Below are 143,732 nucleotides of genomic sequence, written 5' to 3' on the forward strand. Positions count from 1 at the left end.
CTCAAACATCTCCATGTTCTTCCCAAACTGAGGGTCCAGAACTGGACAGCACTTGAGCTGTGCCCTCACCAGTGCCGAGTGCAGAGGCAGAATAACCTCCCTTCTCCTGCTGGCCACACCATTCCTGACCCAGGCCAGGAGCCATTGGCCTTCTTGGCCACCAGGTCACACTGCTGGCTCATGTTCAACCGGCTTTAGACCAGTGCCCCCAGGTCCCTTTCTGCCTGGGCACTGTCCATCCACACCATCCCCAGCCCATAGCATTGCAGGGGGTTATTGTAGCCAAAGTGCAGGACTGGGCACTTGGATTGATTAAACTTCATCTTGTTGGACTCTGCCCATCCCTCCAACCCTTCCAGGTCTCCCTGCAGATCCCTCCTACCTTCCAACAGATTGACACACACTCCCAGTTTGGAGTCATCTGCAAATTTATTAATGAGACTGAATGCCCTCATCAATAAAGACATTGAACAGAACTGGCCCTAGCACAGAGCCCTGAGGGTCACCACTGGTGACTATCCTCAGCTGGATGCAGCACCACTCACCACCACTCTGGGCTGGCCATGCAGCCAGTTCTGAGCCCAGCACAGAGTGCTCCCATCCCAGCCGTGGGCTGCAGCTTTTCCAGCAGTGTGCTGTGGGAGGCAGTGCCAAAGGCCTTGCTGGAGTCCAAATAGACACATCCACAGCCTGTCCCGCATCCACCAGGACGGTCATCTGGTCATAAAAGTAGATCAGGTTGGTCAAACCTAAACCCCTGCTGGCTGGGTCTGATATCCTGGCCACCCTGTAATTGCTGTGTGATGACACTCAGTGTAAACTGTTCCATGACCTTACCGGGTACTGAGGTCAGGCTGATCAGTCTATAATCCCACCCTTTTTATGAATGGGCATAACACTGGACAGCTTTCAGCCATCTGGAACTTCACCAGTGAGCCAGGACTGCTGGTAAATGATGGAGAGCGGCTTCACAAGCTCATCTACCCTCATCACCCTGGGGTGGATCCCATCTGTTCCCATGGATTTATGAACATCCAAATGGCTCAGCAGTCCTCTTGACTGCCTCCTCTTGGATAATGGGGACCATTCTGCCCCCTAATGTCACTGACGAACCCAAGAGGACAGTTGTTCTGAAGGTGTCTTCTCACTAAAAACTGAGGCAAAGAAGGCCAAAGCACCTCTGCCTTCTCTTTGTCTGCAGTTACTAAGTTCCCTTCCGCATCTAATAAAGAACAAAGGTTTGTCTTACCCTTCCTTTTACCATGGATATAGTTATAAAAACATTTTTTATTATCCTTTACAGAAGTTGTCATTTTAAGTTCAAACTGAGCTTTAGCCTCCCTAATTTTTTTTCCTAGATGTTCTAGCAGCCCCCTTAAATACTTCCTGAGAGACTTGACCCTCCTTCCAAAGATTATACATCTTCTTTTTATTCATAAGTTCCTCCAAAACCTCCTTGCCCTTCCAGGCTGGACATTTGCCTCATCAATTTGTCTTTCAGCACACAGGGACAGTTTGTTCCTGTGCCCTTAAGATCTCTGTTTTGAAGCATGCCCACCTTTCTTGAACTCCTTTGTTTCTAAGGGCTGCTTCCCAAGGAACTCTCTGAATAAGTCTCCTAAAGTAGGCCAAAATCTGCCCTCTGGAAATCCAGTGTAAAAGTATTTTTTAATGTTCCTTCTCATTTCACCAAATATCAAGAATTCTGTAATTTTATGATCACTGTGCCCCAAGCGACCTCCAACCACCACATCTCCTGCCAGTCCATCTCTATTTGCAAACAACAGGTTTAACATAGTCCCTCCCCTGGTGGGCTCTCCCACCAGCTGTGACAAAAAGTTGTCCTCCACAAACTCTAAAAATTTCCTGGACTGCCTTTTTTAATCTGTATTACGTTCCCAGGAGATGTCTGGCAAGCTGAAGTCTCCTACAAGAAAAAGGGCTGATGTACCTGAAACTTTCTCCAGCTGTTTATAGAATAAGTTGTCCACCTCTTCTTCCTGGTTGGGTGGATGGTAACAGACTCCCAGTAGGATGTCAGCCTTGTTGGTCTTCCCCTTAATTCTTACCCATAGACATTAGTTTCAATACCTATAGTGACAAAACCCTCCCTAATGTAAAAGGCCACCCCTCCACCTCTTCTCCCTTTCATGTCTCTCCTGAAGAGCTTGCAACCATCCAGGGCAGTGCCCCAGCCATGTGAGTCATCCCACCACGTTTCTGTGATGGCAATTACATCATAGCTCTGCTGTTGGACCATGGCCTCCAGATCTTCTTGTTTGTTGCCCATGCTGCATGCACTGGTGTGCATGCACCTCAGCTGGGTTGCTGATTTCACCTCTCACTCAGGCTTACCACTCTTGGGCCTGCTTCCAGACAACCCAGCTGAATCCCCTACCCTTTTCAAACCTAGTTTAAAGCCCTCTCAACAAGTTCTGTCATTTCATGAACTGAAAACCTTCTGCCCTTACCAGAGAGGTGGAGCCCATCTGGTTCCAGTAGGCCAGGTGCCATAAAAGTTGCCCCATGATCAAAAAGTCTGAAATTCTTCCGATGACACCAACCCTTGAGCCACTTATTGATAATGTGAACTCCCCTATTCCTTTCACCATTTTTCTCAGCCACCAAAGGGACTGAGGAAAACCCCTGTCCTATCAACCACTTGTCCCAGTGCCCTAAAGTCTCTTTTGATTGTCCTGACACTCCTCTTTTCAATCTCATCACTGCCAGCCTGGAGTATCATCAATGGGTAATAATCAGAGGGCTGAATCAAGTCCAGGAATATCTCAGTGATATCCCATACCTGGGCCCCAAGGAGGCAGCAGACCTCTCTGTGGGGGGGTCCAATTCACATACAGGGCCTTCTGTTCACCTCAGAAAGGAGTCTCTCACTATGATTAACCCTTCTTTTCTTTTTGATGTTAGAGGTGGTGATCCATCTTGCAGATGAATCATAATTGGGAGGCTCACTGGGCAGATACTTTTCTTCTAAATCAACTGTCTGACTCTCCAGATCCCTATTCTGAAGTGGCACCTGGCTAGAGGATGGGAGTTGGGAGGAATTTTTATTATTACCTTCCCAAGCAGGGTCCCATTTCCACTCCCCTTCATCTACCAGGTGTCCTATTGCCTGACAGTGGGAGGCATGGGAGTCCTCTGACTCTTGGTGGGCCTCCCACAAGGATGGAAGGGCAGAACTCCACCAATCTATTTCCTGTTCACTTTCCCTGATACTCATTAGTCTTTCAACTTCCTCTCTAAACTCAGCCACCAGTGAAAGGAGATCGTTCACTTGTTCATACTGCAGGCAGGTTTCCTCCGCAATGCCCCGTGAAACCACTCAGTGGCTCAAACACTCTGCACAGGAATGGGTCTGAACAGACGCATCCTTTTTGGAGCATTCCATCTGGTTACATACACTCGTACTGACTACAGTTTTTGATCGTATAAAAACCACTACTACCAGAATCCTAAAACCAACCAACCAGCAGAAACATCACAAACAATACACAGCACACCTTATTAGCAGGAAAGCCTGCAACCCTGGCTGCTTGCCCTGCTTGTTCAAACTGCCACACAAACTGGCGTGCCACGCCTTCAGAGGCCTGCCTTACCCCTGTTTGCCCGCTCCTGTTTGCTGCACTCAGGGTCGCTGCGCTCTAGCTGCTAATGTATGAGGGAGGAAGCCGCACCCCATCTACCATTACGTAGATTGTGCTTGAGGGGCTGTGGGGTCAGGACCATTGCTGAGCTAAGATGATTATATTTTAGTTTTTTATTCAAACCTATTTTGACCATGATATGTTCTCTCATGTTACATAAACAACAGCCAGCTTCCTCTAGAGAAAGCTGGACTCTATTTCTTGACACCTAACCTGCAGCACCCCATTTTCTTGCACTTCTTGCACTAAATCTTGTACTTCAAGACTTAGTCTTGAAGGAAACCAAGCAACGTCTCATGACTGAAATGTGTTACAGGTGCAGAAGAGAGGGAGGAAAACTGCCAAGTTGTCTCTGAGAAACTGCTCTTTTGGTTGAGCACATCCTTCACTTGTGTTTTCAGCTGCTTATAGCCTGTAGACAGAGTTCTCTGTTATTCTTGCAAGAAATCTAAGGCTGTTTTCTTTTTGTGAGACACACACAAAAAGTTTTGAAGCCGAATTTGCTGCTCCTAGTTAAACCTCTGCCAGCTCCCATGCAAAAGGGAGTGAGTCCTCTGTGCCTGCCCTGTAAGGAGTGAAGTCACTGTCCTACAGCAAGCTGAGGTATCTCCAGGTATAGGGCTCATTTATGGTAGAAGAGACCTTTCCTGTTTTGGGGAGGAAGAGGCCAAGAAGTGGTAGAGGCAGGTCTGAGTGGGGAGGAAGAGGCCAAGAAGTTATAGAGACAGGTCTGAGGAACTTCCCATTGTGGGAGCAGACCAGAATTTGAAGGAGATGCTCTTTGCCCACAAGTAAATGGCTGAAATGTGAGCAAGGGACACAAGTCTTGTAGTTATAACTTAGGAGCAAGAGCTGCATGGGTGTGGGTGAAAAGCCATGGGAAGCTAAATTTAGAAGCTCCTGACCTAGTATGGCAGAATTTTGCCTGTTTTCTGTCTTTTACTCTCCTCAGGGCTCCAGGATTTAGAGAAAATGCAGACAGCTGCTGGGCACTTTGGGGGAAGGATGGTAGGTCTGTTTACTGCCACATGCTGCCCTGGGTGTAGCTGGAATGCAGATTGATGGCATGACTCAAGTTAGAGGAGAGGTCAGGTTATTTTCCTCCGGACAATGTGTTGTGCACAATCTCTGTGTCCCCCAGTAACTGGCTTGATTTATCTTCCCGGTGAGCCCAGGGAACACCCCAAAAGTCTTTTTACCCTCACCAAGATTAAATAAGCACCTTTATACTTGTGATCCCAAAAGGTATTTCAGCCTCAGGGCTTTGAAAAAAATCAAAAGCTTTTGCATGTGGGAGCTCAGTGGGGAGGGTTCCTTATGCTTCCTGGACATGTGGCAATAAATATTGATGGCTTTTCATGCCAGGTTATGCTACACTACCCAGCAGGCAGTGGGAGATTAATGCCTTGTTTGCCTGGATAGCTGGTTGGGTTAATGGCCCTTCTTGAGGTCTAAAATACACATGAGACAGTTTTGCTAAACATGAGGCACTGTCTTCAGGTGGGTGTAGTGGTGATACTGCTCCAGGTGTTTAAGGAAGCCACAGAAAGTCCATAGAGAGGTGCTGTCTTCTGACCAGCTTTGAGCAAGTACTGGATCCTCTCAGCAGCAGCATAATTTGATGGTCTGGATGTCTCATTAAACTGCCTAAATTGCACTCCTCCACTCGACCTATGACTGGATGTGGGGTCAGCACATTGAGCTTTCTGTCTGTTCTAAACTGATGAGCTGACTTACTTGGATTCACAGAAGTGGTGCCAAATGCTGTCAAGTCTGCTATGTTTCGTTGTTGTGTGATCATGCTGGTTTGAAAGTAAACTGGTGTGAGAAATGAACCCCACTCAACAACCTTAAGAGAGATTATAGGTCAGAGATACAATTTATTAAAGAGATTATGATAAATACAATAATACAGAGAAAACTGGTTTTAACCCACAGCGACTGAATACAACCTGGCACCCTGTTGGTCAGGGTGATGGTACCAGTCCTGTCAAAGTTCTGGTTCTTCTCCAAATCTATCAAGCTGTGAAAAATGCACATTATATGATTGGCTCTTTGCAAATATTAAAAGGAATACTATGTGTGTTATGTTGGAAAGTTATATTAATTTCTTTGTAGCACTGTATTAATCCTTTAAAAGTAGTATGGTAAATATAGTTTTTAGGCTATTGCATAATATTAAAATAGAAACTATGTGATGTAAGATACCTTTTATAACTAGCTCAAGGAATGGGTAAGATAACCAAGAAAGTCTTTGCATACAGATAACAGCAACAAGACACCAAAATTCCAAGAGAAAAATTATTGCCTCCTTATTTGGACTGTTCAGACTTCTTCCAGATTTCTAGGAGCCAAGAAATTGATTTATAAGATGAAGGGAGGAGGCAGAAATTAAGCAGAGGATATCCTTTGTTTGAAAAGAATGTTTGCATCATGTATGAGATATAGGAATATGCAACAGTCTATTGCTTTTAAGGGTTAATCCTTTGTTAGCGAGGTGTGTTTCTATGGCAGAGTGCCAGACACCCAGACGTCTGTAATTCTTTGCTTTTTATTGTCCTTTATTGTCCTAACTCTTATTGTCCAAATTCTTATTGTTCTAATTTTTATTACTATTTTATTTTATTACTATTAAACTTTTAACATTTTAAAACAAGTGATTGGCGTTTTTCACAAAGTGGTGGTGCCAGAAGTCCTCAGGCCCAAAGATTTTATATATTCATGTTTGTTAGGAAAATGAATCCACAATGCCAGAGGTTTATGTCTGAAAAGGAAACAGAGGAGTCCTGTATGAAGGGAGAGATCATGGGGCATTTTCCATAAGGTCTCTCAAAATGATGGAGGATGCAGCCTCCTTTTTATCCTGATTTTCCAGCCAAATTTCCCTCTTTCTTTCCCCATTGGCTGAAGTACTTGTGAAGTACAGACTTCCCTAATCACCTAAGACAGACCGCCTTCCAATGTGCACACCACACAACCCCAAGCTCCCACCCCTCTTTTCTTTGTATCTCTGTTCTGTTTCTCTAAGTCCAAGAATTTAGCATAGCCTTGGGTGAACACCAGTGTCAACTGGTGGAATTCCTCTGGAATTTATGTCTTGTGCTGGGTGCTGAGAGGGAGAACCAGACCCCCAAGAGAAAGAAATCTTCAAAATCTGTTCATCTCATGATTGTTTGATTGCTTTAATCTGGTCTGAATTTGTGCTTTGGAAGAGCTCTGGCATCTCAATCAGCTCTCGAGTAGATAGGATAAGCTGATTAGGTCTGGGGGCTTGCAGCAGGGAGCACAGTCAGCTTCTGGCACTATGTGCCCCAGGCCTCCCTCCTCCCCCTCCTTGTGAGGTTGCCAACACCCTGCAGAGCAGATGTAGCTCCTGTCCCACTGCCTGTGGATTTTGATGCTTGTCTCTGCCCTGCAGAGATCTGGCAGCTGGGGTGTGAAAAACTGCATTGACTTGCTTGTTCATCAAGAGTGTGAAATTAGGGTAGAGGAAAAGGGTGGGGGTCAGGGCATGGAGCTTGCAGGATTAGGCAAGGCTAGGTAACTGCAAGCAAATGCTGTAAAACAATGTGATAACTATATATGGAAAAAAAAAATGATCTTGCAGGACTGGCTGGAACTGATAACTGCAGCAGAAGAGACCCATCACCCCTCTTGTGAAATCAACTGTTGCCAGCACGACGCAGAGAAGATACGAAAAAAAAAAGGATAAAAAGGGACTGAAGAGAAGGAAGGTTGTCAGCTCTTGGCGAAGCCAGACTCCCCAGCTGCACCCAGCACTGTTTGCTTGCTATCGCTTGCTGTAATTAATAAAATTATTAATTGATCTTAAAAGGCTGAATCAAATTATTCGCCTCAATTTATAACATGGGGTGCAGCCGCTGTCCCAAAGTGCTCTGTCATCCTACCTCCACTGAGTAGGCTCAGGAGGCTGCTGAGCATGTGTTGTTCCCTCCTATCAGAGGAGCCTAAGCCTGTTTGTTTTGGAGGGTTTTAGCCACAGGACCTGTGATTTTGTGATGGGGAAGGTGCAGAGCTGGAGCTGAAAGCAGAGTCAGGCTCTGTATTTTCAGCTGGTATCTCTCAGTTCAGAATTCAGCAGCCCATGTCCTTCCAAGCACCAGCTGAAGCGTGGCCATGTGATGGGTTCGCTTCTCGGGCCATTTCCTGCAGTGCTCCTCTGGTGTCTCTCAGCCGGTGGAGGTGCATCCTGGGGGGCTCAGCCCAGTGCCGTGGGTTGAGGGACAGAGGCGGTACAGCCAGGGCTTCCCTCTCCTCCCTGTGTCCCTCATCAGGAGCTGCCCTGCCCATGGGCCACTGGTGTGTGAAGTGTCTGGCTGGACCAGCTCGGTGAGTCGGGGTTGAGTCACTCTGGGCGGTTCACGGCTGAGCTGAGCGAGGGGCAGCAGGGCCCTCCACGAGTTCCATGGCGCTCAACATCAGTGTCTGGCAGCTCTCCCAGCTGCCGGGCCATGGCGAGCGGCAGGTCCATCTCAGCTTTTGAGGTGGGATCCAGGTGGCTGGGAGGGTGGAGGTTTGGGGATTTAAGGCTGGGGGTTTCCTTCCCCTGCCAGCACCTTACACCTCCTCTCTTATTCTCAAGGCTTCACCCAGAAGACAAGAAAGGTCTGCCGTGGCCCAGAGGCCATATTCAAGGAGATGAGGAAACTAGGATCATGTGGAGCATATGGGACTGGGATGGAACTGATCAGTGTCTTGGTCATAAAATTAGATTGGTTTGCGTTGGAAGGGACTTTGAAGATCTTCTCATTCCAACCCCCGCACCATGGGCAGGGACATCTTCCATTAGACTGTTTTCTGGGAATTTCTCTGCTGTCTCCTTCTTCCAGTCTACTCAGAGGGGCAGATGGATCCCTCACATTTTGTATGTGACCTATGTGTACAAGCTCCAGGAACTGAAATTCAACTAAGTGACACTGTGTGGAAGCCTGGGCATATCAAAGCTGAAGGCAAAGCACTGCCTGCCCTCAAAAAGCCAGATTGTCACTGCAGTCGATGCCTTGTGAGGCAGCAGTGGGACTTGTGTGTTTGAGTGCATATATGTGTGCATATGCGTGTGTGTGCAGGGGCAAGGATGGGGGTGGCCTGGGAAGCATATCAATTTCTACAGTGCCATTCCCACTGAAATTGGTGACAGCTCACCTGTGCTGTGCCAGTGGGTGGTTCCCACCTGTCCCTTGCTCAGGTCCCAGTGCCAATGTGCTGCCTGGGGAAAGGCAGTGAAAGTGGTGGGGAGCAGAAGGTACAGCCACTGTTTTGGATGTGTGGTAAGTTGAAGCCTCAGAGTTCAGCTTTTCTCTAAGCCAGCTGACTCCCTGCCTGGCTGCCTGGGTGATCACTTCTCTGCAAACACCTCTGTACATTCCCATGTTCTGTCTCACTCCACAACCTGCCAGCTCAGGGACCCAGCAGGCACAAGCATCCTTTTCTAGAGTGGTGCTGCTCTAACTTCTGTAGCAGCTGACCTGTGGCTCTGTATTGCTGGAGGGGCTCTGAAATAAGAGATCTTCCAGAGATCACTTGAGCTAACAAAATGAATGTATCAAAAATTAATGTATCAAAAATGAATGCATCAAAATGAATGTATCATGTTTGTAGAATCATGTGTTGAATTTTAAGAAATCTCTGCCATGGCGCAAAAGACATAGGAAAAAAAATTTCTTTAAAGCTTCTTGCAAAAAGACAAATACCAGAGAAGACCAGGAATGCAAAGAACTCAGATAAGGAGGCCCCTCTGTCAAGGATGATGGACTTATCCAGATAACAGAGCAGAAGGCCAAAAGCGCATGCACAGAGGAGAAGAGTTCAAAAGTTCAATGCAGAAGAAGACTATGGTTTCAGCCTCAAAAGGCCATCAGAGACCCCCGTAAAGACCACCACAAAAAACCACGCATGCCCAGAAGGGCGTGGACCTATTTAGCATGAGAGGCGAAGACAGGCGGGGCCAGGGGTTGAATATGCATAGAAAAGTTGTGTAATGTATTGCATATGGAACACCTTTGTGAATAAAATTGTGGGACAAACTCCAGCTCGGGGCACAAGATTTTGGAGAGCTATCTCACTTGTGCCGGGCGCTGTCATACATACCCACTTCATAACTACATTGAGTTGTGGAGTCTATTTATTTATTCCGCGTATCGCTTCAGCTCTATGCCTGGCCAGGAGGAAAGGACCTTCCCATCACAGCTGCTTTTCATCACGTCCATGGACTTTGTCACCTCACAGTGGAGCTAACCAGCCATGAGACATGGGAAAGTGTGTCTGAGAATGAGTTGTCATCCCTTCCTGCTCCATTTGTTTGCAGCTCTTTCGTTGGCCTCACTATGGGAAGCTTGTCATGGGTGAAATGCTGTCCACTAAGGTTTACAACTGCAGCAAGGTTTTCAGTAACAGGTAGGTCCTTTGATTGTTGGGGTGATCAGTAGAGATGGGGGAGAAGACATACTGGTCTTTACATAATCTACTGGCAGTAGAAAACATTTATTGAAAATCTGATGGAAGGAAGATGAGCAGAATGCCACTTATAGAGGAAGAATGGAGCTGGTTGTTCTGGTGGGGCAGCAATGCTCTGTATATTAAGTTAAATAAGGGGAATGATTTAGTTGTGCCAGCAGTAAGAGGGACTATAAAGGATCCAGATCAGACCCTCAGCTGGGACAAAGGTTAAATGAGGCCCTAAAAACCAGCTACAAAGGCAGGTCTTGCTGCAGACAGGATCTGCTGCCATCCTGAACATCCTTGTGGTGACTGTGACCATGCTGCACCCAAATTCAACATTATCTGTTGGTGTAGAAAAGCCCTGAATGCATTGTGTTATGGCTTAACCTTTAATAAGATAGCAATTTCAGTTTAAAAGATCAGCCAGAATTTAAAATGCTTCCAGGCGGTACAGGCACAACATTGTGAACTCAGTGGTTATCCAACAGTTGTAAAACACTGCAGGGAAACCCAAGAATAGAAGTGACAGACTGAGTAGTGGAGCAAGAAAGGCAGCAGAGGCATGTCCTTCAGGACATATGAAACATGAAGATGCAGGGAAAGGTGCCAGCTCTGATAAGCAAATTTTAAGAACTGAAGGAAAATACACCAGCTAATAAAGCAAACCTAATATGTTTGCATACAGCTAATAATGTAAATCTTTTCAAAGATGCCAGAGAGGGCATGGAGAAAACAGATGAGCACAACACATGTGAGACACTGATGAGGACAAAGCAGAAAGCGTGGCAGAATGTTGTGTCACTATTTCCTGGATGCTTTTCTTATGGGAGCTGGATCAGAGGAATTGTCTCTGACTGAAATGTCAATAGAAACTGCTGCAGGACAGAGAGATACCATAAATAGTAACAAAACAGTAGGGCCTGACAGCCTGAAGCAAAGGAGTCTAGTGGGAAATGAGTGGATTGAGACTATATCCACACACCTCCACTGCTGGGGAGCAGCATAATAGCAAGTGACAGACAGTACAGTTCAAAAGCAGTTGGTCTTTGCACTAGGATGGTAAAAATTAAATAGAAAGAGAGTGTGGAAAGACAGAAGGGAAAAACTTGTTACATTGCTGTATATGTTTATGGTCTCTGAACTTCTGTGTTTGCATCCTTTCTGTGGCAGCAGCATCAAGCTGGCAAAGCTGGAAAGGAGGAGGATGAGAGACAGACTCCTTCCTTGGGGGTAGGAAGTTGGACAGGCTCTGTGTCTCAGAGAAAAGGGAGGAAGGAAGGAATACAAGAGATCAACAGCTCACAGCTGAAATTAAGATGTGTGGGGAGCAGTTCCTCTTGTCTGAGTCCTGGGTAGTCTCTTCCAGTGGTGGTTCCCAGCTGGCTTTGGGAAGTTCTGCTTCATGCAGGGCTTAGCTTGGCTGCCAGCAGAGATACCATGAGGAGATGGAGGTCCACGTACACATGGGTGCAGACAGTGACACACAAGCCAGGGTTAGGACTGCAAATGCCAATCCTGCATGCCTTACTGCCACTTGCAGGGAGCCAGATGACCCTTCTCCAGGGAGAAGCTACTTTGGAGTAGGTAAATTTTGGCCTGACTTGCTGCAGACATTCTTGTGGTCATAGCTTTATGTCCTATTTCTGTATTTTCTTGTGCAAAGCCTCTGTTTCCCAGTTTTTTCTGAGAAGATTCCACCCAGCTCTGCTGGGTGCTGAGACACAGACTGGCTCCCGTGAAGCCAAACTCTGCTGAAGGGGAGATCTCCTTTGCACTCTATGAGTCTGGATTTGCACAAGCCTTTAATCATCAGTGGCAGCTCAGTTGCAAGTATCTGCCTGGGCATGTCTGGGAAAAGGCAGGACTTGCTGCAGGGTCAGTCTCAGGTATTCAGCTGCCAGACTCCCTGTGGAAAGCACTTCAGGGCAGCTCAGAGGGGCTGTGAGTAGGAGAGTGGAGGTCCCAGTACTCCCCAGGATGCTATGTACAGTGTTGTTGCAGTCTCCCTTTTTATTCCAGTGTTAGGAAAATTAATCCACAAACACCAGAGGTTTATGTCCAAAAAGGAGACAAAGGAGTCCTGTAACTTTATTTGAATAAAGGGAGAGATCATGGGCATTTTTCATGGAGTCTCTCATATTGTTAGAGGGCGCAGCCTCCTTTTTATCCAGATTTCCCAGCCACATTTCCCTCTCTCTTTCCCCATTGGCTGACGTACTTGAGAGGTACAGACTTCCTGAAATGTCTAATACCTAAGACTCCCTTGTAATTTATATACCTCCTCTTTTTTTCCCTTGTGTCAAATGGAATTTCTGTGGAATATATGGTTCTTCTTTCATATCTCTGTATCTAACTTTATTTATCAGCAAACTTACAGTTTGTTTGTAAAGACAAATCTCTCATTCCATCAGTGGAATCCTTCCCATTGTTTCTTTTATCTCTCAGTACTAGTTTTATCTACCAGCAAATGCACAGTTTGTAAAGACAAATCCCTCATTCCTTTCACCAGGCTGCTCGGTACCCTTGTCCTCAGCCTTCAGCACCTGATGACCTGGAAGGCTAATCCTGCATGAGTCCCTTGTGGACATGAGCAACAGAGTCACTGGTGTAAGTCTTCTGTGGACAGCCTGGCTATTAGCAGTCAGTAAGGCTTTTTGGGAAACTTCAGGTAGTATACCCCAGGTGGATTGGGGACTGACGGGAAATCCAACATGCTGTTTGAGCTGGAAGCACTATGGCATTTGTGCCATCTCTGCACAGGGACACAGACACTTCACATCCACCAAGAAATTTCTAGGAGCATCTACAAATGCATGGGTTGGGCTGGGGCTCCTGGAGAACTGCCAAGGGCCTGAATGAGCTGAGGGAGGCTTCATAAAACCTCAAGTCTGGGCAATGGATGTAGGAAGTGGCATCAACTCTGCTTCATGCAGCATGAAGTGCATGTGTAGGAACTGCTGTAGTGATGGAGTGAGGTGGAAGGTGGTAGGGTGCCTTGGAACCCCCAGCAAGCTTTTGGGTTAAACTCTAGCACTAACTGGATGGTTTAATGATTTTCTGGGACAGCATGAGTGTTGCTGACACCTGACTATCCCTCTGCTCTGCGGGTCCTGCTCTCCTCCAGCCCTGCCACTGGGGCTCAGTCGGTCCTTTGCACTTGTAGAAGATGAACACCACCCTAAAATGAACTGTTTCCTGCCAGCTGGGTATGCAAGCACAGCTCAGTGGGTTCCAGGCTGCCAGACCTGTCCCAGGGCAGCTGGCAGGCAGGAAGAGCAGAGGCAGAGGCAGCAAGGTGCTTGCTCTTCACACAGGCAGTGTGACTAAACCACATGGTGGCACATGATATACAAGCTCTGTGGCCACCAGACCACCAGCCTCAGTGTCACAGGCACAGGTTGCTGGTGTTACTGGACTCCTGGATCATGGAGCAGGTCCAGGTAGAAATTGTCCATTTCCAGGATGATTTTTAGCCCATGCACCTCACTGGATAAACGTTCATGCCAGCAAAGAGACAGGGATGAGACTCACCTCATGATGCTGGTGATGGTTTGAAGGAACTCTGTTGTGTATGGTCAGAGCTACGCTGTGGCCCAGCCCTTTGTGCCAGGGTCTCTTCCCTTGTGCTAACAGCAACACATATGCTGATGAGCTGCTCCAACCAAAACCCAACCACATTCACTTTTGCCGGGTTAGTTTTGGAGTGTGTAACCCTGGCTGCACAACAGTTGCAGGGGATAGAAACAGGGCAGGCAAGACTGCTCATCCAAGAGCAGCCTGGGACCCCCTCAGCTCAGCTTGGAAGAGACATGATGCCAAGCGAGAGGCTGCTTCTTCAGCAAAGTGTGAATAAAGCTATTTGACTTCCTGCTAGTCCAAATCCTGTTCTCTTCTGGGACTAGAGTTACTTGCACCCCTTCTTCTCCTGGTGATTTGAAGGAGTGTTTTTAGGGCCTTAGCTTTTCATACAGATTCGTCTCAGGCTTTTGCACCCTCCAGCCTTTGCTGCTGCCTTTCCTGATCACCATACTGATTTCTTGGGCTGCATTTCTTTTTCCCAGAAATGTGTATTTTCCAGGGTTTGAGCTCTGAACCCAGAGCCTACAACCTACTAACCATCCCCTTCAGCCTACTAAGGCGTGATCTCCTCCATGCTAGTGTTTTTGGCCTCTGCTGGGAAATCATCTGTGTTTATGTTGGTTTGAGATCAGGCTGGCCACCTGCAGACCAAGGCTATTCAGACCTATGTTGGCTGTGCCAATACCCAGTGTGCTCTGTACTTCTCTGGCTGTCCTTCCTTTTATCTTGTGATGCAGCCTTTTGATGTACTAGTGGCTTCTCCAGCATTTTAATCCAAGCTGTTGCTCTTAGGGATGCTCTGCCAGCTGTCTTGTGCCTCCTCCAGAGAGACTGCTCCAAATCCTGCTTGTTATTGTGCAGGGCTCTCCCCAGTTCCCTTGTCAAAAATGCCTCGAGGCGATTCTCTGGGCTTCTTTATGGTAGGTTTGTAACCTTGAGCCAGCTTTTATTCAATGAAACATGGAGATTGAGAAGCTGTGGAGGAGGGAGTTTTGTTATGTCTAGCTTGTTGATGGATGCAGACAATGGGAGTCTGGTACAAATATGCTTCTTGTGGGGACGTGACCACCTTTCTTCTGCATCTTTCCACCAGCTTCTCACTTCTTTTTTTCTTCTGTGCTGCCATTTCTCTTTTTTGTGACATTTCTGCCATTGTTTCATGGCTACCAAGCTCTCAGGCTGTTTCACTTTCTGCTTTATAGATCTACATTGAGTTGGATTTGTGCTATCAGCTTCCAAATAGCTCATCGGGGACGTGGGTTGAAGAGGATTTTGTCTATCTTATGAAAGACAGGTATGGAAATCCTAGGAAGAGCAAATTTCCAGGCAGTTTGTACAGCTGTCTTTGTTAGTGGCAGCCTTTGGGATGCAATCCAGCCTCATTTTCTCTGCACTTCTGAACAGGGTGATGTGTCTCAACTCTACAGCAGCAATAAGGGAGCAGGGCTCTTGGATAAAGAGGTACTTTGTTATCACAATGAGCCTTTGACTGCAATGATCCACTGTAGCTGGTGGGAGTCCTGGGACTCCCTAGGAGAGCCTTGAGAGCATTTCTGCAGCCTTCCTGGCTTGTGGTTGCAAAGTTGCAGACAGCATGGTTTTGGCCTCCAGCAAGTCCATGCACCCTGCATGCTGGTACTGCCCCAAAGCCAGGGGAGTTGTAGGTTTCTGGGCAGACAGGATGACAGGCAGCATTAAGGCCTACAAAATGTCGCTTGTAGAACTAGAGGGAAAACAGCAGACACATGGGGTGGACAGTGGATAAGCTTAGGAAAAAATTGCTGGTGTCCCTGCATTTCAGCAGGGATGAAAAATCAAACCCCACAGTTCCAATGAAGATTTGTAGGGAACGGTATGTTTATTCACAGTGCTGTGGACTCATGTCAGGACTCATTGCCCTTCAATGGACATGCATACCTCTGAGAACTCCTGATCCTTTTTTATTACCCTTACTAATTTCCATATGCATAGAATTTCACAATAGGTTAAGACATAGTAATTCTAATGATTTCACATTACATTTACAGCTAGTTACACTTGTACTCAGTTTTTGTCAGAAAGTACAGAAAGAACTCCTGGGTCACTGTGCCCTGTCTGTTTCCGAGGAGTCTTTCTTATCTCTTATCTTTTAGTGTGGAAATTTGCATTCTTTCTCCTTAGCTGAGGTAGTTTTGCTAGTGCTGCAGTTACCAGACTAAACAACATATTTATCAAGCTCCAAGTAGCACATTTCACCCAAATCCAAACAGATTTCTACCCTGTTAAATTTTCACTCTGTCTCACTGCCAAGAAATAAGCAGGAGAGAGGCTGAGGAACTGTTACTTAAATGAATCAGGGAACAGCCGTGGCACACTGGTCTTTAGAGAAAAACATATTTTGTTTTTTACAGTTCAGAGTTAATCATCCACAATCCTGGATTTGAGCAGCTGGAGTAAGTAGCCCTTAAATGTCTTGGCTCACCCTTCTGGGTGGAGGGCAGCGCACAGCCCAGTTGTCTGGCTCATGGCATGGGGCAGGGCTTCCAGGATTACTGAGTGGCTGAGAGTGAAGGAACTGGACAAGAAGGCTGCTGCACTAGGCAGGAAGCTGGCAAAAGGTCTGGAGACTGATGAAGAAGAGGAAGAGGAAGAAGATTTCTATTATACATCTGAGACTGGGGCCTCGGGCACTATCTTCAGCCCTGTGAAGAGGTATCCATGTCATGCTCTTCTTTCTTGCCTTTGCTTGGGTCCTGGTGTAGAAAGTGCCATATCCTGCAGCTCATGACAGTCTGTTTTGGCCAAATGTCAGAAAACTTGCATCTCTGAAAGCAATGGGTATGTTGGGGATTTGCTCATTCCCAAGGCAATGGGCCATTATTTGTGAGGTTTTCCGTTGCTTCCCTTGGTGGGGACATACTCAGGTCCATGTTGACAAGCTGCTCACCTGGACTTTTTTCTGTGCAGCTGCTCCAGACTCTGCTCTGCACGAGACCTCTTTGCCATCCCAACGCCACAGAGTTTCCAGGTACTGCAGCACTGGGTACATGTCCCCTTAGCTGCCTCTGGCCCTACAGCCAGTCCCTTACTGCCTTGCTGAAGGCCTGAGCTTCTCCAATTGCCACATACTCTGTCAAGGCCTCTAACATGAATACCATCATGCTTTGTGTGACTTTGCTGGGCAAGATGTAATATTCCGTGAATGGACTGCATCCATGAGTGCTGGACACAGTATCACTAAGCCCATGCAGTTAGCTGTGGATAAACAGGAGAAGGGAATCAGCTACATGTGCCATTGCAAAACATTGCCTGTGCAGAGCTTCAGAGAGTACCCAGGCAGGGCTGATGCCTGCCATCTTTCCCAGGGCCTTGTCTGTCTTCCTTAGGGACAGCTGTGGAATATGACTAGGGCCAGAGAGCTATGTAGGGGCTTGCTTGGACATGCCAGGAGGCTGTTAGGAAGCTGTGGCTGTGGCTGAATAGCTCACATCAGGCTAAATTGATTTCAGGACAAGTCTCCAAGCATGGCTATGATTTTAAATCCTCTTCTGGATCTAAGTAAATGTGGGCTCACATTTGGTCCTATCAACCAAGCAGGAGGTTTTTGTGAGGGTTGAATTTCCTACCATCATTTTCTTGAGGCAATAATTCTGTACCTTAACCATGGCCTTGTACTGAGAGCAAATGTAAGAACATTTCTTGCATATCTTAGACTCATAAGCAGTTGCAGTAAATTTAAGTAATTTGTAAGCAGCTGCATTCCAGTCTTTCCAATGGTGTACATCTCAGTAGGATTCAACGGGGAGTATTAACAGAAGATACAAAAAGCATCTTTTCCAAGATGCTCTATGGACCCTGCCATGTGGGAGTAGTGGATTTTCAACCCCTTGGGATCAGAAACTGAGGGTAACAGTGCTGGTGGGAAGGTCTGCTCTTGTCAAAAGTACTGGGGCTCTTATACTTTATTTCCTTGCTTGTCTGAAAGAAACAAGTATCTCAAATACTACTTTGGTCTGTCCTGGCTGTAGCAGATTTCAGCAGCCATGCTTTTGCCTGCCCTAGGTGTTCAGGTCTGCATTGAGACTGCCCTGTACATGTGCATACTGGTATTGTTGAAACAGTCTTGGCATGGAGGTGTAAACAAGGAGAGTGCTGATTAAAATAAGGAGAGTGCTGGTTTTCTCCCATGTTTTCTCAGGTTGGGATTAATGTAATTGAAGCACAGAAGTTGGTGGGGGTGAACATCAACCCCTTTGTTGTAGTCAAGGTGGGAGAGGAAAAGAGGCACACAGCAATGCAGAAGTCAACAAACTGTCCCTTCTACAATGAAGTGTGTGACATGGACAGAGGCTGTATCCTTGCACCACCAGTGTACCAAATGCCTGGGACCATCCTTGCAAGGGACGCCTGGAAGCCTGGGGCTCAGCTGTCTTGCTTTTCTCTTCCAGTATTTTTTGTTTGACTTCTATGAGCCAAGGGACATCTTATTCCACAGACTCATAGAGATCTCGGTATATATGTCTTCCTCTTCATCTTTCACTGGTTACTGGTACAGCCTGATGATTCTGTGTGTGGACACTGTGTGCAATGGGCAAAGCAAGGGTACCAATACCACTGAGGTGTTCCAGATGTAATCACCTGCCCACAGAGAGCCACAGGGTCTTCCTGTGGCTGCACTGGGGCAGAAACCTAGCCCTGCTCTGAGCCAGTGCTGGGCAGTGTTGCCTTCCCACCTCCTTCAGATACAGGTTTTTCTTCACCTATGTGACTGCAGTGTTTTTCTTCACCTATGTGACTGCAGTGGGGCCTCTGGGGCACTTTCTTGCCTTTTGCCTTGTTGCCTGATGTTTTCTCGGCAATTCCCCACTGCCCCTTATCCTGGAGTCTCATCCTGCAGGTCCTGAAGGTCAGTGACTGGTGTGAGGGGAGCTCAGAAATTATTTGTGCTGTAGAAAAGCCCAGGGAGAGAGGTTGAAAATCCTTTGGCCCAAAGCACAAAGATTTTTCCAATACTCAGGGATGTTCTGAAGATAGCTAAACCTTTGCCAAGTGGTATCCAGCACTTTCTCTGTGAACAGCTGCATGTCTCTTCTGCTGGTGAGAGTTCAGCAAGAACTGAGTGAGACTTGAGTTTTAGGAGAGACACAAGACTGGTGGGATCATAGCTCTGCCCTAACCCAGCAGGATATGGACACAAGGACTTCCTGTGAGAAAACAGATCTGTCCCAGCTCCATTGTTGGGGTGTGGCTTACCTGGGACTGCAGAAGCTGAATTGGTTACCCATGACTGCCTCGGTCTAGGTTTGACTGAGGGCTATGGGCTGGTGGGCTTTGTGGGAGTGGTTGGTAGGAATGGGTTAGTCCTAAGGTTAACACAGATGTCAGTCTGCATGAGGAACTTGCAACCACTGCCTCAGCTGTGCTCTGGAACACCTCTTTGCAGCCCTCTGTTCCTTGGAGATAATCTGGATGTGTCACCTGGCTGCTGATACCTCATGGTGCTCAAGGGGGACTTGTGCTGTCTCCAGGTTTTTCACTCAAAGAAGAACTTGCATAGGAACATTAAAGATGGATGTTGAGAAACTTGCATGGGAACTTGCATAGGAACATTCAAGATGGATGTTGAGACAGTGTACAGCCAGCCAGGTATGAGAACTGCACCACATAACTGTGCCTGACCCTGGCTTAGTCTGAAACTGGTGTTTCCTTCATGCTCTGATGGGTCTGGTCAGAACCCTGGCTTTAAAGCACTTAATTTGCACGAAGACCAGAGATTCCTTCTCCACCCAGCTGTCTGAAAGCAGGTGACACCTCCTGCACCTACAGAGGCAGGGTCAGAGCCAGGGCACTCTTTCTGCAGATGGAGTTGGATGTGAAATGGTAACCTGGCTGCTCCCTAGGCAACTCCACATCTTCCTTCTCAGATCACAGGTTTTTCCAGAAGTGGGCAGTTAACAGTGACCCCATGGACACCCAGGCAAGTGTAAAAGGCTTTGTGAAGTGCAACATCTCTGTCTCTGCACGCGGGGATATTATGGGTTTCCTTCCCACCTATTCCAGGAACTAGGATGAGGACATCAAAAGGTAGGTGCAGTGGGATCTTGCATGGCCCTGGGGAACACAGCCATGTCTCTCGTCACACTACCTTTTTTGCCCCATTTTCCCCTCTTCTGATGGGCAAAGACCCAGTGAAAAAGACCTGTGGAGAGGCAGGATCCAATCTTCTGTCAGACAGTGAATTTCCCATCATTGTGTTCTGTGGACTCCAGGAGAGAGGCAGAACATGAATTTGTCTTTCAGGAATCTGCTGCTGCCTAAGAGATTCCCTTCAGAGAGACCCTGGGCCAGGGTCTGCATCAAACTGTATTCTGCTGAGGGCCTGTCCAGCATGAGAGCAGGCATCATGGGTGGTATCTCCAAGATCATAGGGGAGAGAAAAGTCTTTATTGACCCATATGTGCAGGTCTCATTCTGTGGGCAGCAGGTGAGTCTGAAGGGAAGCTGTGTTGGGACAGTCTGATTCTCCCTTGACTGTATGGCAGCATGTGTTGGGTTCATGGTGCCAGAATCCCACTGAAAATAGGCTGGGAGAGCCCAGGTGTTGCTGTCTTTAGCAGTGGTCTGAACTGTGTGGCCATGGTTGTGCAAGAAGGCTGTTCTCTGCTTTTTTCTCTACAGAGAGCTGCTCATAGGACAGCCCCAGCCCTGGGCACAGCTGCTGGCTGAGCTACTGGCTTTGCAGGCAGAGATTCATATCCTTAAATATAGAGATAAATCCTGGAGCAGAAGTCCTTTTCCTGTGTCAAGCTAGCCTCAGCCTGAGACCCTTGAGAAATTTACTGAGATAATGACCCAGTTTTTGCACACAAGTCCAGTGTTTCTGATCCCGTAATATCCATTAATATGAGAATCAATCCCTGATTGGCAGTCTTGTGCGCCTGGCATGCTCCAGGCAGCCCTTAGATACCTATGAATCTGCTGCTTGTTTGCATTCCCTTGATTGTGTAAGTCATACCAGGGCCTTGGGACAGCCCCCCATTAATGAAACAGAGAGGAATTGAAAGAATGGTGATAGAAGCAGGAACACTGCCACCCCCAGAGCCTGCCTGGCACTGTCTGCAGGTGGTACAAGAGTGCATGCCATTCTGAGACAAGCTCTGAGGCATCCCTTTCTCTGGGCAGCACTTCGGATGTGTGACTTTCACACCTTCTCCTTCCCAGGGGGAAACATCAGTGGAGACCAACACTACTGAGCCTGAGTGGAACGAGCAGACACTTTTGTTGAGATGTTCCCTCCGATGTCCAGGAAGATAAAAGTCCAGGTGCTGGATGATGCCAGTGTCAGAGATGTGGCCATTGCTACACACTACATTGACCTGCAGGAGATCTCGGACCCTGACAGGAAAGGTGAGGCTTGGCATGGCTGCCTTGGTGCAGGATGTCTTGGGCAGCCCTGTACCATGCACTTTCTGCTTGGCATGCTGGTCTCCTGGGGTGGGAGCAGGAGTGGCTGAAGCATGCTGACATTCTGGTGTCCTGGGCAGTTCTTTTTGGGGAGGTCTCTCTGCAGCAGCACCCTGGAGCATAATGAAACCCTGTCCCTGTCTCTGCAGGCTTTAACCCTATGTTTGGCCAAGCCTGGGTGAACCTGTATGGCTCCCCCCAGAACTCAGCTCTGTGGGATGTCCACAAAGACTTCAATGAAGGCATGGGTGAGGGCATCTTCTACCGTGGTCACATCCTTATGGCCATCACAGTGGAGATCTTCAGCAGCCCCAGTGCAGCAGAGAGGAAGCTTGGGTACAGGATGAGAGATGCTCTGGGAAAAATGAAGCTGAAGAAGAAAAGTGAAAAATCCAAGGAGAAAACTAAAGAACTGAGCCAGCTGCAGGGAGAGGGGGAAGCTGGGAGCTTTCAGGAGGCCAAGCAGCCCAGGGAGGTCACTGTGGAGGTGGGAGAGCTTCATCTACTCCCTGAGCTGAGTTCTCCTGTCCTGACATGGCTGATCCATGCCAAGTAAGTCTTCTATATCTTTCTATCCCACCTTTATTGGAGCTGTCACAGCTTCCCATTTTGATTGTTCTGGATGTTATTAGAGGTCAGCAATGCTCAGCAATGCAGCATAGGTTTCTCTTCCTTGCAATCCTGCAGCTTGCCATGGCTTAGCTGGCTGGGATTTCCTACTAGCTCTACGAGCCCTATGGTGTCTGCTTGATGTTTGCAGATGGCCAAGGATGGGGTCCCAAGGAAACAGACTTGTCAATAACAGCCATCCTTTTTTTGCTTCACAAGCAGTGTCCTAAGGGCTTGTTTACAGTGAGGAAGGAGAGGAGTACTCTTGGCATATGCTGTCCTATGTTGAGCAGGCAAGACACATACACAAGCTCTTCTGATACTTGCTCTGGGAATGCTGCCTAATTTGTCCCATAGGCCCAGGCAATGTCTTGGTGTTTGTATTGTACGGCCTGAGCCTGCTACTACTTAGTCCCATAGCAGTGAGAAATCTCGGCAGTATCCCATGCTCCTATCAGCCTCATTCGTCTGAGCATGTGCTGTTTCTCTACTAGAAACCCTGTGTGCTTGTGTGGGATGGAAAAGGGCAGATCCAGCAGGTTGCACCCATGTCCATGGTGCAGACCCCAAATCAGCCAATGAATTCCCTGTGAGGGAGACAGAGTTCAGCTTCTGCTCCCTTGCTGGATATGCAAGTGCATGTGTTACGATATGGCATATGCTTTCTGTAGCAGTAGCCGTAAACTCCTCTGCCTGCTTTCCTTAGGTCTTACAGCTACCTACCCATGACACATGAAAAACCCTGTATGTATGTATGGAGCTACTGGGAGGATCAAGCCTGGAGACTCTGCATTTCCAACCGGATTGTCAGACTGGCAGAGTGCCTGGTTGCATGTTCAGGGTGTTTGTCTGTGGCATGCTCCTTCCTCATGTGCTTTCCTTGTTGCATGTGCTGTTGCTGTGTGAGATGTTTGCTGTCCTCACCATCTGTGCAAGTCCATGTCTCTCACAGGGCTTAGTCCCACTGGCCATTTAGACAGGGCTGGGTAGGCCGCATGGACTCATGTTGTGCAACTGCCTAGTGGTGCTTCCTGGAGGAGTGATGTAATATCATGTTTGTGACAACAAGTTCCTCTGCTGCCAGTCCTGAGCTGGGTGAGCCCTGGGCAGGTGATTGAGCAAGAAGACTCTCAGCCTCAGGTTGTCATGAAGGGGATACAGACTCTCCCCAGGGTCTTGCCTTTCTCTTTTGGCTTGAAAATATGAAAGTAGAGCTTAACACAGTGTGTTAGTGGCTGCTCGAGGCCTGAGACACAAGATGTTGTAACAACAATTGTTAAGGTTATCCTCAGGCTCTGGAGAGTCCTGGGTAGCATAGTGCTGATCTACAGCACTCATGAATCCCAGCTCTGCAGAAAGGCATAAGCCATTTGTGGCAAATGCATCCTTGCAAGGTTTTACTCTGACCCCTCAGCCAGGTGCAAGCTTTGTGAATATTGTGATTTCACTACAGGAGCAGGGGTTGGATGATGTGGGGAAGCTCTTGAGAAGATCACAGGCTAAAGCAGAAGACTGGCTCAGAGAGGTGCTTGAGGAATTTGTATCTGGATGCAGGTTAGCATGTCCTTGATGTCCTGAAGATTCTTGTTTTCAGTTTAGGAGGCCATATCATGTTCTGCCTCGGCTGTGTGCGGCCTTCTCTCTTCTCCTTTTGAGGTGGATGTGCAGAAGGAAATGAGGATGACTTGGGAAAAGGACCCTCCTTGTAGCTCTTCAAGCTTGGAGAGGAGATTCCAGTCCTGTTGTAAGAATCAGAGGGGTCATAGATGACAGCCTCAGAGTTCCTGGTCTCTCATGTGTTTCCTAAATGTGAAGGACATTTTCTTCACTCTTTTCAATCACATAGTCAAAAGACCAGTGTTTCAATCCCCATGACTACCCTTTGGGGGTCGTTATGCACTTCAGTCCACAGTAGAAAGGGAGCTTTAGGTGCTGAGAATCCCCAGTGTCCCTTCTGAACCAACAGGTTTGCAAAAGAGAAGGCATTGCAGAAATGCAGCCTCCTGACACATCTGGATTGGCACCAGGGATTTGGAGCTTGTGTCTCTGCTGTGAGCTGTGCTCAACATGCTGGGTGCAGAGGATACAGAGTCTGTGCTGCTTTTCTCATTGCAGGCAATATTCACTCAGCGCAGAGAGAGAAACAATGGCTCATCCAAATAACCTGGACAGATGTCGGACAAAATACCTGATGCACAACATTGTAAGTCGTGGGGTTTGGTGGTGGTTGGTGGGAGCGTGTGCAGTCCCTGCTCTGGTGAGACTTCTGGAGGATCAGCAGAAACTGAAGCTAAGAAGGAAACCTGGAGCTAAAACTCACTGTATCACTCATAGGCTTTTACTGTAGTATCTTCCAACTTCTACTCAGGGCAATACAATTTCCAGCACAAGGAAAAGAGACGGGGTTTAGCCATGGCTTTCCCCTGTTTTGTGCAGATGCTGTACCCTGATGCCTTCCTTCATCTCCACTGGGGCATATGTAGTTGAACACATGCATATTGCTGCCTAGTAGGTTGCTGGAGGCCTTTTGGTGCACCATATTCCTGCAGGCAGTTTTGTGGTGGCTCACTGAGATCCGCTACTCCTGGAAACTCAGCCCCTTGGCTGAGTACGTATCCAGCAGGTCTACAACAGCCATTCATCTATCTGTCCTTAGAAAGGGCAACACTTGGGCACTTATCACCCTGCACACAAGACTAGCTAGTGGAATGAGAGCACAATTACGTACCCTCCATCACAGCACAGTTGTAGAGTCATAGCCCCCGTCAGACTACAAAGCTTTGAAAGATGACATAGCTGACTACATAGCTGACCAAAATGCAGTGACAGCAGCAGGAAATAAAATTTAGGCATATCTGGGTCCCAGTTCATTCCCTCTGCTTCCTTGTGTGTCGTCACCTGAGCTATGGTGAAGGTATTTTGTTAAGCCTGAGAGACTCTGGAAGAGAGAACCTGCCACGTCCCTGTCCCAGATCACTGTCCTCAGCCCCGGCTAGCTTTCCTGCGCGGCGAGTAGGGTGAGTGGAAGCACCCTCCGCTGTACCCGGCTGGGCTTTGGAGAGAGCTTTGTGGGTCCTGAGATCGCTGCTGATTCCAACGGCGAGGAAATGAGGAGAGGCACTTGTTGGGGGCAAAAATCCGATATTTATTGGGGTCCTGTGGGTCCAAAAGCACCGGAGGGGGCCAGCCAACAAATGCCACTCGGGGGTGCTGGCAACAGGTTACATAGGGAGAGGGAGGGGGCTGATCAGCCAGTGGGGAACAGACAGGAGTGACTCTGTGGGGATTGACATCTGGGGGATCCAGTGAGGGATGGACAGGGTAGGGGTCCCAGGACCTCATCCAATCACTCGGTGCCCTGGATGGAAGTTTCCAGAGGTAGGGGAAGGGGCACCGAGTGACAGACAAGGCACTTGGGAGGGGGCAGGGAACTGACTCGGCACCTTCCAGGGAAACCGACACTTGGGGAAAGGCGGGAAAACTCAGGGAGAAACCAATACAGTATGGGGGTACACTGGAACAAACCATGACAGAATAAAGATGTAATAAAACATATAAAACCACAACTCCACATCTCCCTCTTTTTTTTGTTTAAAAGGAAAGGGAAGAGAGAAGTAAAAATAACTTTTATAATACTAAAGCTAATGACAAATACAACAAAGGCTAACAAAAGTAAAAGTCCAGTTTGAACCAGGGATTGGATCCAACCAGAGTCCCCATCCTTCGAAAAGAGACCCCAGCCAGTCTGATGAGTCTTTCTTGAGATGTGTTATCATATTTTGCATTTTGTCTATGGTGGCATGGGTGTCCTCTGCCTTAGAACTTAGATTCATACAGCATTTGGCCAACGTAGTCCACACGTTAACCTGAGGCTGAGGAATAATCCATGCCTGCTGGAGTCTTACGTTGATCGTGATGGTGAGAAGGATGTGGCTCAGTGTGCGTGACATCCTGGGTTGGATCTAAACTGGGACAAAATCTGAAAAATAACTTGAAGATACACTAACAATCAGGGTAGGGGAGGTCCAGCTCAAAAGGGAACAAAGAACCAAGGGAACTGGAAAGGGAAGAGGTAGACCCAAAAAGGGAAGATTTTTTGCGCCTTCTGAAGGCAGCATGTCCCACCTGAGGACCCTCCGGTTTGGCTTGGACTTTGGGGACATACGGCCTGACAAATTTGGAGGGGATCCATCTCAGGCCTGAGGGCATGGATACACAAGCATATCCCCGTCCCCAGGTGACTAAGTCATAGGGCCCCTCCTGCCGCCAGGTCTCAGGATCTTTAATGAGGACCGGTGGCTTTTCCCTGACCTTGTCCCTGACCTTGTCCTGCTCGTGGTTGTTAAAGTGGCAAGTGATTGGTGGATTTAAACATTCAAAAGAGCAGTTAAGAAAGTTAATGGTAAAGAGGGCCCGTGCTAATTGAACCTGGGGGACTCTACCTTCATTATCGGCTGTTGTTTTAACATCCGTTTAAGACTGTCCTGGTTTGTAAGATAAGCTTGTATTCTATTTGCCATCTGTTGGAGGTTGGGCAGGTTTGTTATCTCTTCCAAGAACAATGGTTTTCTCCAAAGAGGTAATCATTTGTTAATGGGCCATTGACTGACTCACTGCAGGCCTGGTAACGTAACACCATCCCACTGTGAAATGCTCCACCCAGAGGGGGAAGCCAAGCAGTCTTTTATTGTATAAAGGGGTACCTTTTGGGAGACAGAGCAGCTCTCTCTCTCTTTGTGGGATTCCCAGAGAAGCAGCTCCTTCGGCGAGATTCCCAGAGAAACGGCCGGAGCGCGGTGAGGCGGCGGCGGCGGAGCTTGGAGGCGGCCCTGGCGCAGAGGAAGACTGACCCAACTGCCACCAGATCTTCAGAGAAAACTATACCCTTCTAAAGATCACCACTTCAGCTGCAATTCAACAGCCACTGCAAGAGGAGCAGCTGTCATTTCAACCGGACTACTATCAACACCCCGACTCCTCAGGGTGTCAGGTTGTGGACTTCATCACTAGTTTTGTTTGTACCAATTGCATTTGCCTTTTTAAATTGTTATTTAGTTTCTCCTAGTAAAGAATTGTTACTCCCATTCCCATATCTTTGCCTGAGAGCCTTTTAATTTAAAAATCCTGGTAATTCAGAGGGAGGGGGTTTACCTTCTCCATTGCACAGGAGGCTTTTGCCCTCCTTCACAGACTCCTGTCTTGTCAAACCAAGACAAAGACTCTGGTGAGTCCTCTCCACCACGGCCTAGCCTTATGGGGAATAGGCGATGCCAGTCTTGTGCTCTATTCCCCATTGCTGTAGGAAGCTGGCGAACTCCTTGGAGGTGTAACCTGGGGCATTATCTGTTTTGATTAATTTGGGGACGCCCAGCATAGAGAAAGCCTGTATCAGATGTTTTTCGATATCTGAGGCTTTCTCCCCTGTGTGGGCAGAGGTGAAAACTGCCCCAGAGAAGGTGTCAACAGATACATGGACGTACTTCATCCTCCCAAACGAATGGATGTGAGTAATGTCCATCTGCCACACCTCACAGGACTTCAGACCCCTAGGGTTGGCCCCTGCGCTCACCGATGGCAGGGGGAGCGACTTACAGGATGGGCATGTGGCCACAATGGCCCAAGCCTGGTCTCGGGTAAGGTGGAACTGTCTTACCAGACCTGGCGCATTTTGATGGTAGAGCTGGTGGCTTATTTTAGCCTGTTGGAATTTATCAAGGAGCGGCGCCATTTGCACGGGGGCGGCAGTGAGGGAATCGGCCCACCTATTGCCCTCGGCCAAGAACCCCGGCAGGTCAGTATGTGACCTGATGTGCATCACATAGAACGGTTGCTCCCGGTGGGAGACCAACTTAATTAATTTTGAGAGCAACCTATTCAAGGCATCGTTGGAAACACCTTGCAGGATTGCATCCTGCGCTCTAGACACTACACCTGCTACATAAGCCGAATCGATGACCAAATTAAAGAGTTCAGAGAACCGCTCGAACGCTCTAACGACGGCGGCCAACTCAGATATCTGAGGGGAGCCTTCCACCTCAACAACATCTGCCTCCCACTGCTGAGTTTGAGGATCTTTCCAAGTCACCACAGACTTGTGGGACCCTCCAGATGCATCAGTAAAAACTGTTAGGGCTTTCAAGGGTTTCTTGCTCTGAATTCGCTTTGTTGATAGTGTGAATTGAATCTCTGAATTAAAAATTTTGTGGGCCGGTCTCAAAACTGAAATTTTGCATGTGTAGCTATCTAGAGCAAATTGTAATGATTCATTTTCCTGTAACAGGTGTTCCAACATAGCCTTTGTGAATTGGCCTGATTCTAATTTAATGGGAACATGAATGCATTCAAAGTCACATCCTGCCAACTCCCGAATCCGCGCTCTAGCCTTGCGGATTAGATCTGCCACCAGCTCTTGTGGTCTTGTCATTCTCTTGGACCGGTGGTGACTTAGGAAAACCCACTCTATGATGGAGAGTGGGTCCCTTCGGTCCTGGTTACCCTTCCCTAGGGTGTCTGTCCACTGAAAGATAACACCATGGAGGTGTGGCAGTCTGCCCAATATGATGAATTTGAAGGGCAGACCTGGATCGTACCTGTGGGCCTGCCTGGCAGATATTGTCTCCTGAACCCTCTCTAACGCAGCCTTGGCCTCTGTGGTGAGTTCCCTGGGAGAACTAGGCTCTTCCCCCCCTTTCAATAAATCAAAAAGAGGGGCTAGGTCTTCGTTGGTGATACCTAACCAGGGTCTCACCCAGTTCACGGATCCACACAGCTGCTGAACATCAGCTAGGGTCCGAATGTTATTTTTGATTGCCAATTTTTGTGGAACAATGGTCCGCTTGTTTATTTCCAAACCAAGGTACCTCCAAGGTGGCATCCGTTGAATTTTATCTGATCGCAGCTCGAACCCCACAGCAACTAACGCATCAGTTGTCAGGTTAAGCGCGTGTGTAAGTAAATCGCTGTTGGGGTCACAAATGAGTATGTCATCCATGTAATGTTGTATTATCACGTCCTCGGTGGCTGCACGCACAGGGGACAGCAATGAAGAAACGTACCACTGGCAGATAATAGGGCTGTTTTTCATGCCTTGTGGTAGACATCTCCAGTGATATCTCTTCATTGGGGTTTCTTGGTTGGTGGAAGGAACCGAGAAGGCAAAATGTGGCGTGTCTTCAGGATGTAGAGGAATTTGGAAAAAACAATTTTTTATATCAATGACTGCCAATTCCCAATTTTCAGGTAACATTGTGGGGGACGGCATCCCTGGCTGGAGAGGACCCATGTCTTTAATGACTTTATTTATTGCACGAAGGTCGTGAAGGAGGCGCCACTCGTCTTTGCCAGGTTTCTTGAGACCAAAGACGGGGGAATTCCAGGGAGATGTTGTTTCCTGGATGTTCCCCTGAGCGAGCTGCTCATCCACAAGCTCCCGGAGCGCTTTTAATTTTTGTTTGTTGAGCGGCCACTGCTCTACCCAGATTGGTATATCTGTAAGCCAATCTAACTTCTGAGTAGGACGCTCCTCAGTGGCCGCTACCCGAAAAACCTGGGGGATCGGTATGTCAATTGTGACCCCCCACTGGGCCATTAGGTCCCTCCCCCACAAGGGTTCCGTATAGTCCAATACAAATGGACGCAAAAATAAGCTGATTGTTCGTTTGGCCCCTCAAATTTTACGATGCTCTTTGATTGTTTGGCCAATTGAGAACCCCCTACACCCTGAATCTGTCCTGCCACATCCTGCAATTCCCATTGTGATGGCCAGTCCCGCGAGCGGATGACTGTCACGTCTGCCCCTGTGTCGAGAAGTCCATTGAGATATATGTGCTCCCCGCCTTTCCACATGTAGCATGAAATTTTAGGTCTTTCCTTCCCCAGTATCTGGGCCTGACACACCTGGTAGATTTTGTCGGGTGTCTGCTTCCATATGTCTTCGGGGAAAACTGGAGGCCCAGATACAGGAATGGCTTGGGCGATGATTTTGCCCTTGGGGAGGAAGACTGGCGGGTGAGCACAGTGCAGCCACAAGACCAAGTGTTTAGGATGTGCAGATGTCAGACTTGGTGCAATGGTGATGTCGAGTGCCGTGAACTTTGTGTCCCCAAGACCGATACACTTACTGTGGAGGTTCCTCCAGGTTCCAGAGTCCTTGGTGTCAACAGTAATAAGGTGCCAATCTGTATCCTTCAGATGTAAAGGTTCAGTCAGGGCCAACCTATAAGGAGAGAAATTGGATTTAGTATTAAGAATGGGCCTGGGGTGGTCAGGATCCCGGCCAAGCCAGGCTTTTGAAATGAAATTCACATCCTCCCCCATATAGGCTGGTTTGTCAGCCGTAGTCAAATCCGATAGGGTGTAGTTTCTAGTGGTGATGTTTTTGTCCCTCCCCTCCTCGGATGTTGATTGTCCCACCATATTTATTTCTGTGCGCAGGGAGAGACTGCGCTGGTCTATTAGTTTTTTTGCTTCCCCCCTGGGTTGGGGGCACCTCGCCCTTGCTGCTGCTGTCGGAATTTTAAAAAGTTGTCCCTCAATGGGCATTGTGGAGCCCAATGGCCTCTTTTATTACAAAGATTGCAGGGTCTATCTGAATTAAATCCTCTTGGAGGTGACCTTGGAAAGCAGCGTTTGGGAGCAGGAGTAGTTGATGGGGTGACGGCTTCAGCGAAGGAGACTCTCCTGGATGGTTCTCGGGGAGTCCCCTGCGAGTCTCTGGGTGGGATGGTCACCTTGCGGGAGCAGACGTCCAGCATGCTTTGTAATGTAGGCTCCGGATCGAGAGGGAGACTCAAGATGGCTTGCCTGCATGCCTCGTTGGCATTTTGCCTGGCAACCTCGGTGATCATGCCTCTCCTGAGGCCCTCGTCCGGAACCTGTGCCTCAATGGCTCGGCATAGACAATCCACAAAACTCACAAATGACTCTAATGGTTCCTGCTTTATAGATAAATAGTTAATAGTTGGGCCGGCAGGCCTTAGTTTAAAAAAGGCCTTCTCCGCTGCCTTTGCAGTGACTACTAAAGCCTCCCTGGGAATTTTTTCAGCCTGCTTTGGCCCAAATTCCCAATCCCCAGCCCCGCACAGATGGTCAATTGATAACATTCCCCCATCCACATCCGTAGAGGTTTCTGCATTAGCCCAGAGGTCTGGCAAAAACTCCCTCACTTCCCGCCTCCATGCGGACTCCCAAACTAAAAACTCAGTCTGAGTTATTAAACATGAAAAGAGACTTCGCATGTCTGCGGGAACATACTCTGCAGAGGCAAGTGTTGCCTTTAACATCCCTCTAAAAAACTCGCTTTCACGGCCGAATTCCTTCTGGGCCTTGCAGAGGTCTTTGATGACTTGTTGTGGAATGGGGGACCACTGTGCGAGGGGCCTGCCCCCCTGCCGTGGGGTGAAGGTGACAGGGGCAGCAGAGAAGGCAGGCAGGGAATGGGGCAGGCCAGAGTTCCCACGCTCCACCCCCCCGCCGCCCTCACGTGACCCCAAAGCATGGGAACTGGGGGAGGAGGAGGAGGCAGAGTCAGGGCCAGGGGGAGCGGCTGATGGAAAGCTCTCCCCAGAGGTGGAGCTGGGGGACGAGATGTTAAATAATTCAACAGGGGAGGTGACTGAGGTGGGTGGAGGAGAGAAGTGGGAGGGAAAATCTGGGGAGTGGAAGGGGTTGGCTGTTGGTTGGAAGGGGTTTCGGGAAGAGGCTGGAAAGGGATTGTGGGAAGAAGGAGCACATGTGGACGGAAAAGCCATGCGGTCCCTGCCATCTTGTGTCCTTTGAGAAGAGGGGAAACCATTTTGTGGACTGTGGGATAAGGAGTTAGGAACAGAATCAGGGAGACTAAAGCTTACAGAATGTCTACGGGATGGGACTGTACATTGCAGGGAAACAGGGGAACTGGGAGAGTCCAGAGCAGTGCCAGCACTGTCCTGGTAAGGGTTCCGAGGATTCTCAGAGGGGCCAGAATCTGCCTGTGGACATAGCCAGGATGCCTGTCTAAGAATCCCCGGTTTTTGGAAAGAGGGAGAGGAGAGAGGGGTAGGATTTTTAGAACTGGGGTTTGGTTTGTCAGCCCATGGCTGTGGCAGAGCTTCATAATTGTTTTTAATAATATCCCTAATATGCAGTGCCAAATAAGTAAATTTGGACAAGGAAGGATCCCCCTGCTTGAGGATTTCCCTTCCAACATGGTCCCAGAAGGGGACTTGGTATAATATGGTTGCAAAAATATCTGGGAAGCTCTGTGACACCCACCGGACAAACCTTTTAACATCTGATTTTTTAAACTTTTTATCCCCCCCAACTAGGATGCCCACAACTTGGGAATATAGTCTCCTCTGTGGCAGGGTCAGCTTTGCACCCATGCTGACAGATTTTAAGGTGTGCCACAAAGTCTACAGCCAGGAGAATTACAACAAAAAAGAAAAGACTACCCTGAACAACTTAGACCACCTGCCCTTCAAGCTCCCCACACCCCGGGAAAGGGAGTTATAACAAGAATGTGGGGTCTTTCCCCTACACCCAGTGAGCAAGAAAAACTCCCCAAAGAGGGAATCCCTCCCCCCAACCCTGGGGAGAAAAGGAAAACCCTTAAAAAAAGCAGGAATTTAAGCCCCAAGGACCCCCTCACTCACCAGCAAAAAGGGTCCGGCCACGTCCAGGCAGAAATGAAAAATCCAGGCTGCAGACATGCCGAAGGGGGCACCGACTCCGGTGGTGCCGACCGGAGCTGCCGGTGCCTTCCCCGGGAGCGCCGCTCACTAAAACGTGGGTCTGCTCCCACCGGGGTAATTTGACGGCCGAAAGGATAAATCCACGGGTCTCCTGGACTCTGAGGGTCCTTTTCCGTGGGGTTAGGCTCTCTTCTGGCCCCTGGGGGGAGCCAAATTGCCGCTTCCCCGCCCCAGACCCCTGTCCTCAGCCCCGGCTAGCTCTCCTGCGGGGCGAGTAGGGTGAGTGGAAGCACCCTCCGCTGTACCCGGCTGGGCTTTGGAGAGAGCTTTGTGGGTCCTGAGGTCGCTGCTGATTCCAACGGCGAGGAAATGAGGAGAGGCACTTGTTGGGGGCAAAAATCCAATGTTTATTGAGGTCCTGTGGGTCCAAAAGCACCGGAGGGGGCCAGCCAACAAATGCCACTCAGGGGTGACGGCAACATAGGGAGAGGGAGGGGGGCTGATCATCCAGTGGGGAACAGACAGGAGTGACTCTTGTGGGGATTGACATCTGGGGGATCCAGTGAGGGATGGACAGGGTAGGGGTCCCAGGACCTCATCCAATCACTCGGTGCCCTGGATGGAAGTTTCCAGAGGTAGGGGAAGGGGCACCGAGTGACAGACAAGGCATTCGGGAGGGGGCAGGGAACTGGCTCGGCACCTTCCAGGGAAACCAACACTTGGGGAAAAGCGGGAAAACTCAGGGAGAAACCAATACAGTATGGGGGTACACTGGAACAAACCATGACAGAATAAAAATGTAATAAAACATATAAAACCGCAACTCCACAAGAACCCACCTAAGAGATGAGTTTTCTGGCCTTGCCAGTCCACAGTGGGTGTACACCCTGAATTTCTTCTGGATTTCATTATTAGTTTTGATTAATCCCAAAGTTTCTACTCATATGTGTACACTATCTCTGATATGCACTAATAATGGTGAAAACCAATCCCTGTGTTGCAGTTTCCTGCAACTTCATAATCCCACACTACTGTGGCCCCAAGTTAATCCTTGGCCAAAGTCTCCAACAGGCACTATCTGGAGCCTCAGACCACCAGCTTCTGGAATGTTTATTCCTTAGATATCTTTCTGCTCCAAATGATTTTAAAGCTCATGGACTTCTGTTACTGGATCATATTGGCGAGGCTGATGAGTTACCATAGTCTCCAGTTCATGGCACCCTTTTGCTAAATGGCTTGTGACAGGTTCATGGAGGTTTGCTCTCAGCAACTGGGCAGTGAGCCATGATGAGGTCAGGGTGCAATGGAGCGAGATGGATGTAGTCAGCACAATAGGCTCCCTGCAGACTCCCCATGTGGGGTGGTAGTGGGGCAGGGCTGGTTGTGTGACAGCTGTGCTTTCTCTTCAGATCCTGTATTCAAAGCAGGGGCTCCGTGTGAGGCAGCACCTGACCCAAGACAATGTCAAGGAGAAGGTTAAGGAGACCAGGAGGATCCTGGCAAAGATACGCTTCATGGCTAAAGAAGTACAGTGGCTCCTAGGGAACCCTGTTCTGAGCTGGAGAGGGTAGGCAAGGAGAGGATACTGAGCTGGTTGCTAGGGCTCTCACCAGTTTAAACTGAAGCTTTTCCTCTGCTGTCTTCCCTCACTATGTAAAATTCCAAGTTCCAGCTGCTGGAAGTTACCATGTGATAGCTCTAATGGAGGGATGAGGCCAGGCAGCTTTGCAGGGCTGTTAGTGGTGGAGCAGGGCTCCAAGCAACTCTGCAGTGGGTAGGAGGCAGAGCTGGGCCAACTCCAGGCCTCCTGGGCCTCTCCACCCCACCAGCCCAAGGCCTTGTCTGCAGCAGACAGTTTGCCTTGGAAAACTTGCCTGTGCTGCCTGCACTTCCACCAGGGTCTGACCCTAGATACTTTCTGCAGATTCAAACTTGCATTGGAATAAATTCTCATCCATAGCAGAAACTCTCCACATTCAGAGTTTCATTGTTTGTATTTTACGTAACTGAAAAAAATCAGTGTGTTGCTGTAGCGTCAACCAGAATGTCATGTTTGCTGACATAAGGTGGACAGATACTGTTGAAGTTTGGAGAAGTCTTTCACCAAGTGAAATAATTTTCACATCTTTAGCTATGTGAGGGTAGAGTGATATATAATTGTAGTGATGGTGTTTTTCTTCCCAAGTCACTGTTTCTATGATGGAGCCCTGCTGCTCTGGGGATGATTGAAGACTTGCCTGTCCACAGGAAGAGGGAAATGAATTCTTTGGTTTTCTTTGCTTGTGTGTGAAGCTTTTTCTTTCCCTATTAAACTGTTTTTATCTCAATCCACTACTTCTTTCACTTTTACGTTTTGAATCTTGTTTCCAATCACACCAAGAGACAGTGAGTGATGGGCTGCATGGTGCTGAGTTGCCAGCCAGAGTTAAACCACAAACACCTCCAGAGCTATATTGCAGGGCTGACTTTCAGAAGTATGTGGCCAATGTTAGGTCCTTTATTTCTGGATCTCTAAACTGCCATTGCTCAGCAGTCCCTCCCGTGAGGAGACAAAGCTTTCACCATGTCAATAGAAGGAGGATGACACATGCTGTTTCTCTGATGTGATGTTCCTCCCTTCCCTCCCTCCAGCCTCGGTGCACTCTCCCTGATGTACTCATCTGGATGCTCAGCAACAACAGGCGTGTGGCATATGACAGAATTCCTGCACAAAACATCCTCTACTCAGTAGTTGAAGAGGAGAAAGGCAAGGACTGTGCAAAGATCCAGACTGTCTTTATGAAGGTAGGGTTTATACCAAAACAGTGTGCTCGTTTGCTTCATGCTGTTTCCCCCTCCTTGCTTTCAGCCCTCCTTCCTGAAATCCTGGAGTTCACAAGGAAACACAGCTCTCACTCCACCACTGCCTTTTGCCTCTGCTGATATGGTGCTCTCTCTCCTATGCTCTTTGGTCAGTCCCAGGCTGATGGTGATCATCTTGGTCTGAGATGTGAAACCTGCTAAACCTTCTGTGCTTTCAGGTCCCTGGCTTACACACTGGTGAGATTTTTGCCAAACTGGAAATCTACATGTGGCTTGGGGTAACCAAATACGCGAAAAACTGTTTGGCAGAGCTGCCTGAGGAGTTCCTTTCTGAGAGTGAGCAGGAGATAGCCCAGCTCTCAGCATACAGCCCTCCCAGCCAGCTCAACAGGGATGGTGAGTGCAGATACCAGTTCTTCACATAAGCAGGAGAGCAGGGAGTTGACAGGTCCCATCCATAGATTAGCGTCTGTGGTGATGTATTGTACCCCCCCAATCCTTCACCTCCAGGCCACACTGATCTGGGAATTGTAATATGTCTGAGAATTAGGACCTGATCTAGGGTTGTCTTCAGAGCATGACTGGGATAGGCACATACAATTTGATCTCATAAGGATGTATTTGTACATTTACAGGTAAAGCAGCAGACAGGATGGGCCTTTTGTAGGCATTGAATATGTTACCAAATTGGCAATGAGCATGAGTTCTGCCCTTCTGATGAGGCTTGGTGGTGCTCCCCTGCAGTAAATGCTCATAGCAGAACAGTGCACATTTCACATGTTGTATGTCATGTACTTCCCAGAGATGTCTGCAGAGCCCACTGAGCTTGTCTGGCTTGACTAAAGCTTTTGAGATGTACTGGCCTGAGAACCACAGTCCCTAGAATTAGTAGCTGTTTGTCACAGAATGTGCCCACTCCTATCTGGCTGGCCTTCTCCTTCAGACATTTTTTTGGCCTCATACAGGACTTTTTTGGGGACTTCCTCTCTCCTTTTTTTCCCAGACTTCAGCTATTTCCAGCTCTGAGCCCATCTGTATCAGGCTCGAGGGATCCTTCCTGCAGATGATAATGGCCTTTCAGATCCATTTGCAAGAGTGGTGTTTTCAACTCATTGCCAGACCACTAGGGTGAGACCACTTAAACTCTTGCCTCTGTCATCTTGGGAACCTGGGGAGAGAAAAATGACTGTGCCCTCACTGACATGTTTAAAGCCAGTGCTTTGGCAGTCCTTCTGGGACTTTTGTATGTCCAAGCAGTCAGGTATCTATGCTCTGAGCAGTGTGGATATGTTCAGGGAATATTTGACAGTCATTGAGCATGGTCTCAAAGGTTGAGTGGCATGTACTAGTTGACCTTGAGTGCTGATCCCACACTTTTACCACATCACTCCTGCTAGCCACCAGCTGCATGTAGCTGTGTGAGAGAGGGAATCAGCCCAGAGTTCCTCACTTTACTGCATATGATTTATTTCCACTGAGTGTGGAACACTTGGGCCTTCTGTCTCCATCTGCAGATGCTGGAGGAGACACTGAGCCCTATGTGGAATGACCTACTTTTGTCTGACCAGGTCATTATTGATGGGAAGAAAAAAGAGTTGAAAACAGAGACCCCCATCATCATAATCAACCTTTTCAGCCACAATAAATTTGTAAGTATGCTGCCCTCCTTCTGTTGTTTTTGGAAGAGGGAATGCAGAGGATCTCTGAGTGCTGCCACTTCTCTGGTTTCCATGGACCAGCTTGGTGCTTGTCCACTGCTAACAGTGATTCGTGGGGACTGTGGCTGAGGTTGAGACCTTCTGACTCAGAGATACTCTAAATTCATCAGAGGCTGATGAGTACTTGTTGGATCCAGGATCTCTTATTTTTGAATAAACATGCCTCCTTCTTTGGCAGGCTCACATTGCAGAAGGCTCATATCCTGAGGGAATTGATATTGCTTTTAGGGCTATTCCTTCCCCTGTGTCCCCACATGCCATCGCTCATCCCTCCTCAATCCTCCCTTTTCTCTCTTTATTAGTGCTTTAAAGTCACACTGTCCCCTATAGCCTCTTTGTTGTCCTAAGTCTAATGACATAACTTGCACCAGGTTCTCCTGTGTAACTCAGCAGCTTTCCTGTGGTTCCAGTACAAGACAAACCCTGTCATATTGGGATGAGTCCAGAGGAGGCCACCAAGATGGAGCACAGGACAAAGGAGGAGAGCTGAGTGTATTCAGCCTACAGAGGTTGAGAGAAAGCCAGTGTATTTTTGCTGTCTGCAGCTACTTGGTGGGAAAGGATGGAAAAGCTCAGTTCAGATTTCTCATGGAAGGTACCAAGGGGCTCAATGGCAAGCAATGAGCACAAACTGGCAAGGAAGAAAATCCATCTTGATATAAAAAAGCAATTTTTACACAGAGGTAGAACACATGCTGGGCTTGTAGCTCAGAAAGCTTGTAGTGTATCCATCCTTGGAGATACTCAAACCCTGTCTGGAGGAGAATCTCAAAAACCTGATCTAGCTTTGATGTCCTCTGTGCATGGTGCCAGGCCATTTGCCAAGTTCTGCATGGAGATGAACTGGGAGTTAAGTGGAGCTGCTGTAGACATGCCTTTATCTGTTCCTAGCTCTGGATGGAGCAGAAAAAATCAAAGCAGATGATAACAAAAGTAGTCTTGTACTGTCCCAGATTGGCTGGAATTAGTGGTGGTCTTTGAGGTGGTGAGATACCACATGGATGATTTGAGTAATTTCCCTCTTTCCTGCAGGGCTCCCCTGATTTCCTTGGGCAGGCCTTTGCTGTCCCACAGGTGAAGCTGGTCGATGAGCCTTATACTAAACCTGCCCTGCAGTTCTTCGATTTCTACAGAGGCAGCAAAGCAGCAGGAGAGCTCATTGCCACTTTTGAGCTGATTGAGCTCGATTACAGTGGCTATTTGGAGGTAACAGGCTTGTAGGAAGCTGTACATGTCTGCCAGCTCTCTGAGGAGAGCTATGTGGGTGAGGAGCTGGTTGCATGGGGCCCACCAGAATTCCAAGTTGGAAGCCATATCTGGCTTTCCAAAGAGAGGAGGCTGCAGGGACAGCCTGTGAGCGTAGAACTAGAAGGAGGGAGAGAGGGGGCTTGGTATGGCATGGAATAGAAGTGACTTGCATCACCTGCTGTGTCGTGGTTCCACGTGTTCAGCCATCAGTGCCTGAGGATGTGGAGCCCAAGGAGCCCAGCTACCTGGAAGACCCCCATGCTGGACGGTTCATCATCAGTACTGAAGGAGTTCTGCATAGAGGTGCTGCACTGGCTTTCCCCTCAAGCTGCCCCTGGGTGGAGGGCAGGGCTTGGTGAGGGAGTCAAGTTTGAAGGTCAAATGTGCCTGTGAGGCCTGAGAAGATGCCAGAAATGGAGATGCTTGACCTCCATGAGGGGCAAACCATCTGAGTAGTTCAACAGGCAAAGCTGCTGGGCAGCTGAGCTGGGAGAGCAGGCCTGTGCCTCTTCTGGGGACTGTGTCCTATGGGTGGGGGAGTGGCAGCATGGACATAGCAAAGGCTGGCATGTCTCAGACAGCAGCTTCATGTTGTGCTTCAGATCCTGTTCTGGGGCCTGAGGGACCTGAAGAGAGTGAACTTGTTTGAGGTGGATGAGCCCCAGGTGATCATTGAATATGCTGGTAAGAAGGTGGAGTCAGAGGTGATTGTGTCCTACAAAGAGAACCCCAACTTCACTGAGCTGGTCAAATGCATGGATGTAGTGAGTGGGAAGGTAGATTCTGCCATGCCAGGGTATACTATGGCTACTCTGCACCACCTCTCTACATGGGACAACATAGAAGGAGGGGAACTGCTTCCAGGATTTTGCTTTCCCATGACCACATGGTTCAGCTGCGGAACAAAACCTTTGTGAAATTGCCCACCAAGAGCCATCTTAGCCATGGCCTGTCACTGCAAGGCTTTGATTTTTGGGCATAGCTGCAAGGTGCCAGCAGGCTTCTCCTTATGTGATGGGGCTGCCATATTTTGATAGCTCAACACAGTTTGATCACCTTTACTCCTGTGAACCCCATACATAATTCTTTTGCAGGAGCTTCCAGAGCAGATATACCTGCACCTTCCCCTCAGCATCTTTGTGGTGGAAAAGCGTGCTTTTGGGCGCACTGTGCTTGTGGGTAGCCATGTCGTGTCTGATGTGATGAAATTGTCTCCCAGAAGGCTGGAGGAGGAACCAGAGAATTTTCCCAAAGGTAAGCTACTTGGAGAGGTTCTCATGGAGACAACAGGCAGGTTTTCCAGTGGCAAAGATCCCTGGCTCTTCCACTTCCTCTTAGCCAGGCAGCAGAATCCTCTCCCTGCAATCACAAGGTCATAGACTCCACAGAATGGTTTAGGTTGAAAGGGAGGTTAAAGATCATCTTGTTACACCTTCTGCCATGATTAGGGACACTTTCCACTAGACCAGATTGCTCCAAGCCCTGTCCAACCTGGCCTTGAACATTTCCAGGGATGGGGCAGCCACAGCTTCTTTGGACAACCTGTGCCAGTGCCTCACCACCCTCATGGAAGAATTTGCTCAATGAGAGCTCCATCTTTAGGGAGCTCGTCCACTATGACTAAGGATTGAAAAGTTTTCAGTTCTCTCACGTTATCAGGTCAAAGTCTGTTCATTGGGTAATAGCTTAGCTAAATAGCTCTGTGATAGCAAAAGCCAGCACTCCTGATCTGGAAGCATGAAGAAGAAGCCAAAGATTGATCCATCTGTGTCTATTTCTGAGTAGGGAAGGTGTATCTCATAATTCTGAATTCCTGGGAGTCAGCAACAAGCATATTGGTGATGGTGGCCAATCTCAGTACTGTAGTTGGATTTCCAGCAGTATTTTTGCAGGGTGTGTTTTGAAAAGCTTTAAAATCAATCAGACTAGTGCTTTAACAGGGAGGATCTTCCTGTGGCCGAAAGTAAGAAGTAGTGGGCAGAAATAAATGCATGGAAACATGAAGTTCTTTATTTTCATCTCAGCTTGCAATGTCTCATCTCACCGTCTTCCATCTCAGACTGTGGTAAACATTGGACTGGCAGCTGGTTCCATCACTCACTCCCTTAGTTTCGTGAAGGTGAGTGATGTGTTGGGCCCAACAAATGTTGAAGTTTGTAAAGCCAAACTGTAGATTACAAGCAACAAGGAAAAAAGTTCAGAAATTCAGTGTTAGGTTTCATCCACCAGGTTTTTCTCTGGACTGAAACACTCCTCTCTCCTGCCTGCTCATTGGCAGTGCCATGTGCTGGGGCTTTGGCACAGGGACATTAAGGAGGCTTGCCCTGTACCTTGAGAATGGCTTCTTTTGTAGCAAAAAACAAAGCTGGAGTCATGGGCAGCTTTGCACCTCCTGTGCTCTGCCTGAAGGCTGAGCCTTTGCCAGAGGCTCCCAGGGCACTAGAGGAGAGTGCATGACTGTCTGGTGTGGCCATTTCTTCCCTCTGAACCCTTTTCTCTTTTCTCTCAAGGCTCCTTTGAAGAAAATTCCTATCAATAAGCTTGTAAAAAAAGGAAGATGAATATGAAGAGGATAAACCAGAACTGGAGGAACTGGATTGGTGGTCCAAGTACTATGCGTCCCTGAAAGAGATGTATAACCAGGTAATATTTTGTGACAGTTGCCAACAGAAAGGGAAAATAGGTTGCACTGGGTTGAGGAAGATGTTTTCAACCATACTGAGTGTCACAGGATCTCTCCTGACATGGATCTGCAGGAATATGTGAACTTTAGTGTAGCAAGCATACTTAAGGTAGCTAGGTATCAAGCATCTACCAGGTGGGCTGATATCAGGAGGAGATGGGTATTGAAACATCTCTGAGGCTCGGTGCTCAAGTGGTGTGAGAATGAGGCAGCTCCTCTTGAGGGTCTCCTGAAAATGTGATGTTGCTGACTTTAACAGGGACTTTCATGCTGCTTATTCTGTCCTGGTTATGTCCTAGTATGTGTTCTGGGAGGAGGTCTGCTCCAAATTTCCTTCCTTGCTCTGTCAACTTAAATTCCAATCAAAAGAAGCTAACAGGAGGATCTGGAGAGAAGAAAAAGTTATTAAGACACTCGCTGGATACCATCCTGCTATGATGTTATTGCTGAATGATTTAATTCTATGTATTACTTACTCTGCTGGCAGGAAAATGTCAGTGTTCTGTGCTTAGAAGGGGAAGTGTTTTCTGTCAAGGATCTGAGGTGACTGTGTGTGTTTCAGGCATGCAGTGATGAGGAGGATGCTGAGAATGATGACTTGAATGATGCAGGTGAGTTCTCTAGCAATACCCCACTCTTTAGTGGGAAAAACCACAATTTTATACCATCCCAGAGGGTACTGGGCTTGTGAGAATGGCGTCTGTGCAGACAACACCCTTGCAACATTCAGCTACAACAACATAAAAGTGAGCAGAGAGGCTGAAGACATTGACATGGGCTAACAGGCTATTTCAAGTTGAAAACACCAAATTTTCCTGAAAAAATTTGGAAAATAGAAAAGTCCTGGAAAATAATGGAGTTCTGTAAAATGGTGTTAACGCAAGTGCTTTCCTGTGCAGGCAAAATGCAGAAAAATTGTCTGCAGGGATGATGGGATTGTCTAGGTGAGACCAGGAAGCAGTGGTAGGATGGAGAGAGGATGACAGACAGGAAAAACTGTCCAGGATCTGGGCATCACTATGTGCTTATGGGGTACTCACCTGGGGTGCAGGTGAATCAGGTAACAGGAGGTACCAGAGGTAATGGACAGTAATAACAATCTTTTTATGATCTGAGAACAGTGTTACAACTGTAGGTTCAGGTTTGCAGTGGTGCAAGCAGTGACTCATATGGCTCTGACCTGGGAAAGTGCGAAGTATAAAAATGATGTAAATACAATTTAAGGAGACTTTGAGGGTACCTGCATTCCATTAGTACTCTGGGGATCTGGAGCCTTGGGGAATGGGACAAGGACACACCCATTCTGTCCTTGGTTTGGTGGTGCTCCTGAGAAAGGTCTAGACACAGTCTCTTTCAGCTGGCTGTGCTGAAAGTGGCAGTGATGCTTTAGTTAGAAACCCAAACCAGCAGGCCAGCAAATAACCACTCTTACAAAGAGGAGGGTGGGCTCTCCTCTGTGCTTTCCCTGACAGTACCTGTGAGCTGGCCCAACCACCTTCCATTTGGTTTCTGCCCAACTCCTGTCTGAATAGCAGCCATGCAGGCAAACAGGTAGATAGGTCTATACCAATTTTTGTCCCTCACCCATCCAGCCATGCCATAGTGGGAAACAGGAGATGCCAGAAGGACACCTCCTACAAACAGCAATAGCTCCAGTTGCGTGACACAGGTCAAAGCCCTGGGTGAAAGCAGAAACTGTGGCTGGGGTGATTTCATGTAGAGACCCTTGGTATGACGGGTGAAATCAGAGTGTTTCCTAATCTCTTACCGTCATTTCTAGATGGAGGGAATTTAAGTGTATCTTCCATTGATATTGAAGCAGAGGATGAAGCAGTGATTGAAGCTGAACATGCTCAACCCAAGAGGAAGCTCTTCCAATGATATTGAAGCAGAGGATGAGGCAGTGATTGAAGCTGAACATGCTCAACCCAAGAGGAAGCTCATTGCCACCCTTCAGGTGATAATTGGGATGACCTAGTCACTTTCAGCCCTGGCCATTTGTCCATGTCTTCCTCACCTTCCTGCAATGGAAGTTATGCTGGGAGGAGAACCTGCAGTGTGTGCTGAGGCCCCACCATTGCTGGACTTCGATACAGCTAGTAAGACCTTGGAGCCAGGCTGAGATGTGCATCCACATCCAAGGCAGGCCCTAGGGACATGCAGGAAAACCATTAACACCCTGCACTGAGTAATACAGAAGTAAGGTAGGACTAGGTGGAATGATTGAAACAGAGAAAGGATGGTCTTTCTGACTCTCCTTCCCTTTGAGATGGCAAGAAAAGGCCCCAAATTACTTTCTACCTATTTCAGATCTACAACTCTGAGCTGGAACATGAGTTTGGTAATTTTGAAGACTGGTTGTATATTTTCCCCCTTGATCATAGCAAAGCAAATGAGGATGAAGATGGAAAGAGAATGAACATTATGTGGGGAAGTACAAGGTACTGTTTCATTTGGATGACATTTGTGCTTCTTGTGGAAGAAGATCCTTATGACCTGTATTTCAGAGCAAGCCAACACCAGCAAAACCTTTCAGAGTGCATGGGTGTGCAGTGTGGGCTGGGTAGGGTATTGTTAGTGCCTGTTGAAGCAATTTTACTGTCCTACTGTTGTTATCTTATAAATCCATCCAATTTAGATTTTTTTTAGCTGCTACAAAGAGAAAGCATGCAGCATAAAGGACTCATTCTGGTTGAAGACTCTGGTTGTATTCAGTATGCATATAAGTATTATATAAATAAGCTTCACTGGTTTTAAGTTAGGAAACTTATTTAAAAGAGGTATCATCCTCCAGTCCAGGAGCTCTTGAAGACTCTGAGATATTAACTACAGAAGCTGTAGCTGTCCCTAGAAAATGTTTGGTGTCCTCTCTCTTTGGCAACCCAAAGTGCCTAGAGGTGCTCCGATCTGACACTGGCAGTGGTACAACAGCCTGCAGCCTAAATTGCAAGCAGGGATTGCCTGGGACATGTGGACATGATTTGACCTTTGGAAAGGACTGTCCCCATGGCATGGGGTGTCTGTAGTGAAATGGGGAAATAGCTCTGATTTTCTAGTTGGCAGGTGAAGCTGGTGGCTCCAGTCCTTTCTGAGATATTCCCATGTATATCCAGCTGTTCCTTGAAAAGTGTTTTCTGCAGGGCTCCTTCTATGTCTACCCCACTGAGGAAGCTGTTACAGAGCCCAAGGTCTCCCAGGGCATTCCAAGGAACAGACCCATCAAGGTTCTTGTAAGAGTTTATATTGTTAAGGTAAGTCTCTGGTTGAGGTGACAGTAATGCTTGGCAGTCTCTACCCTCCCTGTGGTCCTTCTGCTATTCTCTGCTCAGTAAATGCAAGCAGTGACACTTGTGAAAAATGTGATGCTAGCTTGAAGCCTCTGCTAGTGGAAGGCACCTACATCTATATCCTGTCCGTGAAGAATCTTCCATGTTTTATAGCTTGAGGATGGGCAGATGGGCATTTCTTGGCTCCTCACATCTGCCCTGAGATCATGAACAAGTAGGTGGGTCCACAGCTGAAGACATCAATGGCTTGTAGAGTGAGGATTTGTGTGGGAACAAGTGGCTGTTTCACTGCTGGGGTAGTTGCTGGAGGGACCTGACCAAGCAGGCTGGGGTGGTGTCAGGCCTGTGCAGTGTTCCTTGTGCAGGCTGCCTCCACAGCTGTGTTCAGCAGTATCTCTTGTATGTTCCAGGCTACAAATCTGTCTCCAGTAGACCCCAATGGCAAAGCAGACCCTTATGTGGTGGTGACTGTGGGGCAGCAGCAGAAGGACACAAAGGAGCAATACATCCCAAAGCAGCTCAATCCTGTGTTTGGAGAGTATGCAGGAAGGTTTCATCTAGCAGGTTTAATAAGAACAGTGCAAATCTAGGGCTTGAAATGTGGCTCAGCATGTAAGGTCTTCTGTTCCTTTCTGATGGAGAATTTTGTGTTTTTACACAAAGCCCTTGGGCATGTCCCTTGCCTCCAGCTATCTCAGGAGCCATCATACTTTGGGTTAGGAGACAAGCACACCCAAGGACTTGATTTAAAATTGGAAGCCGAGCATTGGAGAGGTTTTTCCCTAACTCCAGGCCCTTTATCCAAGCCATACATTCCTGGAAAAGTAATTTCTTTGTTGGAACTTGCACACTGAAAATGTCACATACTTAATTTAGAGAGAACCAAAGTTTATCAGAGGCCTTTAAGTTGTCAAATACAGTTCTTAAACGTGTAAGATTATCAAAGCAGAGCCTGTGTTTAATTTCTATCCTCTTTGCTAACTGCACTTTCCCTATTTGATTCTGTCTAGAGTTGTGGAGCTGACAGTCTCCTTTCCCATGGAATCAGAACTCACTGTGGCAATATTTGATCCTAATTTGGTTGGATCTGATGATCTGATTGGGGAGACCAAGATTGATTTGGAGAATCGATTCTACAGCAAGCACAGGGCCAACTGTGGAGTGGCTGCACAATATGACTTGTAGGTACCAACGAGGGCCATAGACATTCTTACCTGCTACATGTGGGTAGCAGAGGTCCTCCTGTTTTGCAAGACAGAATATGCATTTGCAGGTGCTCCACAGATCTGCTTTAGACACCTACCAGTTTCCTGTGATAGCTCTAATTCCTATGGCAATCTAATACACTTTGCATAATATAGCAAAAAAACTTCTTTATTCCTTGCACATTGGTGTTCTGTGAGAAAAATACTTGCTTGACTCTGACCTCTTTCAGAAAGTACAGCAGTTTCTTTGGCAGTATTTTGTAAGTAGCAACACACAGGACATTTGATTTCCTTTGGCCTCCTATGTGGATTCTCCAGTATCTTCAGCCAGATTTCTGCAAACTTCTTTTCTCCTACCCTGCTATTGGAAAATTAGGTGTGGGAATGGAGTTGAGTACCCAGTGCAGCTGAAAATTCTTTCACACTTAGTAACTGTATCTAGAATTGCTCCTGCTCCTAGCATTGCTTCTGCTGCTCAGAAGCTAATAGCTGTGTGGGGTGCAAGTCCAGCTTGTTCTCTGTCAGAAAAGAGTTTGTTGAGCTTTTCATTCATTAAGATTTTTTGTAACCTCTTTAAGCCCAGGGTTTTCCCAGTGAAAATCTGGGCAGGGTTCTAGTGACATAGCCTGTGCTTTGGGAAGGAAGGCTGTTTCACAGCCTAGAAGCTGAAGAAGTTCTTGATGTTTTCTTTTTCCATGCAGAAATGGCTACAACATGTGGCAAGATGCTTTTAAACCCACACAGATCTTGGATAGTTTATGCAAGAAAAACTCAATCCCTGCTGCTGAGTACAGATGGGAGGAGATCAAAGTGGACAATAAAATATTCAAGGTCCCTCCAGAGGCTTTTCCTGAAGGTACAGAGGGCTTGTTGAACTGGGCCCTTAAACATCTGCCTGTGCTCAGCAATGCACGTGTTGGTGGGTGGTCTGGGAGCCCACAACCTTCCCTGAGGTGTCCAGGCTGGCTTCCTGACTATGTGCCCTGCATGGCCCAGTTTTTTTGGTCACTGTGGGGTGCATCCTTGGTTCAGTGCCATCGTTTCAGTGGACATTGTTGCACTGGGAGAAGATGTGATCCAGGCCATTAGGTACCAAAGTGGCTTCCCAGGCAGTGGGTGGAACAGAGTAAACCTACCTTCAGACCACTGCTGGTCATGGAGGTTTGTTGTATGCCAGATTATTCTTGTAGCTGGCACTATCACAAAGCTGTACCTTCATCTGCTTATGGTAAAGCTGTACCTTCATCTGCTTATGGTCACTATCAGCAAGATAAGGAAGTCCTGTTTGTTTGGGGTTATGGGTGTTTTGGAGTTTTTTGGGGATTTTTTTTTGTTGGTTGATTTGTGTTTTTTTTTTGTGGTGATGGTTTGTTTGAATTTCTTTAGTTCTTTTGTTGTTCTTTTTATTTTTCTTTTTTTTTTTTTTGGGGGGGGGGGTCTTGTTTTGTTTTGTTTTGGGTGTATTTTGGGGAGCACAGGGGAGGGGGAAGGGAGTGTTTTTTCAGTCTTCATTCCTGTTTTTAGCTGGCTTTCTCCAGGAATGCTCTGTGCTTCCAGTGGCTTCAGGTGCCTGGAGTGATTCCACACTGCCCCTCTCTACTGTTGATCTCCACCTTGTGGGCAGCTTCTGCTTCTCATTTGCTGTTTTCTTTGTTTCTAACTGGCATGACAAACCCTGAGCCAGGGCCACAGATGTCCAAGAACACAGCAACCTTTCAGCTGGTAGAGGCTGTCCAAGAACAGCCTCTACCAGCAGTGATGGAGATCTTTCCTCATCAAAGGCTAGGCCCTGCTGCTGCCAACACCTGTGCAATTGAATCCAAGCTCGAAGAAAGACTAGAGCAGATGTGGCTCACATGTGGATGGCTGAGTACTGCAAGGCAATGCTATATAGCCTGTAGGAAGGATGATTCCTGACCTTACCTGCTCAGAGTGAGGACACCTACATGTATGACAAACTTTACTTTCTCCTTGTTTCAGTGCAACTGGTCCTCAGTTTTCTGGTAGTTTCTATGACTTATGCAAAGAAGGGAAAAGAAATCCTGCTCAGGAGAGGGCAAGGAGCTTCCAGAAGCCATTCCTCCTTTTTTTCAGGTCACTGGATAGCTGGAGAGGGAGAAACAAAGTGCTCTCCTAGTGTTCCCTGACAGCTGGCTCTGGTTCCAACACAGCTGCAGCTGGTGCCCTGTGAACCTCTGCTGTGCTTGAGCACTGCTTGAAATGGTTTAGGTCTCCGACTGTGGTGTTTGTCTTGTAGGGTTGTAGTGTTCACAAAGGGTTTTATGCCTGCCAGTGAGACTTCTGGGCTGTCCTTGGTGGGAAGAGCAGGGGGAGCCACACTGCTGGGAAGTTTCAAGTCCTGCTGCTCTGGCATTGTGCTCAGGCTTGATCTGCCCTCCCATGCACCAGGGACAAGGGCATGTGTTTCATCTCTGTGTCCTTCCCACAGCTATGAGCTCTGTGTGATTATCTGGAACACAGACAATGTGATCCTTGATGATGTCAACCCAGTAACAGGAGAGCCTTCCAGCGACATCTATGTGAAAAGGTTTGGTGGGAATGAGTGGGAGGTCAGAGCCTGGCTGCCCTGCTCCCTGCCCTTGCCCACACACTCACTTTCCTCCTCTGAACGTCTGCTCCTCCTTGCCTTGGTGTGAGGTGCCTATCCAGTCCTCTGCATGGGCTCCTCTGTAATCTCAGAGATATTGTCCAGGTATTGCTCTGGTTTGACCCTTTCCTGCTATCCCATGGGGTTCAGTGCTTCCATCCTTCTGCTCTGCCTCTGAGGCTGGCTGCAAGGGTAGAGAGTAACTGAGTTTCTCCTGCAGCTGGATAAAAGGTCTTGACCATGACAAGCAGGAGACAGATGTTCACTTTAACTCCTTGACTGAGGAAGGCAGTTTCAACTGGAGGTTCATCTTCCACTTCAGTTATCTCCCAACTGAGAAGGAGATCACCTACAGGAAAAAGGACTCTATCTTCTCCATGGAGGAATCAGAGTTTCTGGAACCGGCTGTTCTGGTCCTCCAGGTCTGGGATTATGACAGGATTTCAGCTAATGACTTTCTAAGTATGATGTTACCTGCTGGAAGGAGGGTGACCTGTCCCTTACCTTGCTGGAGCATTACAGCATTTTCCCTGTGGTTCAGCTCTCTGAGAAGGGACACTAGGATCATCAGATCAAAGTCTTCAGCTCAGCAGTCATCTGGGCTGGTTTTTCCCACTTGAACTACTGTGGGAGGGGACTTGGGAGATAGTCCCCCTGAGTTACCATGGGAGGTGACAAACGTGTAACTTCCCGCCTCCCCTATTGCCAATCTTTTGTTGTACCTTCCCCTCGTTCCTGTCCATCATTATGTAATCCATTCCCCAGTTCTAGAAAGTTCTTCATTCTCTGTACCTCCATTGGTTCCTTCCCTGTAATCACTCCTTCCCCTTGTCCCCATTGGTTTTAACTCCATCACTCATCATCTACTCCGCCCCTGAACCCTTCCCTCATTGGATGTTTCCTACCCTGACCCTCCTTCCCAGCTACAGTTATATTCCTCACCTCGCCCACAGTTCAGTGCTCTCAGTGCGAGCTCCCTTCCAGAGAGGTTGTCTCCCCTTGCTCCCTGATCTGCCTTTTCCTACAATAAACCCTCTTGAAAACAATGTTGCCTGAGTGTCATCGCGCCGTTGAGAGGAAGCCTTTTAGTGCTATCTGGCTCCTGAGGACCTGACCCTGTGGCATGCCCGGTGGTCAAAGGACCCAGGTGCATCAAGCTACAGAGAAAGCCTGGACATAGGTGTGGGAACTCAAAATGTCTCTCAGACATTTTTAGAGGTTCCAGGCCTTGGTCAGAAGCATTCTGGACCCTGGCAGACAGCTGAAAAACAGCTGTGATTTTGAGTTTGAGCCATGGAATGAATTACCAACTTTGGAGGTGGAACAAGCAATCACAAAAGGTTAGATAGTATAGTAAAAGTAGTTACAAAGTAGAGGGGAAATTTTTTTAGTATTGTACAGGGGGGTTTTAACACATATACAGGGGGTTTTTCACTTTGTACATGGGGGTCAGAAGTTCTAAGATGGAGGAAAGTGGGCTGATCCTGTTCTTCCTCCTTCTTTTTCCTTACCTCCATGTTCGTGGTGATGTTGGCACTCACAGATTGGTTTAGAGTAGAAAAACACTTGGCAACGTAGGTAGTAGGTATTGGGGAATAATTGTAAACATGTTATACGTAATATATCTTATAAGAGATAGCAGCAGCCCTGGGCGGAGAGAGAGACGAAGAAGACAGCAGATAGAGAGGATGTCAGTGTGTGTGTGTGTGTGCGCCTCTACCCAAGCCACTGATCAAATAGCCGCAGTCCAAGAACATAATCTGTTAGATAACTAGCAATAAATTGCCTTGAGACCGAACAGCTAAAGCCTGCGGAGTTTTTCTTTGGAAGCATGGGTTGGAGGAGGAATTTCACCACCATATGAGACCCCAGAGCAAGGCCGGGGTTCTCACACATAGGCACCTCCCCTACACAGACATGTAGCTTGCATGCTTGTCCCAGGGCCTCGGTGTATTTTTTCAGTGCCTGTCACTGTCATGGTTTGACACTGGCACAATGCCAATGGCCCCATGAAAATGTGATCTTTCTCTTGAATGCTGTGAAGTGGAATTTAGAACAGAGCAAAGCAGGCCTAAGCTTAATAACTGGAAAAAAAAATTTATTAAGCTATTACCACAAAAGAAAAGAGAAAACTAAAGAAGGGAAAAAAAAAAACTACACAAAGATCAAATGAAAACCTTGCAAAGCATTCCTCCCCCCACTACCCAACTCCAACAAACTACAGTGAGACACAATCTGGACCCTAATTAGGTTTCCACCCTCTAGACAATCAATACTCAGTCCATTGAGGGAACAGAGTCTCTCCTGTGCTATAGACCCCCCAAGAAAACACAGCTCCACATCCTGTGTTTCTATGTTACACATGGCACTGCTCGGAGAAAAAGTTTGCCATGGTGACTCTTCTCCTTTCCATGCACAGTGCTCTCACTACTAATGCATGGATGGACAGACTGCTTTTAAGATTTTTCTTTTCAAGGATGCCCTGCCAAGATGGGAGAAAACAACAGTTCAGTTTTTCATTGTTTGGGACCACAGTCCCCCCCATTTTCCCCTGGGGCTGAGGGCTCAAGAACAGACATTTTCTTCTCTTTCCTTTCTAAGACAGGGGGCGCCACTACAAACCCCCTAACCTTTTCTTTGTTCACTCTACTTTTTGTCTTTTTCCCAGCTGAAGCAAGTCTCTTAACTCACTAGCATTCTCCCAAAACACAGTCTCTCTTAGAAGAGAAAATTAGTTCAGGTTGTAGCTAATACGGAAAAGTCTAGCCAAAAGCCACTTCTTGTCCCCATCTCATCTAAAATTCCTCCTTCTAACATCCCAGGGTCTAAAGTGTCCCTCTTCCTCTCTTTCAAACTGAAGAGGGGAAAGGAAAATTCACAAAGCTTTCATTTCTTAAGGAAGGGTTAAAAGTCTGAACTCCCAGAATAGCTCGATGCCCGGACATCCAGCAACTCCCGTGCACTAGACACCTTACAGTTCCCCCCGCTCCTTCTTCCTCGCAGTAAAATTACTGACAGAACTGCTACTGTCTCTTTTTCTCTCCCTCTCTGGAGAGAAACTCTGGGGGGAGGGAACAGAGACATCCCAGATTTCTTCCACCCTTCTATCTGCAGAGACTAGCCCAGTTCCAGTCCCTCCACCCTTGGCCTACCTTTGTCAGGCCATGGGGCTTCCCCTCCCCCACCCAGCTCATTATTAGGCAGAAGAAACTATACTACACACTAACCAGAACCAAAAAAAGCGAGTTCCCCTGAGAATTCTACTTTTAACCCCTCTGTGTTCTCAGAAGCATGTCTACTTTCAATTGGTCAATATCTAAATTGACCTCTTCCTTCCGGAAAAAATTCTCTTTCCGTGTCAAACCACAACAGTCACACCACAGGAATTCCAGGTTCTGCTTCCTCACAACCTTTCCAATAAACGTGCTTGTTTTGTGCTCTTAGATACATAGATCTCAGAGTCTGGGCCTAAGAACATTTTTCCAGGACCTTGTATTGTGGGCACAGGGACAACCTGTGTGAGACTACAGACAACCTTTGTGAGACTATTGTCACTTGAGTTGCAGCATCCCATTTCTAGGGGCTCAGAACTCCATGTATGTTCTGGTACGTCCTGGTAATCAGACCTGCTGAGCTGGGCTTGCAGCAAGGCCCAGTGCCAAAACAAAGCTAGTGGCGATTCCCCACACATTATGCTAGCACAAATACTGCTGATTCTCTCCCACTTCTGCTGTTGTCCCCAAGCTTATGCTGCTCTGTTCAGTTGTTCCTCCCTTCTTCAAATGTTAACTTCCCTACTAAAAGCATCCCCTTTCCCCTACTATCTCCTGGGCATGTTTATATTCTCCTTATATGTCAGCCTTTCATCGTGTATTGAAGTGGCATTACTGCTTGAGCACTTACAGTGGTTCACCCATGAAGAATTGAGGTACTGAAGAAAGCATTAACAATTCCAATGATTTCCAGCATGTATAATCTCAGGAACTTCTAAATAGTAAGGGGCTTCTGCAGAGTTTATTGCAATTTCCTGCCCCAAGAAGGGCTGGATGCACTGTAGGTCAGGTTGCTTAGGACATTTTCTGGGTGAGTTTTGATTATCTCTAAGGATGAATTCCTTGCATGCTTCTGGAACCCTTTCCATGGCTGCACCTTTCTCACAAATCTCAGGTTTTTTACTTGCAGCATTTAGTGTCTGTTGCTTTAGGTGCTTTCATTATCCATTTCTGAGAGGAGTCTAGCTCTGTCTGCTCTGTAGCTTCCTTTAGACTGTGAGGAATGCAATAAGATCTTGCTCTTGACCTCTCTTCTCTGGGCTGAACATATATGTGTCTCTCACCCCTCTTGCTGTGGCACCTACTACACCTACTATCTCAGCAAATAAAAACTATTTAGTTGACACCTTTCTTGTATTGGGGGTCCAAAACTGGGCACAGTATCCAGATGCAGGCTCACTTGGAAATGTGTAGGGAATACTGGGCTCCAGGATGGCTTTGATGAATGGAGATGAGAGATCTCTGAAGTCATCCTTCCCAACAGAAATGAGAAGAGAATACTCACATCCCTTGTCTGCTTTTACCAGTACAGACCAGGATGTGGTAAGATTGTTCTGTTGCAAGGGCTCAATGCCAAAATGGGACAGCTCATTCTGAGCAGAACAGAGGCACAAGGCCAAACAGCAAGATGAACTGAGGCTGTTGCAGAACTGTGATAAACTTGAAACCTTTAAAGCATTTATAATTTTAAATCATTATAATTTTATAAGTTTAATTGACATTTCCAGGAATTAGAGAGAAAGATCAGCTTGGACATGTGAGGAGAGCAGGGTGGGACATGATAAAGGGGTGAAAATAACTCACCATATGAACTCTCCAAACAGCCCTTATAAAAAATGAGATAAGACCTGGGGCTTCTGCCTCTTAGTCTCTAACTCCTGAGCTAGTATTTTCTTATGCAGAATTTCAGGTTCTCCATCTGTAAATGTGCAGGGTGCTGCTAGATCATTGCAGCAGCTGGGACCTACTAGTTGCAGGTGGGAGTGTGGCAGAGACAGCCAAATGTCATGTGGAGCTGACCTCAAGGTTTTACCATATGATCTCCTCTTCCTGTGCCTGCAGGCTCCATTGAGCTGAAGATGCATGACATGGTGCGGGCAGCAAAGAGCTCTGAGCATTGCACCATCAAAATGACCAAGGAAAACGCAACACCTCGAGTCTCCATCTTCCGCAATAAGTGCTTGAGTGGCTGGTGGCCCTTCATCAAACTCAGAGATCAAGAAGATGACAAGAGAGAGGAAAGGGACTACAAGAAGAAGAAGAAGAAAACAAAGTGGAGCAACTCAGTCAAACCAGAGGACATGGAATTCACAGACTCCAGTGGGAACAAGTACTTCCTGACGGTAAGGTGGGGAGCTGGCACTAGAGCACAGCCAGTTTTGCCTCTGCCTTGATATAGCAGCCTATCCTACATGCACACAACCTACAAGGGCAGCAGTGACCCAGCTTCTGCAGGATTCTGAAGACTTCTTCCATCTACTGCTGGTCCAGCACTTTGTCTACCCTAAAGAACCAGGTGCTGTGGCATGCAGGGGTGTCTGACTTCATGTATTCCTCTGAGCTTTCCATAGAGCTCAGTTCCATGAGGGGATCTGAATTTGTTTAGGAATTTTGCATTTCCACTGAAACACCTTAGACCATGTTCTCCTTGCTCGCTCCTACTCCAAAGCAGGGGGCATATGACTCCCCATCAGCCAGTCAGGACAGCAGCAGAAGCTTGACCTGGGGGTCTCTGCCTGCCCAAGACAGGTAGGTGCCAAGTGACCAGGGACGAACTTGCTTCTGATACCCCTGCTACTGGACCACTGTGTGTCCCCAAGGGTGAATTTTGCTCAGTGCCACTGTGGGAGGGCGCAGACAAATCAGATAGTTGGGAAGTTCATTAAAATAAAGTTCCTTGTCTGCAAAACAGTTTCTTACCAGGCCACGGTTTCCACTGGCTGTGAAATAAGACTCTAGTCAATGGAGAAAAAAACTCTGAGCCATCTGGAATGGGACCTGGGAGAACAATACCCAACTGTGGCAGGATGCGTTACAACACATTCAGCTGGGGCTCAGACATATTGTCTCTCCAGAGTAAGGTGGAAGCAGAGTTCCAACTGCTGACTGTGGAGGAGGCTGACAAAAGTCCTGTTGGCTTGGGCCAAAAAGGGCCTGAACGCCTGGAAAAGCCCAAGTGAGTATATGTATTATCACCTTTAGGTTGAACAGAGAGTGCCATGTTCTCAACGGCTGTTTGTATGGAAACCAGGAGTATCGGCTTGTGTGGAAGCCAAGAACAATCACTGAGGCTGTGAGCAGTGGGATCTGCAGGAACAGGACTGCCAGGGTTTTCCAGAGCTCAAGTGAGTCCACAGGATTTAAGGCTACAGCACCTGACCCAAGATTGATCTAAGAAAGATACTCAAGGCAGCTGTGCCATAACATTGCTTGTACAATGGTCAGGTCTGTCTGTGTGAAGGGATCCCTTTTGTACAAGGGTGAAGGACAGCTAGTATTGGTCCCACACCATGGGTTGAAGAGATGACAGCTCTCACATGCCCAGGCAGGCTAGCAGACTGAGGGCTGAGGCAGGGTCTTTCACAGCACAGATCATTGACAAATGTGTGAATGCTGCCAGGAGAAGCCCCAGGGTCTCTAGGATGGATGTCTGGACAGCTGGAGCCTCTGGGTGCATTGTGAGGAACCAGCCTCATCCCAGCAGATCTCAGCAGTATGGGAAGCATGGCGGTGATGAAAGGTGCCAAGCACATGATGCACAGGCATAGGCTGCTGCACCCTGATGCTGGCAGCTGTTGGAGTGCCTTGGAGCTGCATATCTCCCATCTCCTGGTAACATGCTTCTCATCCGAACCTCCATGCTATGTCCTTCTGCTTCCTGGCCATGTCCTCTTCCCCTGCTGCTGCTCTACACTCTGTCCAAAGTTGTGGGTCTCAGATTCAGTCAAAGAGAGAAACTGAGAGTTTCTAGCCAGGCAGAAACTTGGGAAAGAGTTGGAAAAGAATGTAAACAATTCTTTATCTCTCTTGTTCACATTGTTTATAGTTTATAGTTAAGTTCTATCACTGCTCGTCAAGCACTCTGCACCAGTAGTGTTGTTGTTTTCACTTCAGGACCAATAGAATTGGTCCTTATGAAGCTCTGTATAAAAGAGCGGTGCTTTTGAATAAACCGGAGTTTTTACTCTCAGCAGCCTTCTGAGTCAGTCTTCTCATTCCTGTCCTGCCTCAACAGCGACACCAAAGTCCCTTCCCTTTCTGGCTCCTAGACTGATGGTGTGTTTGTTGCTCGCACCATACCATGGTGAAGAACCAGATTACACTGTGTTGCCTGATGTTGGTGTTGTCCATCTGTGATGAAAGGTGTGAGATGACCAGTCTGATGATTGCCGTGCCTGAAAGTCATGGACCCCATCTGCATATCTGACCCAGCACAGCAGAACAGTCTGGCCCACACTGATGCCTCCAGAAGCCAGATCCATGTTCTGGCCATGCTTGGGATTATCACCCCTCTTCCTTGGAGGAGTAGTTTGGTAGGCAGCCAGAGGCCAGAATCAGCTCAGCTCCCACATCTGCCAGTACTAATCCCCTTTGGTTTTGACCTGAATTGATGTTGGCCCTAGCAGTTTCTCTTTTCAATAGTGCTGTGATTCCTTGACGTTGACATCTCCCTGCTACATGCTGGGAATGCTATCCCTGTGTTGTTTATAATTCCAGGTTTTTAGCAGGTCACAGGGTGAAATTTTGAACATGGAGAAGGGTGCAGTGTCTACACTGGCCTTGCTTCTCTGGGCTGCAGTAGACACCTTTCTCCCTGAGGACACTGCAAAGGCAGACCCCTTTCCTTAGGGACACCTTGCTTGGTCTTGAGATCATGGTAAGCAGCACTGATGGCTCCCTGAGCAGACCTGCCCTGGGAAACTGGGACCCCATATGGTGCACCTGCACATGCCTGGGGCCTAGTGCAAAGAATCAGCTGCCTCTGTAAGGATGCTCCAGCAGAAGGAGGCATCTTCTGGATCCCTCTCTCAAACTCCCAGGAGATGCCATACTACATTTCACAGTGCTCTGTCCTCTCTGAGCCAAAATTACATCCAGGTGTGCAAGAGTCCTGGCGAGGTGCTGGATGTACAAGGCTGTTTAGAGCTGTGCATTGCTGGTGTCAGTGAGCCATCCCAGCAGGACACACAGAGGCAGCTTCTCCCACCCAGAGGAACTTCTGGTACTTCTTCATTAAATTCCTGATTTGGCCTTGGGAACCTGACTGGGGCATTCAGCTTCTAGGCTGCATGGAGAGGCCGTGCTGGAATGCCAGAGTGACAGGTACTGAAGCAGGGACAGCAGCTCTGACCTCACAGTACTACCCACAGTTCTCCCTCATAGCATGGGCAACATTTCCTCTTCCCTTTGCAGTTGCGACACTTGCAACAAGCACTAGAGAGACTACCAAGCCCAGAAGCATCACCTTCACCCGTTAGTGCTCAGTGGAGTGGGTGCTTGCAAGAGTACAAAAGATTAAGTCATAGGGACTTGTGACTGCCAGCAGGGAAAGTGTGAGGGCTCTGGTAGCCACCTTGTGGGAAGAAGAGCTGGAATTTCATGGCAGCTTCCTGACTGGGTGAGCCCACATCTGGGTTTCCAGTTGCACTGGTGATGGCTTGTGCTTCCGCCTTTAATATGGGATGATGGTTCCTTGGCTTTTAGAAGCAGGTATTCCCTGCTTCAGCCACCTAGTATCATGCAGATTATCCCATTCTGTTCTGTCTCCCATCTCTGCTGGTTGCCTGAACCCCTGTGTAGTAGATAGGGACAGGTGAATGGAAGATCTTGGGATGTGACGAAAAGAAAGACCCCTTCCCCCTCTCCTCCTGCAGCATGTTATCTACTACCCCCAAAGAATGTAACCACATCTAACACAGTAGTTTTCCACTCCTGACTAACCCTAGAGACCCTACCAACCCCCCTGACATAGCAAAGTCCCCCAAGACTATTTAAACCCATGAGATAAGATAATAAAGGCCTTTTGACCGTCCACCACACTGGTGTCAGCGTCTGTTGTTAGCCCGAGTAGCCCGGGCGAAACCGGGCTGCCGTACTGTTCCTTGCAACCAGGTCGCCTTGCCTTCCCCTGAAGGCAACATATCTGGTGCCGAAACCCGGGAGGATTCACTCGGATAGTGGGTGTCGCCTGGACGAGGGGCAGCGGCCGGAGCGGTGAGACTGTATCCTCAGCGGGGGAGACGTCCCGGGACCCGTGATCGTCATGGACGCCATCGCAAGGGTCGTAAGTGCGATTCATAAGCAGTGGGGTATTAAGTGCAGGCTCAAAGACTTTTATCTTGCTATAGCAAGGCTCCTTGAGCTTGGGGCAATTGACTGCCCTGTGGATGTTTTGCATCCGGAGATATGGGAAAAATGCACAGCCACGCTGGCCGAGGACACAAAATCCTCAGACAGTGGCAGAAGCCTTAAGGTGTGGGGCAAAGTTGAAAAAGCCCTGCACAGAGCATTAGAAGAGCAGGAGACATGGAGCGTAGCGTGCACGTGTTTGTTGGTTACACCCAAGCTAGGGGTAGGAGCAGCAATGCAAACCGCCTCTGAGGGCGGTCTGCCTGGGAGCAAGGACCCGGGAGGGCCCGGCGCGTCACCCCCCTCCCCGGGCCAGAGCTCAAACCCCCCTGCGGAAACCTCCCAAAAATCTGTGATTTCCCCATTCGTCTCTCAGCGACCCATTGCCGGAGGTGCAGCAGCACACGGAATGCTTTTGGCAGGGGCTGGCGAGGGAAGCCAGAGAGGCAGAAACCGCGGCTCAGGAACAGATCCTAACCGCGCCACCACCCTACCCCACTGAAAATGGCGCTGGCGGCCAAGGAGAGGGGCGGGGTGCGGGCGGTCTTGGCGCGAAAAGCCCGGAGGCGCAGGGTTTTACGAATGCGCATATGTGGGAGAAAGAGGAGGAGAGCGGCAGAGGGCACGGAGCCAATCGGCAGCCGCGCCTAACGCTGCTACCATTTAAGGGAGAAACCCCCCCCCTGAAGGAGGCAGGGCAAGCCCGGGGGGCGGGAGCGGCGCCACCCCCGGGTGGAGGGGCAAGGTCGGAGCCGGACAAAAAGGCACCGAGCCCCGGAAGTGCGCTGGCATTCGACTTCTGACTCTGAGTACAGTGGCAGCTCCGGCAGCTCGGAAGACCAGATGGAAGCCAACTGGGACTCTGAGACGGAGGAAACAGAGCCAACGCGATTTAAAACAAAACTGAGTAAAGCTTTAAGCCGCACTGAAAAGCAACCACAATACGAACCAGCCCAGTTTACCGACTGGGGAGAAATAAAAATAGCCTGTGCTAAATGGTCTCCAACAGCTGCCATCCAAGCCTTCCCGGTGAAGATCACCGGTCCGGAAGGGAACCAGCAGAAGATATATACTCCGTTAAACCCAAAAGATGTACAAACAGTTGTCAAAGCCATTTCAAAAAAGAGATTAATTTGGCCATGGTCTCCACCCTAGTCAATAGTCTCTTTAGCTATGACAACTTGCTTCCCTTTAATATTATTAAGAATGTGCTAAAAAGAAAAAACACAACCCACCCCAAAACCTTGCCCCCAAAAGTCACCAATACCCTGACCAGCCATACAAATGCCCTCCAGATAGGCCGCACAGCTAAGTCAAACCCAAACCCAATCTTTCGTATGCTAGAAGCTACCTTTCTAACCCTGAACAAGACCAAACCAAACCTGACTAACTCCTGTTAGCTTTGCTATGATGTTAAACCCCCTTTCTACGAAGGCATTGCTTTAGACACCCCCTTCAGTTACTCCACAGCCAGTGCCCCCCACCAGTGCAGATGGGACACTCCTCGCAGAGGAATCACCTTAAGTCAAATCACAGGCCAGGACAGATGTTTTAGCAATGCAGCTTTAGCAAAGCAGAAAGGCAACTTCTGCACTAAAGTTATCAAGCCCAACAGAAAAACTAATAAGTGGGTGGTCCCATCCGCATCTGAGATGTGGGTTTGCCAACGATCAGGAGTGAGTCCTTGTGTGTTCCTTGCCAAATTTAACGACTCTATCGACTTCTGTGTCCAAGTTCTGATTGTTCCTAGGGTCCTGTACCACTCAGATGAAGAAGTATACCACCTTTTCGAAGAACCCGACAGACTCCACAAAAGAGAAATAATCACAGGTATAACTATCGCAATGCTGCTCGGCCTGGAGCAGCTGGCACAGCCACGGATGTCTCAGCCATCGTAACCCAACAGCACGGACTCTCTCAGCTGCAAATGACCATCGACGAAGACCTACAGAGGATTGAGAAATCCATCTCCTATCTAGAGAAATCAGTCTCTTTGCTTTCAGAAGTAATTTTACAGACTAGGCGAGGACTGGACCTCTTGTTCATGCAACAAGTAGGACTGTGTGCAGCCTTGAAAGAGGAATGCTGCTTTTATGCAGATCATACGGGAGTTGTTAAAGACTCCATGGCAGAACTCTGAGATAGGCTGGCTCAGAGAAAGAAAGACAGGGAAACCCAACAGAGCTGGTTTGGATCCTGGTTCAATCAATCACCTTGTCTCACCACTTTAATTTCCGCCCTGGTAGGTCCACTGGCAATACTGCTTTTAGCTGTTACCTTAGGACCATGCCTGCTAAACAAACTAGTCTCGTTTGTTCAGGCCCGTCTAGAACAGGCGAACATTCTGTTTGTAGGCCAGCAACAAATGCTGTAAACCAAAAACTGTGAACACAGTCAGTCACAAAAGCCTTCGAAACTCACCTTGCGAGAATTACTCAGGTTTACCAAACCCCCTTTTCCTTACCAAGTTACAAGTTTGTACCTCACTCCAGTGCCTATATCTACGACTACCTCATTTTATTTATGAAAAGGAGGGGGGAGATGTAGTAGATAGGGACAGGCGAACGGAAGATCTCGGGATGTGATGGAAAGAAAGACCCCTTCCCCCTCTCCTCCTGCAGCACGTTATCTACTACCCCCAAAGAATATAACCACACCTAACCCAGTAGTTTTCCACTCCTGACTAACCCTAGAGACCCTACCAACCCCCCTGACGTAGCAAAGTCCCCCGAGACTATTTAAACCCATGAGATAAGATAATAAAGGCCTTTCGACCGTCCACCACACTGATGTCAGTGTGTGTCGTTAGCCCGAGTAGCCCGGTCAAGGCCAGGCTGCCGTGCTGTTCCTTGCAACCAGGTCGCCTTGCCTTCCCCTGAAGGCAACACCCCTGGGACAGCAGTTTTGCTGTCTGGGACATGTTCCAGGGGTCAGATCTGAGTACAGATGTGAGTCAGACACCATGGTGAGCAGGGATGTCCATTAGGGCTCTGTTCTCCAGGAGCTGCAGAAAATGTTTTCTATGGAGAAATGGAGCTAGTGCTGACACATAGCAACTGGGGGAGGCACAGGGTGCTACTGTGAGAACATGAGGGATTTTCTAGTTCAGAGGGGACACCTCCACAGACTAGCTGTGTTCTCTTCTGACCCTGGGATGAAGGCTGCTCAGGAAGCTCGGCTCTTCACTCTTGCCTTGGGCCACAGAAGCCAAGTCCTAAGTCACTGAGCACTTCATCAATTCCGTGAGGAATGGAAAACCCTTTTCCCTCTGACCTTAGGCTATATAAGAACTTTATTGATAGAGAACAGATGTTATTCCTGGCAAGGATTTAATGCCCTTGAAGCTGAAGAACCCCAGGACTGCTAGGGTGGGAGCTGCCTGGGCTCAGCAGGGCAGAGAGGTTGTGGGACTCCTCTGCCCCAGCTTCTCTTCATGCATGGGGAGGAAGGCTCACTGCTAGCATTGTGCACTTGGTAGGAGAATGTACACCACTTTGGATAGGGAAGCTAGTGTTTGACTTGTAGCCAGGGTGATGATGCTTTCTTGCTAGTTCGCAGGTCAGTTTACAGACCCTAAGTGTGTTACAGGCAAAGAGAAGTTTCTTGTAAAGCACATGTTGCCAGCTAGCCCTGTCTGTTCAGCCCTGGCCAAACAGCCCAGTTCAGGCCAGAACTGCACAACTGGTGGCAGTGGCAACAGCAGAACACAACAATAACATCATTGAACAGTTAGAAAAGGAAGTTAATATTGGGCTATTTCAGTTCCCTCAGGGTGGGTGAGCATCCAATGGGTGTCCGGGAGGCTGGGCAGAGAGGGTGGGTGAGAAGGCATCCTGTAGCGCCACTGCCACTGGTCTTTGTGATATATCACTGCAAGTGGCATATGGGATACTGTTACAGAGGTACACAAAAGTGGTGCTGGCCCTGTGCCTGCTGCTGTGGCAATATTTCCGAGCCCTCACAGATGGCATCAGTCCTGTCTGTTGGGTTCCCTTCCTCCTCCACACCCCTACTGCCCACTGCACCACCCCTACCAAAAGCTCTGCATGGTTCAATGCCCCCTACCAGGCAGGCACAGAGCCTCTTCTGAGGGGTGCAGACTACAAGTTCTCCTGAGATGTGGTTCAGTGGTGGCTGGTAAGTGAAGCAATGGGCAGGAGTTTGTTGGTGTTCCCAGGCTCTCTGAATGTGTTCACAGTGGGGATAGGGCCAAGAACAGATATGATGGGGACAGAGGGATGCAGAGATCCCAGCTCAATCCTTCCTCCACTTCATACCTTGTCCCCTGGGCTGTTTTGCACCCTTTTCCTAATATCCCATCTGTTTTCTTCTGTCCTTTCCCAGGTCTCTGCTAGGAGAAATGGGGCTCTGTCTCCCTTTGGGTTACTGGTGGAGGTGCTAATGCTGCATGTCACTGTGCTTGCTTTCCTAGACCCTGCAGGGTCCCCTGAGTGGTATCCAACTCCAGGCCATAATTCAGCAGCTCTTCAATGTCCTCCAGGCCATTGACAGATGATGTGTGGGACCCATCTCACTGCAGGACTTGTGCGGTGGTGGGGAAGTCAGAACAGCTGAAAGGGTCCAGTCATGGGCTGCTAATTGACAATCACGACTGGGTGCTGAGGTGGGTGACCTAAAGGGATTTGGTCTCCCCCCATCTTCCGAGAACCCTAGCATGCCCCATGGACAGCTCCCGTCAATGCTGTTGAAATCTGACAACCCAACACCTGTGAAGGAGGTGGCTGGCTAACCCTGCTCTTTGGAGCTCTACATCCTGGGACACACAGGCCTCATGTCACCCATATCCACTCTTTGCCACTGGCTAGGGTGACCTGCTGTCCCTGTCTGGTGGGACCAAGAGCCTGGGAACATGTTCATTTGTTTTGGAATATACCATTCTGCTGTCCTTTAGGATGAATAGAGCAAAGATCACTGGCTTTGAGCTGGATGTTGGCATGAGAACAACTCATCACTTCATGTGTTGTATATAGGTAAAGCCTTTAGAGTAAGAGCCTGTAAAATTATAGATTAGGCCTGCTGCATCAGCTGGGTGCAGCTAACAGCTATTCTACCAAGTTACTGTGAGAAAGGAATTGCACCTGTGAAAATAGAGGCTCTAACCATGAGAATAATTTGGCACCCATGAAACAAGAATGTAAACAGTGTTAAGAGAGGAAAGTTTTTGATGGACATGTACACTAGCAACTACTGACCAATGAACTGATTTGCAGTAAGTTACCAATTTGAATTAAATATGATGCCTCTAGAACTGTGATAAATATGATTAATACTGTGAAAAATAAAGAAATGTGGACAGTTAAGATTGGGTGATTGTGCATGAAGAAAACAAGTCTCTTGTCCATCTCTACAGTGACATTAATGTATCCAGAGAGTGCAGTGAACCTAAGACCCGGTGTCCAACTTATCTGCATCCCCTTCAAATCTCTGCACCTGCAGGGGGTGACCAGCGCCTTCTTCACTAAAGAACTCACACCCAGCATTGGGGGGTGGTGTCTTTTGTGCTGGAAATCCTGCGGATGGTGCAGTGTGGTCTGGGGATTCTAGTGCCTCACTGGAGACCTGGCACTACTCCTGATAGCACAAAGGGTACTGGGCATCCCTCTGCCCTGCACTTTGAGGTAGCTGGGCATTGACCTGTCCCCACAGGGTTCAGGCAACCTGCAGCACCATAGCTCTATGAGTGGGATGGCAGCTGTGCCCACAGTGGGACTATGCACTTGATGCGTTCCTTCCTACAGCCATGCCAGGGGATGCTACTGGGCCAGCTAAAGGGGTGGGAGATGCCACTAGGCTGGGTGCTGGAAGACAACAGATACCCTCTGCAAAGAAATACCTCCCCACCCAGGTATTGATCCTGAGCCTAGCTTTCCTCAAGTACATCCATGACAACTGGACACAGCATCATGAGTGATACCCCTGCTCTTTGCCTTGCACACCTGCCAGCAGGTGACAACAGCCAGTGATGCTAGACACTGCCACTGTACCTCCCTTTGCACTGCTTGTCTATACGCTTGTAGGATGCCCCAGTGTCCACACAGCATTGGCTCTTTCTGGCAAGTGCACAGGTCTCCGTGTTTGGCTTTGGAGCAGTGAAGGGAACTGGCAACACTACTGGGAAAATCACTGGTCTAGAGCCTTTCACAGGCCAAGAGTCCATGACACTGATGTTGAATTCAGCCTCACCAAGAGACAGGTACATGAAGGTAAGATTGTATTCTACAAGTGATGCATTTCCAAAAAACTGGAGCCAGGCTGTTTGGCCAGGAATAGGCCAAAGCACACTGCCAGCAGCTGTCCTGGCTCTTTAGCTTGCTGTTCCACCCCACCACCTGGGTTCACAGGCCCTGCAATTTGCAGAGTTTTGGTACAGATTGTGCTGGTCCTACCAGCTGGGTACTGTGTGTGCCATTCTCCCATGGCAGCAGTGATGTGTTTAGCTGGACACAGGGTGGGCACAGTTCTGCCCATGCTGGCTGGGAGGGACAAAGGGGAGATGTTGGAGCTGGAAGTGGGCATGGAGCCTGTGAGCTGCAGGGCTGTGAAGCCAGTGGCGGACAGCAGCTGCTCAGATGTGGCTGTTCACGTGACAGAGCTGGCATTACCACCCACAGATGGCTTTTGGGGGGAGGTTTGTAGTTGTTCATAGGAAAGGAAGATGCTCTCCTCACCCTGCCCAGTCTTTTACTAAATTTTTATTTATTTATTTTTACAGTCTTTAACTAAGGGAATATTTTTTTAATTGCATTAAGGAAGAGTAAGAAGGGAAAAAATCAAACATGGTGACAGAAGACAACAGAATCAAATAAATTTGAAGTGATCTCATGTTGAATAAACTGAAAACACATGAACCACCATTTCCTTTGCTTTTTGACCCCTTATAGCTTTGAAATGGCACTCCTGCAGAACATGACTTCCCTGCAGAACAAGACTGCAGACCCTAGGGACTGAGCTCCCCAAAGATTTTTGTCCTCCAGAGCAGGGTTAGTAGAATGTCTTTTATCACTTTCAATCAGTAACATCCTTGATTCAGAGTCAGCTTTATCACTTGGGCTTAGTCACTTGGGCTTTTAGTCTATTAAAATCACCAGAACTCTTGGACTCATATCCTTCCTATTGACAGCAGAAGCCTGTATTACTTAACTATTAGCTTCATTAATTTTCTGTCTCTCCAGATACAATCTCCATTTCTGTGTCTTCTCTCCACTATTTCCAGTTTCCCATGATGAGTACAAGTATTGTACCTTCACCTTCCTTTAACCCTTCTTTAGCTGCTCAGGTCTACTCTGGATAATAATCACCAATGCTTTTCCAGTTTAGAAGCAATTGGCTATTTTCTATTAAGGACAAGTCTATCAGTTATCACTGATAGGAAACAGTGGTAACTGGTTTGGTGTGGATTAAACTCTTGCTGCATTACTTCCTTTCATCTTCCCTCGCCTACCATTCCTATAAATTTAGTTACTAAGCTGAAATGCACTGATAAGCAATTGAAGTTGTTTAGGTCACTTTTTGATCCTGATGAAACAGATACTACATTCTGTTCCTCATGCTGTAGTAGTACTATGTGATCCTGACCTACTGGATTCATTAAATATCCTTGTAAAAATACATTTAAAACAAACCTGCTTTTCAACATTCTTGCTTGAAGCTAATCATTCTCCTTACCCACACCACAAATTCCTTCTCTCCCCAGCTGAAAAACAGCAGTTTTTAGACTCCCTGGTTTATAGGTAAGGGTAAGTTCAACTAATTAAAAAACCCAACCATCTAGCAAAATCTGCTTTAAAATACATTATAAAACAGCTTGCTTTCTGCACTATCTGATCCTGTGCCTTTCCAATTGCTTGGACCAATATTAGAGTCATACCAAAGCAAATCCATATCTGAGATTTAAGAGTAATCAATCTGGTTTACATCAAATAAGCCAAGAATTCAATTTTTTTTTCCTCATTATTTTCAAATTTCTCCCAATATAGTTTTAGATAGCAAGCACTTTACTCACTTGTGTAATGATTTAACATAAAAAAGCCTCATCATCATCACAATCTCTACATAGTTTGCCACAATGTGATATGTCTTTTAATTCTTATTTCCAATTCAATATCAGGATTAGTTCAAATAATTTAATTATTCCTCCATATGCCTGACTAGAACAAGAGGATGAACTTTATTTGAAAATATATACCAAGGGGAAATGAAAAAAAATCAAATTAAAAAAATCAATTAAAATTCCGGACACTTTTTTTTTTCCTGAAACATTAACTTGTATCTTTCATAAAAAGAACAATTGGGAGCTCCCTCAGGCAGAAAGCACATCCCAAATGCTTAGGTACCCCATGCAGCCCAAGATGGCTGGAAGGCAATAGATGGGATTCAGCACATTTTTACAGAGGTCTGACATATAGCATCAGCACACCCAGAAAGATTTTATGGAAAAATTAAAAATCCCTGATGATGTTGCTAGAAAGCTTATTTGGTAGCAACTTCAATCCATTAGAGGTCTCTTGACAATAAAGTACATTATTCCTAGAGGCAAACAGAATGCAGTATCTCTAGCATCTTTGTTGGGAAGGGGTATAGAACTGGAGGAACATGGACTGACAAAAAACCAGTATGACAGTAGGGTCTGCAGAGCCAGATATGATAGCTAATCTTTATAGCAGCAAGGTTCAAGTTGTTCTATCCACAAACCGAGGCCAAAGAATTAGGGCACAGTAACATAAGTGGTTAGGGCCATCTGGAAGTTCCAAATCTCTTCTGTGCACTTTCAGAAGATCACTTGTGTTTCAAAGAGTCTGTTCAGTTCTCCTTGGAGGGGTTATTTTCTTTTGTTTTGTTTTATTTTGTTTTTAAATAGGTTGATGCCATTGCTTATTTATGTTGTCTTCCCAAGTTCAATTTTCTTCTGGATGGCACGTGCTGAGTGATATATCAAGGAGTCAATGAAACCGGCAACTAAAAGGAAAAAACCAAATGGATGAAGTCAGACATTCCTCAAAGAGAGAACTCCCAAGTATAGAAAACAAAAACCCTGCTATCAGAGGAAAGGAATCCCAGGTCCACCAGACAGGAAAAGGTTCTGCTGCTGCTGTTGCTGCTCAGAACAGTAAAGTCCTCATCTCCTCAGGACAGACAAGACCCATTTTGCAGGACAGTGGTGATCATGCTTCCCTAGAAAAGATCCCTTTTTCCAGAAATAAAAGAAATAAAACACACTGCGTCATGTGTGTTTACTGATGACTGAGAAGAGTTTGGAGAGGAAGCTGATATGGAGAGCTTTATGACACTTGTTGCCTTGACTCATCCTGAAAAGGTCATGTTTCCCATTTCCTGCTCATTTCACAGCAACCTTAAAAGTACCATATGCTGCTCTTGATGGATGCCCTTTATTGGAGATGGCAATGTATACCCACCAGACACGAAGTAATACAAAGCACTGACTTTAATTCTTTTTGCAGTATTTTCCTCAAACCTCTCCAGCCCTGCAGAAGCCTATTAATTCAGTGCTTGTTTGTTACCACAGAAAAACTCAGAATGGTCTACTGTACCACAAACCACATACAACCAAGGTTTTCACAGGACAGGAACCTTGAGCTCCTGCCAGGGAAGGAACACAAAGATTGCTAGGGAGCCATTTTTCAATGATTTAATTTTATAAAGCTTCATATTTTCTTTTTATTTGAAACCTCAATCAAAGGAATAAGTAAATGATTACTTGGCTGTATACAATGATGTTTCCATATGATACAAAGCATTGCAGCTAAAATGGGAATTGAATCTTCTGTTTATTACTATATAATATAGAGTTCTTGGACTTAATATTTGGTCTATCATGCTTCAGATAACTCTTGTGTGGTTGTTTTGCCCTGAAATTATCTCTACTTGTGGAATCAATTTGATACTGTTACACGAACACTGAGGTGACCTTAGAATAGCATAGAATCATCTAGGTTGGAAAAGACCCCTAAGGTCATAGGACCAATTGCCCCCAGCACTGCCAAGCCCACCACTAAACCACGTCCTTAAGTGTCACATTTACATGTCTTTTAGATTCCTCCAGGGAGGGTGACTCTACCACTGCCTTGGGCAGCTTGTGCCATGGACAACCCTTTCCATGACAAATTTTTTTTTTAATAGCCAATCTAAACCTCCCCTGGTGCAACTTGAGGCCACTTACTTTCGTTTTGTCCCTGTTAGAAGAAGAGACTGACCCTCATCTGGCTCCAACCTACTTTCACGTAATTGTAGAGAACAAGAAGATCCTTCTGAGTTTCTTTTTCTGCAGGCTGAGCACGCTGACCTCTCCTTATCAGACCTACATTCCAGCTTCTTCTCCAGTTCCATTCTCTTCTCTGGATTTGCTGCAGCACCTCAATGTAATCATGAAGGGTCCAGAACTAAACCCAAGCTTCAAGGTGCATCACCAGTGTACAGTGGGGGACAGTCACCACCCTGGTCCTGTTGGCTACACTATTGCTGGTACAAGTAATTGACCTTATTGGCCATTAGTTGATTTGATCTCTAGAATACAGAGAGTCTGAGCATGGTGTATGGCAGAAACATGAATTGGCTGTCAAACCCAGTCAGTGCTAAAGGGCACATGAATTTGTCATGAAAATAATTTCTGAATGACTTTTGAAATTAGAGAGATGAATAGGATAAAATATATTGCAGACATAAATTCTGTTTAACAGTATCAGGTTAATTGAGCACTGAGCACTGTGACACATCAGATGATGAGAAAACTTTGTAGATAAAGGTATCATGTTATAGGTATGTGATACAGATGTTATGTGACACAGAAACTGGCTTTTCAGGTCCCTGACCACATCTTCAGGCTGGTCCTTAACACCCACACGTCTGACTACGAGCACCCTGGATTACTACCTGAAGAGCATGGCTGCACCAAGATTGTTCCCATGCGGATACTGATTAGCTATTCCAGATGCCAGCACTGAGAGTGAAGTGCAGATACTCAGATCGATCTGCAGGAACCTCTGAGCCTCTCCTCACAAGACGCCATCTAGTCCTTGCAGAATACTAGCTGGAGCTCCTATGTCTGGGAGCAGTTTGATATCTCTCAGATATATATTATGTCCATGGCAACCAGGGTTCACAGATTTAACTGGTGTTGATTCCACATGAAAACTATCTACTTACAGACCCAAGCTGGCCAAGAATGCAAGTACAGACACTTTCATATGGTCTGTGAAGAACAGCTTTGTTAGAAAACAAAATGTTCTGTAGAGCATCAAAATGAAATATTATGACAGGTCTACCGGTCTAATGAAATGAAATGCTGTAATATTACCGCATCTTGTAAGCCTCCAGTGCTAGCTACAGTCTGAAGCCACTCCTGTGGCTCTGCAGAACATGCTGTACTGCTTCCCAAAGATTGAAATAATCTTTTAATCAAACAAGGATTTATTACTAGACATGTAGACTTTAGAAAGTGTAAGATAGTAAATGTTTACACTTTAGAAAGCAAAATGATTGAAAGGTGCAATACCTGTAAATATGCCTCCAACAATGGCACAAACTCCAGTGACAAAGTGAGTAAAGGACCTAGAATTTGAACAACCAGAATGAGCTCAGATACCAGTGTCAGGTCTGTAACAATTAACTAATAATTCTAATAATATTCATCATACCATATAAGTATGCATTACCTAAATATTCATAGCTAATAATTCTCAAGTTTGTCACTGCTACCTTTAGTCAGCAACACTAAGAGGAAGTACTGAATTTATAAATTTGAAAGATGGGCTTTTAATCCCTAAGACTTTATTTATTCCTACCCAGTGAGAATGCACAGGAGGGTCATGTAACACAGTAATTAAATCCTAAGCATACATTAATGCATTTTAAGATATAGACATTTTTCTACCCCCCCATTATGAACCTCAAAGACTCCCTTCCCTGCAGTTGCATTGCCAGCCATTAACCCAGAGAGAAAAAAAGGTTCCACAGTAGCTGGAAGATGTACAAAAGCTATAGCAAATGCAGAGTAAGGAACCAGTTAGACTGTGTGAGTGCTGCTGGTAAAATGGGTAGCTCAGTAAATCTAGTCTTCCTATTGGAAGTCTGAATCAAGAACCATTATATCACACTTCTATTCCTTGCACCACTTTCCTTTTCCATCTTGATACCAGATTACAACACTCACATAGGAGCAGAAAAATCCCAGACTACAGTTCACATGGAGAAGAAGGCCATCAGTGAGCACCTTTCCACTGGCTGGGAAGGGGCTTGGATGAATTTCAGGCATTTGCACTATCATGTCTAAGTGGGGATGAAGTTTCAAGCTATGCAAAATTACAAAATCAGTGAAGGATGAATGAAATAGAATGAAATGTCTCTTACCTGTGTTTCTCTGTCAGCTTCACCATCATGGGTGAAAGCTCATACAGTACAAAGACACCAGGCAGACCCTGGTCTCCCAGTAGCCCATTTGCTATTTTCTCATGTTGTGTAACTGAGAACTGGTTAGTTCTTACCACCTACCAGGAAACAAACACAGCAAACATTGTTTTGCTAACAGGGAATAGGAAAGGCTACTAAAACATGAGTTCAGTGAACCACATCAGTGTACCCTCACCCATGTGGTAACCCGACAGTGGTTAGAAAGAGTCATGAAGAGCTCTATCAGGATCAGGTATTTGCTATCAGGTCTATTTTTACTATAGGGTACCAGTTAAAGCTGTAACTAGCCCATAGTATGAGGGAAGCATCACACCCCGGCTGGACTATTTGGTCTCTGCTGGCACACAGCAGCATAAGCTGCTGGACAACTAGCATAAGTTGTCCCTCTCAACCCTGAGTCTGTGTCATCCTCTATCAAAAGGCAGACCTGTTAAGTATGCTTCAGGAGACAGCATGATAGCAGAAAGCCATAAATAATCAAGAGTGAGAAATAGGAAAACAATACACAGAGGCAGGAGAGCAGAGAATGACAGAGATCACCTGTCTTCACATAAATTAAGATCACCCTTCAGCATTCTTCTGTGCCCTGACAGTCTTCTACATGTTGTTCATACTAGCCCTGTTCTTAGACCAATTAAACTGTGTTTCTGTAAAATGAAATTATATCCTATCATTTCTACTAAGTTATCTGACACAAATTACAATCCAAGTGGAGAAAGATACTATCCAGGTTTCTTTACCAAATTCCGCACTTGGGAGTTCCAAGTACTGAATGTACAATACAGCCCCTGGTATACATCTGGCAACACATCTGAATCCAAAGATACTGTCAGAATCAAGAATATGAGGAGAAAGTGAAGGCTTTCACTTGTCAAAGTAACAGAGGAAAAAGGTACTTACTTCACCATCTACTTTCCTATACACAGTGGGGACCACTTTGACAAAATATTGAAACATCATGGAAGCTATAAGCAAAGACAGGGAGAGACACAATTAATATAAAGCAATAAGCTGGAAGCTTTTCACTGACAGGACAGCTAGACACAAGCTGGTTTTTTTTCAGCTTGCCAGGGAACATCTTTCTGCATAACAGCTGCTGGAGGTTTTCAAGGACAGCAACGTTCATGTCAGAAATGTGTCTTCCTTTTGCCAAAGTGAATCTCATTTCTGCTCCAACCAAAACCAAAACTGATGGCATTTTGCCTTGAATAAATGGAAAAACTTCTACAAACTTGCTATAGCTTTACCAGTAAAACTTATTGCAAATTCAATTCTAGTCCAGGAAAAATTCTTAACAACATAGCCCTAAGCAAATCTACTCAGGTCTAAATGAGTATCTCATATCAACTTCAATTAATACTGCAGTTTATTCCTGTAGAAGCATGGCATTTATTGTATCAAAAGATGAAAAGGGAGATCTGGACCAATGACAAAAAAAATAGAAGAACCCTTTCTGTTGCCTCAGAGTATCCTGTTCCTTCAGTTATCTTAAGGATAATGCAATGCAAGAAAAAAAAAACTATTGTATATGAAATTACCTAGAGAAGACTATTCATCCATTTCTACAGCAGAAATAGTTCTTGCATATGGTATCTTTAGCTGGCAATAAACATAAATTTGACCTGCAATCTACTGCTCCTACTTCTTTACTGGAACATGTTTTCAGAACGAATTCTTCAAGAATTTACCAACTGGTTCCCTGAGGCTCAGGATGAAAAGCTCAAGCTTATGCAGAAATTTACCAGTCAGCTAAAGGTCCTCCCTCTCAGATAGTTTGTTACTCCACTGAATAACTACAGCATCAAAATCATATTTAACATTATGATGCCTTTTAATTTTTCTGTACTTTTTTTCGAATGCCATCCTCTGATTTGGGTACAAGGATCAAAATCAATGGTAGAAAACTTTAAAGAACAGATTCAGTCCTATCACCACTCCAAAGCAAATTACTTCTTTCTTCAAGTTTTATTACATACAGCTCCAATTACCTTCAAGACAAACTATTCAGACTTCAGTGGATCTAACAAAAAAAAAAAAAAAAACTTCTGCAGTGGCATGTAAAGGACCTTTCATAGAAAAGCAGGCTTGTGGAAATAAACTCAAGTACAGCAGCAGGAAGAAAAAGCTGTCTCTCAAGCCAGAAAATCGGGTGCTACCTAGAAAATATTAGCAATATTTCAACTTCATTGCAGCTTTTCAAACTCTTACTGTTGGGTATGTCAAGGTCAGGCAGACACTACAGCTCTCCAGCAACTATCCATTAGGCTTTTTCTCTACCCTGCATCTTCTGGTTCTCTCTCACTGTATGTAATAGTTAGACAGGGCTCTCCTTGAACTATATCTCAGGTAGTTCTTTAATAATGACATACTGTACCTGCTGTTGTGCATTCACAAACACTGAATAGAGATACCTTTCAGAAAGGTCACAGAATCCAAACATGTTGGCAGATTTCTTCCAGGTGAATGGAGACAGTTGCTCGAGAAAGAGCACAAGGTCAAGGAGTCACATTTCACATAACACTGTCAGGATTTTTGTTAAAACTGGAAACTTTGCTCCTGTTCTCTTCTAACACTTATTAATATAGACACTTAAAAAGAGACTTCTTTCAGCTGTCTTTTACCTTGCTGTGCAGTGACGGCTGTCCCATCCAGAGGGTTCACAATGCCTGGATAATCCCTTCCAAATGAGAGATGTTTGATATAATGCGTCATATTGATCTGAAATGGAAAGGCTAATAACTCAAATAGCTGCATAGCACATGAGGGGTAAGGTAAGGAGACTGAAGGTCATCACTGGTATATTTTTCTGAGTGTGACTCTAGAATGGAGACAGGTGTTCATTTTCTCTTTCATCCCAACAACAAATTCCAAGACATTTGCTCTTCTTTTTTATTCATAGGAGATTTCAAGATTTCTCCTTCTCCTGCTGGAAATCCACAGATCTCCGTGCCCTTTCCTCCCATCTACAGAGCAGGCTCTCCCACCACTCCTCTCCCTGCCATAGGAGCACATGCTATAAGCTTCCTTGAAGGAATAAGTATGAGCATCATCTGCTTTCCTCTCAGCTCAAGGTAAACTCCAACAGATGCAGAAGCAGTTGTGACAATATCAATCTTAAGAAATTGTGAAGCATGGATTAAGGAAAAAGGCTCAGGAGAAGAGGCACAGGCTTGCCAAGCAGCATGCAAATGTCACAGAATGTATTTCAGAACCCTCTGTGAAAAAGCAGGACCCAGGTTCTGCTTAGACTCATACAGCCAAATCTGCAGCAATCTAGGATCTCAATATGACAAAGGGAGGAAAATCCAGAAAGAAAAGAATCTAAGAAAACTAGAACACTGCTTTAGGAACACTTACATTATCAAGTCCGAAGCTCTGCAGATCGTGAACTGTAACAGAAAAATAGTCAACAATATAGCTCACATTATCATAGCAATACCTCTCTCCCTTATTCTAGCAATAATGGAGTTCCTTTCATTTCCATCACAATCTAAAATGGCAAGAAAATTGCTCTAGGTTTCTCTCTTGCTTGCATAGTAGGGTGTGTGACAGATAAAACTGCTATAATACCCCTCCTGACACAGAGCCACTTCTAGAATGAAGGCAAGTACATTTAATTTGGGATTACTTCAGATTAGGTATTCAGTCCTCACCTGCATGTATACTTCATCTAGTGCAAAAACAAGATCCCAGAGAGCAGAAAAGAAAGCTCTGCTGTTAGCTACACATAACTCCTCTCACTACTGTAAAACACAGAGGCATGACAGATCTAAACTAACAACTGAGAAGAGGACATGCTTTAACATGCAAGTGCCCTTAAAAATCATCATCATATTAGTAACTCAGCACTCTGCCTATCAACCTTGCTACTGCTTCCTGGAGAACGCATTAGGAAAGGAAAAGTCTTTGCAGCAATGGCCTGAGCAGGGTATTTACAAACCACTAGTAGGGCCACAGTGACTGTCACCAGTGTTGGGATTTGGGGAATTTGGCCTTCCTCATCTCTGCCCTTCCCACATATAGGAATGTGACAATGCTGGCAGGACCACACACCCTTAGAAGGGATCTGGCAGAGATACAGTATGGGGATTTTTGAAGGATTTTTGAATGAGTTAGAGACGGTATCTCTCAGTTTTTTAGATAATGCAATTTATTTTTCTTATCTTCTACTTAGGCAGGAAGGGTGAGTTCAGCTCACATCTTCACTGCACGGTTCAGAAAGTCACAAGACTTCTAGTTACAAGACTTTTTAAGGATTTATTGACCAATAAAACACTGCCAACAAGCATATTTATGTTTTGACCCAATCCTTAAATATTTCATTTTATGGACATTTTATGCTACAGTGTAAACTTTCTTAGCCAATCATGTTATGACACATAAACCTACAGTACTGCATTCTAAACCTCTTGTTTACCTTTGTAACTACTTTTATTTTTTCTGTATCTTAAACTCTAAAACTCTAACCTTTCTTCTATTTAGCTTAATGTGTCTCTGCTTTAAACTATAAATCCACATTCTCACTTCTAGCACCTAAGTTTGGAAACCTTTTCCAAGGTCTCAGATCAAATCCTATGTTTAATTCGAAGCTTTGGCTTACAGACTCAAGGTTCTGAGAGTTCCCTGCATTTCAGATTCCAACACCTCCCCCTTCCTTTTACACTAAGAATTCTCTTTTGATGGCTTTGCCAATTATCTTTCATATGCATTGGAGTAGGTAAGGTACTGCTATAACTATGATGACAATCAATATATACATGCTTATCTTTAAAATCTGTCGGAGGCAATGGATATTTTCTAGTTTGCTACTTAAATGACTTTATGCAATACCAGGAGCATCAGTCTCAGGATGAAAATCTAAATTGCAACTCCATTTCAGTTTATTTCAAAGAAGCCAGAGGCTGCAACCATTTTAACAGGTAAATTTATGTGCTTGGAAGGCATACTTCACCTTTCAATTTAGCAAAGTAAAACAGAGTTCAATAATCGTGGGCTATTACTTTAGGAGCTAATGGAGTAAGATCACCAAGTGTTGCCACATTATTAACAAAGATTAGAAATGCTGCTCCCTTGAGAGCCTAGCACAAGACAAGCTGCTATGTTGATTTGGCACAGCCTGGTTTTTGGTAGCGAGGGATTGCCACAGGAGTAAATTCTGTGAGAAGCTGCTAGAAGCTTTCACCATGTCCGACCGAGCCAATCTCTGATGGCTCTGAAGATGGACATGCTGCTGGCTCAATTAGAGAGGTTGGTAATGCCTCTGTGATGACATATTTAAAAAGAAAAATTAAACAGCATGCATGCAGTTTTTTCCAGAGGTGATGAGGCACCACAGGTCCTGCCATCCCAGCGCAGTGCATGGCAAGCCTTTACTACTTGCCCGCCCTAGCCAGCTGTGCCACAGCGAGAAGGGCAGGGGCAGTGGCAGCAGCTTCTTCTTCCCAGTGCCCTGCATGAAGAGAGGTACTAAATAGCACCAGTGCTGTGGTGGCTGTCACTGCCCACTTGGTGGTGGTGGGGCCACATGGCTGGCAGCAGAAATACGGTGAGAAACTCTCCGGCACAGAACCTAGACGAGATCAACCTCTCAGAGCTGTGGGATCCTGTAGGAATCTTTGAATTAGCAGAACTTGTTATCAAAAGTACCTATGAGCAGCAGTTTTTCTTCTAGTCAGAGAAGAGGAGGAGGTGAGAACATGTGAGGGAGAACAACAGGGCGACACCAAAGTCAGTGGAAAAGGAGGGGGAAGAGGTGCTCCAAATGTCAAAGCTGAGATTCCTCTGCAGGCCATGGTGAGCACCAGGGTGAAGCAGCTATGCCCCTGCAGCCCATGAGGTGCATGGGGGATGCAGAGATCTGCTTGCAGCCTATGGGAGAAGTGCTCATGCCAGAACGGGTGGATGCCAAAGAAAGCTGTGATCTAGTGGGAGATCCAAATGGAGAGAGAGCCCCTGCCTCCAAGATAGAGGGGCCTTGCTTCCAAACTCGAACAGCCTATCCTTGGGGAACCACACTCCATGGACAAGTGACATGCCACAATAGTTTTGGGAAGACTGTTTGTCCTTGGGAGGGACTCACGCCATAGCAGAAGAAAGACTCTTCTCCCTGAGTGAACAGAGAAAGATCTCGGGGGACAAACTGATCAAAACCCCCATGTCCTGTCTCCCTGCACTGTCAGTGGGAAAGAGGAAGCAGCTCGGGGCAGGTGGTTTAAAGGCTTATTTTACTTCTCATTATCTTCCTCTGACTCTGTTAATAATAAATTAACTTTATACCTTTAAATTTGAACCTGTTTTCCTGTTTTGCCCTTAAGAGTGTTTTCTCTCATCTCATTTCATGACCCCTTAGTTTTTTTCCCTCTCTGCCCAGCTGAGAGCAAGCGAGGGTGAGCAAACAACTTTTCTGGGTGCCTGGTGTTTGGCCAGTAGCAAACCATGACAGCTGCAAAGCTAGAGATCTGACTTGAGCTAGCCTCTCCTTTAAAACATTTACCTGAGTGTGCTGTGAACTCTTTTTTTTTTTTTAATTAACATTTTTCAGTAAAATACCAGAAGCTGTACTAATTTATATAAAACCCTTACTAAACCTAAAGAGACAGACATGAAAAAGAGAGAATGTACAGTTAGAAAAGGGAATTCTAAAGCATACTTCTCCTAAGGCTCTAATGTAGGGAGGGGTCCTTTTGCAGGTAAATGCCCAGAGACTAGGCTGCAGTACTTGGAATTAAGGCAATGGTTCTGCATTTCAAAGAGCTCAGAGATGCACTGGCTTCAGATATTCCTTTTGCTGTCTCTGACTGGAGTGCAGACCTGTCACTGCCAGTAGCACAGTGACAGCACACAGGTTTGTGTTCCTGTGCTGACAACTGTATCAATGAACTTTAAAAAAGAAATTCCTACTAAAAATCTGGAAGTATATGTGATGGTGGACAGGGGAAGGAAAGAAAGTGGCCTTGGCATTATGCTATGCTTTTCTTCTTAACAGTTACCAGCAACACTAGGCTGTTTCATGCTGCACTTATTATTTGCACTTAAGTCAAGAGTTCTGTGGCTTAGCTGCCAGTGAAATGTCAAGTCTTCCTGCCTTTTTTACAGACACTAGCTGTCTAACCTTCAGTTATAACAAAGTTCCACAGAGATCCTGGCTCTGATGGGTCTGCATTTAAACTGGACCTACATGATTATCCTTGTGTGTCCCTTCTATCTCAGGATATTCTATGTTTTCATACCACCAAAGGAATAAAACTTTCTTTGTTCCACTATCTTTCGGTCCCTCAGATCATTCCTATCCCACCCACCTTTCAGTCATGACCATCTCAGACTCCGCAAAAGGCTGAAATGCGAGTCTTGCTTTATCTGAGGTTATTCTTCCAGTCAGAACAGCTCCAAAGTAAGGTTAATCTCACAGCTGCACTGGCACGGTGATGCACAGAGAGGCAGAGGGATGATCCTCGTGGTAGCTGTGCTCCTAGAATCCTTTGTGGGATTATGGTGTTTATCAGCTTTATCACCTGGGTTGTCACATGTGTTTGTAGATGTGAAGTAGCACTGAGGATTAGTGAGCATGACAAAACTTACAGGAATAGCACAGTACCAGAGAAATCCCAGGGCATCACTTGAGAAGGACCAGACATTAACTCACATGTTACACTAGATTTACATTGTGTGTGACCCCTATTAATATTTATGACTACTGAAATCAAAATGTCCCTGAGTGCTCTGCTATGCTTTCCACAACTAAGTAGTTTTTAAAAAACTCCTCTCCAGTAAGTGATTTACAATTCTGCTGTAGAGCAGTTCAGTTTCTAAAAGAGTCTTCCACCAGTCCACAGGTTTATTTCTCCTTGATCACTGATGATTATGCTAAGTACATATGTACATAGTCTATGTTGCAGATAGATGTTTAGCTTAACATAAACCAGCATGCTATTTAGCCTGCTAAGATAAGGAGCAGGACAAGAAAAGAGACCAGAAGACCTTTAAAAGACTGTCTGCTAGGACCAAACACTCTTATTTCTGAACAAACACATTTTTTCATTTCCTTAACCACACCTAACAGGCAGAATAAAGATACCTGCTAAACATCTTAAGTTTGTCAAGAACTCTATCTGCCTTATAGAACCAAGATTTGTTCATGGTTTTAGTAACAAAGTTTTAACAAATTCTGTCTATCTGAAGAATTCTCCCCATCCTGTATTTCTGACCTGGACAATCACAAAGCCTCCTTGGACTTCATAAAACTCAGTTCTTAACACCTAAAAGAGGATTAACAGCCTTACAGCTATTCAGGACTCTGTTAATAAACATGTGAAGGTTCCAAAAAACCAAAGACTGCCACCCAAACACATTGCTCCAAGGTGAGATAGGACACCACTTTTCAAAGTGGGGATTAATTTTATGGAGGAAAATATCTTACAAAAGCACAGTGGCAGGAAGATGGAAGTGGCATAAATGTGTTGTGAAGAGGGGAATGAAGCAGGGAGCAACACAGAAAATGTTGCAGCTAAGCAAAGCTGAGAGTCTGAGCCCTCTGCCAGATGCTACTGACTCGAAACACCACATCTGAACCTGCAACTGCCATGATTACCCATAGAAAAATCCAATGGTATACTAACCCTTGTAAAAGTTCCTACAAACTACTCACAGATCAGTTTGCTTGGTACATGAATTTTTAGGAAATATTCTCTAAAGTGTTGTACAAATGAGATTAAGCAAGATAATTCTCTCATTTGATTTGAAAAGGCAGAAGTTGCTCTAACCTGTCATCATGTTCCCCTCAAGCACATTAACTGCACAGTGCAGCTAAACATTTGCCAAAACATTATCTCCAACATGGGATACTAAAATCATTTAAGACAAGGATTCTCTACCTTTTCCACCTCGTTTACCACAGAAGTATGACCTGGCACAGCTCTCCTTTTAGCTTCCTGGAAATCTTCTCAAATCCCAGCCTAGATCAACAGCTCCTTCCAAAGGAGATTCATGGGCTCAGTAAATAACAAAAATCATGTTAGTTCTGTAGTCCAGATGAAAAAGAAGTATACAGCAATACCTAATCTCAACAGCATGCACTGGGAAAACAAGCAGAGTAGGAGAGAAAAGAGAAATGTTCATATCATTACAAAGAAAAGATAAAGAGATGCAGGTAGAATAATACTCATACCAAAATGAAACATCTGTGCTTGTGTGCTTTCTAGGGCATATAAAATCACCCTCTAGTTAGCTAAAGGATCGATATATGGTCAAGCAGTCATTTAAAGTGTAACAGAGAACTCAAAATGCAGTAATTAATCACCAGAAGGAAAAACACAGTGGGATGTGCATATATGTTAAGTGAACTCCAAAGCAGCATGCCAAACAATACTGGTTATATTTAGATTCTTTTTCTGTCATAAGAGAGATCATTTTAGGATCAAAGGTATTCAGAAATGCACTCAGGTTTATATTTACAACATATTAACACTCAAATCTTAATCAGTCCTGTGCTATTTTCATCCCACCTGATACACAGAACAAACCATCATGCTGATTTTGTTCATTTTGTTGCAAGATCCTGACAAAGGTGAATACCATGAAAGATCAGAAGCAGGGAAATAAAAGTTGGAACAGCATATCTCAAAGGAGGTTCAGTAAACTCCTTTTTTGTTTGTTTCAAAAGCTTGTTCATTTGTATTCAACACTGTGCAATATATATATTTAACACTAATCAGTAACTGTCATAGACTTACAGGGTCTTATGGACCTCTGAATCCTTCCCACAGCAATTTGATCCCCTCTGTCACATCTCTGCTGGTGCTTCTACCATAGCATGATTTTTGGTATGAAGAAGGAAAGACCGCGCAAAAGGGCTACTTGACAAATGTTAAGCATTCCCAACAACTGGCACAACTTGAGCTCTGATGGATGATAGTTAAGTAACAAATGAAAATGTAATTTTTGTTGTCTCCAAAACAAATTTGTTTTAACTTGAAAACGGTTTGCCCACCATAAATGGGTGAGACTGTGCATCTTTCAGCACCAAGACAACCAAACTCTGGTAAGAGGTCACTAGTGTAAAAAGAAAAGTCCTCAACAATGCTGAAGATGAAGTAAGACTCTCAGCGTTCAGTATTCAGTATGGGGATAAAATTAGTTCCCTAACAGACACTACTTTGGGACAAAAGTTAGAATGAGCTCATACACCTCCTCCATGGAAGGAATAGTGTATAGGTGATCACAGGATTTGGATCTCCTCCACACTGAACTGGTGTCCTGATGGAGACTGAGTCCCACATAGTTTTTTTCCAAGTATGTTGCTGGGCAGGACAAGAACTCAGATAAGCAACTGCTACCTGTAGAGGCTTGTGCAATAGTAACAGGGCCCACAGCTAGTTGGGCTATAGCAAAAGAACAGAGAAGGAGATTGCAGACTCTGCAGAAAAAGGAGCTAGTGCCACTTGCTCTTAGTTGACAGAGAATGTGCCAAGGGACTTGAAAAACGACAACTAATTTGCAGTCAAAGACTTGGTATCTTTTCACAATTCAGTAATCAAAACACTAAAAAGTATGCAAAATAAGAGAGGTATTTGGGGTCATCCACAGCATCCAGGGATGAGTTCAAATAGGTTTTGGCTGTCAAACAAGTTCTAGCAGAGACAGAAATAAGCCATTTGCTAAATACATAAACAGAACACTGTTTATGGTACAACTGGTACCAGATGGTACAGCTGACCAGTGAAACTCCTGGAGAGCTAACAATGCTTCACATCTTTCTAGGTAAAGCTTGGTGACTCCAAGGAGGCAGCTTCTTTTCCAAGACCATCATCATTGCAAAGAGCACCTAACCTGAGTTTTTTCCTTCCACAGCCATCACCACAAAAGAGGATGAAAACAAACAGTAATCCCTCAAAAATAGCATCTTCAAAGATAACTTTGTTCCTCCAGCTGACATGTAGGGTGTAAGAAACCCACAAAATTTGGACCACATACAGACTGCTTCATCCACAGAAATTGTCACAGTCATTCAGAGTGTGTCTTCAGGACAGAATGTCCTGAAAGGTGCCATCAACACCATTTTCTTCTTAAGGAACTGAAGGAATCTAATGAGACATTTTAAATAATCCTGAAAAGCTCTCTAGCTCTCAGAAATGCATGATGGCCAATGTCTTCTCTAAAAAACACTGGTGATGGCACCTCAGCAACAGAGTGGCCCAAAGACAATCTAAAAGCGGAATGAGAACCCTCAGCTTCCCCTGGACTATAAGAACTAGAGCAAGAAAGATTGAAGTTATACAGATAATGTCACTCTCCTCAGGAGCCTACCACTAGGTAGGTGAAGTTTCCACAGGCAGGAAAGTCACTCTCCACTACTGCACATGAAGCAGAAGGCTGATGACTACCTCTAGTAGTAAAGTGCTCAGCCTCTAACACAGACTTTATGCAAATAAAGTTATATATAACTGAAGTTAAATAACTAAACAGAAATAAAATTGCACCTTACACAGTGCTGCCACATGTGTGACCCTCTCTTATTCTACTTTCTGAAAAAAAAGCCATTTCAACTTGTTTCTCCCTAGGAAAGAAGTTACAGATTCAAGATGTTAAACCAAGCACACAACAAGAGTTCAGAAGCTCAGATCAGGATTACATCTGAGTTAGAGCTACAAAGTGCTGCTTAATAGGACCCTTGGGACTGTCACAATGATCCCCATGCCCATTTTCTGGCTGGAGATCTATGATACAACAGGAACCCTCAGCATAAGAGGAGAGAAACAATGCAAGAAACTGAAAAGCTGGTATGTGAGCTTCAGTATTGCAGTGCCACCTCAAAATAAAAATCCAACCATCAGCTGTACAAATGTAGTACAGACTCCAATAGGAAGTAAGAAGAATTGTGCAGTGGACTGAACTTTCCGCACTACTCATATTTTTCACCCTCATATTCTCTACTGATTCATATCAGTAGGGAATAGAAAGAAAAGCAAAAATACTGTCCATCATTAGAGTTCTGCATCAAGTAGGTCTAGTAAAATTATTTAGTGAATTGTTAATGTGACTTTCAACAACAACAGTTTGGAATATTCAGACTTAGACATTCAACTTCATGATGTATGACATTCTGTTAAATGTATTAACAGGACTGCATGTTAAAGCAGACCTTACTGAAAGAATCAAACACCACAAGCACTCAAGGTCTTGTCTGGAATTATGATCCAAATGAGATATGAGTTCTGGAAATATCTCACAGATCTCTGACCTCTAATACTAGTCAAATTCTTTACCTGTAATTAAAAGCAGGAAAAAAACCCGAAAGATTGGAAAGAAAGGTTACAGTGAGTCATCTACAAGAAAACAACCATTCTCTGAGCAGTCCATTTTCCTAATGGGTCTGGAAAAATGCCTTATTTGTTGGCCAGTGCCATGAAAACACTGCCAAGGAAAAGGCTGGGTAAAAAGGAAAATCCCATATTATGAATAACTAGGAAAGCAAGGGAGAACAAAAGGAAGAAAATCATTAGGTCACTGTTTCTCCTGCTTAGCCTGGACCTCAGTTCTGGATGCAGTCTCGTACCTTCAGGCAGAGCTGAACTGAAAGAGGTTCAGAGAAATCCTGCAAGGAAGCTCAAAGATCAACTAGCATCCACAAGTGACCAGCTTCATAAGCTGTGACTCTTCAGCATGGAAAGATATGCCCTGAGCCCTACACAGGAAAGGCCTATGAAATGCTGAGGGGCAAGTAGAGAGCAGGAAGCAATCACACTCTTTTTCCATAGACAAAGAGGAGGCCATCAGATACAGCCAGCAGGAACAAGCAAATGAAAGGATGAGGCTGGCGGTAACTACACAGCCCTTTTGCGTTTTATCTGCATCTTCTGAGTGAATTTTTAATTCAGCTGTGCAGCATTTATAGAGGACATAGAATTAGAGATATTTCTCCTTAACATATATGCCATGACTTCATCGATTCCGGCTGTAGTAATGTTGCTGTTGTCATGATAGTTTAAGCACACAAAGGAGGTTTTGCACAATAAGTGAAATATTTTTTTTATTACTAACAATCAGTATCATGCGGAAAACCAGGCTTTTCTCATTGTTGTTGTTTGTGCAAAAGTGCTTCTGCTTCTTCTGTGTTCAAAAGTTTGTCTGTTGTTCTCCAAATACACCAGTTACTCTCACCAAGCACATTCACATTCTCCCCTGACCTTAACCTCAGCAGTACAGATTAAATTGGAGTGAGCAAGAAAAGGAAAAAAATACAGATTTGATGCATGGACTCTTCACTGGATAAGAAATTGGTTCGATGATCACATGCATGAAGACCAGTAACAAGTGGGGTCCATGTTAGGAACAGTACTGTTTAATACCTTCAATGACACTGACAGTGAGATTGAGTGCACCTTAGCCTGTTTGCAGATAATAGCAAGCTGAGTAGTGAGGTTGATGTGCTTGCGGGGCAGAATGCCAGCCAAAGGAACCTGTACAAGCTTGAGAAGTGGGGCCAGTGAACATCATGACCAAGTGGAAGGTGCTGCACCTGGGTCAGGGCAACCCCCAGTACCAATACAGGCTGGGGATGAACAAGTCAAGAGCAGCCCCAGGGAGATGAATTGGGGGTGTTAGTGGACAAGAAGCTTAACATGACCTGGCCATAGGCACTGGCAATCCAGAACCACTTGCTCATGGGGTTCATTCCCAGCAGCATGGGCAGCAGGTGAGGGGGAGAACTCTCCCCTTCTATTCCACTCAGGTGAGATCCCACATGCAGAGATGCCTCGAGCTCTGGGATGCCCAGCACAGGTAGGATCTGGACCTGCTGGAGTGAGTCTACACAAGCCCACAAAGATGCTCCAAGGGCTGCAGCACTTCTGCTATGGAGAGAGGCTGGGAGAGCCTGGAGAAGAGAAGGCTCTGGGCAGACCTGAGAGCCCATTCCAATACCAAAAGGGAACTAGAAGACAGATGGGAACAGACATTTTAATAAGGCCTGTTGTGATAGGACAAGGGGCAATGCTTTCAAACTAAAAGAGTGCAGATTCAGACTAGATATAAAAAATTGTGTATGTTGAAAGTGATGAGGCATTTGCACAGGTTGACCAGAGAGCTGGTGGATACTCAGTTCCTGGGAACATTTAAGACCAGGCTGGATGGTACTCTTAGCAACCTGCTCTAGTGGAAGGTGTCCCTGCTCACTGCAGGGCAGTTGGACTACATGGCCTTTAAAGATCCCTTCCAAATCAAACCATCCCATGATTTTGTAAACTACCACTATTGATCTCGCCACACTATATTTATATATATACATACTCAAGGAAGTCCTTCACAACTTAAATTTCATTCTGAACCTCATGCGTAGAGGAAAATATCCCTTCCAGAGGTAATGGTAGTCAGGTCCAGGACTGAAAATTTTACTTGAGGTTGTTTGACTGCAAAGCAGCAAAGTTTTGCAGAACTGAGAGACATCCCAGAAACATCATCTAACAAGTTCTTCCACACTCATGTGGCAGCACCCTTAGAAAGCACTTTTCTATTTGTCCATGATAGTTCTAAACCATTGTAACAAAATTTCAACAAATGTCCTCCCCACTGAAGCAGTGATGTTGTTACCACAGACAGTAATGCAGCAAAGATAGTAAAAGAAAATGGTCAGACACACTTGAAACCAAAAGGTCCGGTAAACAAGAAAAGAAAATACTTTACCATGTACATGAGACTGTTGAAAACTTTTTCCTGGTGCAAAGTGAAAATTTCCAGCTACCTGCAGGAGAGAGTAAATGTTCATTAAATGATCTGAATCTATGTAAGCAGAGCAGTTGTACTGGTGTTTGGATTTTTAGGATTTTGTTTACACAAGACAGACACCAACCAACTCATTTTTACAGGTGACAGAAGCAGCAGACATTATCCTAAGAGAAGTATGAATTTCCCATGTTCAGTACAGGCAGTGATGCTGAAATCCATAATTAAATACTAATGTGGATAACAGCTGTTCTATCAAATTTATTTAGTGGACATAAAAATGAGAAAAAAAGAGGAATTAACTCTAAGTAGGGAACTGACTGGTCCTTCAGAAAATACAAAAGAGCATCAAAGAAAATGAGAGGAGAAAGTGAGAGTGAACACTTACAACAATTATCAGCAGTGATCCAATGTATACACCCATGAAAATAAGAGCATGCAAAAATAAAGCACTTAACCTATCAAACCCCTCTCCCAAAACAACCCAAGCCCTCAAAAATCTGCAAAAGACAAACTGGTAAAATTTCATCCTGGACTCTGAAAGCGATATGCATATTCGGTGCTATTCCTCCCTGACACTTACTAGCAATCATATGCACTCTGCCATGGGAAGATTTAAATGTTCCAAGCTCACACACTGTATTACATCTTTGATGCCAGGAGAAACCTATGCCTTATGTTAACTGTAGACCTGTTGAAAATGAAGATGGGCAAAGTTCCAAGTGCCTAAAAAAAGGCCTCAAAAACTTCCCCAGTGACATTCACACTTGGACCATTCCTACGTCCAGTATTCCCCTTAGAATCTTCCTGCTCTTCATGTATTGCGAGAAAGGGTCCTATAACAGTTCAATACCTATGATAATGCTCAAATCACAACGTCTGGATTTGTGAGTACAAGGTCTACTTTCTAGAAATAAAGACCATGGTCTCCAGGAAGAATACACAAGGGTTTAAAAAAAGCCCAAAAAGAAAAAAACCCAAGAGTTTGGAGTTAAAAAAATACCCTGGGTCTGACTTCTTCTAGAAGATACTTGGGTATGCAACCTGTGTGTTTGTGGGGGTAACCCACAAAATGACAGGTTACATAGTTACCTGGTGCATCTTGTGTATTTTCATTTATCACTTGCATAAACCACTTCTCTGAGCATTTTCAGCCTTGACAACCAACTCCAATAACCTTGCTTCCACTGTTTTTCTGAAGAAAATAACACTTCATTTTCTCCAACACCTCTGCAGGTGAGTTGTTGGTTACTGCTATCTCCAGCACCATTTGTGGCCTCTGATTTAAAACAGAAGGGCAGGTGGAACAATTCAAGCTCAAAGAAGCTCCCTCTCCTCCTCAGAAATCTCAGCAAAAAGACTTGGTACCCAGATGGGAGGAAAAGGCAAACTTCTCCAGCTGCCATGACTTCCTACCAGCCCACAGAACACCAACCAGAATTAACCTCTTTCCCACTGCTCTTCCTGACTGTCCTCCTGAACCCCATGACAAGAGCAAAGACATTGCTGATCTCAGAGGTGATTCTATGACAGTCTTGTAAGCACTGAAACTGGAGAGGAATGCCCCGACTCTGCCTTTTCACAGTCCTCAACACCATGCAGCAGGTTCACAGCAAAAGCTCTCTCTCACCTTGTTGACCTCAAGGAAACCATACACTTGGCAGCCCTCATTCTTCTGCTCTTGCATTTTCTGGCTAAACCCTTCCCTCTTGCACTGCTCAATGCTATCTGGGTTCTTGAAGGCCCAGCCTCGCCGCCTGTATGCTTCTCTGACATCGTCACAAGTATTACAACACCTGCAAAAAGCACAAGCACTATCTTACCATCTTTATCATTAAGAAGACATGCTCCAACTCAGGACTTGAATCCTTGACAGATTCTTCTTCAACAAAGCCACAACACAAACACTGGGGACTGGACCTTGGAAAGTGGCCTAATGCTCCTGAATGAGCATGAGCTTCTTGATGTGCCTTTTGAGGCTTGAAGGTGAGGATGCATGCTGTTTGAATACAGGACTGGAGTCCCAAGAGGGCTCTGCCTGGCCATTTACACAGCCAAGGCAGCCTTTGGCAAAGAAATTTGCCACAAAAACAGTATCAATGTCCCACAGTTATAAGCAGTTTGGAACTTCTTCACGTGAACAAAACATCTGCCTGTTTCTATTGCTACTTTCCTCTATTTTTAGGCCAAGACATTGGGCTAAACGGGGGCTTAACTGCAAACTTTCTTTGTACTTTTCTATCTGTGGATAATACCTTGGTTACCAGAAAAAAACCCACATTTCTTCCTTGGTTTCATGTTTCGATGGACACGTTGAACAAACTCCTGCTGTTGAAGGCAGCAGTTATGAATACCTTAAAATGAAAGCATCTCTGGGAAAGGACACAACTTGACAGATGGGACAAACCAAGTTATCACTGAGCCAAAAATAGCCAAGATTAGTCCAGAACCTATATGGACTATAATGGATCCATTCTTACAGTAATTTCCTGTTTGGAGGAATGAGAAATATGAAAAGATGCCTATTGTTTATGTGAGCCATAGATGTCTGATCTTTGCTCCTGTAAGGACACAATGCCAGCAGCAGAAGTGAGAAGGCAAGGCCAGGGCATAACCAGGTTTTATGTCAAGATGTAATAGTGAAATCATTTAAACACCTCTGCTCTGGACACCAAACAAGCCCAGAAAATCTCTTGTCTGCTGAGATACAATTTTTGTACTGCTTAAACAGGCATGTAGACAATCCAAACAACCTATAGATGCACCTTCTCAACAATCTTGAGTGCAGCTTCCAAATGCATAGCCAAACCCCAATAGCTCTTATCACTGAACACGTGCCTGAGAGCAGAATTTCATTGCACAGATTTTCACACACATTTGGAAAAAAAAAATGCATATAACACAATGGGATTCAAGTGCTAAGAAGATAGGAAAAAAGTGTAAAGGTTACCGAATGTCCTCTGACTCAGCCCCATAACAGCTCTCACAGCGATCAGCATCCAAAGAATTTGGATCAAACACTTTTTCTTCTTCTTTTCCCAGCTCTAAGACAAAACAGGATTCAAAGTGATGAGACACCTCTAGAAACTCTATCTTGTAGTCTTGTTCTGCTTTATGCATAATGAATAATCTGTGCACACACAATATGCCACTGCACATCCTGCCCGTATGCCAATACTCACCTGAAATGGTATGTATGTAGCCTACTGAGGTGTGGAATAAAACCAAGAAAGAGCATAGTATTTCTCTCAAGAACAGCATCCATGGAAAAAACTGGTTATCTGTAAGCCTTGCTGAAGCATCAGACATTACTTGCATAAAGGCTTTGCTAAAATGTGTCTTAAGTAGACCCAACCAGTACATTATGAATGATAAAGGACCTGCTTCAAAGCTTTTTGCCCCCAGACAATAATTTTTAAAGCCACAACCTGTAGTGGCTGCTAAGTGACACGGTAGTAAGAACAGTATCACCACATTCCCATGCCAACCAGAGAAACCCTTATGGCCTGCCCATTGTTCAGCTCTCGGCTTAGTTTAGCCTTTCAATGTCAACAACAGAAATGCTAAATCTAAAGTGATACAAAGCTAAAAATTTGGTTATGTTGATACTACAAGCAACATTGGCTCCCAGAAAAGGGAATAAGTAACTCATGTTTGGAAAGGAAAAGTCAGGACAGTATTACTGTATGACTGAAATGCTTTGTCAGAACCCTTTCTGGTTGGTATCAAAGAACAAGGATGAGTCATAACATGTAAAAAATGTAGAGAAGAGGTTTAAGTAGCCATGGATCACTTATTACAGCTTGCAAACAAAAAATCAGCTCACATATATTTATGTAGGTGTGCATTAACACACACAAGAGTTAATGGAGTAAAACTCAAGTTTAGGCTTAAAGGTTAAGTCACTGGAGCCTTCCCTAGAGAAAGACTCTTTCCTTGAACCACACAGTCCCATTTGTTCACCCACTGTGATTTAAAGATACATCCAAAGCCAAGTTTTGAAAGAACAGCTGCTTGATTTCTAATCCCAAAACATCATCAACTGTGTAACTTTATTCCTCAAATGTATCCCTAGGTCTTTGTCATAGTTTCAAAGGGGCCAGGCAAAGATTTCCTTGAAAAAGTACTGAGTGTAAGAGTAATTTAACAGATCTGCATGTTATAAGGTATTCAAGACTTTGCAGCATTTAAACACTTCACAGCTGTCACCTTGTCCCCACAAATCTCAGAACAGGCATACAGTGGAAAGACTAACCCAGGACAGGCAGAACACCATCTTACCATGTCTCTCAGCCTCTGGAGTTACACGATTCCCAGCTTTATCCAAACGTTGTTTAAACAGATTGTGCTCCACATCTAGCTGCTGCTCTCCTGCTACATCCATTGCATCTATGCTCAAATCTGAAACCAGTGCACAATGAAAGTGATCTACAAACATACATTTGTTATGGGCACACTGAGCCTCTTGAGTCCCTGCCAAGGAGAAAAATTATCATCATTCAGAAGTCTTACTCACAAGCACAAGGCATATGTGGAAAAATAACATCTAGATTGATCTTCAGTTTATCTCCTCTTGATTTGTCAACGTACAATTCTGGATGAACCTGGGAACAAAGCAAAAACAGTCCAATTTTACTTGGAAGCAAATCAAAAGGTCCCTTTCCCTTGGTCCTGTGGCCCAGGAGCTAATTTTTAAGACAGAAGAGGTTTGCCAGACAGCTGAGACACTGCCATGCACAGCCAAGCGCATGCCATTTGCAATTCTGTCAAATAACTGGGAGATCTCTGAACGTAGGGAGGGAACAGGGCTTCAGCGTTTGCTTTCCGTTTTGGCATAACATGGCATGGCTGCTCGCAGGCGGCGAGATGTAATGCCGTCCAGGCGAGACGCCACAGGTGGAGGAGGGCAGCCTGCTTCCCACCGCCGCGACGACCGGACAGGGCACAGAAAAATACCGCGAACTGGGGGTCCATGCGGGGCGAAGTTGCTGCCTGGGCAGCCCAGGGGGGTGGCCCGGCGGGGGCAGAGATGAGGGCCCTCCGGCCGCCCTGAAGGGTTGCCCGCCGCGAATCAGAGGCAGCACCGGGGGCCTGTGTCTGCTCCATCGGCGGTACTTACCTCCTTGGTGAGGTAATACTGCAGCTCCGAGAAGAAAAGCAGCACCATGATGAGTCCACTAACTGCCGTCACTGCCGGGAGACGAGAACTATTGTCAGCGCCGCCGCAAACCCGAACCGCTGACAAGCACCGGCCTGCTAAAGTCCGCCGGCCACCCGCAGCCTCCCCACTCACCCAGCGCTCCCCCGCACGTCTTAACCCGAAAATCTTCCAGGGTCTTAGGGAAAGCGTCAAACCGCTTCAGCCGCCACAGCGACTCCATGACGCCGCGCGGCCCGGAAGCGAACCCTTCTTCCGGCGTCGGCCACGCCGCCGCCGCCGGGCCCGCTCCCGGCGGAGAGCGGCTCCCAGTACCCGGCTGAGCTCTTCAATCCTGTCTGTGGCCTCCAGCTGCAGCGGGGCTGGGGTCGGGCACTGACAGCCTTTGGAGAGCAGTCGAGCAGTCCCCTGGGCCGAGTGTGGCGGCAACAGTGCAGAAAGTAAAGCGTCTCGGCATACTACCAGTGCTTTGGAAGAAAAAAGGGGAGGAAAGGGGAAAGGGAAGGAAACAGAGAATCTAATTGTATGGAAAGGATGCTGGATTTTTATGGCATAAAGAAGTTGGCTGCTATTCATATGTTTTCAGGTCAGTGTAGCAACTTATCTGTGAAGTCTTATTTCAAAGGGTCAGATGTTTCTTTGAATATGGTAAGCCCAGTCTGCCTTATTATCTATCCAACACTAAAAATATCACTGGCACCACTGGTAACTCATCACAGAAAAGTGACAGAAAATAACAGTGAAAATTGGTATATTCCACAAGCAAGTTTAAGAACAATGCACCAAAAAAAAAAAAAAAAAAAAAAAAAAAAAAAAAAATCACAGAAAGTACTAAAACATCTGGAAGAAGCAGAACGTACAAGATTAAGTGTACCTGGCAAATTCTTCCCTGAGTTTCAGCACAGACAGCTTTTCCTTGAAAACTCAAGAGAACTAAATCATAGTTCTCTTCTTCTGACCAAACAACCAGGGTGTTCTGTTTAACATAAAAACAAGAAAATAATTGTATCTGAAACAGGTCTGCACTGCATACTAATATGAAAGCATTTATCTATAAAAGAAATACATTAAATCACCTCTTCTGTCATGGGGGATATCACCATTATTTGCCCCTATTTTAAGAACACTAGCTTATATGTAATATATTTAAATATGCTGGTTTATTCCACACCCAAATCACTTACAATGGCAAAAATAGAAGGATGTTTTTAGAATAAATTATATTATCAATAAATGAATTGATTTATTTTCTAATTTTATTCTTAGCTTTATACAAGCAACTTTCAGACAAGCAATTCTGTATTTGAGATATAAATATTCAAATTATACTCAAGTACACTATAAACACTTATTTCCAGAACAGTGGAAGCTCAGAGACTTTACCTGGAACGTGTTCAGAAGCGAGGCTGTGTGACATAACTGCAGCACACAGATTTGCTCGAGCCCTGGCCTCAGGCACTTGAGCACCTGTAGAACAGAAGCAGATACAGAGAGCTGTTCAAGTAATTCCTATGTAAACAGCTAGGAATTAAAACTTTTTTAAAGTATAAAACCTGGTTTATTTTATAGATATATAGTTCATTTTCAGCTGTGCAATGTCTAATTTCACAAGGAAGTGCAACTGTTTTGAAAAAGATAATGCAGCTGAGAGTCAAGAGATTTATATATCAATTCCATATTACATTGTTTTACAGACTTTTGGGGCAGTTTACCAGCACCTAGGTTCAACTTTGTGATAAACATAACTTAATAAATATAGTAATTGCTTTAGTTACAAAGCTGGTGCTGTCCCCAGGAATTCACTTCCAGAGTAGTAGAAATCTCTTTAAATTCTTTACTCATTTGTGCTTGACACACTTTAGAAAAGCAGGGTAAGAGCTCATCCTTTGCCCATGGCATTACATTACTGAATGCCACAGTAACTCACAGGAAAAGAAAAAAAACCCACCCCTTTGATTTTCACGCAACTTTTAATTAAAATACATTTATAACTGGTAAAATGGTAAAAGTTGGCATATGTTATATTCTTTTCCTAAAAGAATGGTAATAGAAGAACCCCCATCAGGGAAGCAAATGTGGCTGCCTCTGAGGGCAGACAGCATAACCGGAGGTTACAGCCCCTGGCGAAAGCCAGCTAATGTCACCTTCTCCCAGAGTTGTAGGTTGGGTTGGGTTGGATTTTTTTGTGGGACATCTAATGCCACTTTAATCAGTCCTTTCTTAGCAACTATAAGAATTCATTACATTCTTGGGTTTGCTGTAAAAAAAATTCTCATGTTTGTCTGAATGTATTTATAAAGCTCCTGCCAGTACTTACTGAGGTGTTGAGGAGGGGAGGAGCAAATTTCTGACATACTTCTATAAGAGAACTTGGTTTGGATAGCTATTAAATAGAATTGGGGCAACATGGGTCCACACGCCAGATGAAGCATTTTTTCAGCACTTCTTGGTCATAGTCAATATAGAAGGTAGCATCCAAACTGTGGTGGTGAGCTCTTGAAAGAGATTTCAAGTGCTTTTCCATAGGAAGATGCCACTGTCCTCCGGAGCCCTGGCTAGCTCTGCAATGTCCCGGGGCCAGTAGCAAGAGTGGGGAACTGGCCAGGCAGGGGTCCTGTCTGAGTCGGAGCCTCTGAGCCAGATGCCCATCAGCAGAGACCCCCTTGGAGGAGCAATGAGGACTGAGTAAAGGAGGCAGGGGAGGCTTTTCTGTGGTGCAAAGTCCAGCAAATTTATTGGAAGAGGCGAGGAGAAGGAATATAGGACACAAATACTGCAGAGGAGCACAAGCAAAAAGTGTCCTGAGCACACCTTTTCCCATGCATGGGCTTTTAAAACTTTTCAAAACAGGGGGTAGACACAACAACACAGCCAATGGGCAACTGTTGGGAAGGATGGATAAATATAATTATTCATAAATAATACAGCCAGGATGAGAACGGTCCTCCCTGCTGGCTGGACAATGCCCTTGCCTACGGATGGGTCCAGGGATCAAGTGGACTATTCCATCTCACCCCCCAAAATGTATGGTTCACCCTGCACCTGTAACCCTCCCCTAAAACATCAAGTGCCTGTAACCCTATTGGCCCAAGTCTTGTTCCATCCCACCTTGAAGCCCCCTGAAAAGGGGTCTCTGAGGGGCCAGACGCTCTCTTGGAACTTCCCCTCTCTTGGAACTTCCCCCCTCTTGGATCTTCCCCCCTTTTAGGACCTCCACCCTCTCCTAGAGCATCCTCTTGTCTCTCCCCTCCCCCATTCCCTCAAGCCTTGCCATGTCCTGCGTCTGGCAGCTCCAAGCAAGACCTTTCACCATCCCTAATGAACCTTATATTCTAAGAGCAGCCTTCAGAGATCTCTCGTCTCCATTCATCTAAATTGTCCTGGAGCACAGCAACTACAGGCAACTTCCAGGGTGTGGTTTCTGGAAGTAAAACAAATCAGGGCAAGGGGAGGAGAGAGGGTCTGGCTGAGGATTGAGCCTGAGGGTGAGGGACAGGTAACTTTCTAGAATGAAGGGTTGGGTATGGGCAAATGGACAGGGCAAAGGGGCCAGGTTGCTTTGATCAGCAGGGAAGAATCTGGAGAGTAGGGAGGGGATTCTTTGAGGGGCAGTTGGGTAGGTGGGCATAACACAGGGAAAAACCAAGTGGAATAACTTGGGGGACACTGGAACATATCATAAAATGACAGAACATTCAACTCAATAAAATTACACAATACAACAGGAAGAAAAGCACATAGCCCCAGTGTTTAAAGTGCAGATGTTAGGCTGCCCATGAGAGGCAAGGGCCAGCAATATCTTTCCAACCTGGTAGCTTTTGTGGGAATGACCCTCAAAGTTAATTTTGGATCTTGGCTCCAAATTTCAGAGGTTGGGCCCAGAAAATGAATCAAAGCAATTTTCCTTGGGAAGGAAAACACCAATTCTTTCTGTTGGTGCTCCAGATTATCACCTGGCAAGTGGTGGCAAAGGCCAGCAAGATCTTTCTGTCCTCAGACCTATTGTGTGGGAACAATTTTTGGACGTTTTGAATATCACTGGTTGTATCAATTTTTGATGGTTGCCTCCTGAAAGAGGATTACAGTGATTTTACATAGGAAGTAAATCATCTAGCCACCATGTTTCTGGTGCAGCGGATAGGCTGACCAGGGGAGGTAAAGACCACCAAGACATTTTTGTCATGGCATCTTTTGTGTTTGAGCAATACCCAGATGTATTCTGTAATAGAGCTTGATTCCAAATGTCCTGAATATGAATTCCCTTTGTAAGGGAAGCACCTAGTCCTACTGTTAATGCTGCAGATGTTAGGGTGCTCAGGGGAGTTAAAAGTCAGCAAGAATTTTGGAAAATTTTGTGTGGGAGCAATAACTGGACATATCCAATACTTGAGGTGGTATCCAAATTTTGGTGGACAGCTGTCACACTATGACATGAAAAAATTCACACACTTAAGCTAGATAAAAAGAAGGAAGAAAAGAGAAAGTTTATTTTCTGACTCTGCAATATATAGAATTCCAAAAGTGACAGTGGATTGGAGGATGAAATTGCCACCTCTCCAACCACACTGGTCAAACCAAGTCCATCAATTCTCTCCTCTCACAAAGAAAAATGCAAAACAATCATTGTTTATATGAACAGTGCGTGAGAACTCCAGTAGAAATATGTAAACATCAGAAGGCATAGAAAATTTTCAGAAGAACTTTAAAACTCACAAAAGAACAGGGTGGCATCTCACCCTTCTTCAGTTAAAAAAAAGAAAAAGAAAAATGAACAATGTTAAAAGGGAAAAATTTGAACAATGCTCAGTGTCCACTCGTGGAGGAATCATCAGAGTGATCACTCGTGTCATCTGCATCTGAGTCATCACTTGATGATTCATCCACTGGATGATTTTCAGTTTGGTCATGGTTTTCACTCTGCCTATCAGCTGGATTTTGTCTCTACAGTTGCAGGTCAGGTTGAACACACTTCGAAGATACCCAGCGTACCCCAGTATCTGTGGATACACATGTACACCCACACCCCGAAGTGATAAGGTCATAGGGGCCTTCACCTGAGGCTGATGTGTCACGTCCGAAGCCTGCAATGATACGTGATGATTCAAAATGACAGGGTTAATTGAATTCTGTGGCACAGTAAGATGATTGATAGTATACAAAGCTTTTGCCAAATGATTGTGCAGGGTTTCACCCTGCATTCCCCGTTTCTGTTTTTGAAGAACCCGCTTCAGAGTCCCATGAGCACATTCTACAATAGCTTGACCAGTCAGAGAATGAGTGATACCAAACCTGTGTGACACACCCCACAACTGCAGGAACTGCCGCACCTTCTGTGCTGCGTAAGCAGGTCCATTGTTGGTTTTCACAGCAGAAGGTATGCCCAGAACGGCAAAGGCCTGCCTCCAGTGGGCAATGACATCGCGGGCCTTTTCTCCAGTATGAGCAGAAGCCCACGTCACAGAGGAGAATGTGTCCACAGTGACATGCACGTATTTGAGCTGGCCAAACTTGACAATTTGGGTGACATCAGTCTGCCAAAGCTCCAAGGCCCTAAGGCCTCTGGGGTTTACTCCCGCCATCAAAGGCACAGCAGGTGTGTGACAGCCGTTACACGACTCAACAATGTCATGAGCCTCAGTTGGTGTCAACTGAAACTGCTTCTGCAAGGTATGTTCATTCTGATTGAAAAACCCATACAATGCCTTGGCCTGCACGAGTGTGTCAGCCTGAGGTGCTGCCCATGTTGGGTTAGCCAGCTTGTCAGTCCTCGCATTACCTTCTGCTACAAACCCTGGTAATATATTGTCTATTTGAGCCTGGTCTTATGGACTCTCATAGACAAACATTATACCCTTGATAGCTCAGCTACCTCAGGTGGCATAAAGTAGCAGGATGGCTCCTGTGACAGTGTTGGAAACAAAAAAGTTTTAATAAAAGGCAAAATAAAAAATCTCTTTACAGAGAAAAACCCAGCCAGGGCAAGAGGTTCTTGCTCGTACTAAAACACTTCACAAAAGTGATGAACTTCTTTTATTCTCTTCTTTTTCTAGTGAATTGCTTAGGTGGGACGTTTTAGCTCCTGTCCAATTAGCTATCCTTAAGTTTGAGGTGAAGTCTCCAAGGTCCTATGAGGTATCTTTTAACCAAACTGAGGAGCGAAACTTCTGGGCTTTTTTCCTTTTTAAGGTGACAAACAGCAACCTGTTTACTCTGTCTACAGGGGGCACATTCCTACATCCCACCATTTTTATATATCTAAAAAGGAAAGAGGAGAAAGGAACATGATCTGAAAAATCTCATCTTTGTTGACAATTTGTAGTTATGCTAATAATTTTTAAATTTGATTATAATTTTCATTGCTTGTAAGTTATTCTTCTATCTTTATTTTGGTGAAGTGCTTTCCCAGGCAAGCCTCAAGTTTCTGACTATATATGACTTAAACATACAAAACTTTAAAACATTTTTAGCATATGATTTAGAGGTAAGTTAATAACGTTTTAAACACAGAACACAGATCTTTTTCAGTCCAAACTATTTTTTAAAAGATCATTTTAACTAGTGCAAACTTAGAAAACACAGTCTCTGCATTCCAGCTGTCACTCAGTTGTCTGTGTGGGTTTTTATGGCATCTCCTGCTGTGCTTGAATTGGCTGTGACTTGACATTCTTTGCAGGGACTCATTGAAGCCCTGCATCTGTAGAAATGCATGCAAACCCCCTCCCCCAAGTCACAAGAGGATGGGGTCCTGAAATTTGTCCTGTCTCTGGATCCTTTATGAAGACTGGTGGCTTTTCCGTGGGCTTTCCTTAGTTGGTATTGCTGAAATGTCTGATAATCAGTGGCACCTGCTCCATAAAATAATTATTTAAGAAATTAAAAACATGTATAGCTTTGTTCAGCCTCTCTATAGTAGACAGCACTTCTGTCCCCCGCTTTTGCCTTTCAAGAATCATTTTCAGTGATCTGTGTGCTCTTTCCACAATAGATTGGCCTGTGGAAGAATATGGAATACCTGTGGTATGTTTGATACCCCAGATTTTGAAGAACTCTTGCAGTTTGTTAGAGACATAGGCTGGTCCATTGTTTTAACTTCTTGAGGAATACCTAGGGATGCCGAAATGCTTAATTACACCTCTACTCTTTTCCCTGTATCTATTGATATGTGTACATGTTTGAACCGTGCAAATGACTGATACTGAGTTATGTCAGTTTGCCATAGCTGCAGGCTATTTAAGCCTCAAGAGTTAACCCCTGTAGCTATTGCTGGTATGGCTAATTTTTGACAATCTGGATGTGATTGGACAATTGCTTTTGCCTGATTCTGAGAGATGTTAAACATTCTTACTAAGGCAGGTGCATTTTGATGATAGAAAGTATGGCTCATTCTGGCTTGTTCAGTAACATTGGGAAGGATATTCTGTATTGGCATGGCTAGCAGATCGGCCATGGCATTGCCTTCTGCTAGGAAACCTCGGAGTACAGAATGTGGACGGATGTGCATTATGAAATAAGGTTCCTGTCAAATAGAGAGAAGGAAGGTTAGTTTTTTGAACAAACTGTATAGCTGGTCATTGGAAACCTCTTTTAGCAGAGACCCTCCTGCCTTTTCTACTACACCTGCAACATAAAATGAATCAGTTATTAAATTAAAAGGGAACGTGAATTTTGAAAAGACTCACACAACTGCTGTTAACTCTGTAATTTGTGAAGAACCATCTACTTCTTCATTATTGGATTCCCATTTTTTTGTCTCTGGATTTTGCCAAGGAATCACAGATTCTTTAGACTTCCCTGAACCACCTGTAAAAAATGTGATTGCATCAAGGGGTGCATGACATCTTAAGGGCTTATGAATTAATTTTAGAGATGAATTTAGTAGCTGATGTTTTAGACAATTGACGAAACTTGCCCTGTAAAATTTTCTAGGGCAAATTGCATAACCTCTGAATTTTGAATTAATAATTCCAAATATATGGATTTGAAAGGTAGAAAAATTTCTGCAAAATCCTTTCCTGAAAGGGAAAACATTCATGATCTGGCCTTTATAATCAATTGTGATATAATTTCAGGGCAACTTGTTATAGTTCTACCAGCTGACGAGAGAGGAAAATCTATTCTAAGATTATCAGATGGTCCTTCTTCTCTAAAGCCCACTGGAATATTAGACTGTGAAGCTGTGGATTCTGCCCTAAAACTGCAAACAAAAAAGTCAAGTTAGGATTATACCAATGAGCCTGGCATGACTGGATGGCTCACATCACTTTATCTAAAGCATTTTGGGCTTCTTTGTTGAATTCTTGTGGTGAATTTAAAGCTGTGTCTCCCTTTAGTAGATCGGACAGAGGAGCTAAGTCCTGGTTTGAGATGCCTAGCAGTGGATGAAGCCAGTTCAGAGTCCCTACCAGCTGCTGCACTTCATCCATTGTTTTTGGATTTTTCTTGAGTTGGAGTGGTTGCGGAGTTCCAGTCTGTTCTGCGCTTCTATATCCTAAATATTGCCATGGAGGAAGTGTCTGTATTTTCTCCTTTGCTGCTGTGAGTCCTGCTTTCTCCACTGCTGAGACGACCTGATTTGTTGTCTCCTGCATTGATGCTTGGTCCTTTGTTGCTTTTGAAGGATATGTCTATTGAGAGTCCTTGCCTGTCTGTGTGGATCTGTATAGGCTCCTTCCCCAGTAAGCTACTATAGAGTGTGAAAAACGCCAACCAATTGTTTTTTAAAATTTTAAAAGTTTAATAATACCAAAGTGGTTATAAAAATAGTAATACAATCAGAGTAATAAAGTTTAGAGTTAGGACAATTACAAGACAATAAAAAGCAAAGAATTACTGATGTCTGGATGCTCTCAGACACTAAGTCATGAAAAGCATACCTTGTGGACAAAGGAATAACCTTAAAAAAAATAGCCTGTTGCATATTCATATATCCTTCATGGTTATGCATACATTATATTTAAAACAAGAACTCTGATGAATGTCAACTGTTTCCTTTAATCCCCTGGCGTCTTTGAGTCTGAGCAAGGCCTGAAGAAATTACCTTCTTCTGATAAGAAAACCATAAATACCTTTTCTTTGGAAGATTTTGGTGTTCCTCGAAGCGAGTATCTCATTCCAAAAAAAGAAACTCCCCCCCATATATAGTCTCTATTTTAAAATTATGTTGAAACCTACATGGTTCTTTTTCCCATGGAAAATGGCCTCTAACTGCGTCCTGTCATACTGGCCGACAAAGGCATCTGGACCTCAACATTTCCAAACTTGCAGGATTTCACCAAACAAAAAAATGTCAACAACTAGGAACCTATGTGATCTTGACCTAAATGTAACCTCTAAGCAAATACCCAGAGCGTATGGAAATTACTTCTTTTCTGATGGAAAAAGCCCTTCAATTGCGGCCACTCGCACTGGCCCACAGAGGTGTCCTGACCTCAACATTTCAAAACTTGCAGAATTTCTCCAAAACTGCAGATGTCAGCAACGAGGAACCTCTGTAATCTAAGAGCCCCAAATGCCAACTCTAAGCAGATACCCAGAGCCTGGGGAAATTACTTGTTTTCCTATGGAAAATGGTCTCCAACTGCGGCCCCTCGAACTGACCCACAGTGCCGTCCTGAGCATGACATTTCAAGACTTGCAGGATTTCTCCAAACTACAGATGTCAGCAATTAGGAAACTTGTGATCTTAACAAGTAACTAGGAAACTTGTGATCTTAACAAGCCAAATGCAACCTTAAAGCAGATACCCAGACATGACATCTTTTCCGACAGAAAAGGCCCTCCAATTGCGGCCGCTCATTCGGGTCCACAGTGGCGTCCTGACCTCAACATTTCCAAACTTGCAGCATTTCTCATAACTACAGATGTCAGCAACTAGGAAGCTATGTTATCATAGAGCCCCAAACGCCACCTCTAAGCAGATACCCAGAGCCTGGGGTCCTCTTTTTCCCCTGGAAAAAGGCCTCCAATTGTAGCCATACACTCTGACCCACAGAGGCGTCCAGACCTCTACATTGCCAAACTTTTCAGTATTTCAACAAACCTACAGATGACAGCAACTAGGAACATGTGTGATCTTAGAGCCCTAAATACCACCTCTAAGCCAATACCCAGATCCTGGAGAAATGTCATTTTTTTCCCATGGAAAATGGCCTCCAACTGCAGCCACTGAAACTGGCCCACAGAGGCGTCCTGACCGCTACATGGCCAAACTTTTCAAGATTTCAACAAAACTACAGATGCCAGCAGTTAGGAACATATGTGATCTTAGAGCCCAAATGCCTCCTCTAAGCAGATGCCCAGAGCCTGGGGAAATGACTTATTTTTCCCATGGAATATGGCCTCCAATTGCAGCAACTCGCTCTGGCCCACAGATGCTTCCTGACCTCAACAGTTCAATCTTGCAGGATTTATCTAAAACTACAGATGACATCAACAAGGAACGTGTTGATCTTAGAGCCCCAAACGCCACCTCGGAGCAGATATCCAGAGCCTGGGGTCTTCTTTTTCCTATGGAAAATGCCCTCCAATTGTGGCCATAAGCTCTGGCCCACAGTGGCGTCCTGACCTCAGCATTTCCTATCTTTGCAAGATTTCTGCAAAACTACAGATGACAGCAACATGGAACATGTGTGATCATAGAACCCTAAATGCCACCTCTAAGCCAATACTCAGAGCCTGGAGAAATGTCTTCTTTTTCCCATGGAAAATGGGCGTGAACTGCGACCGCTCAAACTGGCCGACTGAGGGCTCCTGACCTCTACATTGCCAAACTTTTCAAGATTTCAACAAAACTACAGATGCCAGCAGCTAGGAACATGCGTGATCTTAGAGCCCCAAAGGCCACCTCTAAGCTGATACCCAAAGCCTGGGGAAATGTCTTATTTGTCCCATGGAAAATGGCCCCAAACTGCGTCATCTTGGAATGGCCAGCAGTGGCGTCCTGACCTCAACATTTCAAATTTGCAGGTTTTCTCCAAAATAGAGATGTCAGGAACTAGGAACCTTTGTGATCTTAGAGTCCCAAACACCACCTCTAAGCAGATACACAGAGCCTGGGGAATTGACTCATTTTCCCATTGAAAATGGTCTCCTGTTGTGGCGCTGAAAGAAAAACACACCACCGCAGTCTCCAACTTTGGCCACTCGAACTGGCCCAAAGTGCTGTCTTGACCTCTACTTTGTCAAACATTTCAAGATTTCAACAAAACTACAGACGCCAGCAACTAGGAAGATGTGTGATCTTAGAGCCCCAAACACCACCTCAGAGCAGATACCCAGCTCCTTCTGGCTTTTGGGGCACAGGAAAGGCTTTGAGACCATTTGCATCCACGTGAAAAGCCCACACTGAGCACTTGGTTTTAAAGATGTTGCACTTAATGGTACAGACACAGAACTGCTCTGGGGTTTGGCATTTCCTGCACTCACACAAACACATTAAAAGAATTAAGTGCAGAGTCCTGAAGTTCAGTTATTCCAATTCTGTTTTGGTAGGGTCACTTGACATACCGAAACCCAGAACAACACTTAAAAAATGAATAGCAACTTTCTCCCCACCCCCAGACTTTCAGTTTTCCAGTTTAGGGGTCCTCTTAAGAGCAGGTTAAAGAAAAGAAGAAGAAAAGCCCAAGACCTACCATCACCTAGTGCACCAACCACCTATTCTCCACAGATTTTCATTACCCCTGATGGCTTTTCTAAGAAAATGAAATTGTATGTGTAAAAACCCATCCAGTAGGCAGATGCTTCTGAGCCCACACCTTGCAGGTAAAAGATCAGAGGAGTAGTGGCACAGAGGGATCCAAAAGTGCCCAAGAGAGGTTCGAGCTGATGTATTTGGGCAGGATTTTTTGAACACAAAGTGCTCTGCAGCTGCTCCAAGCCTGGAGTTTGCAGAAACAAAATGAGCTTCCCCTCCTGCCTAATTTTCTGCCCTCTCTGCTCAAGGGAGAATCACACCATGCAAACGATGGCAGAGGAATGGTGAGACCTGTCCAGTGCCCCCAGGAGGGCTGGCACCAGGGCTCATTCCCTCCTCTGGCTGATGGAACTTAAACCCAGCTGTTCTGGGATTTAGGGAGCAAAACCTAGCTTTGCCACTTGCTGTTCCACTCCCTGCCACATCTGCACAGCAGGAATATCGCTGTGTTCTGTGTCACACCCCAAAGCAGCAGCCCTGGGAGTTCTGCTGGAGCCCAGACACCCTCACCTTCTCAGACACCAACCTGACTAGTCAGCCCCAGACTCCTCCAAGGTCACAAAAACCAGAAACCCCTAAAAAACGGGTATTTTATACCAAACAGGACCCATTTCAGAGGTCAAACATCCCACGCTGCGTCCCTGAGCATTCCCAAGGCTTTCTGACACAAAAGTAGAACTTTGCACATGAAGGACCATTTACCTTATAACAATATCCTCCATAAAACTTCCCACAGAAAAGCCCAGGCACTTATAACACCCTCAGGAACACATTCCACATAAAGCATCATCTCTTGCCACATTCCAGCCCAGCTTTCCTCCAAGATTCCAAGGTCAGCACAACTCTTATCTGTAACTTAGGGAACCCATGGCTGCAGCAGCCCCGGGAAGAAAAACGGCATTTGGTGGAGCCAAGGAATGGAGGAGCTGCCCTGTCCCAGCTCTGCCTCCTCTGCCAGCAGCAGGGGAGATGCAACTCTCAACCATAAGATCACTTCAGTTCAACCTTACAATAATCACCTGGCAACGCTAACTATTAGCCCCAAAGTCCAGTGCATCATCTGTGTGCTATTTCAGGAAGTTCAGTGGATCTTTGTGGGACAAAACCTGTTTTGGGCCCAAGAGCTGACTCTAATCCCTGCTAGCTGAACTATCCAGCTGTAGGATCAGTGTTCAAAATAAACATTGGATCCTGAAGGGCAGAGTTTGTAATGCTCTGTAAAACCCCAGGGGAGAGCCAGGCTCCAAGGGCAGCCCTTGTTGCCTCCAGCAGCTGCTGCTGGAAACGCTGGCAGGACTGGTACAGACAGGACTGAACCTTCACACAGCTCTGTCCCGTGGGACTGAGGGTGCCAGACCAGAGAGACTGATGGAAATATGACACAAGCTTGATTTAAATGGACACTGATGGGACTGAAAGCCCTGCCCCAGAATGTGGGAAATGGATTTGAAAGCTTGACAGAAGGCTCATATAGTGTGTATCTGTATGCAGAATTTGAGATAAGAAATGCTGACTTAGATATGCTATGGAATAGGACATTGAGAGAGAGAACTGTTCCTCACACAACGCACCAATTTATCAGATTATGCCCTTTTCTGACCCAGAAATAAGGCAACTGAGAAGTGTTTTTAAAAACTCTTATTCCATTTTCAGTCTCACGTGAAGGGTGAGACAATACAGATGTTATAATTCACGCCATCACAATCAGAAGCCAACTATTTCCTAATTACATTATAAGCATTTCTTGGCCTTTTAGCTTTTGCTACACTATGCTGTCAATGCCTTGAAACCAATCATCTAAAATTACCCCTCATGAATCTTATTACAATGCATCATTCATAGTTCTATTTCTCTGAAGTATCTAGTCTTATTTACAAACTCATCCTTTAACACTTGTTTCTAGTTCCATTTCTCTCTCAACGATGTCTGTCCTATTCCATGGCATTTCTAAGTCAGTATTTCTTATCTCAAATTTTCCATTCAGATACATACTATGTAAACCTCCTGTCAAACTCTGACAATTTTCTGCAAGTCCATTTCCCACAGCAGAACTGCTCCCAGCCCAGCACAGGAGCTGTGAGTGCTGTTGCAGGGCACAATATCTGAAGGAACACTGGAGCTGTGACATTAAAACCAGCAAAAGCACTTACTAGTAGAAAGAGCTCCTCACCTGGTACAAGAACTGAACCTCTGTAGCTCATCCTCACAGGGTGACCCTGCTCCAGGGAGGAATCTCCACACAGCGCCCGAGACCTGGGGTCAGACGCTGCCCTACCAGCAGGACAAGGGGTTAGTGAAGCTTTTTGGACACATTCTGTCCTCAGAGTGGTTTGACAAAACATCCGTCAATGTGGATCTTTAATAAAGGCAGCTTGTACCTATGCTTGCAACAGACTTTTGTGTGTTATTTCCTCAAAGTCTCTTTTGAATGCATTTTGATATTAAAAGTGTTTAAACAAGATTTAACATGAGCTCTGCACCCTGCCATGCCCCAGGCCCTAAGGAAGAGCTGGACATCCTCACACTCGCCCAAGCTGAGGCAGCTCTCATGTAGGGAGGGAGCTGCTGCAGCATTTAACAACACTTAAAAATCACCCCTGCCTTGAGGGCGTCCAGACCTGGGAGAAAGCCCTTCCCACCACCCTCTTGGATTTCCCTCCCTGCCACTGGCTTTGCTTCCAGCTTGGGAAGGTTTGTCCTGGGGCCATTTCAGCAGCACAAAGGGCTTTTCCAACCTCAGGGGTTCCATGGGAGCCCAGTGACTGACCCAGCTGTGCACCCAGGCATGGGGCAAGCTCTAAACACAGATTATCCTGCCATGAGCCAGAGCACGCCAGGGCATCCTTGGAACAGCTGCAGAGAGCAGGAAAAAGACACAGCTGCAGCACTGATCCTGCTCCCTGCTTTCCCAGAGGGGCATGAACACCATTTCCTCCTGAGCCTGAGAGCTCCCTGTTAGGGTGGCACTTTTCTGGCACCCTTGCTCTAGAACCACGGCCCAGCAGGTTTCTGTGGGAGTGGGGATTATTACTGCAGTTCAGAAGCTGCACATCCCTAAAGCATTTCCTTAGGAACATGAAGCTTCCCACATGCATTTTGTATCCAGTTAGTAATTTCAGCATATTTCAAGAGAGTTTCAATCATAATGAGGTGACTTGGTGCCAGCACAGCATTAGCTATGGGACATCAGGAGACTCACCAGACGACATTCTCTGCAGAGCCTCCATTCTCAGCGCTCCAGCTGCAGCGTTCGCATCTCTCACGGACTCCGAGCTCTGTTTCCAGGGCTCCCAACAAGAAACTGGCGGCCACTTCCAGATGCAAATCCCCAGGGCACCGCAGATCCCAGCCACTGCTCCTCTCCCCCCTGGACCCCCCTTCCTCCATCCTTTACCCCTTTTATAGCCACGGTCCCGCCCAGGACACAAAAGGAGGCTCCCAGGTGCCTCCTGAGACCCAAATCATTCCAAGTGCATCAGAAAATAAATAGAAATAAGCTTGTCCCTTCTGGGGTAATGAATTATCTTTTTCTCTATTCCCCCTTCTGTCTCTTGTTCTTATTTCCTAAGGCAAAATACCTGGACCAGGTGGGGGTCAGGGGTGTTATAAATGAGAATTTATTCAGCCAGATTAAAAATAAAAATCATTTTATTTGCGGTCAAATTCTATCTAGTCAGCCACACAGAAAGGACAGAACCGAGCCCGGGGTCGACCCTGGGTGTGCAACAAGAAGTCAGCCTCAGCAGAGGTTTTCTCCTATGCCCACACACCTCCATCTTGGCCCAAGCGGTTTTTATAGGGAAAATTCCGCCTGAGGCCAAGATTTGAATAGTTAGTCTTTTCTTCTATTCAGAGTCTATAGGTTAATAAGATTTTCTTTTTTTGGTGATGAGGAGAAATAATTCAATGTCCGGAGTAGTTGAATTCTTGATGAGAGTTTACGGGAAGGCTGTATTCCCATGGATCTGTCTGAGGATTTCCATGATATCCATCTTGGACAATCAGCACTGATGATCGTGATGATTAACACCTGGAGCCCAGACATGGCCCATCTCTTGGCTAAGCTACATCTTTTTACTTGTAAATCAGTTTTTAATATACATCCAGTCTTGCCTGTAAGGGGAGGGGGAACTAATATGATGGGCATGATTTAATAAATATCCAATATTACATATTTTATATAAGGAATGGCGCAAATTATATTTATTACACAGAACAATCTCCCACCTTCTATATTAACTCATTAATTTGCGCCTTGATTTTTACCTCTATTCATTCTCAAGGTAGTGTGTTGACTACCTTGAGACTGGCTTTTAGTTTATATCTGGAATATCTTGGTAAATTTTGTAGTTTTGTTCTTTTCCCTTTATTCGCCTTTTAAATTTTGCTAGAGCTTCAGCCGCCCTGCTGTGAGGAATTTTTTCTCCCAGTGTTATTATTTTTGGTATTTGATTTGTTTTTCCAAGGGCAGCTTCTGGGTTTGTGGGTAAAGCTGCTATTTTCATCCCCTGTACCACTGAATGGATGAGTCTTATGAAACACGGGATGAGACAGGGTAGGAGTATGACTCTTGCTATTGAACATAAAAATGAAGAAAATTATTTTCTTCTACCAAGTCCTATCAAACAAATGATCTCACCACGATGCCTGGAGAAGTGAGTTCCACTTTTGTACTGGAACATGGGCTACTTGTTTAATTTTTGTGGTTAGATTTCTAATGGTTTTTCTATAATCATCTATTTCTACACAGCACTGAGATTCATTGAATTTTTTACACACACCTCCTTCTCTAGCTAGTAAGTAATTAAGGGCTATCTTATTTTGATATACAAAAGCCCTCATTTGAGAGTGTTGCTGGGATAATAATTCAAGAGTACTTGAAGTGTGATTGGATACAATCTCCACTACAACTTGCAACTTTATTAAGCAATTTAAATAGATGGGGGTTTGGTATCCCCATGACCCATCCAGTACAGTTACATTCATTATAAACTGGAATTGAGATTTCCTTGTGCTCTTTTGATGCAGTTGATGAGCTGACTGTCTGTTTTTATGGTATGTGGTTTTTTTTTATTTTTTTTTTTATTTCCCCTTTAATTTGTATAGCCCCTGTTGAGTGTTTGTCTCAAGATACTGTTAATTAGGCTTACCCCTGCTGCAGTTCTATGAGGTGAGGGGTAAATCCTCTGGTTATCTGCCCCTAAGTTCCCCCTTGAGGCACATGGCTAGGCTTAGGCTCACCAGGATTACTCCCACTGCTAGGATCCCTCTGCCGTTCCCAGCGCCCACTGGGGTGCTTCCAGCGGTGGGGCAAACCATCTTCTTGGCAGCAGGAATCTTTGTCTGTGGTTTCATGCTCAGGCTGAGCTGCATACCTGTTTAAAAATGCCTCCCTGGTGTAGTTCAGCAGAGCCTGCGCGCGAACCTGCACTCAACAATAATAATTTTAGTTTTGCAAGTAATTTTTCCCTTAATCTGTTCTAATATGGGAAAACATCAGATTATTGAATTTAATTGAAACAATCTCAGCCTTGTGGCTATTACCAGAAAGTGGATAGTCAGGTCTAACTCCTGCTTAAAGCACTCCCACATAACCCACTTAGTTGGAGCAGTCTAACAGTATTCATAGGGGAAGCATACAAAGAGGATACTAGTTACATTCTGGCACTGAAAGTTTGATTGAGATGTTTTCAGTCATTTATTTTGCCGGTGTAGGGTTATCTTCATATTTTTAGGGTGGGAGGTGATTTTCCACTCTGGTGCCTGATCCTGGAGTTCGACTTTATCCTTGATGTGTGTGTCCACCCCTTTTCTGCAGTTCGTATAGCAGTATCTGTGGTCAAAAGAACAATGAAGGGTCCCTCCCAATGAGGCATTAATGGAGATTCCCTCCATGCTTTTACAAGTACTTTGTCCCCAGGTTGTATTTTATGTATCGAGAAGCTAAGAGGACTGTGCTGCATGATCACCCCCTGCCTTCACAATTTTTTAAAGATTCTTATTTAATGCTATTAGGTATGCTTGTATTTGTCTATCCTCTAATCTCGGATGCCCTACAGGCATACTGTGGGTATAAGGCATCTTATATAACATTTCAAAAGGTGAAAGTCCTGTTTCAGAGTGAGGCATAGTCTTCATATTTAATAAGGCCAACGGGAGGCATTTTGTCCATGACATTCTTGTTTCTAACATCAATTTCTGCAAATTATACACCCCTGTACCTCTTGTTTAGCCAATTCATACATACCTCTGCAGCTAAAGAATCTTAGGAATTGTTCTGCCAGAGCTCGGGCTCCCCAGTGTGTTTGTTGATGTAATCTTTTTAAAATTTTCTTGGTGTATTTCTTTGATAACAATTCCCGCCCATCTGATAACTTCCACTTACCTTCTTCGAACCGTCCCCCGATCTTTTGATAAGCCTTTATCTCTTTTTCAGAGGGCTGGTGGGGGAATTTTTGAGCTTTTTCTTTCCCAAGTTCTGGGGTACTTAGTTTTAACAAAGCAGCACTCTTTGCCTCTTTGTCGGCTAAATTGTTTCCTCGAGTCCTGAATTGCATCCCAGTTTGGTGTCCCTTTACATGGACCACAGCAATAGCTTCTGGTCCCCTAATGGCTTTTAGGATTTGTCTAATTATTTCTTCATGAATTAGCCCTTTTCTCCATGTGTTTAGCAGACCCCCTATTTTTCCAAAGGTGTGTACTACCCCAAATGCATATTTGGAGTCAGTGAAAATTGTTCCCTTTTTCCCTTCAAGTCCTAGCAGAGCCCTGTATACTGCATACAGCTCACAGGCCTGAGCCGACTACCCTGCACTCAGGGGCCCGGATTCTACCACCCTTCCCATCTTCCCGTCTATGACTGCATATCCTGACTTTCTTTTACTTTCTACAATTTTTGTAGAACTGTCTACAAACCATTTTTCCCCTTCTTCGAGTTCTTCTTCTTCTAAATCTGGTCATATTTTGGTCTGTAATTCTACAATTTCAGCACAGTTATGGAGGGGGTCTCCTGGGACTGCCCCAAACAGGAATTGGGCAGGATTTTGTGCCGGGGTAGTCTTTAGCTCCAGGTCCTGGGAGTGGGTTAGAATGGCTTCATATTTCAGAAGCCTGGTGTCTGTCAGCCACTTGTCAGCTTTTTGCTGCAAGATGCTTCTTACATTATGGGGAGAATAGATGGTTAATGAAGCCCCGAATGTTACCTTTTTGGCTTCTTCTACTAATATTGCTACTGCCGCAATTGCTTGTAGGCAGGTGGGCTACCCCCTGCTGAGAGGGTCTAGAAGCTTGGATAGATAACCGACTGGTTTCTTGGCCCCTGCCCAGTCCTGGGTCAGAATCCTGTTGGCAGTGTGGTTACTCACATCCACAAAGAGCTGAAAGGGCCTTTTTATGTTAGGGAGTATTGGAGCTGCTATGAGGGTTTCTTTTAATCCTTGGTAACTCTCTTCGTCTTTTTTTAGTCTACTAAGTCTGTCTGTGGTAAGTTTGTCATATAAAAACCTTACCTTTTCACTGTATCCTTCGATCCATTGTCTGTAAAAGCCCAAAAGTCCCAGCAATTGCCTGATTTCTCTTTTTGTCTTAGGAGAGGTTAATGCAATTTTCCCGCCACCCGGTCTGGATCTAGTTTCTTTTTCCCTTTTGTTAACTAGTGCCCTAAATATTTTACTTCAGGTTCAGTGAATTGTAATTTAGACTTTGAAACTTTTAACCCTTGTCCTCCCAGGAAGTTTAATAAAGCTATGGTTCCAGCCCTGACTTCTTCCTCCTTAGAGCTAGCTACCAATAAGTCATCTACATATTGTAATAGTTTGGTCCCAGGGACTGGCACAAATTCGCTGAGCACCTTTTCAAGGGCCTGACTGAAAAGATTTGGTGAGTCTACAAACCCTTGAGGGAGGGAAGTCCATCTTAGTTGTTTTCTGTGGGTGTTTGGATCCTCCCATTGGAAGGCAAAATAATCACGCTTTCCTCAGCTAGAGGACAAGTCTAGAAGGCATTTTTTTAGGTCAATCACACTATACCATATTACTATCTGATTTTTGAACTGCCAAGATAGGTGTATTATGTCTTGACATGCAAGGCTTTAAGGTGCCCCTTTTTATTAAATCTTCGATTATTGGTTTTAACCCTTTTTCTTTTTTTTTCCTCTAGAGGGATGGGATATTGCTTCACCCTTATGGGGTCTTCTGGTCTCTCAATTTTAATGTGGATTGGTTCTATGTCTAATTTTCCAGCTTCCCCGGGAGTGTGGCAGACCCTGGGATCAATTTTATTTTTATCTTCAGTAGTTAGGTTGTATAAACTTACCGTGAGTTGTGAGTCTTTTGCAATTATATTTATTCTTAATGTTACCATAAAATCCCTTCCCAGTAAATTGTATTCTGTTTCTTCCACTAATAAAATATGTCCAACACAGATTTTATTATCTGATTCTATTTCTATGTTTTTTTAGGATAGGGACCTGAAAAGGTTCTCCTTTTGCCCCAGTCACAGTCATAAAATCTTTACCTTTGATGCACCCAGGAGGTAGTTGTTTGACTGTGGATTTTTTCTGCTCCAGAGTCAACTAAAAAGACTAGTTCCTGTTTTTGGGGTCTAACTTTTAATTTTATCAAGGGCTCTCTAAATGTCCTTGACCACAGATTGTAAAGCCCCTGACACCTCTATTCCTCTTGAAAGACCATTTCATCCTTTATTTGTTTCTTACAATCCCTCTTGAGGTGTCCTTTCTTTTTACAGTAAAAACATTCAGGGGCACTTACCCATTTCTTTGTCTTTTGTGTGTGCGCCGGCTTTCCCTGGGGCCCTCGGGCTGGAGCTGATGTCCCAGCCGTTTGTGCTTGTGCTTCCCTTACTGCTGCCACCAACACCCTGGCTTGTGTTTTTTGTTTTTCCTTATCGTCCCATTCTCATTTTAGGCGTAAAATGCATAGCACAACTTTATACTGACTAGCAACAAAATAAATTCACTACTGATTTCTAAAAACTGTGGTTGAGAAGCGAAAAGCACTTAGATTTCAACCCTGTAGAGCAGCAGCATCTTGTTGTAAGAGAAGGGTGACCTTTTTGTTTGATGCAGCTGCAGATAGTAATTTGTTTCAAAGAAGTTTGTTTTTTTACAGCGGTAATAAGCAACAGGCTGTGAATTACTGATAATACGCATTCCTAACCTTTTACAGTGGTAGTAGGCAATAGGCTTTGCATTGCTTAACTGATAACACGCATTTCTAAGATAACACGTATACTTGAGACTGTGAGAATCCCCAGATCAAAAGACACCTGTGAGGAAGACAACCAGCCTTCATCCCACGACCACCAGGAGGCAGAAAACGACCACCTAGCAACAGAATGCGACTGCGCAGAAGAAATGAGTGAACTAAGGAAGAAGATAAAAAGAGTGAGCTAGGAGATCACAGGCGTGGCAGTTTGGCGGAGCGGTTGCTCCCCTCTGTCGCCGCAGCGCTGCTTTTTGCTTTGCTCTCATATACTCTATTAAATGAATTAAATAAATTCTGTTAATCGGATCAGATGGCCTCTTGTGCTCACTCATAACAATTTGGTGCCGTGACTCGGATCGCGGATTTGGAGGACCCCTCTCTGGGAGAGGCGCCACAACTCCGCTCTTTTGAGTGGACTCAGACTGGGGGTCTTGTCCTCATCCCGACTGACGAACCCAAAAGCCTTGAGAGGAAAGCAAAGAAAGGGAAGCTGGCCCATGATACCCCTTAAATTTTGTGCACAAAGTCCGGACGACGAAGCAGGACGCGTAAGTATAAGAGTTCCGTTCGGGCGGGGTCGGGATCCCGGAGTGTGGCGAGTGTGTGAGTTGCATGAGAGGGGAGCCGGCAGCCGGACGCCCCAAGTGAACGTGGACCCTCAGTAGTGTGGTTCCCAGAGCCCGCGAGGGCCTGGGCCACGAACCAGGGGAAGTGACTGTGATTAATTGATTATTTGTGTGTGTTAGAAGGCACTCCGGAGGAATGGGGCAGGGGAAGAGTAAATCCCCCTCCCCAGTGGGGGTAAAACTCCCTTCGGTTCCTAAGGACAGTCCCCTAGGATTCATGTTGACCAATTGGGAACACTTCCCAGGAACGAGGGGAAAGGATAAAGCAAAAATGATACATTACTGTATAGAAGTGTGGGGAGGGAAGGAAGTTTCCAAAAATGCATTCTGGCCCATATTCGGGTCCTCAGAGGAATGGGTTAGACAAGCTCTAAACATCTGGGTGAGCATTAAACAACCCCCTAACCCAGAAGAGAGTGACTATGCTAAGATCTGGGTGAGTCGACCAGAAGTGTTTGTGTTCAAACTTTCCGAAAAACCTAAGGGGAAAAGAAAGGGACGACCAGAGGAACTGATAGTAGCCCCACCTCCTTATGTTCCTCCTGTACCACGAGCACCCCCTCTCCCCTCATCGGATGATGAGTCTGACTCAGATTCTGAACAGACTGGCCCAGTCACCCGGAGCAGGGCAAAAGGCAAACTGTTTCCCCTGAGGGAAATGCCCATGGGAGGGCCACAACCAGGAATAGGATTCATTTGTGTTCCCTTGAGCTCGGGAGATGTGAGAGATTTCAAGAAGGAGATGGGAAACTTATTAGAGGATCCTTTAGGTGTGGCAGAAAGAGTGGATCAATTTTTGGGCCCCAATATATACACTTGGGAAGAACTGCAGTCCATACTGAATATCCTATTTACGGTTGAAGAAAAGAACATGATTAGGGCAGCTGGGATGCGGGTCTGGGATGCCCAGCCGGCACATGCTCAACACCCAGCTGACACTAAGTGGCCTCTTCAAAATCCTAATTGGAATAACCAAGACCAGGATCATAGGGCCAATATGCGGGACTTCCGAACCATATTAATTGATGGTATTCGGGAATCGGTCCCCAGGGGTCAAAATATCAATAAGGCATTCAATGACAGACAGAGGAAAGATGAAACACCCACTGAGTGGCTGGAGAGGCTGCGAAAGAACTTCCAATTATATTCAGGATTAAGACCGAATGATCCAATGGGGCAGGCAATATTAAAAGTGCATTTTGTATCCAAGTCTTGGGACGATATTAGAAAGAAGATACAAAAGATGGAGGATTGGCAGGATAGGGATTTGGCAGAGCTGCTGCGGGAGGCGCAGAAAGTGTACGTCCGGAGAGAGGAAGAGAGTCAGAAGAGGTAAGTTAAAATGATGGTTGCTGCGGTAAGGGAAAGTAGGAGCATAGAGACAGGACAGAAGAAATTTACTCGAAACAAAGCGGGTAATAAAGAAAAGGGGGGGGGGAACGGAAGAAAAGACTTGTTATTATTGTGGCAAAAAGGGACATTTCAAGAGAGAGTGCAGAGTGCGGCTTAGAGATGAGAAAGAATTCAAGGCCAACTAGGGGGGTCAGGGGCTCTACTTTATGGGGACCCAGAGACATCAAAAAGAGCCCTTGATAAAATTAAAGGTGGGTCCCCAAAGCCAGGAAATAGAATTCTTGGTCGATACAGGGGCGGAAAGATCTACCATTCAATTCCTGCCCCAAGGCTGTACCCTGTCAAAACAGACAGCTATGGTAGTAGGGGCAAAAGGGGAACCATTTGAAGTACAAATTATTAAAGAGGTAATGGTAGAATCAGAAACTAAAATGGGGGTGGGTGACTTCTTATTAGTCCCTGAAACAGATGACAACCTATTGGGGAGAGATTTAATTGTTGAACTGGGAATTCAAATCAAAGTGGTAGAAAAGGAATTGAAAATCAGGCTTTGCCCTCTTCGATTGGAAGATGAAGAGAAAATAAATCCTGAAGTATGGTACAATCCGGGAACCGTGGGCAAATTGAATATGACTCCATTCACGGTAAAGATCAGAAACCCTGAGGTCCCGGTGAGAATAAAACAGTACCCTATTTCACTAGAGGGAAGGAAAGGATTGAAACCCGAAATTGAAAGATTACTAAATAAAGGATTATTGGAACCATGTATGTCGCCTTTTAACACCCCCATACTCCCAGTTAAAAAGGCAGGCGGATCCTATCGGCTGGTGCATGACCTTAGGGAAATTAATAAGCGAACCGTGGCTCGGTTCCCAGTAGTGGCAAACCCCTATACCCTTTTGAGTAAATTAGGACCTGAAAACGAGTGGTATAGTGTCATAGACCTGAAAGATGCCTTTTGGGCCTGCCCTCTGGACGAATCCAGTCGAGATTATTTTGCCTTTGAATGGGAAGACCCTGACACGGGGAGGCGACAGCAACTCAGGTGGGCGGTATTACCTCAAGGATTTACGGAATCTCCCAATTTATTCGGGCAAGCCCTAGAACAAATTTTGCAAGATTATAAAACAGACCCAGAGGTAAAGCTAGTTCAGTATGTGGATGATTTGTTAATAGCAGGTAAAGAAGAAGACAAAGTCCGGAAAGAAAGTATCAAACTATTAAATTTCCTGGGACTGAAAGGATTAAAAGTTTCTAAAGCAAAACTACAATTTGTAGAAGAGGAAGTTAGATACCTGGGACATTATTTGAAAAAGGGAGAAAAGAAAATTGATCCAGATAGAGTAGAAGCAATCCTATCCCTGCCTTTACCGCAAAATAAACGACAAATTCGTCAGATATTAGGACTTACAGGGTATTGTAGGCAGTGGATCGAAAACTATAGCGGGAAGGCAAGATTTCTGTATCAAAAACTTACCCAAGATGGGCACCTTAAATGGACAGAAGAGGAAAAATCTAAATTCCAAGAATTAAAAGAAACTCTGGTCCATGCTCCAGTCCTAAGCCTCCCAGATTTAAAGAGGCCCTTCTTTTTATTTGTCAATATTACAGATGGGGTAACTTATGGAGTACTTACCCAGGACTGGGCGGGGAAAAAGAAACCTATTGCATATCTATCTAAAATTCTAGACCCTGTAAGTAGGGCATGGCCGGGCTGTTTACAAATAATTGCAGGCTGTGCAGAGTTAGTAGAAGAAACAAGGAAAATCACCTTTAATGCCACTCTGAAGGTGTTAACTCCACATAACATACGGAGTGTGATGCAGCAAAAAGCAGACAAATGGATATCTGATGCCAGGCTCCTAAAGTATGAGGGGATTCTATTAGAAACCCCTAATTTCACTTTAGAAACCACCTCATTACAAAATCCAGCCTCCTTCCTCTTCGGAGAGCCAGAGACTGACCCACTGACTCACGACTGTGTGATCACTATAGAGGAGCAAACGAAAATTAGACCTGACTTGGAAGAAGAGGAGTTAGAGACTGGAGAAGAGCTGTTTGTAGATGGAACATCCAGAATAGTAGAGGGCCAAAGAAAATCAGGGTATGCCATAGTAGGGGGACCTGACCTAGAAGTAATTGAGTCCGGAGCCTTAGACAAAACATGGTCAGCCCAAGCCTGTGAAATATATGCCATCCTAAGAGCCTTGGAATTATTAAAGGGAAAAGAGGGAACCATTTATACAGACTCTAAATATGGGTATGGAGTAGTACATACATTTGGAAAATTATGGGAGGAAAGGGGCCTTGTGAATTCACAAGGAAAGAACCTAGTGCATCAGAGATTAATAGTAGCCCTCCTGAAGGCCTTGAGAGGCCCTGCAAAGATAGCTGTAGTTCATTTAAAAGGGCATCAGCGGGGAATGGATTACCGGAGTAGGGGTAACAACGCGGCAGACCATGAAGCGAAGAAGGCTGCAATTATCGAGGCACTGACCTTGAGCGAGAGAGCCAGGAGGGATCCTACAGATACCTCAGAGAATCCTGGGTTAACCACCCAGGATAAATTTGTATTTACTGTAGAAGAGCGGGACAAACTTGCAAAATTGGGGATAAAAGAAGAATCGGGGAAGTGGCTGTTAACGGATGGGAGGGAGGTTCTGCCTAGGGCCGTAGCCCAGCAAATGCTTAATAAATTACACCAGAAAACACACTGGGGCGCTCAAGGGCTGGTAGACCACTTTGCCACCCATTATATGACTGTGGGACTCCATGATCTAACAAAAAGTATTACTAAGGGTTGCCCAACCTGTTTACGTGTAAATAAGAAGAATTTAAGGAAGCCACCCTTGGGAGGGAGACCCGTGGCAAAGAGGCCTTTTACAAATTTACAGGTAGACTTTACAGAGCTTCCCAAAGTGGGGAGGATAAAATATCTTTTAGTTATAATAGATCATCTAACACATTATGTGGAAGCAATCCCCACCGCTAGGGAGACAGCCCGAACGGTGACAAAGGCCCTGCTAGAAGAAATAATACCCAGGTATGGAGTCCCAGAAACAATAGACTCTGATAAAGGCCCCCACTTCACTTCAAAAATAACACAGCTGCTGGCAGAAGCCCTGGGCATAAAATGGGAACAACATACTCCCTGGCACCCCCAGAGTTCCGGGAGGGTGGAAAGAATGAATGGAGAAATTAAGAAACAACTCACTAAATTGGTACTAGAAACTAAGTTATCTTGGATAAAATGTCTGCCACTAGCATTATTAAATATTCGGACTCAACCACGATCAGACATAGGGCTTTCCCCATTTGAAATGAAAGTTCAATCTAATCCTAATATCACTGACCAAAGTATTAACAAATATTTAACTGTTTTAATGAAATACAAGAAACAGTTATGGGAAAAGGGGATGTGGGCCCAAAGACCACCATTAGATCTTGTATTACACCAGGTACAACCCGGCGACTGGGTTCTCATCCGAAGCTGGAAGGAAGATTCAATCACCCCAAGGTGGGACAGACCGTATCTGGTTTTAATCACCACTGATTCCACAGTTCGTACGGCAGAAAAGGGATGGACCCATGCTAGCAGAATAAAGGGGCCAGTGGACCCGACTCGATTTCATGCAACTTCCAGAGAGACGAGCTGGAAGATTGATGGGAAGCCGGGAGATTTGAAGCTAACAGTAAAGAGAACCCTCAAGTAATCTTAATGGACACTGCCAGTTCTGGGGACATTTGGGTCGGGAATGACTGGGGATTGCAAACACAACTGATAGGAGAAACAAAACCCCCAGGATACTGTAAGCATTTAGAAGACTTAGCTCAGCAGCCCTATTATCGGCCCATCCGACTCGAAAGGGAGCAGAGACCTTGGGAAGGGGAGGGTCATGCCGAGCATGAAGATATTAGAGTAAAATGTAGCTGGTTAGATTGTGATTGTTTCCCTTTTGCTTGCTTTTCTTGTAAAATTTGTAAAGGGCTGTGGTGGGCTCACTGTAGAAAGGGGAGGGCTCCAAAAAGTGTGTGTCAGCGCTGCTGGCTAGAACAACGCAAGTTGACCTCTGAAATATTGAATTATAAGGTCGCCACTCGGGAATTGACTAAAGAATCTCCCGAGTGGTGGGAAATTTTTGTGAAGGGAATAAACCCTGAATTCCATTGCTACCACTCCAATGAGCTTTCAAGTCCATTTCTTACGGACATAGTCCAGGTCAAGTGTCGCAGGCTGGTCAAGGGACTGAGGTGCGACACCCCACAATTAAATGAGAAAAATTGGAACTCCCGGAGGTCAGAGTGGGAGAGAGGAAATAATCCCGCCCCTGAAGAATATCTCTGCTGTCAAGAAGATGGCCTACCCTGTAGCTTGTAGCAACCAAGTTGACAGGCGAGACAGAGAGGTAGCTAGTGGGGATGAGGGACCCTCCCAAATCGTAAAAAAAACCACTGACCACCATAGGCACGGGAATGGTGACAATGGAATGAGAAAAAGTAGGAATGTGAAATTGGGCATGATAAGCAGCATCCCCTGCAGTGCGTACTACTCAGCCCTAAAGATTCTTACATTTGTGATGATATGCTTTCCTCTCCAAAGTGTTGCTACTGAAACCCATGAACCCTTTAAATGGACATTAAGTAGGTGGGAAAATCATGATACTCATTATAACCTGCAGACTGTGATAACCTCTGGGGCACCAAGCTTTAAAGCTGGAGTATGTAACATGACCAAGAATCCAAGCTGTGGGCGGCTGTTAAATTTGACAAGTTTCTATATGTGCCCTGCTTCAAATTTAGGGAGGTCATATTGTAACCTCCCCAGGCATTACTACTGTGGTTATTGGGGTTGTGAGACAATAGCATCGGCATGGGCCCCGGGAGGAGGGTCGGATAAATACCTAAGGGTGGGATATGGACCAGCTGGATGTGTAAAGCCACAAGAATGGCCATGGACAGGGAAAGATTTACTGGGGAACTGTACTTTCATATACCTCAATGTTACTCATCCAAATGACCCAGGGTGGCTGTTGGGAAAGACATGGGGAATTAGGCATTGGATAGAGGGACACGATTTGGGAAACCTAATACTCATTAAGAAAGAACCTATTCCCTATGACCCTGCACCAATTGGTGCCATGCTCCTGCCCCAGATCCCTGGTCTCTCTAGCTCTGGCTAGCTCTTCCTGGGGCGAGAGTGGGCGGTGGAGGCACCCTCCGCTGCTCCCGGATGGGGTTTAGAGGGTGCCTTCGTGGGTCCCTGGGCAGCGCAGGCAAGCCTCGTCGGTGAGGAAAGAAAGGGCGGATCCAGCTGGGGGCTAAGTCCACTTTATTCGGGCCAACGGGCCAAACGTACAGGAACAGTGCCAGCCAACTGGAACCCCGAAAGGGGTCTGACACTGGGCTATAAACCTTTGGGGAGGGGTAAACCTTTAGGGAGGGATATCGGTGATCCAATGAGGAGAGGGGAAGGGAGTGGCTCCGGGATGGGGTGATCTGACCTGGTCCAATGGGGGGAGGATATGGGAGGGGCCCCAGGCCCTCGTCCAACCACTCGGTGCCCTGAGCAGAAGCTTCCAGATGGAGGGGAAGGAACACCGAGTGACAGACAAGGCACCTGGGAGGAGACAGGGGAATGACTTTGCACTTTCCAGGATGATGGACAAATACTGGAAAGGTGGGAAGGGGGGACCAGGCGGGAAAACAGGGAACAAACCAAGTGATAATAGGGGTGTACAGGGGCAAACCAATGGATAATACAGAAATATTAAAACATATAAATTGCACAACTCCACAAATTGGACCCAACAAAGTAATAAGTGACATTAAAACTAAAACAATTAACTACACAGAGACAGAGGTTATTACCAGCCATATTAACATAGATGAGCCAGGTATTCCTAAACCCGATCATGCCACCTTGTGGAAAATAATGCAAGCCACATTTGGCGTTTTAAACTATACATACCCGAATCTGACAGAAGGTTGCTGGCTCTGTTACATGATGAATCCACCCTTTTATGAGGCGATAGGATCCTCTGCCAAAACCAGAAGAATTAATGGGACAAACCCAAGAGAATGTCTGTGGAAACAGGGAAAAGATAGCACCCCAGGAATAACCCTAGCACAAGTAAGAGGGAAAGGGAAATGTGTGGGAAAGGTACCCGCAATAATGCAACACTTGTGTGAGACGACAATCAGCATCAAGAGAAAAGATAAACTGGCAGAATGGCTCCTGCCAGCGCCCAACACCAAATGGGTATGTAATAAACTCGGAACCACCCCTTGCTTATCCATAAGGCTTTTCAATGAAAGTTCAGATTATTGTGTACAGGTGTTAATTGTCCCTCGCATATCATATCACCCAAAGGAGTATGTACTGGAGCATCAAATAACTCCCGAACACCATCTAGTCAAAAGAGAACCACTCACAGCATTAACAGTAGCAATCTTGCTTAGTGTAAGTGAAGTTGGAGTGGGAACGGGGGTAGCCTCCCTAGTAAATCAACAACAAGGTATGAAAAATTTACGAGTATCCGTAGATGAAGACTTAAGCAGAATCGAAAAGGCCATAGATGGGTTAGTAAAATCAGTCAGATCCCTCTCTGAGGTTGTGTTACAAAATAGACGGGGACTTGATCTATTATTTTTACAACAAGGGGGGCTCTGTGTTGCCTTACGAGAAGAATGTTGCACTTATGCAGACCACACAGGAATTGCGGTTGATACTATGGCAGAATTATGTAAACAAATAGAGCAAAGAAAAAAAGAGCAAGAAGCTCAGCAAAACTGGTATGAATCATGGTTTACTCATTCCCCTTGGTTAACAACTCTTTTGTCTACCATTGCAGGACCGGCAATTCTGCTCATCTTAGTGCTAACTTTCGGACCCTGCATCTTTAATAAGCTTATTGCTATAGTAAAGAGTAGGTTAGAGACCGCTCATTTAATGATAGTAAGATCAAAATATGAATCACTCACTCAGGTAGAAGCCGAAAACTATCTAGAGCTTAGTAGAAAAGAATTAATACGGTTCAACGAACAAAAAGAAGGATAAAAGAAAAGGGGAGAAATTGTAAGAGAAGGGTGACCTTTTTGTTCGCTGCAGCTGCAGATAGTAATTTGTTTCAAAGAAGTTTGTTTTTACAGCAGTAATAGGCAACAGGCTGTGAATTGCTGATAATACGCATTCCTAACCTTTTACAGCGGTAGTAGGCAATAGGCTTTGCATTGCTTAACTGGTAACACGCATTTTTAAGATAACACGTATACTTGAGACTGTGAGAATCCCCAGATCAAAAGACACCTGTGAGGAAGACAACCAGTCTTCATCCCACGACCACCAGGAGGCAGAAAACGACCACCTAGCAACAGAATGCGACTGCGCAGAAGAAACGAGTGAACTAAGGAAGAAGATAAAAAGAGCGAGCTAGGAGATCACAGGCGCGGCAGTTTGGCGGAGCGGTTGCTCCCCTCTGTCGCCGCAGCGCTGCTTTTTGCTTTGCTCTCATATACTCTTTTAAATGAATTAAATAAATTCTGTTAATCGGATCAGATGGCCTCTTGTGCTCACTCATAACATTTTTATATATACCAAAAAAAAAAAAAAAGAAGTAACAAAAGTTTTCTTGAATTCAACAGTAAAAGAAATCAGATAGATTGACCTTTTTATTACATAAAACCCAAAATTAATTGAGACAACCAACAGTGTGACAGCCGGCACCTGTGTCCCGTCGGGAATGTCACGGAGGGTACGGTCTGCCGGTGCCAGATAGCTAAAACGGGGCTTCCACCGAAGGCGGGATGACGCTCAGGCTCCTGTGTTTCCCAAAGGGTTTTAGTGAAGGAAAAGTGAAGTCAGAGGTGCAGGGAGACACTCTCTTAGGAAAGGAACGGGCTCTGAGCATGTGGTCCCGAGGGCGGGGTAAGGTATATATCAGAAACGGGATCGGAGGGTCGGGGTACAAACCAGCCAATAATGGACCGATACAGGGGAGGAGTAGGGATGACTGACAGGGTGAGGACCGATGGGGATGGGGGGGAAGGGGTGGCTAACAATAGGGAACCAATGAAAGCGTAAAGAACAAGGAACATTCCAGAACAAAGGGATAGCTCAAACGATGATGGATATGAACAGGGATAGATGATTGGCATTGGGGGAGGCAGTAAAATTATACAGAAGTGGTCTCCCAGGGCATCTCAGGTGGACTAACCCCAGTGTTATAAATTTACTCCACAACGGATCATAATCCAATTAGAATTTTATTAATTACAGCAAGTAGGATACGAGCAAAACAGCGCTGGGCGGTGAAGGGGCTTCTGCTCCCTCTTTGCCGCGCCGATTTGTCCAAACGGTCCTCTTTTTATCCCGTTTCTTTCCATGAATTCCCGAGGGGTCTTCTTTGTTTAAACTTGCAGTTTCCTTTTGTTTACGTAAGCAGTCTGTGAGTAATGGGGGTTATCTTTATCTTGTATCGTCAGTCCCCAGGTGTAAGTGTTTGGTTTCCTTATCTTGCAAATGTTGTGTCCGCAGGCTATTTGCGTATCCTTGTTTCCTAAACAATACCTTAGTCTGTAAGCCGTCTGTATTTTCTCACGCTTGGTTTCCTATCCTCAGTCTGTGATTTCTCACAAATCCGTTTCCTAGCTTTATATATATATCTTAATAAACAATACCTCAGTCTGTGGTTTCCCACACCAGGACCCCCTCCCACACTCTTTTATATTACCTCCTTACAAAAATTATCTCGAGTTTCATTTCCAGGTTGGGGAAAAGGCAAAAATGCCATAAACAAAGAGCTCTTTCTATGGCACAGATGAAAAAAAAAAAAAATCATACTTCCTAGAGGACAATGTATCTCTTACATGTATTTTCACTTATGTTCCTGCACTATCTACAGAACTTTGTTAGTGCTGTTTAAAGTAAGAAATCTGGATCTGGAGTCTCTATATGGAATGCCTAAGTGTTGTAGATTCAGTTCTTATTGTGTATAAAATAATCATAATTTATGGTGCAAGGAATTCCTATCATGTTCATGGGTAGCAGTTAAAGCATTATGCCTAAAGTGTTACCAGTGTTCCCTTTAGGCTTTAGGGGATGCATCAGTGAACAGTTTTGCATTTTTGCTGGTTAGCCAGCAAAATTTTCTTTAATCACCACGGTTTTAAAAAGTGCTTTAATCAGCAGGGCTAAAACACAGTCAAATTGCCAGTGATATGAACTTGATGCAGATTTTTTGCTGTGAATATAAAACATTGATTAAGTGGCTGTGATTACTTACTTTTGTTAAAAATGTTTGTAAATACTTACGACACTAAGTGCCAGTATAAAAATAAAACTGAATATCACACAACGATCTTTTTTTCAGAAACTTTTAGCAGTTTTAACAATCATTACTGTTACTGCATTAGTCCTTATGGTCCTAATGCCTAGCAACTATAAATTCCATGTTGCAATAGAAATTTCACATCACAATACCAACACTTTTCTTCTCAAAGCATGCAAAAATAAATAGAAATATTGACGTGAACACTTTACATCTCACAGGACTTTATTTTGGAGGATATCAATTGACATGTAAATTTTACCTCTACTATTTGGAGTTTGTACAATCATATGCTGATTAAAATCAGAATTTTAGGTTGTATATGAAGTGGTATAATGAGAACTGAATTGGCTTTAGTATTTCTCAGTGTTTTATTTCAATAAAGACATCTAGTTTATTGAAAAGTTTCTGCTGTTGAGCACTTTCATGTCAAAGATAGTTACAGAAATTGCATATTGTTTTATTGTAAAAATATTGAAAGTACAGGTTAAAATCCATAAAGGTGAGGTGAGAAATGTGCTTTGCTTTTTCTTACATGTTTTCTAAGTGATTATGTTTTCTCTTTAGCCTCTGATTTTCAGGTCGGTAACAGCTACTTTCCACCATAATCTCATTCTTTTATTTCTGTTATTTTTTTTTTAACTGTAATGTGTGTTTTAAATTCCAGTGAAAAAGGTATTTAGTGTAGATTTTTAGTCAAATCAGTGATATATGAGGCCACAGCTCTCTAGAGCTGCTTCTATTAATCTTCTAATAAATTAGCATCTCACATAAGTTCTAACAGACTTATATCTGTTTAATTAGATGTTAGATGGTTACAGATGTGTCATAGTTTGACACTGGCACAATGCCAGTGCCCCCATGAAAATGCAACCCCCCAAATTATTGCTGTGAGATATGATCAGGAACAGAGCAGAGCAGGCCCAAGCTTAATAACAAAGGAAAAACATTATTAAACTACTACTACTATAAAAGGAAAAAGAAAGAAAAACACACACTAAAACCAAAATTAAAAGCTTCCAAAACATTCCTCCTGCCCCCTCCCCCCCCCCCCCAATTCCAACAAACCACAGTGAGACACAACTTGGACCCCCCAGTCAGGTTCCCACTCTTCAGATAATCAATACTCAGTCCATCGAGGCAAAGAGGAGTCTCTCCAGTGCCATAGACCTGACCCCCCAAGAAACACAGCTGCCACTTCTTCTGTTTCCATGTCACACATGGCACTGCCCAGAGAAAATCTGACGTGGTGACCCTCTCCTTTCCATGCACAGTGCTCTCACCACAGTGCATGTGACTGCTCTTAGGATTTTCCTTTTCAAGGATGCTTTGCCAATAGGGAAAAAACCAACAGTTTATAGTTTGGTTTTTTTTTGGGACCACAGTCTCCCCCATTTCCCCCTGGGGCCAAGGGTCCAAGAACAGAGATCTTCTCTTCTTCTTCTCTGAAGACAGGGGGGATCACCATAACCATCCTCAACTTTTCTCTGTTCATTCCACTCCTGTCTTTTTCTCAGCTGCTGAAGCAGGTCTCTTGGCTCACCATGCATCCTCCTATAATACAGTCTCACTCTTGGAAGAGAAATTGGGTCATTCTATGGTTAACAAGACAAAGTCCAGCCAAAAGCAACTCCATCATGTCCTCCCACCTAGAATTTCTCCTTCTAACATCTCAGGTCCCAGGCTGTCTCTTTTCTTCACTTTCAAATCAAGGAGGAGTAATATTTCACAAAGCTTTCATCATCCAAGAAGGGGTTAAAAGTCTCAAAATCCCCAGACGGCCAGCAGCCAGGATCTTTGCCCAGACCTCCAGCTCCCATGCTGGGCACACTTTTCCCCCCACCCCCACTCCGCTCTTTTCCTTCCCTGTGGTGTACTGCTAGCACCGTCACTGTATTTTTCTCTCTGTCCAGAGAGACTCTGGTGGGGGAAAACATGAACATCCCAGATTTCCTCCACCCTTCATCTGCAGGGAGACGGAGCCGATTCCAGACCCTCAGTTTCCCAGCTTCCCCTCCCCCACCCAGCCGCAGGCTGGGCAGAGGAGAATCTGCACTCTCTGATGACCAGAACCAAAGAGAGAGAATTCCTCTCAGAGTTCTGCTTTAAACCCCTCTGTGTCCAGCCTTCAACTGGTCAGCCCAAGTGTCAATATCCAACCCCAACCACTGATTGGTTTGACCCTCTTCCTTCCGAGAAAATTCTTTTCCATGTCAAACCACATACCTTGTCATAGGCAGTAGGGTTGAAGAAATCCACTTTTCTCCCTTCACTTAATAATGACCTGGTGCTAAGTATCACAGGATGAAGTAATATCTGTATAGTACTAGACTATTTCTTGCAGCAAATTAAGCCAAGAGCAGTTCTTTGCACAGTATTATTTATAGTTTGAAATCTTATCAATGTGTGAATTTTTTTATCTGGATGTTGATGTTTGTCTCAATGGCTTGTAGGGAGAAGTTCTGTCCCCCAAACACCTTTTTTAGAGGGATTGCTAGCTAATAAGTACAAGAGGAGTGACCTTTAGGGTCACCCACTCTCTTGTGAAGTACAAGAGAAAAGTATTGCCACTTTGCTGCATTCCAGACCCAGACTAAGTTAAAATGCAATGTTCTATTCATTGAAGGATAGGTAATTCCACTCAGTCCTATGCTTTTTTTCCTAATGGCTGTCATTACTTTTCCTACTTTGGGGAAGCTGTGGTATGGATATAAACAGCAGTAGTGCAGCATGAAGGAGCAGCAATTCCTGCCCAGCCATTGGTGTCTCTGCTGCCTGGGCATGCAAGGGGGAGCCCCACTGGCACTGCAAACCACTCCAGTGGTTTAAATCTTGGATCACAGTGGTTTAAACCTTGGGTCAGATAATAAGACCCCCCTTTTTAGTTGAGCTGACTCAATTCTCATGTATGAATGAATGAATGAATGAATGAATGAATGAATGAATGAATGAATGAATGAATGAATACTGTTTTCCTTCCTTGGTTATCACTTTGTTCCATTTTTACATCCCAAACAATCTCCAGCTCTCAAGGATTCATGCCCTTAGCCACTGGTAATTTGTCATAGGAGGGTTGTTTACAGCCCTGGCTCTTTGTGCCTGTCTTTCAAAGTTGCTGCTGTCATCCCATCCTTCACGCTGCATTTTTATCTCTCACAAATTAGTTTATTCTACAAAGAACTTGTTCTTACTGCTGATCAGAATATACATTATATGCATTTCACCTTGTAAATGAATTGCTGCCTTCCAACAGCATTACATCAAATGTAAGAAAGCAATAATTATATTCCTCTAAGTGAAATAATCCTAGAAGTGTGTTCTTCTTCCCCTAAGTGCCCACTTCATTGTGCAGCCAGATTTCTTTTGTTCTTTTGTTTTGAGCAGCATAAACATAGTTAAAAGAAAGAATGGGTTGAAGGTCCCTTTCCTTGTTTCCTTCCTTTCCTGGAGGCAGCATTTGCAGACACCAGAAGGGGACTGTTAACAGTATCTGTTCTTCCTACAGGTCTAACAAACAAATCATCCCCCTTTCCTTTCATAGTCACATTATTATGGTGACTACGAATTCCAGCAGAGAATTAAGAACCAAATAATTGCATGCAGCCAGGGAGGGAGCAGTGTGAGTTTGTAAGTAGTTTGACTAAAGAACTGAGCTGGTTTGCTGTTGATCTCCACCCCTCAGCAGTCCAGAGGCTATACCATAGAAGCAGGAGTAGGATAGACTGACAGTACCCTGAAATACCCTAGATGCTAGTGGCTCCAGTGAAAGCAAATTGAATTGCTAATCAGTTAAACTGCCAGAATCTATCTTTTAACCTTTTACATGATTCCTCTGTCAATGCTTAGTGTCTTTTTAATTACTCTGCAACTATTTGGTGGAAATTTTAAAATTCCCTGTAACAGCCCAGGGGCTTGCGCTAGGCTTCCTGGAACAGAGTTCATTTACTTCAATTTACTTCACAGTAGCTGCAATTGTGCCATGTTTTGGATTTGTGGCTAAAACAGTATTGTTAACATTGGAATGCAAATTCTATGAAAAGAAGCAGGAGGTGCACAAGAAGCTGTGAAAAGACACGAACAGGACGCTGATCTCAACTGAGCAAAGGGATATTTCATATCATGTGACATCATGCTCAGAAATAAAATCTGGTGGAAAGGAGTAGTAGGGCACAGTCATAGAATTACAACGTGTGTCTTCCCAAGTAACATTACTTGTCATGGAGCCCTGTTTTCATGGAGATCACCAAATACCTGCCAGCCATCAGGAATTAGAATTAGAATTCCTTATGTTGCTTTGCTTCTGTGTGCAGCTTTTGCAATAAAATTGTTTTAATCTCAATTTACAAGCTTCTCACTGTTATCCTTCCCATTCTCTTCCTGATCCAGCCTAGGGGAGAGTGAGTGAGGTGCAGAGTGGAGCTCAGCAACCTGTTGGCGTTAGCTCACAACAGTGCTACAACATGAAAATAAAGAAAAATCTATCTATATAAATATATGTTCGACTACAGTTGCAATTTGTAATATACATACAGCTTTCTCTCCAGGTTTAACATGAGAGCAGGGTATAAAATGGTTGGATTTTTCACACAGTAATAAGTAAGGAATTGCTACTTTCTCAACCTCTCTACAGCACATTTAGGTTTTTAATTTGCTTAAGTTTGGAAAGTATCCTGCAGTTTGCTCACTACCTACTTCAAAGTGGACAGGAGTTTCTTTTTGGTTAAAGGTTTTCAGATTAACTATTGGGCTCTTGTCATTCACTTTCCTTCAGACTTGAGTGTGAGACCGGAGTATTAGATTTAGATGTGAGATTTGTTCATCACTGAGGAAACTGAACATCTTGTTAAACTAATCTTTGCAGGAAAAAAAATAAACATGTAAAACATTAATATTTCTCTATATGCTTAAATCTCTAGCTAAGTAGAGACCTTTTTTAATGACAGCTGTTGGGGAAAGTGGGACAGACACCAAAGCAATATCCACAAACACAGGAAAGCAGAACAAAGTGCCTAAAATACACTTTTCTTGCTGAAATTTTTTAAGCCCTGAGAATTTTTTCTGACTATGCCTAGAACAGTGTTCTACAAATTTAACTTCTCTTATTGTACCCTCTGCTGCATTGGTATTACTTTATACAGAAATCTGGGTGAAGGTTAACAGAATTGCTCAGTTGGTGATAACACTCACATCAGTAACTGCTTCTGGATCCTGAGCAGTACTGAAATTATACTACTAACATTAGCTTTAAAGCTTACTTCAGCAGTGGTCACATTGTTCCGTTAGAGAAATAATCAGCAGAAGAACTAATTGGAGATGTATTTGCAGATTTAAAAGGCTTACCCCCTAAAAATCCCATAGCCAGCTGAATTGTGGTCAGATGGAAGAAACTGTGTTGCCCTTTGAGAACCATGAGGTAGTATTTCCAGGTCTGATCTGAAATGTCTAGATTTGTTTGTGTACTCTGGAGTTTTTTCTCAGGAATCCAGTTCTGCTTTATGGAGGAGTGAAAAACAAGTCAGGTTTGCTGCCACATTCACTGCATTTTCTTTTTGCATTTATTTGTGTAGGAGCTAAACAATGCCTGACCATTTATGAAAAGGGCAGTACAGACTGTTTCTGTTCTTGGAGGTCTTTCCTGAAAAAGTAATTGAAATTCTGCAGTAAAACAGACTGCCCAGCATCCTTGTTTTTTCTAACTCAATTACATACCTTCCATAAAAGAAATACCCCTGAATTTCTAAAATATTTTTTGAGCAAAACTTTAGCAGTCATTGACAATTTTAAATTTAAAGAATGGTTTCATCAATGCTCTGATACCAAATACACAACAAGGATATTCACTGTGACAATTGTGATTGGAGCAAAACCTCTTATTTTTTGCTTTAATTCTGGCAGTGCAGTCCTGGTCCAGTTGAATACAGTGACAAAATTTCCATTAACCTCAGTAATGCAGAACTTTGTCTGAGGAGTTTCTATTGCCATTATTAATAGATGTATAAGCCTCCAATAATGCAATCAAGGTCTATCAAAATCAGATTCTGTGTTGTGCCAAACTAATAATATTCAGGAAGCAGATAACAATCTATAAAACAGTGCAATGTGCTAAGGCTTTTATTCTTTTCACATCTCCATTAAATTATAACAGTAATACATGCTTGTTCAGTATGGTAATTCCATTCTTCACTGACAGCATGCAGCTTCACCTTTCAGGTGGTTCAGAATGACTGCATGATCTTTTCACAATGCTTTTCTCGTATTCAGATTATGTTCTCACTCCTAACTAATCTAGTTGTGTTCATCAAATTGTAATCTGTTTCTGCGTCTGAGTGCTGTGGAAGTAAAATCTATATTTCAAAATAGAGAATTGGTCTCATTTCTCTCTTAGCCACTGGAATGCTTATAATAAAGCTTAAACTATCTCGCCCTTGACTATATGCACTACTCAAAAGTTATGTCATTCCAGGCAATTGAGATGTGTGAGATTGATTTTAAAGCAGGTGCTCATGTCTTCAAAATAACCATTGTTTTCTTATTTCCTGATTTTTTCTTTCTGAATTAGTGTTCTAATAGGGGATAGAGAATGTAGTGAAAGATAAAATAACTAGCTTCAAATAGTAAATTACAACAGAAGGAATCTAAGCCTGAATCTGTGTTTTAGATTAACATTTTAATGGTTGTTTCCTTAAATTTCTACCACTCACATTGAAGTGTATTATATCACTACAGCATCTCACTCTGTAGTATGTTGACAAAAGGGGTCACAAACCTTATTCTGTAATTGCAAAGAATCCTGCTATAGCACCTCTAAATCTGCAAAGTCATCAAGGGCAGTACATGGTAGATAAGTAAGCAAGCAGAAAACAAATACTACTGAAAATTGAGTATGGCATTATTGATTTTTTTTTTTTTAGAAGGTACCTACAAGCAAGATGTGAACAGAAAACACAGCATCAGTCTAGAGCTTAAAATGGAAGGTAGAGAATTACCTGTTTTTATAAGAATAATCACCAAATAAGGTAAAGGTAAGCACAAGCTATCAACAAAATATTTGGTGTCAGATAGCAACAGATTTTAATTTCTATGATGGAAATTCTATATACTTGGCCAGAACAAGCAAGTTCATTTTCCAGAACAACAGTTTTTATGTAGAGTGAGATTTAGTAGAGATCTTGTTTCTTTAGCACCTCTGAGACTCCTGGCTGAAGGGTCCAAGTGGACACTACTGAATACATTTCTTGTTGAGCAGAGTCTGTACAAGTTTTGACCTGCATGGAAATTAAATAATGGGAGGAGATTGTGCTTGCAACTGACTGCTGTATGGGTCTGTGTATTGGGTTTGCATGGCCAGGTTTTGGTAGTGGTGGGGACTACAGGTGTGACTGTGTGTAAGAAGCTGCTGGAAACTTCTCCTACGTCCCACAAAACCCATGCCAGATGACTCCAAGACAAGCATTTTTCTGGCCAAAGCCAAGCCCATCAGAGACTGTGGTAATATCTTTGGGATAAAGGTTTTTTTAAGAAGGGGGAAAAAATGTACTGCACATCAGCAGCTGTGAGAGAGGAGTGAGAGGAACAGCCTTACAGGCACCGAGGTCAGTGAAGAAGGAGGGGGAGGAGGTGCTTCAAGTACTAAAGCAGAGATGCCCCTGCAGCTCATGGGGAGGAAAACTATCCCCATGACACATGGAGGTTCATGGTTTGGCAGAGATCCACCTGCAGCCTTTGGCAGTCCCCACACTGTAGCAGGTTGATATGCCCAGGGTAGGCTGTGATCCCATGGGAACCCCATGCTGGAGCAGGCTTCTGGCAGAACCTGAGGCTCTGTGAAGAGAGTATCCCACTCCAGAGCAGCCTATTCCTGAAAGACTGCACCCTGTGGAAAGGACAGGCTGGAGCACTTTGTGTAGGACTGCAACCCACAGGAAGAACTCACATTCCAGAAGTTCATGGGGAGCTCCCATAGGAGACATCCCATGGTGGAGCAGAGGAAGAGTGTGCAGAGGTGTCCTTCTGAGGAATCAGGACAGGCTGAGACAATATATGTTGAACTGACTTCAGCCTCCATTCCCTGACACCAGTTACATGGGGAGGAGGTAGTTAATTCTGGAGTGGAGGGAAGCCCAGAAATGATGGAGCAGTGGGCAGAAGGTGCTTTTAAGATGTGGGTTTATTTCTCATTATTCTACTCTGATTTGATTGGTGATAAGTTAAACTAATTTCCTCAAGTTGAATTTGTTTTGCCAGTCACAGTAGTTTTTGAGTTATCTCTCCCTGTCTATCTGGACCCATGAGCTTTTTGTTATTTTTCTTCCCCTGCTCAGCTGAGAAGGGGAGTGATAGAGCATCCTTGGAGGGTACCTGGCCCCCAGTCAGGGCCACTCCAATATAATATGACACAATGCATTCCTGAGGTAAATGTCAGGAGTCCTATCTCTCTACAGTTGATGTGATAAACGGAGAGCAAACCTACAGAGCAAAAAAAGAAAAGCAGTGTCCATGATATCTCTCATGAAGCAAGTTTTCTTTTTTATCTTTTTTTTTTTTATTATTATTTTAAGGGAAGAGAAAAACTCTGCTACAAAACAGAACTAATAACGTAATTGCTGTGGGTTTTTACTTGCAAATAGTCTGATCTGGGTCAAAAAACAGCAAGAGGATTTCTACCCAAAAAGACTAAATAGGCAACAGACATCTTTTAGTATCTTCCCTAGAATATTCTTGCCATATCTTAGGACAGAAAGCAATTTTTTCTCTACTGCCTATATCATCTTTCTGAATACTCTGGGCAGGTGTTTCCTGCCCCCCCCCCTCCACCCCCCCACCCCCACCCCCCATTATTTGCAGTAAATTTTCTGCTTCCCCTGTTCATGTATTCTGTTCTTCCTGGTAGCCAGAGGTGAACAGCTAATATTTTGTCATTATTTTTTCCATTCAGACTCTGTTTCCTCATTCAATTCCATTCACATTTTTATGTTCTGTTATGTTTCAGTCTCAGCATTCAGAATTAGTTTTGTGACCATCAGCCATCCAATACCCATTAGACCCAGAGAGAAAATATAAAAAGTGCTTCACACCATTGAAGGTGTGAGTATTTACAAAGGGAATACCTCCATTGAAGGCTCATCTGAGCTAATGAGTACTGGGATCAGAGTGTTCCAGTTAGCCTAACCTGAGTATAAGTATTCCCACAGCAAGGCCTTCTATGTGTTGCTGTCCCTGAAGCAATGTACGTGTGTGCCCAGGAGAGCAAAGCCCTGCTACTTTGTGCTGTTGTGCTCTGGGATTTGTTCCTGTGCAGCTGAATCAAACATGAGAAAAGGTGGCAATCCACACCACTCTTTTACTTCTGAAGACAGGTTCTGGGCTAAAATAAAGGACATACAAATAGCTAAAATCCAGTGTGCCTAGGGTCAAATAAGCATATAGTAAGGTTGTTAATAGGTATAAATAGCCCACAAGGGCTGCAGTCAGGCCCGGGAGAGAGAGGGTTAAGCAAGACGTCACCCACTGGTGTCGTTCACACATGGCGCCAACAGAGTCGCTATTGGACAAGAAATGAGTACACAGACGCTTGGGAAGTTCAAAACAGAAAAAAAAGGCCTGTTTTCTTCCAACGTCTGGTAAGGTATTTCGAGAACTCAAAAGGTGACCGTGGATTGGAGGATGAAATTACTACCTCTCCAACCACACTGGTCCAAAGACCATTTCTCTCCACCCATAGAGAAAGATGTAAACTATTCTATTTACACCTGAAATGCTGTGGGACCTCAGACTCTCAAAGATGAAAACGTTCTCAGAAGGCTCAAGTTTCATGAGAACTTTAAAACTTTCCAAATAACTCTAAAAGAAAACTTAACACTTTTAAAAATCTGGGGAACAACTGGGCTTATACTTTGCGCTCCTTGCAGCAACTGAGAGAAACTGGGATCATGATGCAAGCCAGTTGCAGGACCTGGGAATAACTGGATGCAGGCTGGAGGCAACTGGGATATTCTGGCCATGACTAGGGGATCATACTGGGATAACGAACACCTTACTGGGGCCACTGGTAGTGCCTGGAAATGATTACAAATATTCTGGGGGCAATTGGGATCTACTGGATCTGTAACCGTAGTGGAGGGACTGGAACCATATAGAGAACGATCAGGACCGTGCAGGGGAGAACAGGGACCGAACTGGGAGTGAGTGGGAACATGATGGGAGGGACTGGGATAGTTTCATTATTTCACCCTCTCCTTAAAAGCAACGTTATCCACAGGTGGAGCACAGATGCTGAAAAGCGGCAAAGATGAGAAGCCTGGCTCAGCTTCAGTCACGTGCAAGGCGAAAAACGAAGCAGCAGAGCAGTGAAGGCAATTAGAAAGATCCTGCGCAGCTCATTCCCAAGCACAGGCAGCGGTGTAAGTTCCTGCTTCCTGGCAAATTCAGCGAAGCCCTTCTTTTCTGCAGCTGCCATCGAGGTCTCTGCATCTCGGAGCCTCAGGGAAGGAGAACGAATTTCCCAGGAAGGGCTGAACCAGGACGAAGTCAAAACCTAGGAAAGTTGTCCAGGAACACCTTCCATAAGCATGCTAGCAGTGAATTGAAGTGGCAGGCGAACTGCAGCTACCGTCCTCGAGCAGTCCCAAGGGTGCGCGCAGAATCTCGGTGCTCTGCGGCTTCGTTCTTCGCCCTCGTACAAGCTACCGCTCTGTCCGGCTCCCGGAGCAGGAGAAGCGGTTACTTTGCGCACACTACGCCGGAGCTTCGGGCGAAAGACGTCGGGGAGCCGCACTTCCCTCCGGACAGCTCCGGAGAGCCGTAGTCTGCAACTCACTGGACAGAATCATAGCGAAAAGCTTTGCCAGTGTGTCTCACAGGGAGAAAGCTTAGCAGCACAGCGCACTTATCCCGCCCTTGCCCAGAAACACGGATTTGCTGCACACTCCAAAAACACTGCTCTTTCCATGGTACTATGTAAGCTGCTGTCTGACGCCCGTTCTCTTCTGCCCACTCTTGCCCAGCTCGTTGTTTTAACGTGCACGTGCCGTCCTGGCTTTCAGTGCACAGTGATAGCAATCGCAAAAGTCCAGCAGCCGCTGACTTCCAAACACAAGGCGCTGGCTATGTTCTTGCTTCTCGACAACTCAACGCAGCCCTTCATTTCTGCAGCTGCCATCGAGGTCTCTGCATTTCGGAGCCTCAGGGGACGAGCATGAATTTCCCAGGAGGGGCTGAACCAGGACGAATTCAAAACTCAGGAAAATTGTCTCGGAACACCTTCCCTAAGGATGCTAGAATGGAATTGAAGAGGCAGGCGAGCGGCCACCACGGTCCTCTAGCAGTCCTTAGGGTGCGCGCAGAAGCCCGGTGCTCTGCGGCTTCGTTCTTCGCCCTCGTACAAGCTACCGCTCTCTCCGGCTCCCGGAGCAGGAGAAGCGGCTGCTTCGCGCACACAACAGCGGAGCGGCAGTCGTACGCTCCGAAGCGCTGCTTCAGCCGAAAGACGCCGGCCACCGGCGCTTGGCTTCGGACAGCTCCGGAGAGCCGTAGTGTGCGTCTGCACTGGACTGCATGATAGCGAAAAGCTTTGGCAGTGTGTCTCGCAGGGAGATAGCTTAGGAGCGCAGCGCACTTATGCCTCCCTTGTCCAGAAACACGATTTTACTGCACACTCCAAAAACAATGCTCTTTCCAGGGCAATATATAAGCTGCTTTCTGACGGCCGTGATCTTTCGATTACTCTTGCCCAGCTCGTTGTTTTAACGTGCACATGCCGTCCTGGCATTCAGTGCACAGTGAAAGCAATCGCAAAAGTCCAGCAGCTGCTGACTCCCAAACTCCAGGCTATGTTCTTGCTTCTCGACAACTCAACGCAGCCCTTCATTTCTGCAGTTGCCATCGAGGTCTCTGCATGTCGGAGACTCAGAGGACGAGCACGAGTTTCCCAGGAGGGGCTGTATCAGGACGAATTCAAAACTCAGGAAAATTGTCCTGGAACACCTTCCCTAAGGATGCTAGAATGGAATTGAAGAGGCAGGCGAGCGGCCACCACGGTCCTCTAGCAGTCCTTAGGGTGCGCGCAGAAGGCCGGTGCTCTGCGGCTTCGTTCTTCGCCCTCGTACAAGCTACCGCTCTCTCCGGCTCCCGGAGCAGGAGAAGCGGCTGCTTCGCGCACACAACAGCGGAGCGGCAGCCGTACGCTCCGAAGCGCTGCTTCAGCCGAAAGACGCCGGCCACCGGCGCTTGGCTTCGGACAGCTCCGGAGAGCCGTAGTGTGCGTCTGCACTGGACTGCATGATAGCGAAAAGCTTTGGCAGTGTGTCTCGCAGGGAGATAGCTTAGGAGCGCAGCGCACTTATGCCTCCCTTGTCCAGAAACACGATTTTACTGCACACTCCAAAAACAATGCTCTTTCCAGGGCAATATATAAGCTGCTTTCTGACGGCCGTGATCTTTCGATTACTCTTGCCCAGCTCGTTGTTTTAACGTGCACATGCCGTCCTGGCATTCAGTGCACAGTGAAAGCAATCGCAAAAGTCCAGCAGCTGCTGACTCCCAAACTCCAGGCTATGTTCTTGCTTCTCGACAACTCAACGCAGCCCTTCATTTCTGCAGTTGCCATCGAGGTCTCTGCACTCGGAGACTCAGAGGACGCGCACGAGTTTCCCAGGAGGGGCTGCATCAGGACGAATTCAAAACTCAGGAAAATTGTCCTGGAACACCTTCCCTAAGGATACTAGAATGGAATTGAAGAGGCAGGCGAGCGGCCACCACGGTCCTCTAGCAGTCCTTAGGGGGCGCGGAGAAGCCGGGTGCTCTGCGGCTTCGTTCTTCGCCCTCGTACAAGCTACCGCTCTGTCCGCTCCCGGAGCAGGAGAAGCGGCTGCTTCGCGCACACAACAGCGGAGCGGCAGCCCTACGTTCCGAAGCGCTGCTTCAGCCGAAAGACGCCGGCCACCGGCGCTTAGCTTCGGACAGCTCCGGAGAGCCGTAGTGTGCGTCTGCACTAGACTGCATCATAGCGAAAAGCTTTGGCAGTGTGTCTCGCAGGGAGATAGCTTAGGAGCGCAGCGCACTTTTGCCTCCCTTGTCCAGAAACACGCATTTGCTGCACACTCCAAAAACACTGCTCTTCCTATGGTACTATGTAAGCTGCTGTCTGACGCCCGTTCTCTTCTGCCCACTCTTGCCCAGCTCGTTGTTTTAACGTGCACGTGCCGTCCTGGCATTCAGTGCACAGTGAAAGCAATCACAAAAGTCCAGCAGCTGCTGACTGCCAAACACAAGGCGCTGGCTATGTTCTTGCTTCTCGACAACTCAACGCAGCCCTTCATTTCTGCAGCTGCCATCGAGTTCTCTGCATCTCGAGCCTTCGGAAACGAGCACGAGTTTCCCAAGAGGGGCTTCATCAGGACGAAGTCAAAACCCAGGAAAATTGTCTCGGAGCACCTTCAATAAAGCATGCCAGCAGTGCATTGAAAAGGCAGGGAGCTTTAGCCACCGTCCTCTAGCAGTCGCAAGGCTGTGCACACAATTTCGTCTCTCTGCAGCAACGTTCTTCGCCCTCGTACAAGCTACAGCTCTCTCCGGCTCCCGGAGCAGGAGAAGCGGCTGCTTCGCGCACACAACAGCGGAGCGGCAGCCGTACGCTCCGAAGCGCTGCTTCAGCCGAAAGACGCCGGCCACCGGCGCTTGGCTTCGGACAGCTCCGGAGAGCCGTAGTGTGCGTCTGCACTAGACTGCATCATAGCGAAAAGCTTTGGCAGTGTGTCTCGCAGGGAGATAGCTTAGCAGCGCAGCGCACTTATGCCTCCCTTGTCCAAAAACACGATTTTACTGCACACTCCAAAAATAGTGCTCTTTCCTGGGCAATACGTAAGCTGCTATCTAGCGGCCGTGATTTTTCGGCTACTCTTGCTCAGCTAGTTGTTTTAACGTGCACAGGCCGTCCTGGCTTTCAGTGCACAGTGATAGCAATCGCAAAAGTCTAGCAGCCGCTGACTTCCAAACACAAGGCGCTGGCTATGTTCTTGCTTCTCGACAACTCAACGCAGCCCTTCATTTCTGCAGTTGCCATCGAGGTCTCTGCATGTCGGAGACTCAGAGGACGAGCACGAGTTTCCCAGGAGGGGCTGTATCAGGACGAATTCAAAACTCAGGAAAATTGTCCTGTAACACCTTCCCTAAGGATGCTAGAATGGAATTGAAGAGGCAGGCGAGCGGCCACCACGGTCCTCTAGCAGTCCTTAGGGTGCGCGCAGAAGCCCGGTGCTCTGCGGCTTCGTTCTTCGCCCTCGTACAAGCTACAGCTCTCTCCGGCTCCCGGAGCAGGAGAAGCGGCTGCTTCGCGCACACAACAGCGGAGCGGCAGCCGTACGCTCCGAAGCGCTGCTTCAGCCGAAAGACGCCGGCCACCGGCGCTTGGCTTCGGACAGCTCCGGAGAGCCGTAGTGTGCGTCTGCACTGGACTGCATGATAGCGAAAAGCTTTGGCAGTGTGTCTCGCAGGGAGATAGCTTAGGAGCGCAGCGCACTTATGCCTCCCTTGTCCAGAAACACGATTTTACTGCACACTCCAAAAACAATGCTCTTTCCAGGGCAATATATAAGCTGCTTTCTGACGGCCGTGATCTTTCGATTACTCTTGCCCAGCTCGTTGTTTTAACGTGCACATGCCGTCCTGGCATTCAGTGCACAGTGAAAGCAATCGCAAAAGTCCAGCAGCTGCTGACTCCCAAACTCCAGGCTATGTTCTTGCTTCTCGACAACTCAACTGAGTCCTTCATTTCTGCAGTTGCCATCGAGGTCTCTGCACTCGGAGACTCAGAGGACGCGCACGAGTTTCCCAGGAGGGGCTGCATCAGGACGAATTCAAAACTCAGGAAAATTGTCCTGGAACACCTTCCCTAAGGATACTAGAATGGAATTGAAGAGGCAGGCGAGCGGCCACCACGGTCCTCTAGCAGTCCTTAGGGGGCGCGGAGAAGCCGGGTGCTCTGCGGCTTCGTTCTTCGCCCTCGTACAAGCTACCGCTCTGTCCGCTCCCGGAGCAGGAGAAGCGGCTGCTTCGCGCACACAACAGCGGAGCGGCAGCCCTACGCTCCGAAGCGCTGCTTCAGCCGAAAGACGCCGGCCACCGGCGCTTAGCTTCGGACAGCTCCGGAGAGCCGTAGTGTGCGTCTGCACTAGACTGCATCATAGCGAAAAGCTTTGGCAGTGTGTCTCGCAGGGAGATAGCTTAGGAGCGCAGCGCACTTTTGCCTCCCTTGTCCAGAAACACGCATTTGCTGCACACTCCAAAAACACTGCTCTTCCTATGGTACTATGTAAGCTGCTGTCTGACGCCCGTTCTCTTCTGCCCACTCTTGCCCAGCTCGTTGTTTTAACGTGCACGTGCCGTCCTGGCATTCAGTGCACAGTGAAAGCAATCGCAAAAGTCCAGCAGCTGCTGACTGCCAAACACAAGGCGCTGGCTATGTTCTTGCTTCTCGACAACTCAACGCAGCCCTTCATTTCTGCAGCTGCCATCGAGTTCTCTGCATCTCGAGCCTTCGGAAACGAGCACGAGTTTCCCAAGAGGGGCTTCATCAGGACGAAGTCAAAACCCAGGAAAATTGTCTCGGAGCACCTTCAATAAAGCATGCCAGCAGTGCATTGAAAAGGCAGGGAGCTTTAGCCACCGTCCTCTATCAGTCGCAAGGCTGTGCACACAATTTCGTCTCTCTGCAGCAACGTTCTTCGCCCTCGTACAAGCTACAGCTCTCTCCGGCTCCCGGAGCAGGAGAAGCGGCTGCTTCGCGCACACAACAGCGGAGCGGCAGCCGTACGCTCCGAAGCGCTGCTTCAGCCGAAAGACGCCGGCCACCGGCGCTTGGCTTCGGACAGCTCCGGAGAGCCGTAGTGTGCGTCTGCACTAGACTGCATCATAGCGAAAAGCTTTGGCAGTGTGTCTCGCAGGGAGATAGCTTAGCAGCGCAGCGCACTTATGCCTCCCTTGTCCAAAAACACGATTTTACTGCACACTCCAAAAATAGTGCTCTTTCCTGGGCAATACGTAAGCTGCTATCTAGCGGCCGTGATTTTTCGGCTACTCTTGCTCAGCTAGTTGTTTTAACGTGCACAGGCCGTCCTGGCTTTCAGTGCACAGTGATAGCAATCGCAAAAGTCTAGCAGCCGCTGACTTCCAAACACAAGGCGCTGGCTATGTTCTTGCTTCTCGACAACTCAACGCAGCCCTTCATTTCTGCAGTTGCCATCGAGGTCTCTGCATGTCGGAGACTTAGAGGACGAGCACGAGTTTCCCAGGAGGGGCTGTATCAGGACGAATTCAAAACTCAGGAAAATTGTCCTGGAACACCTTCCCTAAGGATGCTAGAATGGAATTGAAGAGGCAGGCGAGCGGCCACCACGGTCCTCTAGCAGTCCTTAGGGTGCGCGCAGAAGCCCGGTGCTCTGCGGCTTCGTTCTTCGCCCTCGTACAAGCTACCGCTCTCTCCGGCTCCCGGAGCAGGAGAAGCGGCTGCTTCGCGCACACAACAGCGGAGCGGCAGCCGTACGCTCCGAAGCGCTGCTTCAGCCGAAAGACGCCGGCCACCGGCGCTTGGCTTCGGACAGCTCCGGAGAGCCGTAGTGTGCGTCTGCACTGGACTGCATGATAGCGAAAAGCTTTGGCAGTGTGTCTCGCAGGGAGATAGCTTAGGAGCGCAGCGCACTTATGCCTCCCTTGTCCAGAAACACGATTTTACTGCACACTCCAAAAACAATGCTCTTTCCAGGGCAATATATAAGCTGCTTTCTGACGGCCGTGATCTTTCGATTACTCTTGCCCAGCTCGTTGTTTTAACGTGCACATGCCGTCCTGGCATTCAGTGCACAGTGAAAGCAATCGCAAAAGTCCAGCAGCTGCTGACTCCCAAACTCCAGGCTATGTTCTTGCTTCTCGACAACTCAACGCAGCCCTTCATTTCTGCAGTTGCCATCGAGGTCTCTGCACTCGGAGACTCAGAGGACGCGCACGAGTTTCCCAGGAGGGGCTGCATCAGGACGAATTCAAAACTCAGGAAAATTGTCTCGGAGCACCTTCCCTAAGGATACTAGAATGGAATTGAAGAGGCAGGCGAGCGGCCACCACGGTCCTCTAGCAGTCCTTAGGGGGCGCGGAGAAGCCGGGTGCTCTGCGGCTTCGTTCTTCGCCCTCGTACAAGCTACCGCTCTGTCCGCTCCCGGAGCAGGAGAAGCGGCTGCTTCGCGCACACAACAGCGGAGCGGCAGCCCTACGCTCCGAAGCGCTGCTTCAGCCGAAAGACGCCGGCCACCGGCGCTTAGCTTCGGACAGCTCCGGAGAGCCGTAGTGTGCGTCTGCACTAGACTGCATGATAACGAAAAGCTTTGGCAGTGTGTCTCGCAGGGAGATAGCTTAGGAGCGCAGCGCACTTTTGCCTCCCTTGTCCAGAAACACGCATTTGCTGCACACTCCAAAAACACTGCTCTTCCTATGGTACTATGTAAGCTGCTGTCTGACGCCCGTTCTCTTCTGCCCACTCTTGCCCAGCTCGTTGTTTTAACGTGCACGTGCCGTCCTGGCATTCAGTGCACAGTGAAAGCAATCACAAAAGTCCAGCAGCTGCTGACTGCCAAACACAAGGCGCTGGCTATGTTCTTGCTTCTCGACAACTCAACGCAGCCCTTCATTTCTGCAGCTGCCATCGAGTTCTCTGCATCTCGAGCCTTCGGAAACGAGCACGAGTTTCCCAAGAGGGGCTTCATCAGGACGAAGTCAAAACCCAGGAAAATTGTCTCGGAGCACCTTCAATAAAGCATGCCAGCAGTGCATTGAAAAGGCAGGGAGCTTTAGCCACCGTCCTCTATCAGTCGCAAGGCTGTGCACACAATTTCGTCTCTCTGCAGCAACGTTCTTCGCCCTCGTACAAGCTACAGCTCTCTCCGGCTCCCGGAGCAGGAGAAGCGGCTGCTTCGCGCACACAACAGCGGAGCGGCAGCCGTACGCTCCGAAGCGCTGCTTCAGCCGAAAGACGCCGGCCACCGGCGCTTGGCTTCGGACAGCTCCGGAGAGCCGTAGTGTGCGTCTGCACTAGACTGCATCATAGCGAAAAGCTTTGGCAGTGTGTCTCGCAGGGAGATAGCTTAGCAGCGCAGCGCACTTATGCCTCCCTTGTCCAAAAACACGATTTTACTGCACACTCCAAAAATAGTGCTCTTTCCTGGGCAATACGTAAGCTGCTATCTAGCGGCCGTGATTTTTCGGCTACTCTTGCTCAGCTAGTTGTTTTAACGTGCACAGGCCGTCCTGGCTTTCAGTGCACAGTGATAGCAATCGCAAAAGTCTAGCAGCCGCTGACTTCCAAACACAAGGCGCTGGCTATGTTCTTGCTTCTCGACAACTCAACGCAGCCCTTCATTTCTGCAGTTGCCATCGAGGTCTCTGCATGTCGGAGACTCAGAGGACGAGCACGAGTTTCCCAGGAGGGGCTGTATCAGGACGAATTCAAAACTCAGGAAAATTGTCCTGGAACACCTTCCCTAAGGATGCTAGAATGGAATTGAAGAGGCAGGCGAGCGGCCACCACGGTCCTCTAGCAGTCCTTAGGGTGCGCGCAGAAGCCCGGTGCTCTGCGGCTTCGTTCTTCGCCCTCGTACAAGCTACCGCTCTCTCCGGCTCCCGGAGCAGGAGAAGCGGCTGCTTCGCGCACACAACAGCGGAGCGGCAGCCGTACGCTCCGAAGCGCTGCTTCAGCCGAAAGACGCCGGCCACCGGCGCTTGGCTTCGGACAGCTCCGGAGAGCCGTAGTGTGCGTCTGCACTGGACTGCATGATAGCGAAAAGCTTTGGCAGTGTGTCTCGCAGGGAGATAGCTTAGGAGCGCAGCGCACTTATGCCTCCCTTGTCCAGAAACACGATTTTACTGCACACTCCAAAAACAATGCTCTTTCCAGGGCAATATATAAGCTGCTTTCTGACGGCCGTGATCTTTCGATTACTCTTGCCCAGCTCGTTGTTTTAACGTGCACATGCCGTCCTGGCATTCAGTGCACAGTGAAAGCAATCGCAAAAGTCCAGCAGCTGCTGACTCCCAAACTCCAGGCTATGTTCTTGCTTCTCGACAACTCAACGCAGCCCTTCATTTCTGCAGTTGCCATCGAGGTCTCTGCACTCGGAGACTCAGAGGACGCGCACGAGTTTCCCAGGAGGGGCTGCATCAGGACGAATTCAAAACTCAGGAAAATTGTCTCGGAGCACCTTCCCTAAGGATACTAGAATGGAATTGAAGAGGCAGGCGAGCGGCCACCACGGTCCTCTAGCAGTCCTTAGGGGGCGCGGAGAAGCCGGGTGCTCTGCGGCTTCGTTCTTCGCCCTCGTACAAGCTACCGCTCTGTCCGCTCCCGGAGCAGGAGAAGCGGCTGCTTCGCGCACACAACAGCGGAGCGGCAGCCCTACGCTCCGAAGCGCTGCTTCAGCCGAAAGACGCCGGCCACCGGCGCTTAGCTTCGGACAGCTCCGGAGAGCCGTAGTGTGCGTCTGCACTAGACTGCATCATAGCGAAAAGCTTTGGCAGTGTGTCTCGCAGGGAGATAGCTTAGGAGCGCAGCGCACTTTTGCCTCCCTTGTCCAGAAACACGCATTTGCTGCACACTCCAAAAACACTGCTCTTCCTATGGTACTATGTAAGCTGCTGTCTGACGCCCGTTCTCTTCTGCCCACTCTTGCCCAGCTCGTTGTTTTAACGTGCACGTGCCGTCCTGGCATTCAGTGCACAGTGAAAGCAATCGCAAAAGTCCAGCAGCTGCTGACTGCCAAACACAAGGCGCTGGCTATGTTCTTGCTTCTCGACAACTCAACGCAGCCCTTCATTTCTGCAGCTGCCATCGAGTTCTCTGCATCTCGAGCCTTCGGAAACGAGCACGAGTTTCCCAAGAGGGGCTTCATCAGGACGAAGTCAAAACCCAGGAAAATTGTCTCGGAGCACCTTCAATAAAGCATGCCAGCAGTGCATTGAAAAGGCAGGGAGCTTTAGCCACCGTCCTCTAGCAGTCGCAAGGCTGTGCACACAATTTCGTCTCTCTGCAGCAACGTTCTTCGCCCTCGTACAAGCTACAGCTCTCTCCGGCTCCCGGAGCAGGAGAAGCGGCTGCTTCGCGCACACAACAGCGGAGCGGCAGCCGTACGCTCCGAAGCGCTGCTTCAGCCGAAAGACGCCGGCCACCGGCGCTTGGCTTCGGACAGCTCCGGAGAGCCGTAGTGTGCGTCTGCACTAGACTGCATCATAGCGAAAAGCTTTGGCAGTGTGTCTCGCAGGGAGATAGCTTAGCAGCGCAGCGCACTTATGCCTCCCTTGTCCAAAAACACGATTTTACTGCACACTCCAAAAATAGTGCTCTTTCCTGGGCAATACGTAAGCTGCTATCTAGCGGCCGTGATTTTTCGGCTACTCTTGCTCAGCTAGTTGTTTTAACGTGCACAGGCCGTCCTGGCTTTCAGTGCACAGTGATAGCAATCGCAAAAGTCTAGCAGCCGCTGACTTCCAAACACAAGGCGCTGGCTATGTTCTTGCTTCTCGACAACTCAACGCAGCCCTTCATTTCTGCAGTTGCCATCGAGGTCTCTGCATGTCGGAGACTCAGAGGACGAGCACGAGTTTCCCAGGAGGGGCTGTATCAGGACGAATTCAAAACTCAGGAAAATTGTCCTGGAACACCTTCCCTAAGGATGCTAGAATGGAATTGAAGAGGCAGGCGAGCGGCCACCACGGTCCTCTAGCAGTCCTTAGGGTGCGCGCAGAAGCCCGGTGCTCTGCGGCTTCGTTCTTCGCCCTCGTACAAGCTACCGCTCTCTCCGGCTCCCGGAGCAGGAGAAGCGGCTGCTTCGCGCACACAACAGCGGAGCGGCAGCCGTACGCTCCGAAGCGCTGCTTCAGCCGAAAGACGCCGGCCACCGGCGCTTGGCTTCGGACAGCTCCGGAGAGCCGTAGTGTGCGTCTGCACTGGACTGCATGATAGCGAAAAGCTTTGGCAGTGTGTCTCGCAGGGAGATAGCTTAGGAGCGCAGCGCACTTATGCCTCCCTTGTCCAGAAACACGATTTTACTGCACACTCCAAAAACAATGCTCTTTCCAGGGCAATATATAAGCTGCTTTCTGACGGCCGTGATCTTTCGATTACTCTTGCCCAGCTCGTTGTTTTAACGTGCACATGCCGTCCTGGCATTCAGTGCACAGTGATAGCAATCGCAAAAGTCCAGCAGCTGCTGACTCCCAAACTCCAGGCTATGTTCTTGCTTCTCGACAACTCAACGCAGCCCTTCATTTCTGCAGTTGCCATCGAGGTCTCTGCACTCGGAGACTCAGAGGACGCGCACGATTTTCCCAGGAGGGGCTGCATCAGGACGAATTCAAAACTCAGGAAAATTGTCCTGGAACACCTTCCCTAAGGATACTAGAATGGAATTGAAGAGGCAGGCGAGCGGCCACCACGGTCCTCTAGCAGTCCTTAGGGGGCGCGGAGAAGCCGGGTGCTCTGCGGCTTCGTTCTTCGCCCTCGTACAAGCTACCGCTCTGTCCGCTCCCGGAGCAGGAGAAGCGGCTGCTTCGCGCACACAACAGCGGAGCGGCAGCCCTACGCTCCGAAGCGCTGCTTCAGCCGAAAGACGCCGGCCACCGGCGCTTAGCTTCGGACAGCTCCGGAGAGCCGTAGTGTGCGTCTGCACTAGACTGCATGATAACGAAAAGCTTTGGCAGTGTGTCTCGCAGGGAGATAGCTTAGGAGCGCAGCGCACTTTTGCCTCCCTTGTCCAGAAACACGCATTTGCTGCACACTCCAAAA

General features: G+C 46.0%; 2 protein-coding genes across 2 annotated transcripts; one reads left to right on the forward strand and one right to left on the reverse strand.

Annotated features, from left to right (window-relative positions):
- Window positions 1–8,088: 8,088 nt before the first annotated feature.
- Window positions 8,089–58,686, forward strand: LOC110473786 (fer-1-like protein 4). The gene is given in 49 exon segments (XM_077787094.1): window positions 8,089–8,167; window positions 8,266–8,319; window positions 9,986–10,076; window positions 12,631–12,672; window positions 12,674–12,728; window positions 14,903–14,994; window positions 16,091–16,132; window positions 16,227–16,391; window positions 16,647–16,707; window positions 17,878–18,009; window positions 18,128–18,190; window positions 19,208–19,325; window positions 19,604–19,763; window positions 19,980–20,163; window positions 20,901–20,949; window positions 20,952–21,086; window positions 21,293–21,695; window positions 22,459–22,579; window positions 23,206–23,306; window positions 23,868–23,955; window positions 33,832–33,948; window positions 35,054–35,206; window positions 35,443–35,620; window positions 36,228–36,352; window positions 36,739–36,873; window positions 37,975–38,148; window positions 38,394–38,467; window positions 38,469–38,493; window positions 38,793–38,954; window positions 39,285–39,444; window positions 40,215–40,309; window positions 40,701–40,736; window positions 40,738–40,833; window positions 41,436–41,484; window positions 42,654–42,703; window positions 42,774–42,830; window positions 43,184–43,280; window positions 43,283–43,314; window positions 44,014–44,124; window positions 44,571–44,698; window positions 45,171–45,341; window positions 46,067–46,221; window positions 46,412–46,454; window positions 47,815–47,913; window positions 48,194–48,435; window positions 53,088–53,368; window positions 54,101–54,201; window positions 58,064–58,281; window positions 58,670–58,686. Coding segments are annotated over 49 exon segments (5,616 nt in total).
- A 5,385-nt stretch (window positions 58,687–64,071) lies between these two features.
- On the reverse strand, window positions 64,072–89,939 carry ERGIC3 (ERGIC and golgi 3). Its single transcript, XM_021536676.2, has 13 exons — window positions 89,827–89,939; window positions 89,653–89,723; window positions 89,050–89,137; window positions 88,815–88,934; window positions 87,484–87,577; window positions 86,164–86,329; window positions 84,495–84,552; window positions 73,176–73,207; window positions 72,440–72,536; window positions 70,719–70,783; window positions 69,759–69,895; window positions 68,905–68,960; window positions 64,072–66,350 (listed from the first exon to the last, which is right to left on the reverse strand). Exons 1-13 carry the CDS (start codon window positions 89,912–89,914, stop codon window positions 66,271–66,273), a joined length of 1,152 nt encoding a protein of 383 aa, XP_021392351.1. The 5' UTR covers window positions 89,915–89,939; the 3' UTR covers window positions 64,072–66,270.
- Between the last annotated feature and the right edge of the window lie 53,793 nt (window positions 89,940–143,732).

The sequence above is a fragment of the Lonchura striata genome, chromosome 17 (genome assembly GCF_046129695.1).
Source record: "Lonchura striata isolate bLonStr1 chromosome 17, bLonStr1.mat, whole genome shotgun sequence".
Taxonomy (NCBI): Eukaryota; Metazoa; Chordata; class Aves; order Passeriformes; family Estrildidae; genus Lonchura; species Lonchura striata.

What these genes read in the sequence shown, in the direction of transcription:
- ERGIC3 (XM_021536676.2), bottom strand. Translation starts at nt 89,914, where the DNA reads ATGGAGTCGCTGTGGCGGCTGAAGCGGTTTGACGCTTTCCCTAAGACC. An exon ending in GACGTGCGGGGGAGCGCTGG is followed by an intron (nt 89,724 to 89,826) that starts GTGAGTGGGGAG and finishes GTCTCCCGGCAG; the next exon opens with TGACGGCAGTTAGTGGACTC. An exon ending in AGTATTACCTCACCAAGGAG is followed by an intron (nt 89,138 to 89,652) that starts GTAAGTACCGCC and finishes CTTTGTTCCCAG; the next exon opens with GTTCATCCAGAATTGTACGT.